The following is a 144,179-nucleotide window of genomic DNA, read 5'->3' as shown; positions in this document are numbered from 1 at the left end:
TCTTAATTACACACATGGCAAAGGCACCTTCAACCATATTGTAGTCCGAAGCGCCGGTATACACCATGCGCCCAATAGTGATTTCGTTATTGTCTGTTTAGGGCCCTAGCCCTAGCTTTCCTCCTGCCTTCGTGGAAGGAGGGATGCATGTTTTTCGGCAAAGGTTTGGAGATATTTTTGTGCGCGAACTCCTCTTGATATTGTTCCTGGGTGGTTGGCTAGTTGTTCGGCATTAATTTTCACGCAGTTGAGAATTTGTCTGCCTGCTTTAGAGTTTGTTAGTCTTTGTAGCTGTGCTGTCTTATGCGCTGTGATCAGCTCCTCTACAGTGTTGTGTATCGCAAGTGAAATAATTTCTTCGGTTGAAGTGTTTCTGGGTAGACCTATCCCAGCCATGTAGGTGCTTCTAACGAGTCTGTCTAATTTCTCCTTGTCAGATTAACTGAGGCGGAGATAAAGGACTGAGTGTGTCAATCGGCTTAGTACAAAGGCATGGATAAAACGAAAAATGTCAGCCTCTTTCATTCCTCTCTTTCTTGCCTTTACTCTGTGTATCCGTCGAGTGATTTGTTGCACAGTCATTTCCAGCCTGTTGATAGTAACATTGCTCTTCCCATTGCTCTGGATGTAGAGCCCGATTACTTTAACAGTATCGACTGTAGGTATAAAGGGTGTTGCACAATTAGACGCGCGCTGTAGAATGCTTCTCCCAGCTAAACCGCGGAATCCTTGCAGTTCAGATTTCGCACAGAAATCACATTTTGTCGCTAGTATTTTTTAATACTAAATTTGTTTGGGGTACTTGCCTGATTCGATCAGAAAAGTCAGATGTTCCCATCGCCTGCGGCGGCGGCGACGCCAGACGAACCGCTGCCCCAGCGATGGGACTGGTGGCGCCACCTCATGCTGCTTACAACAACTCAAACCTTCTGCCAGAAACGCTCGCCCCTCTTTTCTTGCTACAGAGTTGTTGTTAGCAGCATGAGGTGGCGCCACCAGTCCCAGCGCTGGGGCAGCGGTTCGTCTGGCTTCGCCGCCGCCGCAGGCGATGGGGACATCTGACTTCTTCTGATCGAATCAGGCAAGTACCCCAAACAAATTTAGTATTAAAAAATACTAGCGACAAAATGTGATTTCTGTGCGAAATCTGAACTGCAAGGATTCCGCGGTTTAGCTGGGAGAAGCATTCTACAGCGCGCGTCTAATTGTGCAACACCTTGTAGGTAGTTCGTGCAGGCAGACTTTATCTCTACTTTGTCTTGCGTTTTCCTTCTAACTGCTAGTATTTCAGACTTAGGTTGTGAGCATTTTAGCCCAATCTGGTTAAGGTATGACTGGACTACATTCACTGCTTCTTGAAGCGTTTCCTCTATGTGAGCGTCCGAACCTTTTGTTACTCACAAGGTGACATCGTCAGCACATGGGGAGTGTTGAAGATCCTGGATTTCTTCAAGTTTGGGTGGGAGACCTATCAGTGCTAGGTTGAATAAGAAGAGAGAGAGGACTGATCCTTGCGGGGTTCCTCTGTCTCCTATTGCTATTTTGTCCGATCTAAGTCCTGCGATACTTAGCTCTGCAGTCCTTCCCGAGAGAAAAGAACGAATTTAATTAAAGGTTTTGTTCCCCGCGTTTATGTAGGAGGGGGTTTGGAGAATGGCTTCGTGAGATAAATTGTCGATGGCGTTTTCCAGATCCAAAGCAAGAATCACTTTTGTTCCGATTTTGATATGGGGATCTATCACTTCTGCATGCAACTGAAGCATTACGTCCTGATTAGAGAGTTTACTTTTGAAGGCACTCATTGAGCTGGTCAGAAATCATTTTCTTTTACGTAGTTCTGAAGCCTATTTAGAGTAACAAGTTCCATAAGTTTACCTAAGCACTACGTAAAAGAGATGGGCCTTAAGTTCTCTATGCTTAGTTTCTTTTGTTTTAGGAATAAAGACAACCCTCGCGTGTTTCCACGTCTGCGGAAGTTCATCTTTGTTCTAATATTCATTCATTCAGTCCTTAATTGCTGAGAGTAACTTTAGGTCTAAGTTTCTTAACACTTTATTGATTACGCCATCTGGCGCTTGCGCCGAGGTACTACGTAAATAGCCAATCGCGGCCCAAATTTCCGCTTCCGCGATCTCTCTGTCTAAGTTTTCATTAGGAACCCCTTTGTACTCGTAGGTGGCATTGGGGTTGCTATGGGTATTGAGATATCTGCTTCGGAGTATGCTTAGCAGATCTGCATCTGTACCTGGGTATTAGTGTATGATTTGATTCATGTGAGATATACTTGCTGTTTTAGTGAGCGTGGGATCTAAGAGGTGTCTAAGCAGAAGTCAGGAACTTTTGTTTCCAAGTTGGCCGTTTAGCCCATCGCAGATCTGTCGCCATTGTTGTTTGCCTAGTTCCTGTGCGCGGGATTCGATTTGTCGTTCAATTGATGCTAGCTTGAATCTTACTTTCTTGTTACACCTTTGTTTCCTCCATCTGCTTAGGATGCTTTCGTGTGCCTCCCAGAGATCCAAGAGTTTAGAATCAGCGAGGGACTGTTCCTTTGGTTTTTCTATATCCTGGGTGGCAACAGTAGCGTCTTTTTTGATTTTTGTAACCCATGCTTCCAGATCTTGTATATTATTAGGGGCTGTGTCCTCTCTTAGTTTTCGAAAGCTGTCCTAGTCCGTAATTCTGGATTAGGCTGGTGTTGATTTGTGGGATGTCGTGTGGAAGGTGATTTGTATGATGCAATGATCGCTGCCTGTTGGGTTTACTGTGTTCAGGCATTTCGCTGCTATTATGTTTTTAGTGCAGGTTATGTCTGGCATTGTATCTCTGCTTACGCTGTTTCCTATGCGCATATATGCTTGAGGGTCGTTGAGAAGAGTGAGTCCCAAGTCTCTCGTGGCTTCCATAGCTTAATTACTTTCCTGTTAGATTTTATGTATCCCCATTCAGCGTGGGGAGCATCAAAGTCCCCTACCACGAGGAGTTGCGCCCCTTTTGCTGGCGTTATTGCTTTCTTTGGAAGATCAGATAGGCTGGTGCCTTTGTCCCGTGGTGGGCTATAGATATTTGGTATTAGCAGGGTTTTATCTCCACGTTTCTTGGGTACTATTTTCAATAACGTATAATTGGCCTGGACACTATCGAATTCGTGCTGCATGGATGTAGTGTTTCTCTGTATTAAGGTTGCTGTGAGTTGTTTCTTGTTGGTACCCGCGTCTTTCTGAATGAAAGTTTTATATCCGGTCAGGCTGGCATGTCCTTTATTCTCCTGGAGAGCAATGATGTCAGGTTTATTAATTTGTGCTAGAATCTGCAGAAGGTCTTTTTAGACTTAATGCCTCTGCAGTTCCACTGCTATTCCATAACTTCTTGCTGGCAGGGGCCATGCTGCTCTTGAACCTTCTGAAGTACGTGGGTAGTGATCTTTGTTGGCCATATTGCCTTTACTAGTTTGAGTAGTTGCAGCAACTCTTGAAATTTGCTATCAAATTTTACCGTCAACCTTTTGTCTAGCTTTTTTAGGTCAGATTTGTAATCAGTTACTGATTTGTCATTCATCACGGGCCGGTCGTTAGTTTTTGCTTTCTTTTTGGGGGAGTAGAGGGCTCGATCACTGATTCAGCTATACGTTTAGGTCTCTGGTTGGTGTCTACTTTCATAGCCTTATCAGTAGGTATCAAGGGTCTAAGATTAGACAGCTTAGGTTTGGGTGGTTCAATCCTGTTTTCTGGCTGTGCCTGGACAATAGCTGTGTAAGATTTTGAAGGAGTAGTGTGTGTTTTCTTCTGAGTTTGGAAATCTTTATGTGCAGCAAGTTCTGCTTTAAGGCTCTCATAGGCTTTAGCAAGCTCCCTCACCTGATTTCATGAATAAACAGCGCTAAAGACTAGGACGGAAGTCAAGAACAAAACAGGATTGGCGCTGACTCGCAACTGAAGTTTATTGAAACAAACACAGTATAAATGTTCCTGCCAAACAGCACCAAACCACACATTAAAAAAAACAAATCATGATGACCCCCAAACATATCACGTTCAAGAAACCCAACCTCATTATCTGTTAAAGCAATTGACGGTTCACTAACACATTTTTCACCTAAGCGCATGATATGCCTGGCCTCAATGATTTCCCGCTTAATCTGTGCCGTATGGTCAACCAAAATACATGTCTGTGTTAGAAAAGGATGGCAGCCAATATACCCCTTACAGTGTACAACAGGATTAGATCCTCTACCAATCTCTAATGATATCTCGTGCTCTCGTAACCGAACATTGATACACCTGCCTGTTTGACCCACGTACACTTTATCACAAGATAACGGAATCTTGTATATCACTCCTACTTTACATGGAAAATAGAAACACTCATGCTTCAGCCGACACGTGTTTTTTCCCAGACTTTTTTCACTGCTTTGTTCTTAACTATGCTACATATTCTTGAAAGTTTATTTGGTGCTGAGAAAACCACATTAACATCAAACCTTCTGGCTACATTTTTCAAATTGTGTGATAGACCATGCACATATGGCAGGGCCACATATCTTTTTTTTATTCCTCTGTCCAGCCCTCTCCTACTTCCGTGAACCTGCGCACGACTGCTTTACGTTTGTGATTAGTTTATCACATATTCTTAATATGACGTGAACCGGAAATCCTGCATTCGATTGCCTAGACAGTTGTTCATTGAAGCTAATTCGCATAATATGAAAGCATGATTTTGACAGGACTGCCCTTGGCTGGACAGAGCGATGTCATCTTTTACGAGCTTAGAATGTTGCGATGCACAATCTAGCAGCGGCTTTGTACTCCTAGGCGAATACCGCCAACAAACATGATGGGCCGAAAACTTCAAAGTGAGGTCTAGAAAACGCAGTTCCATTTCTTGTGACATTCGTTCAAATATAAATCTCCATCCCAGCCCATGCTCTTGAAAAACCTTAAAAATATTCATAGGTGTTCAGCTACTATTGCAACCTTTGACCAGGAAATCATCAACATACCGAAGTATTCTTATCCTCAGCCCTTGCAAATTTGCGGGTGGGGGTAAGAATCTTTCGGTATGTTGATGATTTTCCTGGTCTTTTACAAAGGTTGCAATAGTAGCTCAACAGCTATGAATATTCTTAAGGTTTTTCAAGAGCAAGGGCTGGGACTGAGATTAATATTTGAACGAATGTCAGAAGAAAATAGTTGCGTTTTCTAGACCTCACTTTGAAGTTTTGTGCCCATCATGTTTGTTGGCGGTATTCGCCTAGGAGTGCAAAGCCGCTGCTAGATTATGGATCGCAACATTCTAAGCTCGTAAAAGATGGCATCGCTCTGTCCAGCCTGGGGGCAGTCCTGTCAAAATCATCTTTCATATTATGCGAATTAGCTTTAATGGACAACTGCCTAGGTTAGCGAATGCAGGATTTCCGGTTCACGTCCTATTAAGAATATGTGATAAACTAATCGCAAAAGTAAAACAGTCGTGCGCAGGTACAGGGGAGCAGGATGGGGCTGAACAGAGGGATACAAAAAAATATGTGGCCCTGCCATATGTGCATGGTCTATCACACAATTTTAAAAATGTAGCCTGAAGGTTTGATGTTAATGTGGTTTTCTCAGCACAAAATAAACTGCAAAATATGTACCATAATTGAGAACAAAGCGGTGAAAAATGTCCTGGAAAAAACACGTGTTGCGTGAAGTATGAGTTTTCTATGTTCCATGTAAAGTAAGAGTGATATACAAGACTTCGTTATCTTGTGATAAAGTGTTTGTGGGTCAAACAGGCAGGTGTATCAATGTTCGGCTACGAGAGCACGAGAGACCATTAGAGATTGGTAGAGGATCTAATCTGGTTGTACACTGTAAGGGGTGTGATGGCTGCCATCGTTTTTTAACAGAGTTATTTTGGATGCCCATCCGGCACAGATTAAACGGGAAATCATTGAAGCAAGGCATATCATGCGATTAGGTGAAAAATGGGTTAATGAATCGTCAATTGCTTTAATAGACAATGAGGTTGGGTTTCTTGAACGTGGTATGTGTGGGGGGTCATAATGATTTGGTTTTTGTTTAATGTGCGGTTTGTTGCTGCTTTGCTGGGATGTGTATACTGTTTTTTCAATAAACTTCAGCTGCGAGTCAGCACCCGTCCTGTTTTGTTCTTGCCCTCCATCCTAGTCTTTAGCGCTGGTTATTTATCATGTCACCGTACCAACTCGCCCAGATGTCTCTTCTATTACAGTATACTTCTCTCACCTGATTCTTGATGTCTTCGATTTCGCTGTCGTGGTTAAACAAGATTCGCTTGGCTCTTGGGTCTCGCTTCGTCCTCGGCTGGGAGAGTGGCTGTTGCTCCTGGAGGAAGTGTCAGACGAGCTGTGGGAAGGGTGTGAGGATTCTCTTGCGTTCGCTGTAGACTCGTACTTGTTACAGGGTCTCGACTGTCTTTCGCTTGCTTTCGTTTTTTCGAGCGCTTCCCGTAGCTGATGTTGAAATCGGAACTTTCAGTTCCCACTTCCGGTGGTTTCCCTCCGCATATGATACATGAAGAGGTACAGGTGTGATCCTCTCCCTCACTAGGTGGTGGGTGATCAATGCCGCATCGACGGCACAGTCGCTTTCTGATTGCGGGGCAGATGTCTTCATGGTGGCCCACTTTTTCTGCAGTTGTAGCATGCTTCGACTCTGTCGTGGAAGGGGTACACGAAATTGTCGAACATTAGGTATCGAATGGTTTTAGAGAGCGTCTGCCGGCAAACGTTATAAAGAAATGTTTGACCTTGCCCATTTTTCTGGCATTGATGATATTGAGGTCCGGATTTCGGGCTCGAAGTTCTTGCAGAATTTCTTGGTCCGTTTCTCTGGTATAGGCATTGAAGACAATTCCTCGAACGGAGTCTTCAGCTTTCGGGGAGTGGGCAGCAACCTCGATATCTCGGTCTGCCATCTTGAACATTTGCAGTTGAACAACTATGTACTGCCGCTGGCTGCCACCATTGCACCCAAACTTCATATTCTCAGCTACCCCCTCCTGGTGTGTTTACGTTAAGATTCAACCCTTTTCTTGCCACAGTCATAATCAACAGAAATATTTCTTTGCAGGCCATCGTAATGTATTTTAGTCGATAGCACATATAAAAATAAGCATAACAAATATAAATTACAATCTCAAAAACTCAGTACCACTGAAGAAAGCATTGTAAGGAAGAGCTCTTGCTGACATACAGTGCATTACAAGAGCAGCTTCTAGAAATGCAGCCCGACTAGGCCTCTGGGAGGATTAAGGTATTATGATTGTGATTTTATCTTTTGGTCTCAGGTCCGTTCAGGAGCTCTGGGCAGGTACCATACAGATTCAAAAACACACGCACGCTTTTCTTTTCTTGGCCATTAACGTATCACGGATCACAGACGTATACAACCTAGCTTAATGTCTAATGGGACATGTCCAAAAAACGTCCTACTTCTGTCCAGTCCACTCGTGGACTCGACGCCGGTGCAGGCGAGTCGGACGGTGCTCGAAGACCGTTGAGGTGACAGAGACCAGCGGCCGGGTTATGACGCGGGCCCTGTTCACGCTCAGGCATCCGAGTACATGATAGCGCGGCAGGCCATGCCCGACGTTCCAATGCTCGGTACTAGCTACTGCGGTGGACCATGCACGGGTACTGCGGCAGCACAAGTGCGGCGGTCAGGCTCGATGGTGCAGTCGAGCTGCCTGCGGGAGTTGTTCACAGGATGGATGGCGAAGCGCTGTGCGGCACCAGACCCCGGATATGTGCCCTGCCGGTGCCAGCCATCCGGCCTATGTCGCCAGGCCCAGAATGATGATGTCAAGCGCCCGCGACGCCCAGGAACGTCCGTCCCGTCCTTCTGTCTCGAACAAACTCCCGCGCACTGCTCGCCCCGCACGCGGCCGCACTTCACTTCCTCTCCACAAGCAACCCGCGAACTCGCACACGCGATCAACATTATCATAATGAGTTTCTCAGGTATAGACCACATTTTTAGTCATTGTTAGCGCGGCCATTTGTAATCGACTCACGTGCTACAGCGTGGCAGTTTCGTTCAAGACTGCGGAGCAACGGTATCCCCGCGGACCTGCTTGCATGGCAGCCACGTTCAGCTGCCCTTCGGACAGAACATTGCAACGGATATTTTTACTGCAGGAATGAGTTCGAGCGAGCACATTTGCATTGTCATAGAGTTGAAATCAGCGCGATTTTTATAGGATTTAGTTTAACATTCATGCTGGCTCGTGTCCTCAGCCCACAGCTGTGCTAGTACTGCCGTTTCGGTACGCTACAGCCGAGAAAACGTTTTCAAATTATTCCTAGTGTTACTCCTGCATATTACTGACATATAGTTTCAAATTCAAAGCGCTCTTCACCATTTCTGTCAGCCACACCAAACCTCACCAATTAGGGTGTGTTGTTCTCCGCTGGGTGGTGTGCGCCAGTCACATAAAAATATTACTGTGTGCAGATTCCCAACAGCAGACATTGTTTGTGGCACTTGACTTATAAATATTGCCTCATAGGATCGTTTCTTTTCATACCTGGAAATTTGAAGCGCACATCGAACTTTTGCGCCTGCATTTCCCGCGAGTCACTGTTTATGTGATGTATGGTGTTTAGCGTCTTAAAATGGCATTGGTAGAGAAGTATAGAGGAGGGCTCCGGAAATTTCGACCACCTAGAGTATGTAACGTGCACTAATATCACACATTACACTGTCACGTAGTGGTGACAAGGCCGTTGACACCAAGAGAAGACACAGGCTTGATGGTACTGAAATTAACGCTTTATTGGGCTGACTTGCGCCCGCAAAAGAACTAACCAACTCGGCGGCGGCGATAGCAACAAACGTACTCGTCAATCGTCAAACAAAGAATGCCCGTTACACTCGTCAACGCTCAATTTAAAGGCTGCTCAGAGCAATCTAGATAACGTCGCAAAAAGCGGCCAGTACACCCTGGAACATTGTGGAAACATACGCAAGTGATCGAAATCTTCGAGACAAATCTGGGCGCATCTTTCGCGGACAAAGAAAATGATAACGTGTCGTATCGCGACAACGAGCATGAACAAACACGGGACACAGAATTGATACGCGTGGCAGAATCAAAGTGATAAGGCCGCATGCCGGCGGCTGTTAAAAAGACAACAAATACGGTTTTGAAGGTTTCGCGGCAATACGAGCGCTTTCCGCTTCGCTTTCATCGAAGCGCTGCCGTCGGTGCCATGATCGAACCCACGTCTCACGGCTCCGCAGTCGCGTGCAGACATGTGCAGCCAAGTGCATTATCTGGAGTGGACTCCACTTCACGGGCTCCAAGGACTGCAAGCAGCGTTTCAACCGACCAGGCAAAAAAGACCGGCACCTAAAGAAGATACAACAAAGAACGCAACCCTCCGAGAATCCCACCGCAGACAGCGATCAAGCTCGAGAAGCGGCTCCAACTCCCGTCTCCGGTCCCGGTCCGAGACCTTCCCCCTCTTGACTAAAGAGCCCACATCTGAGAAACAAGGAAAGACCGGACAGCCCATGTCTGACAAACAGGTGTTGGGGTACGCGATCTCCTTCCCTTGTTCGTGAGAATAATCAATTTAAAGCGCAACTCGAATAGCAGAGCAAGAAAATCCAACACTAGAGTCAACAAATCGACAGCCTTAGCAAGCAAATTCAATCGCTGCTAAAAGAATCCCACCAACACAACAAATGAAAATCCCTCAAGATATTTCCCTTTCTCACCCCGGTAGCTAGCACACCGAACTCACCCGCCCAAAGCACACCTGCCAAGCGCAGAGCAAAGGAAAACACTACCATTGAGGTCATCACAAAGTTAGAAACCCTGATCAACGCGATCAATTTCTTGAACAGGAAATGGAAAAGAAATTCGAAGCCATGGCCAAAGACATGAGCACATGGGCCAGCAAACTTGACAGAATGACGATACTCGAGCAGAGATCCAGCACCCATGACGCCACCGCTGCTCAGCTGCAAAGCAAAATAGACCAATTGTCTCCCCCAACATCAATCAAACTCGACCAAGTCAACCCAGAGCTGCTAATTCTTGCAGCAAACCACAAGGAACTTAGAGTGTGGCAGTTGAATTGCAGAGGATATCACTCCAAGCGAAGCAATCTGCAACTCCACATTCAATCTCTCTCAGACACTGAAGTGCCTACAGTCATCGCACTGCAGGAGACAAACTCCAGTCAAATTAGTGAACTACACTCCCCACACGCCAACGAACAGACCCACACAAAGGGTAGCAACACAAGAGCATACGCAGCTACAGATCACCCGATAGAGGTTGAAGACATAGATTGTCACCTAACGGAGCTCCTTCCGAAAACTAGAAATAGCACTAGCCTATACATCCTCAACGCATACAGCAGCCCGAAAGGCAAAGCAGCCCCCCTCCTCGCAGCCATACGCAAAGCGCCACATATAAGCGCTAAACACCCGCTTATAGTGCTTGGTGACTTTAATGCCAGACACGTTAGCTGGGAGTACAAATTCAACTGCATGAAAGGGGCACAGCTCAGGACACTAATTCAAAACGAGGAACTCACCCTAGTAAATAATCCGCAACAACATACGCGCATCGGTAACAGCGTAGAACACCGCCCCTGAACTCACGCTCGCAGAGAATATCACAAAATGTCAGTGGTCGAACAGGCAGACCTTCCTAGGTAGCGACCACTATATAATTCAAACCATACTCTCGCTAAATACAATCACCCACTTCTTGAAAAAGAAGCTGAATATCACAGACTGGGACAGGTTTCGGAACATCCGGAACGACGCCCCCACCCAAGTCCAACACCTTGCGAGATGGGTGGCAGAGCTCACAAAGGACGTTGATACAGCGACATCTGAGATCCCGAGTAATCGGGAATCGGACGCGGTCGACAGCAGACTCCTTTGTAATGTGGGAGGCTCACTCCAGTCTGGAAAAACGATGGCTTCGAAACAAACACAACAGATCACTCAAGTTAGGAATATCAGCCTTGATCAAGGAGATAGAGACCCAAGCGCACAACTCCCCCGTCACAGTGAGGACAGATCTTCAACCGCATGGAGGGCAACCTGGGCCTACGAGACACATGGAAATTTCTACGCTGCCTCTTAAAACCCCAAAGCACGAAAAACATCCACCAGTGTAATGTAACGCGCCTCATTCACAGAATAAGTATGTATGATAATTCCCTGATTCAGAATATCAAGGACAGGTACCTCAAAACCCCTCCCAAATCCCTACCGTCCTACTCGGACGTAGAAGACAGGCATACAAGTCAGCCCCATTGCAGACGGCAATAACGCTAGGCAAGATGAGACTTCTGGAGGATAGGTGCAGTACATGTCGCAATTTCTCCAACTGTGCGTTTAGATGGTGCGCCATTGCTCCTGTCGCATGGCGTTCCTTGGCGCGCATTCAAGTGCGGCATTGCAGATGGCAGGAAGCAAGACAAAATGAGACTTTTAAGGCTTTCGCCTTTGAATACTTTAGTCGCTAAAGTCCCTCGTAATCATCTTCTTAATTGCCTGGTCTTGACACATTGTATTGCTTGAAATAAAAAAAATCACACAAACGCTATTTACATATGCTATTTACATATGACGCACTAAAATTCACGCACACACAACAAATGCTCAAGCATCGAGTGCCGCTATGGAGGTTCTGCTGCAGCTGTTTGAATTCATTTTATTTAACGAAGCTCATGACCCTCCACTGTATATGGTGCTCATGAATGGCGGGTGACCATTGTGATAAAGATGCATGGCCCTGCCAGAATTTATTTTCGGGAAAGCGTGGACAGGATTTTGGCAATCCGGAACGGATCAAAATTACTGGCGTTCTATAATTTACGAAGATCATTTCCCGATCCGGGGCCTGGCGCAGTTGGTAAAGCGCTGGGCTGGAAATTCAAGCAATGGAGGTTCGATCCTTTTTGAAGACAAGGTTTATTAATTTATTTTTAACACTCGCTCTCGAAAGCTTAACGCCTCTGCTGACAACCTTCTGTCGACAACGATGAAGTATTAAAGGCATTCAGCTTAAATGTCTCCCTCACGTTTTTTGTTGTGTAGCGCACGCGCTTTATAGTCGCCTGCCTTCGTGGTGGATGGAGTGCATATTCTTAGGGAGAGACTTGATGACAAGTTTCTTCGTATGTATGTATGTATGTATGTATGTATGTATGTATGTATGTATGTATGTATGTATGTATGTATGTATGTATGTATGTATGTATGTATGTATGTATGTATGTATGTATGTATGTATGTATGTATGTATGTATGTATGTATGTATGTATGTATGTATGTATGTATGTATGTATGTATGTATGTATGTATGTATAATTTTACTATGAAGCCGGGAAGCGACGGGCTAAAGCGTTGTGACGCTGGCCAAGCATCGACCCTGGGTTATGCCCTACTCTGCACTACCTCATTTGGCCCGTTTGTAGTGGGTTGTGAGGCTTGTGCTTTTCGAGCGCACCCCGGGCCTGCTGGACGGCCTATAGTTGAGATTGCTGCGGAAACTTGCCTGGGATCGTCCGTCATGGGCTCGGCATTGATGCCTAGCCAACAAGACAAACTTACCAGCTTTGGTCCACTCCATTTTGGAGTACTGTGACAATAAATGCGCGCCCCTGAGCTGAAGTGTGTTGTGCATTCCAAGCATTCCATCTGTTGAGGTGCTTCTTGACAGGCCTAGTGCTGTCTTGTAAGCTTGGTGGATAAGTCACTCAAACCTTTCCATTTCGTCTTGGCAGAGGCGAAGATAGGGCAGGGCCTAGTTTGTGTTAAAGTAATGATGAAATCCTGAATGAGTCGACAGGTGCCGCGTTCTTTTATGCCTATCCTTTTGCTGGCTAGTCCCTTGATCCGTGCGTCCGTTTGGGTGACTGCTCCCTCTACTGCTCATAAGATTCTGTGGTTAATCTGAATGAACGTGCGTAAGATTCAGGTGGTGTCTACAATTTTGATTGGGAGTCCTGAGCTTTATCGCGACTGCAGAAGGCGAAGGTTTCTTTCGATTCGTGCCTCCTCGAACTTCTATAAGTTCGGACTTCGGATGTGAGCATTCAAGACCCGTTTGTAGAGCACAAGGCTTGATTGTGTCGACTGCTTACTATAGCACACTTTCTATTTGGGCATTAGTTCCTCAGTTAACCAACAGTGTATTTTCATCCGCACGAATAATATGCTGCGGCCCCTCGGTGGTGGTGGCTCTGTGGTGAAGTGTTATGTATGCAGTGTTAAAGAGGAACTGGGACATAACAGTCATGCAGTAACCCCTTCTCCCAAGATATGTGGGGTCTGATTTGATATCCACTAGAGTGAACTCGGCCGTCCAGTTCGAAAGGAAGGAACGAACGTACCCATAGCCTCGCTCTCCAGGATTCAAAAGCACGCTGCTTTAAAATATCACCTTGTGCGAGATACTATCCAGGTGAAGCCGGCAGGAAGTGCTTCTAACCTTGACCCGTCATGCATACATAACTGGAACACGCCGATATACAAACTGCCTCCCGATCCCGGCCCTACGACTGAAGGCGATTGGTGGTTAATAACATGAGTTTAAGTGTTGCCTTAGTCAGAAATAAGCAGCAGCTCTGAAATAACATTCCTAAATTAATATATGTGCATCAAAAAGGCGTCGAATATGCGCCTTTTTTATAGGTAGACGATGTAACAAAGTAACTCCTCTCCATATCTTCGGACCAGACTATTTGGGTTAACATCTCCACTGAGCCTATCTCAGTACACAGCGTTCTGGACTGTTGATTTTTGTGGTAGACCTAGTGACTCGATGCGCCAGTGCGGCAACCCTTAAAAGCTATATTGCTACATAATCGCCAGAATACTGGCGATTCTCACGTCTATGTTCCTCAGAGTATTGCAGTCCATGTGGTCGAACTGTCTGGAGCTCTCCACTATGGCCTCTCATAGACTGAGTCCTGCTAAGGCGTTAAACAACATCAACCAAACCAATCCTCAAATATAATTTTTCACAAAGCCTACTGACGCTTTTGCACTAGTAATTGATTTGGTGAATAATAACATTAATAAATAATGTTGATTGATGATGAGGTTCAATAATGACATTATGAACAAGCAAAATGAAATACAAACGCAATAGAGTGTTGTGTTGTGTTGGGTTTAATGGCGCATAAGCAGCTCAGGCTATCATGCGCCAAGCACAAGGTTGTAAGTGGCGTACACTATTTATTTTACAGTTTCCGTAAAACATTTGCTTCCTTTAAAAAGCTAAAAACACAAGATAGATCGACAAGTCCGCTTTCACCTAAAATCAAAGCTGGATGGAAAGGAATGTGTTCCTCGTAAAATCGAGTTACTCTTTCCTTAGCATTTCAAATCTTGTGCATGAAAGTAAAACGTGGTTTATGGTAAGTTCCTGTCAGCATTCTTCACACAGAGGTTTGTTTTCTTTTCTCAACAAAACATTGTGTGTCATGTGTGTGTGGCTAATGCGGAGACGGCATGAAATCATTTCTATAAAACGTTCTTGATGGCGACATGATTTCCATTCCCCTAAAGTGGGCTTCACCAACTGCAGTTTATTATTTACCTCCCTACTCCATGCTGACTGGCATTCGTCCTTTAGTTTGTTGTGCACCAGCATCATACAGTCTCTGTATGGCATGTCTATGTTCTTTATTCGTTTTCCATGGGCCTGGGCAGCGCAAGTCTGCTCTCTCATTGCCTCCAATGCCGACATGACTCGGGACCCAACAAAATGTTATTTTATGTCCTCGAGCAGAGGTTGTTATGTTGTGTATAATTTACCCGAGTAGTGGTGCAACTGCATTTTTGTGGTGAAGGACTGTGAGAAATCTTAAGGAGTCTGTGTATATAATACTGTTTGTAATGTTCTCGTTGACTATTTTGCTTACAGCCACTGCCAGAGCTTAAGATTCAGCTGTAAAAATACTTGCACACTGAGGTAATCTCACAGTTTTTTCCCATTTTCCATGCACTATTGCACGTCCAACGTGTTTTGTTGTCTTGGATCCATCAGTCTAAAATTGTGTGCAATTTTCATACTTTTCTTTAAGAGCTAGAAATTCTTGCAGAATGTGTTCCGGAGGTGTTTTAAGTTTAGAAAACTGAGTTAGTGTGAAATCGCACACAACAGGAAGGCTGTACCATGGTGGCAGTGAACTTTGTCTTGATGCAATATTCGGGAGGGCGTTTAGTATTCCTAATTCTTTGCATTTATCCTCAAATCGAAGTAACAAGGGTTTGATTGACTGAGGCCTATTTTTGGACAATATTCTGGAGGCACATTTAGTAACAGTGTGGGAGCATACATGTTTTAGTAGGGAGTGTATTTTCAGGATATATGAAAATATGAGCATAGTCTTTCCAAGTTCTAGGGATGGTTTGTTGGTGTCTACATAAAGACTTGCGATAGGTGATGTCCTATAAGCGTCAGTAGAAAGACGCAAACCTGAATTACGTACAGGGTCCAAGTGCTTCAAATATGAAGGTCTTGCTGACCCGTATAAAATGCAGCCATAGTCTAGGCAAGAGCGAATGACTGGACGTGCCTTTTGCACAACTACCACTCAGTCAGACCCCCAGTGTTTGCGTTAGAGGACTTGAGTATATTCAGAGATTTCGAAGCTTTCTTTTTCAGGACGTTTATGTGAGGAAGAAAAGAGAGCTTCCTATCAAAGGTTAAACCCTAGAAATTTGTGTTCATGTTTTACTGGTAGTGTGATTTCATTAAGGTAGATGGTGGGGTCAGTGTGCAGTCCTCGTCTAAGAGAAAAGAGAACAGCTAGACTTTTCCGTGGAAAACTTGAAAGCATTTTTATCTGCCCATGATGCCAGCTTATTTACAGTTAGCTGAATTTGCCTCTCACATGTTGCTACGTTTGATGATGTGCGTGCAATTTGCAAGTCGTCTACGTAAACTGAGTACATAATGGACTTCGGTATTACTTCAGCTATAGAGTTCATTTTTACTATGAAAAGCGTCGTACTTAAAATGCCCCCTTGGGGCACACCAGTTTCTTGTGCGAAGTTTTTAGAAAGTACGGAACCAAGACGTACTTGAAAGGATCGATTATGTAGAAAATCAGCTAGACATTTTAGCATTCTGCCGCGAATTCCAAGCTGTCTCAAATCTCGCAGGATCCCAAACATCCATGTGGTGTCGTAAGCTTTTTCAAGGTAAAAAAAGACGGCAAGGCAGTGTTGCTTATGTAGAAACGCTTCTCGAGCTGTATTTTCGAGGCGGACAAGGTGGTCAGTAGTGGAACGTTTTCCTAAAGGCGCACTGGTGAATATCAAGCAGTTTTTGGGATTCGAGGACAAACATCAATCTTATATTTAGAATACTTTCAAAGCACTTCGCAAGACAGCTCATCAGGGCAATTGGCCTATAACTACCTGGAGAATTTGGAGACTTTCCAGGCTTCAAAAGTGGCACTATAATGGCTTTCTTCTAGGACTCGGGAATTTTCCAGGATATCCAGATTTTGTTAAGCAGTTTTAACATCGCTTCTACAGAAGTTTCTGATAAATGTGCGAACATTTCGTAGGGAACATTATCGGGTCCTGGTGCAGTGTGTTTGCCAGCTAACAACAATCTATGTATTTCTTCTAGTGTAATTAAAGCATTAAAGGGTTCATTTAGGCTACCAGTCATTGGGAGTTTTTTTCAGCTGTTGATTTGTACTTTAAAAAAGATTGTATATAGTGTGTACAACTTGAAACTGCAGCAAGATATTCTCCCAATATGCTTGCTTGTTGCTCTGTACTGATTTGTGTGCCAGAGGTTATGGGAGAGAGAGAACTTTATATAATGCAAAAAAAGAAAAATAATCTAGAGCTCCCGTGGTTGGGTCCTCAGTCCAGGACTCCCGCGGCCTTTGCTGCCCTGCTGGCCCGTTCAATAAGTCAAAGCTGGTCTTTCGACTCCAGAGGTTGTGAAAAATGGAACTGTGAGGGGGGAGTATTTTCCATCCAGTTTATGAACTGATGTAACCGAGCTGTTGATAGAAGATACATACCTCTGCCATGATCGCTTTTCAGCTGTGCGGCGGATATACCGAGCTTTAGATTTTGCCTTCTTGAAATGTATCATGTTTTCATGTGTTTGATTGCGGCTTAAAATTTCCCATGCTTTGTTTTGTTCCTTTTTTGCCTGTCTACATTCTTGCGTATACCATGCTTGCCTTTCTACATTCTTGCGTACACCATGCTTCACGATTTTGTCTCACCACACCGGAAGTCCGTGGAATGGCTAGGTGAGTTTCATTATTTTTGACCACATCAGAACTGTCCGAAAAGATTTCTTCTAGGCCAGCTTCTTCTGGAAAGAGCGCCCAGTCGGTCAAATTTAGCTTCCAGCGCCGTGGTTTTGCTAGGGTGATTAATGGTGATGATGCTAGGCTGATAATGACTGGAAAATGATCGCTCTCATAGGGGTTGTCTATAACGTGCCATTTAAAATCGGTAAAACACTTGGCGAACAAAACAAATCTAGGCAGCTGATTTGCCAGTGCTTGGAGAGCAGTATGCATGTTTCCCCGTGTTTAACAGACATTGTTGCACAGAATAAAATCTTCTAAAACCTTACCTCTGGCGTCAGTTTGTCTGCTTCCCCAAAAAGAGGAGTGAGCATTAAAATCCTAACTTAAAGGTATGGCTCTGGTAGTTGTATTAAAAGAGTTTCTAAGCCATAATATCCATAATAAAATCGCAATAAAGAGTATGTATGTATGTTAAAAAACTCGCGAGAACGCTAATGCTTCGCATTCACCAAATGCAGTTTCTGTAGTGAGCTGCAAACATGGCATACATGGCTGCTTGGCTCGAGGGCAAATTTTAATTTTGCTATGCATCTTACAAGGCTACGCCATTGTCACCATATCAACATCTTTCATCAGTATCAGAAAACGTGACTGTCGCCTGGCACAAGTTATCGCGTCTAAGAATGCTTTATTGATTGTTAAGTTCCGCTTTATCATAAGCTATTTATTGGATTACAAGGGTCGCTAATCGAGCCTTGGACAACATGAGTAACGTAATGTAGGTGGTGATGTTGCTTCCAGCCATCGCGAAGAAATCGGTACGAACTTGTGCACGGGTCTTGCGATCGGTTAGTAGACGGCTCAGTGGCGGCCGTGTACTTGTCGCATTCCCTTAGTCGTATTCACAAATTACGTCTTTCTCGCGTTAATCGTTGACATGGCACAATCGGTGATGGTGGAACTGCCAATACGGAATCCATAGCATCGCGTTTAAAGGTGAGAGTGACTCCCAAGACGCCAGTGACACAAAAATAGCCTTGATCCATGGATCCTGCTGCCAGTTTTCTTGCGGTCTCCTCCTAAGCCACATTCCTGAGCAAGTAAGGGAAGAGTGATAGTTAGAGACAGTAGAATGTGTTCGTGGTCATTCTCGATTACATGATACTCTTCATGCACAGCTTGCTGTAAATATGGACGAGGAACAGCTGTATGGTTCTGGCTTAAAAACACTGCACAAATGACCCATGTCTTTGAGGTTCGCTGCACAAATTCGTTTCACGTTTGATGCTCGAAGCTGACACCCTATCATGAATTCAAAGCAGAAGTTTCAGCACCGGATCATGGCGAGGACACCTCCACGTGTTTGCTCAATAGCATAGGTGACAGCAGGCAAGTCGTACATAAGTATCTGCAGAGGGCACTTATGTAATTTTCTTCCTTCATTTGATGCGACAGTAAGGCGTAAGCATGGGTAATTGCTGCCGACAAAATATTGCCTAGCTAAGATCCCGAAGGAAATCAATAATTAAACAAGTCATCATTCTAGACACGAAGAGCACAAATTACTGCACGCTTCAGCGCAATCCTTTGTGCATGAAACAACTTGGCGGGACACAAGCTCCACCATTAAGGGTTGGATGGCATTTCACATAGGCGCCGTTTACATGCACCCGACAGGAGTGGGTTGAGTTGAGTTATCGGGTCCAAAACCGCTTATCGGGTTCGTGTAAACCCCATCGGGTCGAGTCGAGAAGACATGTGTTGCTGAGCCCAGTCAACTACCGCGCAGGGGGTTGGTTGAATGGATTCAACCCCGTTGTAAAAAGCATGTAAACGCTGTCCAGCTGAGTCGGGGAGAGGTACTTACGGACACATGACATCTCTTACAGGGGTGAGTGGAGAACAGCTCAGGAACGCCGGTGGGAAAGCATTCACTTCTCTTTTTTTAATTTGAAATGAGAAGCTGCTTCATTAACCTCCGCTGTCAGAAATGTTTATATATTGAAGCAAAATGTTAACTATCGCACGTTCATTAACGCGCGCTTTATTTAAGACAATTTTGTCATTATAGCGGCAAATTTCATCCCATAAACTGACAAAATCGACACAAAACTTTTGCGACCAGAAGTTATCAAAACCATAAAAGCCGAGGTGATTAGTTCACCTTTATACGCACACATACATAGCGGCCACTAATTACCTGCACGCGCGGCTACTTGCGCGGTGTGCCATTCCATATTTATTGTCTACATGGTGCTATAAATATAAAACTATTATCTACATGGTGCTATAAATATAAGCTCTTAGAAGAGCTAGGAGAATGGCGAAAGCCTACCCTTCCTATCCTATTATTTGCCTCTTAGCCTCTTGTCAGCATTCGTTGCAGTGCAACATATATCTGTAATTGGTTTACCGGAAAAGGAAGGCGCAGTCACACTTTCTTCGGCAAGTGTGATTTTGGACGGTACACCATCGCTCCTATCCCGTAGCATTCCTTCGCGCGTGTTCAAGTGTGGCATTGCAGATGGCAGGCACGCATTTCGCCTCGGTCAATGAGAATGCCGCAAAAGAGGGACAAACTTTGTCCACGACAGCATGAGCCATTAAAAGCTTTCGCCCTAATAATTTCTTCATGGGAAGGGAAAGGCGCATTATCTGTCACACTTTCTCTGTGGACACCCGAACCGCGCCGTAATAGAAGGGAGGAAGATTGATTGAAAGGGGGAAGAGAGAAAGGGATGTCGTGATGGAGAGCTCTGAAGTGATTTCGATCACCTGGGGATCTTTTAACATGCGCTGACGTCGCACAGCAAGGAAGGAATTCCCTGCGCAAAGTTCGTGCGCGAGAGTTGCGCGTGAGATCTGTGTTCGAGGCCTGTCATATTCCACGAGATTAGTTCTTGTCTAGCGTTCCTGTGATCTGCAAAGCCACAAGTGAACGGGCGCTGAGGAACGCCACGTTACAGGAGCGATGGTGCACCGTCCAACCTCTCACTTGTCGGAGAAAAATGTCCGAGATCCGATACAGTGCCTTTCCTTTCCTGTAAACCAATTATAAGTATATGCAGCACTGGAGTACGCGGAGATAGGAGGAAAACGACGAGAGGCAAGTGACAAGAAATGAAGGGCAGGCTTTCGCCATTATCCTATTACGAGACACCTAACATCATTTGTTTTGCAATTGGTTTTGCATCACAACCTAGGATATAAGAGATTGTGCGAGCATTGTTTCAATATCTTTGTTATAATGCACGACCGCCTGACTGTGTTAAAATGCTCGACCGCCTAAATCACCGCAGCGAGGAGAAACGTACATTAATTTCACTTCAGATGTCTCCGCTTTCCGAGTGGCATCGGTAGCTTTTGAAGCGATAGCTTCACTACGCGGGATAAAGCCAAGGTCACTGTGTCCGTCCGATGGCCTTCAAACAGCTTCGAGATCAAGTTGGAACCTACACCCCGACCACTTTGGCTAGCTAGGTTCCCACCGAAGGTCAAGGTCATATATCAAGGTCAAAGGAGAAAGGCTAACTGACATGGGAAATAGTTTAACGCGTGAGCAGTAGCGTGGCGACCTATATCATCATTGACGACAATCTCGAGTATACATCGTTCTGCAACTTTATCATACCCCTTTTGAAAAATTCTCCCTCCTGTAACGAAGGCTCATTTGCACTGAAACTGCGCACAAGGCTTGCACGTTGCTGTCCTCTCCTTACAAGGTAAGGTTTAAAATGGGGCTTACTTGGTTTGGCTGCCCGTTAAGAGAAACCAGAACCGTCGGCGACTAGACTGAGGAGCACAAAACGCCGGCGCAGTTTCCAGCAAAAGGCAGCTGTGTTTAACCGAGGTTAAAATGGTGCTTCACAGACGCGTATCAGCTGCGATTCAATATTTGGTTATGCTTTATCAGAAACACAAGTTATCGTGCCATTAGATACGTTTTTTTTGACAACAGATTCAAAAATGTGCTCACAACAGAGCGAAGACGGCGACGGCCCTTGCAGAGTTCGCGATCACGAAACCAGTTTTTCTTGCTGGTTGATCAATGTCCGTCGGGGAGCATGCTCCTGCGGGAGCAGACAAATTTAATTGATATTGAGGTTTATTTGCATCATATCACATACGTATATGACACTGGAAGCGCGAGGAAAATGTTGCCTCATGGACACCTTGACAAATCCCCACGTTCCCATAGTGGCATCACGCAACAGTGGCAGAACAGCTCAGTGACTAAAAAACAATACAAATGCCACAATAAAACAGCAGTAACAGTATTAATGCGTTACTGTGCAACACGGTGAAATAGAAAGGATGAGGCAAAGCTGGCCAAATAACTGAAAACATAGACAAACAATATACACAGTGCGCACAACACGGCTAATAGAAAAAAGCAATGCTAACATAGTAACATATCGTCTTTAATTATCATTGTTGAAGCAGTTACTGATAGTGGTACGCATTGATTTGAAGCTAATTGTATTGAGGTGAATCTTTTGGCTGTGAAGCAAGTTAAGTAGCCTTCGTAATTGGTTTTCGATCATTTGTTGTCCATATGTTGCTCTATATGTTTTTAGTCGCCATGGTTCCCTTTGCCGAGTTATGTGGATATGTTCACTTAACTGCAGGCTGGCCAGAGTTGCTAAAAAACCAGACACAATATTCAAATCTTATTTCAGTGTCCTACAAATGCGATAGTCATATAGCTTTGCGACTGACATTACTGCGTATTTGATGAACAGTTCCTGGGTATGAAAGGAGGCTGGAATGTTCTCAACAATTCCTAAAAGTAAAAACCTTTTTTGTAGCAAAAATACTTTTTGGTGGCTTTCTTGAGTTGTGGACAACGAGACTAAATGGCAGTAGTTAATTCTAGAGGAAAATAAGGCATTGTAAATAAGCATCATAATATTTTGAGGCAATACGTAGCGAAGACGGTAAACGAGTCCTATTATCTGAGACAGCTTAGTTGCAACCGCATCAACTTGCGCGGCCCTGGAATGATTCTCTTCAAAGATGACACCTGGCGCCTTGAACTTAGGCACGAGTGCGATTGGCATTTAGTTTAATAGAATTAATTGATCGACTATAACAGCCCTAGTTTTGCTTCGGAATAACATTGCTTTTATTTTGACTGTTTATTTCTAGACCTTTTGCACGAGCCCATTGATTTAATTTATCCAGCGTATGGTTTGCTTTGTGAACGAGCTCATTGCCTGTACAACCGGTTACAAACATGCTTTTATCATCTGCATAGATAATATACTCAGTGTCGGAGCTTATAGTTAAAATGGCATTTACACATATATTAAAGAGAAAATGGCCCAAAATGCTGCCTTGTGGGACACCACAGGACAGTGGCAATGGATCAGAAAGGTGAGAATCTATATTAACTATTTGGATACGATGTTGTAGGTATGAAATAATAAGAGAAGCCGCGTTCCCTGGAAAACCGTAAGCTCAAGTTTTTGTATCAAAAGTTCGTGATCTAGATGGTCGAAGGCCTTTGAGAAATCTACAAACACCCCCAGTACTATCTGTCCCTTTTCTATTAGATGAGCTCTTTTTGCGCTAGTAAAGACAATCAAAGATATCAAAGGAAGCTTCTGTGCTAAGCTGGGCGTGATAAAGGACAAACAAGGCAAGGACCTCACTGAAGCCTCAGAGATAAAGAGGTGGCAGGAATACACAGAACTGTATAAGGACCCGAATGTGCAAACCCAACTTAAGACGGTTGTGATTACTGATCTCGAGCCGGGCATCCTGAAGAGTGAAGTTGAATGAGCCTTAGCCAGCCTTGCTAAGAACAAAGCTAGCGGAATTGATGGTATTCCAGCTGAGTTGCTTCAAAACCTCAACCATGACGCTGTTAACATTCTGCATACATTATTTCAGAAGATTTGGACAACCCTGCAGTGGCCACAGGATTGGAGGAGGTCAGTTTACATCCCCATTCCAAAGAAAGGCAGTGCCAAAGATTGTTCCAATTACCGCACGATCGCGCTTATTTCGCATGCTAGCAAGGTGATGTTGAAAATCCTCCAAGGTAGGCTGCAGCAGTATGTGGATCGGGAGCTTCCGGACGTGCAAGCTGGGTTTCGCAAGGGCAGAGGAACTAGAGACCAAATTGCCAACCTTCGCTAGATCATGGAAAAAGCAAGACAGTTCCAGAAACCCATCTACTTCTGCTTTATTGATTATGCGAAAGCGTTTGACTGCGTAGATCACAGCAGATTGTGGCAAGCTCTCCAAGAGATGGGAGTTCCATTCACCTCATCTGTCTCCTCAGGAACCTTATGAAGGGCAAGAGGCCACAGTCAGAACTGGGCATGGTCTTACTGATTCGTTTCCGATTGAGAAAGGAGTAAGGCAAGGCTGCATACTGTCGCCCTGCCTATTTAACCTATATGCAGAGTGCATCATGAGGAAGGCCGGTCTGGACGAGTCTTCAGCTGGAGTGAAGAGTGCTGGAAAACGTATCAACAACCTTAGATATGCCGATGATACCACTTTAATGGCAGAAAGTGAAGTGGAACTCAAGAGATTTCTTATGCACGTACAAGAAGAGAGTGAGAAGTTTGGGCTTAAACTGAACATTAAAAAGACAAAGATCATGGCGTCTTGCCCTCTCAAGTCCTGGAGCATCAAGGAACAAGAAGTGGAAGCGGTGACAGATTTTCTCTTTTTGGGCTCCAAGATTACCTCGGAAGGAGACTGCAGCCATGAAATTAGGAGACGCCTGCTTCTGGGAAAGAAAGCAATGGTTAGCCTTGACCGCCTAGTAAAGAGCAGAGACATTAGTCTGCCAACCAAGATCCGTATAACTCGTGCTATGGTCTTTCCAGTTGTGATGTATGGATGCGAGAGTTGGACTGTGAAAAAGGCTGACCGCCGAAGAATTGACGCGTTTGAATTGTGGTGCTGGCGAAGACTCTTGAGAGTTCCTTGGACTGCCAGAAGATCAAATCAGTCGATATTGTCGACCATAAACCCTGACTGCTAGTTGGAGGGTCAATTCTAAAGTTAAAGCTCAGCTACTTTGGTCATCTAATGAGAAGAGAGGAGTCGCTGGAGAAAGATTTGATGTTGGGAAAGGTTGAGGGTCGCCGGAGAAGGAGTAGGCAGCGAACGCGATGGTTAGATGGCATCCTCGAGGTACTGCAGATGAAGTTATGTGATGTTAGGAAGATAGTGAGAGACCGGAAAGCGTGGCGTGACATGGTCCATAGGGTCAAGAAGAGTCGGACACGATTGAACGACTGAACTGAACTGAATGCCTATTCCATATCCTTTGCGAAAGCCAAACTGGGATGAAGTTAATAGATTATACTTCGGTTCAAATTCTCTAAATCAACTCAGAACGACCTTTTCGAAAGCTTTTGACATAAAAGGGAGTATAGATACGGGGCGGTAGGTATTCATGCCCTTTTTTTTTTCTCCTTTCTTGTGAAGTACTGTAATACGAGCAACCTGCATTTCGCTTGGATAAACTGCCTGGTTTAGACAAAGATTAAAAACATGGGCTACGCATGGTGCAAGAAGATCTGACACTAACTTAATTAGCTTTATTTGTATGCCGCTAATGGTTGGTTGGTTTGTGGGGTTTAACGTCCCAAAGCAACTGAGGCTGTGAGAGACGCCGTAGTGGAGAACTCCGGAAATTTTGACCACCTGGGGTTCTTTAACGTGCACTGACATCGCACAGCACATGGCCATCTTGCTTTTCGCCTCCATCGAAAAGCCGAGGCCGGGATTCGATCTTGCTACCTTGGGAACAGCAGTCAACCGTCCTAACCACTGCGCTACCTAGGCGGGGTGCATGCTGTTCATATCCTTAGCGGTACTTTTTCTCAGACTTTGTATAATGCAGTTAACTTCATGTTCATCTACTGGTTTCAGAAAAATGTTGCTCTCATTGTGTACAAAACCAGGTAAATCATTAACAACGCATGTGTTAGTAGTATTCGTAATGAAGTGATTATTGAAAACATCAGCAAGGTCTTTTCCTGATAGCTCGTAATTGTCTATTGTCAGGTTATTTTTTCATAAGGAACGCGTTTCAATATTGAGTTTAGCCTACTCAATTGGACATTAAAATGCCCAGCAGCTGCGATAAACAAGTTTGCAAAATAGTCACGTCGCGCCTTTTTAAGGTCTTTATCTATACGATTACGAAACTTTGTTTTCGCGAAAAACGGCCGCGCCTTTGAAAGATATGAATTGCTTATAAAATTTATTTATTTTTTGCTTATCCTCTTGAGTAGCCCGGAATTGACCCATGGTTTGAGCATCCTTTTTTCTGCTTAATAGTGTGAAGTGCAAAGAAAGCTTCCTATATCTGTTTGGGGCGTTAAACCCCACAAACAATACCAAACCAACAGCTTCGTATCTCTGTTTTAGGATGAGTATGAACTCATTGGAGGCACTGTTTGATTCAGCATATCTGCGCACTCTCTCCCAAGAGGCTAGGGCAATATTAGTATGAAAAACTGATAAGCTATGTTCTGTGACTTTCTGTATCATTCTATTTTGCTGCACCTTACTATTAACGTGAAGTTTGCAGTAAATAAAGATAGGGAGGTGGGCCCTGAGATCGCATGAGAACACTCCAGCCTTAACATTCTCATTGGTTGCATTTGTTACAAATATGTCAATTAGAGATGCTGAGTGTTCTGTAACTCTTGTAGGTAAATTAGCTACATTGTGAAGGCCATATAAATTCAATAAAATGCCTGGTTTGTCTAGCGGAATCATTATTGATGTCTCCACCAAATATGAAATTATAGTGTTTTTCAGTAACCAAAGAGAAAATGTTTTCTATTTGCTCTTTGAAAACAGTGACAGACCCACCAGGGAGTCGGTAACAAACATCAATTATTGTGTTTCGCAACTTAATTGACACAATTTCACAGTCACCTGAAAGCATTGAACACTCAGGCAATAATTCAGCATTATAAGCTTTTTTTTTCTAAAATACAGACACCACCACCTCTACAATCAGTGCGATTAATAAAAAAGTATTATATGACTGGAGGTGGAAAACAGTTTTGGTAGAGGAGGAGGAGGAAGATGAGGAGGAAAGGCGGGGAGGTTAACCGTAAAAGAAACCGGTTTGCTACCCTGCACTGGGGGAAGGGGGTGAGTGGGTATAAACGATATAAAAGTTGTGAGAGAGGGATGGCTGAAGTTAGTACCTTCACATCACAGACATGCCATATCACATCATTTCACTGCCGTATCACGTAACATAACAGCAAACCCATAGTCTTTCGATTAGACCTGATCAAATAACAGCTAAGGTTAGTTTCTTTATTCTTTACTGACCTTGCATTCAACTGGAATGCCTTGAAGGATTTGTGAAACTGTTTGCCGATATACCCTGTAAACACATTTGGAAGCAAATATGATTCATTATTTCCGCACGCCATGTATGTTCAAATAGAGCCAAGCTATAGACCTGAGCAGTGACGTCAGCCAAAGTTATCAAGATCCCTTTCATCTTGGATGCTAAGCTCTTTATCACCTTCGGCCTTTCTTACGAACACTTGTTCTTTCCTCTATCACACCAAGCGATACCCCATCGCAGCAGCTTTAGTTCGCACATTTCAAAACAATCGCCTGTTTCTGGAAGTCAGGCTGTCAAAGTACAGTACTCCTTTTCTCCTGCTTTCCAGACAAAAACGCACTTCCATCCATTTCTTTTCAAGTGGGTATGAAGCAAATCGTGCGACCACAAGTACATACCCTATTAGCTGAGGCCGGCAAACGGTGCAGTCCCTTAAGATCACAGTCAAGCAGCTCGGGTAGTTTTAACTTCGTTGCTAGATCATTTAGTTTCTCAAGCAAGTTTTCTTTTTCCTCCTTCGCCAGACAATGTATCTCCATATTTTAACGTCGGCTGTATTGCTCAACATTATTTAGCTGCATCAACACATATTTCACTTCCGGTGAGGTGCCGGCTTCAATGCTTGCCACTTTCTTTTTCAACGCCGCAATCTGCTGTTTGTTTCAACGTTGGTAAGCACACTGTCATACTGTTCTGAAAGATGTTGCACTGACGATTCAATATCTATGATTTTCTTCATTAGTTCCGATAAGGCATCAACTTTTGCAACCAGTAGTAGAAGCAGTGTTATTTTGTCATTCAGCTCGTTCAGTTTACTAACCATTCTCGGGTCATCGCACTCTTTTGTCTGAGGTCCAGTTTTTTTTTTTAGCAGTTTCGAATATGACGCATTTCCAGGCCTCCCTGAAACTTTCACCTTTGTTACGGCACGTAGAAGATGATATCCCCGAGCACTTTCCGAGGTGGTACGCATATTTACAGTCCGTACATGTGACAAGCAAACCATCCTCGGGTACAGTTCCATGACAAGAAAGGCATTCAGTCTCAGTACGCATAGTAGAATGTACAAGCAAGGAGATTTAAAGGACCGGGGCACAAACAGAGGAAGCAGCAGCGACGACGTAAGAATATGCGCGATTGTGGTAACTAAAGGGAGAATCACCAACCTGCAGTTCCAAAGGACCGTTCCTTGAAGAGCTTGCATGCTGGTCGCCGCCACTGCTGCGTGCCGAATGCCGTGTGACTTGAAGCTCCTCCGCTTTTGAACCTTGCTCCGTTCGTTGGCACAGCCGCAGTCGCCGTCGCAAGTGTGCTACGTTACAGATGGCTTGGTAGGCGTTTCCAGGCTTATCTTCGGCGTCAGGTACGAAAATGGAAAGGAGCGTGGCGAAGAAATGTAACCTGCGGTTTCAAAAGGACAACACTTTGAACAGCTTGCATGCTGGTCGCCGCCACTGCTGCGTGCCAAATGCCGTGTGACTTATCTTAATAATAATTGGTTCACAGGAAAGGAAAGGCGCAGTATCGGTCCCACTTGCTCTGTGGACACCTGACCCGCGCAGTAAGGGAAAGGGTGAAGGTGGGAGTGAAAGTGGGGAGAAAGGGCAGCCGGTAGTGGAGGGCTGCGGAGTAATTTCGACCACCTGGGTGTCTTTAACGTGAAAGGAAAGGCGCAGTATCTGTCACACTTGCTCTGTGGACACCTGACCCGCGCTGTAAGGGAAAGGGTGAAGATGGGAGTGAAAGTGGAGAGAAAGGGCAGCGGGTAGTGGAGGGCTGCGGAGTAATTTCGACCACCTGGGGATCTTTAACGTGAAAGGAAAGGCGCAGTATCTGTCACACTTGCTCTGTGGACACCTGACCCGCGCTGTAAAGGAAGGGGTGAAGGTGGGAGTGAAAGTGGAGAGAAAGGGCAGCCGGTAGTGGAGGGCTGCGGAGTAATTTCGACCACCTGGGTGTCTTTAACGTGAAAGGAAAAGCGCAGTATCTGTCACACTTGCTCTGTGGACACCTGACCCGCGCTGTAAGGGAAAGGGTGAAGATGGGAGTGAAAGTGGAGAGAAAGGGCAGCCGGTAGTGGAGGGCTGCGGAGTAATTTCGACCACCTGGGGATCTTTAACGTGAAAGGAAAGGCGCAGTATCTGTCACACTTGCTCTGTGGACACCTGACCCACGCTGTAAGGGAAGGGGTGAAGATGGGAGTGAAAGTGGAGAGAAAGGGCAGCCGGTAGTGGAGGGCTGCGGAGTAATTTCGACCACCTGGGGATGTTTAACGTGCGATGGGGCTGGAACAGCTAGGTCACCGCCACTTGCGGCGGGGGCTAGCCTGCCACTAAAGTTTTATCTATTGTAGACCGTCATTGCACCCGCTACCATTTCGGTGATGGACGACGGTCGTTGTTGCGGCGCGCGTCTTTCTCTACCTCTTCCTTTTCTTCTCTATTTTCTCTTCTGTCTGCACGAGGGAGCGGAGGTGGATCAGCTACAGAGCCAGTAGCAGGCCCGTGCATTTTCTTTTCCTTCTTCCTACAGCCACAACAACAACAACGCTGACATCGCACAACACACAGACGCCACTTTGTTTCGCCTCCATCGAAACGCAGCCGCCGTGGTCGGGTTCGGACCCGGGAACGCCGGACAGTAGTCTGGCGTCTTAACACTGCACCACCCCAGCGGGGCTTCAAATTCTAAATTTGGAGCATTGCGATGTCTGGAGGAAAGGATCTCCGCTGGAGCGATGCGCTACGTATGTGATCAGGTCAATTCCTGGAAAACTGCCATTGAAATTGAACACGTCTCACAAGCGTTGGCTCTACTGGGAAATTTCCGCGAGTTTGGATGATGCCGTCATCGAACGCTGATATCGATATAACAACAGCCATTTGCCCCAGTGTTGAGGCTATGTGCCTACAACGTGAGCTCAGGCATACTACATGATCACAATATATTAGGAATAAGTAAAAAAACAATGAAATAAATTTTAAGCAGCTAAATTTGCGTACCAATACTACCACTGATGTGTGCCCTCAAAGGTTGTAGTTAAATAGCTAACTCTCGGTACGAATGTTCTGCGGCTTCAACTGTAGAAATTTTTGTCTACTAATAAGAAATTGACGTACCGAATTTTGCTAACCGTTTAATTATTTGAGTGCTAGTGCGCGTACAACGGGTCTTTCGTTTTTTGCGCGCAGCGTCCTTACCCTATAGCATCCACTGCTAGGAACCCTTTTGTGCCACTGTTTTGCTGGAGGGATACGCTATCTGGAACCTCGACGCTTCTTGTAGGTGATTTTGATCTTAGTTATATATGCCGACACCATGCTTTTCCGAAAGGTAAGAGAAAACGCGTCCCATAGACATAGTCTTAGAGACCACCATAGTCTTAGAAATCTTACCTTCTCCCACTCCTCGGCGTCTGGAACCTGCTACCCCCGGAAGAAGTCCAGGCAACAACTGGGACGCCGTTCCGGAGCGCTTCTTGACGCGAACACAACCTCTCGCATCTGGAGAAGTCGAGGCGTCTCTCGGATTCAGGCGCTGGAAGTCCGAGCATTGCGCTGGACGTATGAGCCGACCGTTGCCGCCAGTGGCTCGGAAGGCCTACAGAAGTCGCCAAAAGGCTGCTGCTGGACGCGCTCACCACATTATCAGCCATGATGGAGCTGGCTAGAACGTCATCGTTGTGCCAGTGTAGCTGGGAACACCTATAATTCTGTGGCTTCGCCACGTGCATAAGTCGACGCTCGGAGCGAAGTGAAGGATGAGGCACACTTGCAAACATGTGAAACTCTTTCGTTCACCGATTCGTTTGCTGAAGTGTGCTTCTACCCATGCGCAGCGCGATATATTCAGTGTGAGCAGGTGTCTCGTGCGCTCACCTCATCACTCTATGTTCGTCGCCGTTGCCCCTCGCAACCAGGCTCTACACTGCGCACGCACGCGCGTGCCGCAGCGGTGGGCTGACTGAGTGGAGCCGAGAGAGAGAACACTTAAGGCGAAAGCTGGTTGGTTGGTTTCTGGGTTTTAACGTCCCAAAGCGACTCAGGCTATGAGAGACGCCGTAGTGGAGGGCTTAAGAAATTTCGACCACCTGGGGTTCTTTAACATGCACTGACATCGCACAGCACACGGGCACCTTGCTTTTCGCCTCCATGGAAAAGCGGCCGCCGAGACCGGGATTCGATCCCGCATCCTTGGAAGCTTGGTTGGTTGGTTGTACAACTTTTAATTCCATTGGAAACGGGGAGTCGTGCGCCCGCAGATTAGAGGCTGGTAGGTAGCCATTGGCTTCTTGCGGCCTCTTCCGCCAGATGGACGGTGCGGTGCTGGATCGCAGGGTCCGCGCTTCGCAGCAGGGTATCCCAGGCTTCTCTACTTGTAATATTTTGCCTTATCCCTGGAGATTGTGGGCACTCCCAAATTATGTGGTCGAGGGTCCCTCGCGCCCCACAGTGTTTGCAGAGATCATTGTCCCTAAAGTCTGGTAGCGCGTGAAACGCCCAGACCGGGTTCATGAACGTTCATGAAGAGCGACAGCTTCTCTATTATTTAGTCTAACATCTGGCGGGGGTACCAGTCTACGTCCCAATTTATAATGGTCGATGATTTCCCTGTAATTTTGCAGACGCTCGTCGTATGCCCAGTGTTCGGGGGGCTCGATGGCTACCCGGAAGTAGAGAGCTCGGGCTAGCTCGTGAGCCGCCTCGTTACCAGGGACGGCAGCGTGAGCGGGTGTCCAAATTAACTGAATTTTGCTATTTATTGTTCTTTGAGTGAGGATTTTGGCCGCCTCCTGCGATATCCTCCCCTTCCCAAAATTTTGAATGACAGTTTTGCTGTCGCTAATTATGAACTTGGCTTCTGTTCCTACGCAAGCTAGCGCTATCGCAACTTCCTCCGCAGTCTCTATGTTGCGGCCTCTGATGGCTGCCGCGGATACCGGTGCCCCTCGGCCATCGACTACCGAAGCTACCGCCGCACCTGTTCTGCCACTTGCCGCATCAACATAGACTACTTCCTTTTCTCCCATGTTCTTGAACCGTCGCTCAGAGCTTCAGCTCGTTTGGCCCTTCTTTCGACATTAAATTCTGGATGCATATTCCTAGGGAAGGGGGGGACTACCAAGGCATTCCTGATTTCACTATTAATATTGATGTTTTTTTGAACTCCCCTGTCTGGGTTGAGGCCTACTTTTGCAAGGATTACCCTGCCCGTCTCGGTCGCAATCTTGGCTGACGCAATAATCGTGGCAGCTGGTATCCACCCAGGCGAGGCCGGGGAGGACGTCATCTCGACGAATATTAAGCAGCACTCGATCCTCGTGGCAACTACAAGCGCCGAAAGGAAGAGACGCTACGCGAGCCTAACCCACCTCGTGTTCGAGGGGGAGAAGATCGAATTGACTGCCCACGTGGCGACGCCGGAAGATTGCGGCAAGGGCGTGGTACATGACGTGCCACTTATACCGACGAGATCATCATGGAGAGGCTGAGAATCCACGGCAACCCGCCAGTTTTGGGTGTGCGGAGACTCGGCAAAAATTCCAGAACTGTACTAATTCTCTCTGAAGAGAGAGAAGTACCACGGTGGGTTCGCCTGACTCCGATGGCGCAGCGCTGTCAACTTTAAATATGCCTGCGGAAGACTCGGCCACAGGGAGGACGTCTGTCCGGACCCGAGCAACCTCAAGTGCAGAAGCTGCGGAATGGAGAGGCCACCGCAAGGTCACCAGTGCGAGGCAAAATGCCAGCTATGCGGCAAAGGGTCACCTGCTTGGTGACCGAAAATGTAAGGAAATATTCAGGACTCCGTACGAGGTGAAGAAGAAGCAATGGGAGCGAAAAGTGAAGGATAAGCCAGCGCACGATGACAACAGAGGGCGACCGAAAGTCAAGCAAGAAGGAGGAGGAGACTTCCGCGTTAGAGAAGACTCCTTCCCAAGTTTGGAATCTACCACCAATGAGACGCCACCGCAGCAGCGAGGGCGTTCCAGTTCTCACTCCATGGGACGCTCCAGGTCTGGGTCCAGGAGACGCTCGAGTTCGAGGGACGCGGCCAACCCATGGACCAAGCGGAACGGAGACCGGAAAAATGTAAGCTTCAACAGCGGGGCCTCCCAGGCTAAACCTAGGAAAGATAAGAAAGGCGAGGAAGTCGAAATTGTTAAAAAAGAAATTGAGGAGCTTAGGGGGGTGATTAAAAAGCTAACGCAAAATCAAAATTCGAAACAGCATACGGAAAAGCAAGGGCCTCCCACTCCCGCGAAGCAGCTGCCACCTGCTCAGCCAGTCGCCCCGCCACAAGCGGCGCCACCGGCGAAAGGGGATGAGCAAATGGCGACTGAGGCGTCTCGCGCGCCCCCAGGGAAGCGCAAAATTAATGAAACCGCCCCGATCCTTGGGAGCAGGAGTCGAGCGCCGTAATCATTGCGCCACCCCGGCGGGGTCTTTAAGGTGAAAGCCTTCCTCATACTGTCGTGGACAAAGTGTTTCCTGACTATGAGAGACGCCGTAGTGAAGGGTTCTGGAAATTTCGACCACCTGGGGTTCTTTAACGTGCACTGACATCGCACAGCACACGGGCGCCTAGCTTTTCGCCTCCATCGAAACGTAGCCGCCGAAGCCGGGATTCGATTCCGCATCCTTGGGAACAGAAGTCGAGAGCCGTAACCACTGCGCCACCCCGGCGGAGTATTTAAGACGAAGGCCTTTAATGGCTCATACTGTAGCAGAAATCCACTATGAACCTGAGGCACACCTGGCCAGAAATGGACTACACCCAAACTTTCCAGGCGTCTGACTAATGGTAAACATAATTACGTATAGAATTAGGTAGTCGTTGAAGTGGATGCAGCCTTGTGAACCTATCAGACGCACCTCTCTGGCCAGCACGGATCAACTGAACACACACAAAACTGACCGCAAACCGGAATATCCACGTCCGCCCATTGTCAGTACCCGCAACATGTGCACACAAACAGAGGCCGTGGAACCAACACCAGTGGAACAACATGCTCTTACAGACCCGAAGACAAACCGCAGTTTCTTCACACAAACACCCACACATTCTAGGGCAGACATCAGCTGCCAGGTGGACACCGAAGTGGACTCACCACGAACACCAGACCTAAGCCGGCCGCCCCCAAACACGTAATGCCTATCAGGAAGTCCACTTGGAACAACAACAAAAATAAAATGACTCCTAGAGCCGAAATCCGCCAGCATAAACGTCGCTCTTTTCTTGTTGCTAGGAAATTAGCCACAAAGCACAGTAACTACATTTCGCATTTAGATACTTACAAACATTATGTAACGAAAGCAATGGTACCGAAAGGACTTAGGAAGAATGTGAAGTGCCCTCTCGGCATACTTCGCTGTGAACTATTCATTCGCTGGAAAAAAATTTTAGATGTCGCGTCATTAGCTTTGGTAGCTGTTTTAAAACAACACTGTCAAGAAAAAGTAAATGAACTTAACAACCAAATGGCCAGACTAACACTAACCGCCGACGAGCATCAAGTACTAAAAGAATTGGTAAAAAGGAAAGAACAGAAACTTCAGGTTAAAACACAGCCTAAACTTATAAGGGCTCGGTAGATAATGACAACACCTTGGCAGCGAAGAATACCTCATGCAGTTTCACAACAACGACGGATATCACCTACAAGACAGTACGTAGACGATAGCAGCATCATTGACATTTCTAAATCTCTAAGTGATAGTGATAAACAGATTCTAAGGCGAGGCCTGATCTTCTGCCCAACGAATAGCAGGTTTAATGAATATAACTTCACCGAGATATAACTGACTTCGTAAGAATAATGCGTATTAAGGAATTTTTCGCTGAAAACCTAAATAATGTACTCGAAGCCTCTAACCTACTCAGAGCCCCCAGCACATAGTTTCCTGATGCAGAGCGCAGCCTTGAACTGGACCTATACATTAAATCCGTCTCAAAAGAAATTATTGAAAAAACAAAGCTAGCTCGAAAGCCCAAAAACCTCTCTATAATTGAAAAAGCAACTCTTGACAACCTAGCTTCTAGAACTGACTTAGTTATCAAGCCTGCAGACAAAGGTGGTAGCATAATGATTCTCCCTGTTTAAAATTACAAAAACGAGGCATATGGACAGCTTAACAACTCTTGCCACTATTAGAAGCTAAGTACCAATCCGACAGAACAGTTCAGTGAAGTCATCCTGAATAAAATAACAGATCTATTTGCTAGAGAACTAATTAGAGAGATGGACTATAGATAGATGGATTTATTGAAAGGAAAAGGCAGAGAGGTTGACCCGAATAATTCAAATCTGGCCTGCTACTCTGCACTGGGGAAGGGGAAGGAGAGAAGAAAGAAGGTCATGATGGGTGACGATGTGGGAGAAGGCATAGAGATGGACTATAAATTTCTTCAGCCGTCAAACAAGCAGGCAGGTCGGTTTTACCTACTGCCCAAGAGCCACAAGGTTTCTGCAGAAGCATTGTTTACCAGACATGCAAGGAAGACCAATTCTTTCTAACAAGACTACGCCCACAGAAAACCTCTCAATATTCCTAAATCACCACCTAGCAGACCTCCCGACCCAGCTTCCTTCGTCTGTACAGAACAAACCTCACTTTCTCCGAATAATTGAGCATATTGCCACCTAGCTTTGCCAGGTGGCGCATGACTGAGGTGTGAAAGGAGGACGAAGTTGAAAAGGACAAAAAAGTGTCGCTTGCGCGTTTGCGTCTGTGCTGCTGTGTTGTTGTGTCTGGGCTACCCCCTGCTATCATTGGTATCCTTAGTCACCGTGTACGTGACATTAATATTAATAACACCGCCAATCTTGAAGAAGATTGTATACTTGTCACACTTGACGTCGCGGCACTGTACACTAATATTCCTATCGATGAGGGTATCGACTTCCTATCCCAAGTATTAATCAACAACCACCATCTGCATGCCTCTGATGTTTATCTCTCGCTTCTTAAACTAGTCCTAACTTTAAATTATTTCGAGTTCGATTCATCCTATTATATGCAGATATTTGGAACCAGCATGGGTACTCCATTCGCGCCGACTTACGCGAATATATTCATGGGAGTTCTATAACCCAATATACTAAATTAATTTCCGGAAAAGCCACTTATATACCTTCGCAATATTGACGATAGTTTCATGATATGGCAGCATGGATCAGAATCACTCCAGTCGTTCATCTCGCATCTTAATAATCATCACACTAGCATTAAGTTCACATTTCAGTCGTCACAATTAAAAGTCGACTTTCTCGACACCACGGTGTCTGTGGAAAATGGAAAACTTAAAACGTCTTTATCAACGAAAGCCAACGAATTAGCAACAACACCTAGATTTCACGAGTCATCATCCGAGACACTGTAAGAAAGGCATATTTGTAGAACAGGCGACACGGCTTAGAAGATTATGTAGCGATGATAGCGACTACTTAAACGAACTACATTCATTAAAAGCAACACTAATCCAGAGGAACTATCCTGATAACTCTCTTAATATGACCCTCGAAAAAGCAAGCACATTAAACCGCAACGATGTGCTCACGAAACGACCGAAGGCCAACACTGAACGCCAGCCTTCTTTTGTAACTAAATACTCCAATGCCTTTCCAAACATAAACAATATTCTGCGGAAATACCATTCCATGCTAACGGGTAATGAACGTCTGAAGAAAATATTTCCGGAGGCACCCAGGGTAACATACAAACGTAACGCAAACCTTAAAGATATTCTAGTACATTCTAAACTTGACAACAAGCATCCAACACAACCACACTTTGCTATCGACCTAGATGTAAGACGTGCAGTCATATACAAAAGACACCACGGTTAAACGTAATTGCAAGCGATTTCGCTTTTCACGTAAAATCAGGATTTAACTGCACATCTTCAAACGTTATCTAGCTTCTGGAATGCTCCTTCTGTCATGAACAGTACATCGGAGAGACAGGGCAACCAATGAGCATAAGGCCTAATAGACATCGGGCAGACGCAGGCAAAAACCTCCCTAAATCAGTTTCCCAGCATTTCAATCAGAAAGATCATAAATTCAAAGACAATAAATTATATATTCTCCAGTTAGGCTTTAAATCTGCAAGGCAGAAAAAATATAGAGATGCATATCATAGTCATAAATTTAGAACACTGGAACCAGCAGGAATAAATATATCCAAGCGAACCCTAGAATCCCTTAGGTATATTCCCTCCGCATCATAAATATTCGGGAAAAGAACCCGACGTAGCGTTAATTGTAGTTTATTCACAACGCATGTACACTATATTTCCTTCCGCAATAGCATAAGCTGTACATGTTCCTCTAAACACATTTCCTCCTTATCACATATTGCTTGAGGTTGTCCTCGAACTTTTTTTTTCATGTCAGTTGGGGTTCACTGTGCGGTTATTATCCTGTGACTTTGTACTCCCCCCCCCCCCCTTTAAGGAATTGTCCCCCTCAGATATATGTATTACCAGGGCCCTTTGTAAAGCCTGTCCCTTTGTTATGTGTATCTGCACCAAACTCCCTTATGTGGTGACTAATCATCTATCCGGTATTGTAGTTCTTCCTGGTACTGCCGCTTTTACTTCTTTCGCAGGCCACAGGATCTCTGGTTCGAGGCCGAGAAATACATAGGGAAGATTTTTTTATTGTTTTTGCTCACTCAGTGACCTACTTTCTTATCACCCATTCTCCCCTCCCCACTCCTTCATACTTACTTTCTTCTCACCCACTTTCCCCTTCCCAGCTTTTCTTCTTCGGAAGCAATAGCGTATTGCCACCTGGCGTTCCTGATGTTCTTAGGTGGCGCCTGGAAAAAGAGGACACCGAAGTGGGCTCGCGCGCTGTGTTAAGAACTGTGCATGCTCTACGCCCTGTCGTTCGCGTCTTGCTCTGTTGTCCGCGACATATTTTGGTGGAGGTGCTGGGTTTCGATCCCAGTACATGTCCTGTACATCACCGCATGCCCAGGACTCAACTCCTGGGCCAGTCGACACCCCTGAGCACCATACTAGCCGGAGGAATCAAGGCCTGCCCCCTGAGCAGGGGCCGTTGGAGTTCAACACCGCACCAGCCCCTCGACCTGCTATGCAATCTCCAAGTTACTACACCCTGCAGAATCCCCGACTGCCTCAGCCCTTCCACGGCAGTCAGAGCGAAGACGTCGAAGACTGGCTTATCCAATTTGAACGGGTCGCCTTGTTTAATTAGTGGGACGACGCCGCCAAGCTTCGAAACGTCTTCTTCAGCCTGGAAGATGGCACTCGTACTTAGTACGAGAACCTAGAAGACGCCCTAACATCATGGCGCGAGTTCTGCCGACGCATTCGTGAGACATATATCAGCACGGCTCGGCAAGAATACGCAGAAAGGGCTCTACAGTCTCGTATGCAGATGCCGAATGAGACTTTGACCATGTATGTGGAGGACATGACCTGGCTCTTCCGACGTTCTCACCCGGCCATGAACAAAGACAAAAAGGTGCGCCACCTCATGCACGGTATTAAAGAGCAACTGTTCGCTGGCCTCGTGCGTAATCCACCAAGAACGGTTGCCGAGTTTCTTGCAGATGCTGTCACAATAGAGAGGATGCTCCAGCAGCGGTCTACCACCTACGACAGGCCGGTGGTCGTCGGTTCGGTTGCGGAACCGTTTGCGGCCTTCGAGGCTACGCCGAACCTACGCGACATCATCCGCTCAGTTGTAAGCGAGTAGCTTCAGCAGTTTTTCGGTGCTCCACAGCCGATGGTCGGCTCTGTAGCTAGCATTGTCCGCGAAGAGCTTCAAGTGTTGAAGCCTTCGGTAGCGTCCGCTGATCCGCAACCTTTCCCGACAGAGTACCTACGTCCAACTTATGCAGATATGGGGCGACGCCCTGTGCCTGCCTAGGCGCCATTACAGCAACCCGATCAAGGCTCACTGTATTCCGTACACACTGAGCCGTTCGTCGACAACCGATGACCACCGCAGCGGAAGGCGGACCTGTGGCGCGCCCCAAATCACCAGCGCCTGTGCTTCCATTGCGGGGAAACAGGTCATCTCTATCGCCAGTGCCTTTATCGACACCTTGGACTTCACGGATTTCCTATCAGCATGCGGCACCCTCCAATAGGCTAAAGATCTCGTGAGATTGAAGACTACTTAGCTCAGCAGCGCATGGCGCCAACTTCCCAGCGGCATTCACGATCCCCGTCCCCACGCCTACCACCACCACAGCCCAGGTCAGCCTGGATGTCGCAGCAATGGTCGCCAAGTCCCCATCGGGAAAACTAAAAACAGCGCCCTCCGGGGGCAGGCTGCTTGCAATCGACGTGCCGAAGACCCCCTGACAACGAGACCTGTGAGCGATCGCGATTTTACGGTACCGACGACAGTTCCTGCGCATGAACACCGATTCTCGCTGGACATACCGGTGGTTCTCGACGGCCATAAGGTTAGCGCATTGGTAGACACTGGCGCGGATTATTCGATTATAAGCGGGAAGCTAGCAGCGCTTCTTAAAAAAAGGTATGACACCATGGTCTGGAACGCAGATTCGCACCGCTGGCGGACATGTCGCAAATCCTAGTGGCCTGTGCACGGCACGAGTTCAAATTCGAAGCTCCCCGTTCATTGTAAGCTGCCTCGTTATACCTGACTGCTCCCGTGACTTTATCTTTGTTGTTGATTTTCTCCGGGAGTTTGGAGCTATTATCGGTCTCCGGAAGCGCACAGTGAAATTTGCAACCGAGAAAGCTGCTGATACTGACACCAAGAATTGCCAACGCCGCGCCGCCCTTCGAATTTCCACCGAGAGCATTTCGATTTCGCCACGCGCCAGTATTTTTGTGACTGTTACTTGCGACAAACTACGGTGACGGGCATGCGGTCGGTGAAGGCAACCAGTCTCTTTTGCTCACCCACGGCATCTATACAGCACACAGCCTCATCCACGTCCGCGACGGCCGGTCTGGGCTCCTGGTGACCAACTTCTCCAACGAACCCCGGAATCTTTCTCGTGCTGCTGCCATCGCGTTTGCTGACTCCTTAGCAATTGTTTCAGAATGTTTTACGTTTGGGGCTGTTAGCACTGTGCACGCCCCACTTGACCGTCTTGATATTAGTCCGGATCTCTCGGACACAGAGAATCGTGAGCTACGTGCCCTCCTACTAGAGTACAGCACTTGTTTTGCGTCCTCACCGAAAGTACGGCAAACGCCTCTTGTAAATAACCGCATCATTACCCCTGACGACGCCCGCCCTAGCCGCCAGCAGCCGTACCGTATCTCAATAACAGAGAGAGAGAGAGAAATAACATTTATTGCACCCGTCAAAAGGTTGGTGAGGATCCGAGGCGAAGCTCTGTCCCAACCATGTCCTCCCCCTCAGCCGTCGACCTGGATCCCTTGGATCTTAGCAGCGGCCAGGGCAAGACGGATGACTTCTCGTTGCCCTTTTTCGTCCTGCTTGAGAAGTAGTGCCTCCCAGGACTCATCTGTTCGGTCAGGTTCTCCAAATCTAGGACACGTCCATATCATATGGATCATGTCCGCTATGCCATGCAACGTTTGCATCTGGGGCTAAAAATTTCCGGGTGCCACTTGCTGTAAAGCTGGGGGTTCGGGAATACTCCAGTCTGTAGCTTACGCCACATAACCTCCTCGCTTTTGGTGAGTTGCTTACACGCTTTTGGTAGTACTGATCTGCCTAATTTGTAATGATTTAGGATATCTTGGTAGGTGTTAAGGTCATCGTCGAACTGCAGGGGCTCCTCATCGCGCAAGGGGTACGGGGTTGCGTATAAGTCGTCACTGGGATCCCGGAATGTAGCTAATCCTCGGGCCAGTACGTGCGCTTTCTCGTTCCCCCTCAACCCCTGGTGCGCCGGTATCCAAATGAGCGCGACCTGCTCTGCCGATGGAGAACCACTGGCCAACACTCTTGCTGCTATGGCCGAAATGCGGCCCGCGTCAAAGTTTCTAATCGCTGATTTCGAGTCTGTAACTATAATTTTGACCTGCTGTTGTGTCAGAGCTAGCGCGATGGCCACCTCTTCCGCCTCCGTTGTGGTCAAATTTCTGGTGCTGCAGCATACTACCGAGCCCCCGTCTTCTCTAGTTGCTACTGAAACACGTCCCCTACCGTTCGCGCATTGTGCGGCATCTGTATATAAGCGGCATCTTCCCTCAAAACGGGCTTGCAGCGCTGTTGCTCTATCACTCCTCCGGCTCTCATGGTAAACGGGGTGCATGTTTTTGGGGAGCGGAGGTATTTTTAATTTGTCTCTAACCTGTCTAGGTACATTTTCTGTACGTCTGGAGCATGCTTGCGGCTCATACCCGTTTTTCCAAAATGCTCCGACCAGTACGACTGCGCAGCAGTCTCTGGTATTGTGAAGTCCTTGCAGCTTCAATGAGCTCTTCGAGGGTATTGGAGACCCCTAGTCTCATAATCTTGTTTGTCGATGTATTGGGTGGTAAACCTAGTGCCGTTTTTATCCCTTTACGAATGAGAACGTCAAGTTTCTCCTTTTCTGCCTTGTGAAGCCGTAAATACGGCGCCACGTAGACTATCCTACTGATTATAAAAGACTGGACTAGCATAAGGAGGTTAGCTTCTTTCATTCCCGCATGTTTGTTTGCGATCCGCTTCAGGAGTCTACAGGTTTGACTGGTGCTAGCGTCTAGCCTCTGTATCGTTTCCGAGTTCCTGCCGTTGGCCTGAATTCGTAATCCCAGAACTCTAATGGTTTCCACCGTTGGTATAATGTTACCGTTGACCCTGAGTGTTATTTTCGGGTTATCCTGCTTTATACGCCGACGATGGGGCGATCGCATTGACGTGAGAACGAACGCTTCCGATTTCTCGGCCGAACATCTGAGCCCGATCGGTTCTAAGTATCTTTCTATAACTTCGATTGCCCGCTGGAGTGTCTGTTCAATTTCACCGTCACTGCCCCTGCACATCCACAGAGTCAGGTCACCTGCATATAATGTATGGTGTAGCCCTTGGATTTCGTCTAGTTTTGGGGGGAGACCAATCATGGCGATATTAAACAGCGTCGGGGACAACACCGATCCCTGTGGTGTGGCTTTATTTCCCAGTCGAATACCTTCTACTGTGTGTTCCCCCATACTGATAGTTGCCGTTCTATCGCTGAGGAAGTCGCGTATGTAGTTGTACGTGCGAACTCCAACATCTAATGCACTGAGATTCTGCAGAATAGCCGAGTGCTTCACGTTGTCAAAAGCTTTTGACACGTCTAGACCAACGATCACCCTGGTGTCTACTGTTGAATTGTGTATGATCTGTTCTTTTAGCTGCAGCATGACATCGCATGCGGCCAAATGCGGTCTAAATCCTATAATGGTGTTCGGATAGATATCTTTGTCCTCCAAAAACCGGTTCAGCTGGGCCTGAACAACATGCTCCATTAGTTCCCCCCGCATGACGTGAGCGAGATCGGACGCAAGTGTTCGAAACCCGGCCGCTTCCCCGGCTTCGGGAGGAATACGAGGTTTGCGGCCTTCCATGTCGCCGGCAGCCGACCGGCCTCCCAACACTCCTGCATGAATGCTGCGAGGTGTCGGATCGACGCGTCGTCCAAGTTTCTTAGCATTCGATTGTTGACTCTGTCCGGACCAGCAGCAGTCTTTGTTCTCAGTCTATTTATTTCTGCCCGGACTTCGGCAACCGTTATCGGGCTATCTAGCTCCGGGTTTTCCTGGCCCTTATAATCAGGCATTTGTTGGCCTATACCCTCTGCACAGTTCAAATACCGGTCTCGGACTTGGGCTATGAGAGTAGCCGCGGTCCCATCAAAGGTATGTATTAGCCTGTGAATTTGCTGCCTGGCCTCCAGTTTAGATTTGTCGGGATCTAGAAGATGCCGAAGTAAGTGCCACGTACTTGCGTTCCCGATATTCCTGTCCAGTTTTTCACAAATGCTGCCCCAGTTTTGCCTCGTTAAAACAAGCGCATATTCTTCAATTTCTTTGTTAAGCACTGCCAATTCTCTGCGCAAGTTCCTATTCCCTCTTTTCTGTGTGAGTCTCGTTTCTAGATCCTTCTTCTTACGCCAGAGCCTGACCACGTGACGGTCTACTCCTTCAATGTCCTCGTCAACCTCCACCTCCTCCGTTGCTTCGTTGACCGACTGAATGACCTTTTTATTCCAATCGTCAATGTTACTTATGCCTTCCTCGTCACCTGCGCGGCCATTTCGGAAAGCCTCCCAGTTCTCCAACGTTGCCTCTTTGGTGCGGACGACCGGTGGGCCGTTATCTACTACGATTTCTATAATTTTATGGTCGCTGCCTAAGTTTTCACCTGTGTTGCACCACGTGGCGTAAATGCAGCCTCCGGTTAGAGTTAAGTCCGGAGATGTGTCTATCGAAACGCTGTTACCCTGGCGGGTTGGTTTCAGGGGATCCGTCAGAAGCAATAAGCCATTCTGCTGAATGCTGTTCCATAGTTCGCGTCCTTTTACCTGCGTGTATCTAATACCCCCATGCCGTGTGATGCGCGGTAAAGTCCCCTACTATCAACAAGGGTCCTCCTTTCGCGATCACTCGCGCTTTGGCGAATAGCTCATTGAAGTTGCATTGACGTTTTTGTCGAGGCGGGCTATATACATTGAGGATGAATAGACTTTTGAATTTTCTTTTTTGTGGGATTATCTCGATTAGTATATGGTCAACATTTGTTGTCCCGGTATTATGCTGCAGCACCGTTATATTCCTTTTGACAAGGGCGACCACTCGCGTGTTGTCATCTCGTCCCGCGTATGATTTGTAACTCGCTAGCTTAGCGTGCTTACTGCACTCCTGCAATGCGATTACTTCGGGTTTGTCAATGTTCGTCAAAAAAGTTTCCAGTACCGCGCGTTTGCGACTGAAGCCCCTACAGTTCCACTGCCAGATGGTATTTCTACGGTGATGCAGAGCCATTTTTAATGTTATGAATCTCTTGGTAAATCAACTGAATTATCTCGTCTCTCCTAGCCATTTCGACCCGCATCTCTGCCATAGCACTGTTCAGGCGTTCTAACGCGGTCATAACTTGTTGTTGGAAAATTTTGTCGTCGTCTTCTTTTTTAGCGAATCGTTTTTCCAATCCTTGGACGAGGGTTTCGAGATCCGGCTCGGGACCTCTTTTCTTTTTTGCTGCAGGAGGACTGTCCCTAGGGGTCTTTTCCTGTTCCTTCTGCGGTGCCTCCGCTACCGGCATTTCGGTCTCTATTGGTTGTGAAATTTTGCCTATCGCAATGATTTGTTCCTGCAGTGCCTTAACTTGCGCCTGTAACAACTGATTCGGTTTTTTAGAGCCTGAACCTCAGCTGAGTCCTGAGAGTCACTACTCACTTCTTTTGATGGTGTCTGCGGCGGTTTCTGCTGCTGCTGCTGCTGCTGCGGCTGTTGCTTTGGTCGAGAGCCCTCCATTATCGTCTTGGACGACGGCGGCGGCAGTCGCGGGAACGAAGAGGAACGGGTTCTTGTACGGCTCTGGGACCGGTTGTGGGACTCACTACGCCCATCGCGACGACTAAAGCGGACCTGTTGCAGCTTCTTGGCCTCCTCCTCGGCGGTTAGCTTCTGTTTGGCTGCCTCCTCGGCGGCTAATTTTGCTTCCCACTTTCTTTTCTTGATAACGTAGGGTGTACGGAAGAGTTCTTTGCAGCGTCTATCTCCCGTTAGGTGGCCCTTTCCACATAGGCGACATTGGGGAGTGCACTGGTGATCTTCGGGCGGCGATACCACCCCACAACCACGGCACTTAGGTTTTTCACTATCGCACACATCTGAGCGATGACCAAGTTCCCCACATCTGAAGCAAACTTCATATCTTTTTTTGAACAATCGACATGACATAAGCATGCCTTCAATCCTGACAAATCTTGGGACTTCAGGTTCCAAAAAGGTGATAATAATAGTGGAAGTATTCCCCATCCGCCGCACCCCAGCGGCCGTTGGGTTCTGTGGATCCTTCCTCAATGCTCTGAACAACTGTTCTTCCGTGAATGTATCACAGATCCCATGGATGACTCCTCGGCCGCAATCCTCCGGTGCGATCAGATTGGCACCGCTTCATGCTCCTTGTCATCGAGTTTAAAGCAACGGATTGCGGCTACCTTCACGCCTCGACTAAAGTCCAAGGAATGAAAGAGCACCGTACCTTGCTTTCCGTTGGCACACCATGAGTCCAGCTCCGACCAGCTGATTCCGGCAGCCATGGCGAGGGCCTGACTAAGCAGCGGGCCCGACGTGCGTTTAATGACGGCTAGACCTTCACGAGGCCTAATAATCACCTTGATACCTTGTTCCGGGAACCTCGGAAGATTCATAGCTATTGACCGTTCAGCCAATTTTCTTCTAGTTGCTTTAGCAGCACCATGAGCGGCTTCCCCGTTTGGAACGCGGTGTTGCACCACCTTGTCCTCCTTGGAATCATTCAGAAGCGTCCGCTTGGTTTTCGATTCAACCTTTTTCCTGAGCGTTTGTACCCAGGTGCTGTCGTAGTCTTTTGGATCTAGGTCAGTACCTTCTACGGTCACGTGCATCGTCATTTTTGGTCCACAAACGCGGCGGTAGACCAGCAGTGAAGGGGCCTCCGGGCCGGTCTCCTCGGCCGAAGCCGCGCTAGGCCAAACGGGCGCTAGCGTTTCGCAGGTGGTCCGCACAAGACCGACAATAAAAACCAAACTGCTGCACTCACAGTCACAAATTCGGTGTCCACAAGCTCACGACGCCTTCCGACGCACAATGGCACCACTGAAACCAAATTCCGGTGAAAATTTCTGGCACATCGAGGCAAAAAGTGTGGAGCCGACGCAAAACGCGTCCGCACTCCTCAGCCCCTGGTTGCCAACCCCCCTCAATAACAGAACGTGAAGCGATTCAGACATAAGTTCAGGAGATGCTTTGTGGTGGTGTCATACAACCATCCAACAGCCTGTGGTCATCCCCTGTCGTACTGGTAAAAAGAAGGATGGGACCCTTCGCTTCTGTGTTGATTATCGAAAGATGAATGCCATCAATAAAAGACGTTTATCCGCTGCCCCTTATTGACGATTCGCTCGAAAAGCTTCGTTGTCCCCAGTACTTTTCCTCCATTGACTTGAAGAGCGGTTACTGCAGATTGAGGTCGATGAGCGGGATCACGAGAAAACAGCTTTTGTCACCCCAGGTGGACTGTACGAGTTTAAAGTGCTGCCATTCGACCTATGTTCAGCGCCGTCTACTTTTCGGTGCATGATGGACGCCGTTCTCGCCGGCCTCGAATGACAAATCTGCTTAGTCTATCTCGACGATGTTGTCGTGTTCTCTGAAACCTTTGAAGAACACCTCGAACGCCTGCGTGTAGTATTAGATGCCCTCCGGTAAGCTGACTTGACGCTCAAGCCCGAGAAGTGCCACTTTGGCTACAAACAGTTGACGTTTCTTGGTCATCCTGAGAGTGCCGCAGGCGTTAGGCCAGACCCCGACAAAACTGCCGTTGTCGCCAATATTTCCGTCCCTGCCTCGAAGAGGAGTTTGAAACGTTTCCTGGGTCTATGTGCGTACTACCGCCGCTTCATCGCCGACTTTTCCAAAATAGCCGCATCCCTGCCTGCCTCACGTGGGATGATACACAGTTTGTGTGGGCCGCCGAGCAACAGAAGGCTTTTGCAGAGCTGCACAGACGACTGCAAACTAGCCCTGTTTTTGCACACTTTGATGAAGACGCTTCCACCGAAGTCCACACCGAAGACAGAAGATGGACCTCTTCTGCTACTAGCGCAAGACCTTCCTAGAGAAACTAACCTATTTCCTATCCTATCCTATACCGACCCCAGCAACATCGGCCTTGGCGCTGTACTCGTTCAACACTAAGCTGTCGTGGAAAGGGTTCTTGCGTATGCCAGCCGCACACCCTCTCGCGCTGAAACAAATTATTCCACTACAGAAAAGGAATGCCTCGCAGTTGTGTGGGCAACTATGAAATTTCGGCCTTACCTCTATGGCCGCGTGTTTAAAGTCGTTACTGACCACCATTCTTTGCGCTGGCTGGCCAATCTCCGCGATCCATCGGGGCGCCTAGCTCGATAGAGCCTTCGCCTCCAAGAATTTGATTGCGCCATTGTGTACAATTCTGGTCAGAAGCACGAAGATGCTGACGCGCTCTCGCTGGCACCCGTCGGATTAGTCGATAACGTCACGGATGATGACAGGTGTTCTTGGACTAGTGAATGCCTCAGAAATATTGACCCGACAGCGATCTGACCCAGACCTTCGATCTGTCATTGACCACCTGGAGGGTCGCGCTGCTGACGTCCCCCGCCAGTTTGGAAGGAACCTGTCTGCATTCTGTCTTCGGAATAGCGTTTTATTCAAGAACTCCAGCACTGTTGACCGAGCGTCACCTTCGTCGTGCCGGCCGACCTTCGCGCCGATATCCTCTTTGCTTGCCGCGATGAGCCCACCTCCGGCCACTTGGGCTTTGCACGCACACTCGCTCGAGTTCGTCAAGCCTATTATTGGCCCAAACAATCTGAAGCCGTCCATCGCTACGCCAGAGGCTGCGGCGAGTGTCAACGTCAAAAAGTGCCGTCTCTCAAGCCTGCGGGTTTGCTCCAACCTATTAATCCACCTTGGACGCCATTTCAACAAGTCGGCATCGACCTTCAGGGCTCATTTATGCTGTCATCGGCGGGTAAAAAATGGATTATAGTCGCAAACGTCCATCTAACACGGTATGCGGAAACCAAGGCAGTGCAGCGTGGTACATCATTTGAGATCGCTCAGTTCTTTATGCAGCAAATCGTGTTGCGTCATGGTGCATCGTCCCTACTCGTCACCGATCAAGGCACGGCGTTTACGACACAGCTCATGCACGACGTGTTTGAGCTTAGTCATACCAGCCACCGTCATATCTCCCCCTAGAGGTCGGAATCAGTTGGCGTCCGGCGGCGGTCTGGGCTTCACGGATGACTTGTTTTTGAATTTCTTCTTCCTGGCCATGAAGAGAGCAGGAATGTGTCTACCGGCATAGCATATGACCAGACTAACATTTATTGGGCCTAAGACGCCGGTGAACTTTGATGCGTTTCAAGATACGTTGGTTATGTTGGATGCAACGCTCGGTAGCCCGCACCACCCGAGCCGAAACGCATAGGCGGTGCTCTCGGCTACTGCGAAGCGCCTGCCTACATAATAGTTTACTTATCGTCATATTCTTCCTTAGCCATACGCGAGGCAACCGGTGGAAGTCATTGTCTGACGCTGCGTCTAGAGTTACTCCGCCCAGTGCCACTGCCGCCTTTCCTGTCGTAGTGCAGGCCACATATGCCCTTAGATCGAGAAGTGTTAGTGAAGTGTTTCTTGAAGAAGGAATCTATGTGAAAAATAAAACGTTATCTGTATTTGTGTATATATTGTCTTGCTTGAATTCTTTACCTTATCAAAAAGCTGAAAAAGCTGATGAGCTACGCTTAAATTTCACATCAGCAACTACTGTATCCTTGTGTCTTTTTTTCTTCACTTCCCTGTGAGAGCAAATTAGTACCCTTTTAATGGAAAAGGCTGGAATGTCGGCTTGGGGTTTCAACCCGCTTCCAGAGGAAGGCGCAAGTAGTTTGTCTTGACACTGGCAGAGGTCAACTATCAGGTGTGGTTGGCCGCTGCAAAGCGGCCTACTCGAACAAGACTCCGAGCCTCCATGAAGTGAAGGCCAAAATCAGAAAAGAACTATGGTTCCATCTAGGAAGAGAAAGACGCCACTTAGGGAGAAAGAGGTTTTTTGAAGAATGGGGACACCCCATGGTGATCTTCAAAGAAGAAAACGGAAAACTAGAAGTGAGATATCAGAAGACTTGCTCGCGTCAGGCTTCGACCCACTGGGGTTGTGCGGACGTGGTGCATTTGCACTGCGACCCCACCCCGGTGGGAACAAGTCGGTTTGCGTGAGCCCCTTGGTTGGAAAAAGCCCGCTCCCCGAAACAAAAAACCCCCCGAACCTTATGGTGCGGGAGGCCTTGCCTCGGGTAGCCGTAGGTTGATGATGGTCACAAGTTGAGGTCTGTATCCTCACAGGAGGATCGCACCTAGTGCATCCTTCCTTCCATCTGACAAGGCAAGTGGCTCTGGCCTGCTACCATGCACTCTTGAGAAGGAAAAGTTACCGAGTTTAAGCACTAGTTTTGTTATTCGAGTTAAGTAAAGGCTCAACCTGGTAAGCTTCAGCGGGAAAACTGGGTCAGGTACTGTCTGTTTAGAGCATTCAAATTAGCCGTCGCTGCTATTGTACGAAGACCACGGAAAAAATCCCTAGCTTAATATTAGCATTCTCCTTTGTTGAAATCCGAGTGGACACCTGAAAACACCATGAAAGAAAGGTGAATGTCGGAGGAAAAAGAACCGGATCCACAGGCAGTGTACTGGAGGGCTCGGAATAATTTCGACCACATGGATATCTTTAACTTGCAATCATAGCGCACACCACACGTAAGCATGATTGATTGATTTATAGGAAGGGAAAGGCGCGGTAACTGTCTCACTTGTTTTCTGTGGACACCTCAACCGCGCCGTAAGGGAAGGGAGGAATGCGGGAGTGAAAGTGGAAAGTGAGAAAGGGAGTAATTTCGACCACCTGGGGATCTTTAACGTGCGCGGACATCGCACAGCACACGGACGCCTCTTCGTTTCGCCTCCATCGAAACGCAGCCGCCGAGGTCGGGTTCGAACCCAGGTACTCCGGCACAGTAGTGTGGCGTCTTACCACTGCACCACCCCGGCGGGGCCACGTAAGCATTTTGCGTTCCGAGTCAACGAAGAAGAAGAGAGAGAGAGGTCTTATTCGTCCAACAGAGTGACTATCCCGCCCTTCGGGGGTTAGACTTGAAAGGTGGGACAATCGCCTTAGTTTTAGGCCGGTAGTTCTTGGACTCCGGCGGCATCTTCGGCCAGTCGAACAATTCCTCTTTGGGCTCTTCGGTCTGAGCTTCGCAGAAGGGTCTCCCAGGTGTCTTTAGTTATATTTTTAGCCCTGCCTGGTGACTTCGAACATTCCCATATTATGTGATCTAGATATTCCCTTTCCTTGCATAATGAACATAGGTATGATCGTATTTCTGGCCATATATGGTTGACAAGAACTGGGTTCGGGTATGTATTTGTCTGTAGCTTTCTCCATGCTACTGTTTCCTATTTGCCTGACGGGGGGTCTAGTGGTGGTAGGACCTTCCTGCTCAGTCTGTAGTGCATTGTTATTTCGCTATAGTTAATCAAGTCTTCTTCTTTGCCTTGCTCCGATGGCACTCCTCCAGCCCGATGTGTGAGATCTCTGGCTAGTTTGTGTGCCGCCTCGTATCCGGGCACGCCTGCGTGGGCTGGCGTCCAAACAAGGGTGACATCTCTTTCTATTCGCTTTTGATCTAGGATTCTACCCGCGATCTTTGCTATTACTCCAGCGGTGTAGCTACTGATTGCGCTTTTGCTGTCGCTGACTATGTATTTTGCCTCGGTCTCAGCAAGAGCCAGTGCTATTGCAGCCTCTTCCGCTGTCTGTATCAATGTTGTTTTTATAGAGACGGCTGTAACCATTTCTCGCTTGCCATTGAGTACGACTGCATTCATTTTTCCTTTGCCGCAATATGCAGCGTCTACATATGCAATTCTACCTGAATTTCCCGTCTCGAATCTCCGTGTGTGTTTCAGCCCTTTTCTCTCGTCTTTGCTTATTGCATTCAGGGTGCATGTTCTTTGGTAATGGGGGATATGGATCCGTTTCCGGACCTCCACTCTCATTTCCTCTGTCGTGTCCCTGTATTCTTTCGGTTGTATACCTATTTCCCTCAATATGTTCCTTCCACCCTTAGTTTTCTCTAGCCTTCTTTGCTGTCTAGGTAGTGTTGCCTCAATTATTTCATCTGAGGTGTTGTATATTCCCAGCATCATTAACCTGTCCGTGGAGGTACCTGCCGGGAGGTGTAGTGCTCTTTGAATGCATTTTCTGATCATGCTATCGATCCTGTCTTTTTCGGCCTTTTCAGGTCTAAATATGGTGTGGCATACCCGACCCTGCTTATTACGAAAGCTTGTATGAGCCTTAATAGGTTACTTCCCTTAAGGCCTCCTTTTAATAAGCTATTATCCTTATAAGGTTTGTCGTTTGTATGAACTGTCCTTCCAGTTTCTCTATCGTTTCTCCGTTGTACCCGTTCGTTTGGAGGACTATTCCTAGCACCCTCATTTGTTCGACTTTCGAGACTGCTTGTCCCTCCACTGCTATATTTATGTCCACTTATTCTTTTTGCCTTAGGTGTTTCGGATTGTATATAAACAACTCCGATTTTGCTTATAAAATAGCCAACTAGGGAGGGCTGGAAGGCGGCCCTGTCAAGCTCGGACCTGGAGGCCCTGGTCCAGAGAGCTATGGCAGTGGTGGTGGAGGGTGGTTGTTCCCCGCCCTATGGCTCGGGAACTGGTAGGTCAACGCCACTTGCGGCAGGGGCTAGCCTGCCATCGAATTTTTATCTGTTGTAGGCCGTCATTGCACCCGCCTCCGGGTGCAATGACGCCACCCGACGCACGTCTTTCTCTCCCTCTTCTTTTTCTTTCCTTTCTATTTTCTCTTTACTTCTATCCGGCTCCGCCGGGGTGGTGCAGTGGTAAGACGCCCGACTACTGTGCCGGAGTACCTGGGTTCGAACCCGACCTTGGCGGCTGCGTTTCGATGGAGGCGAAACGAAGAGGCGTCCGTGTGCTGTGCGATGTCAACGCATGTTAAAGATCCCCAGGTGGTCGAAATTACTCCGTAGCCCTCCACTACGGCTCCTCTTTCTCTCTTTCCACTTTCACTCCCACCTTCCCCCTTCCCTTACGGTGCGGTTGAGGTGTCCACAGAAAACAAGTGAGACCGTTACCGCGCCGTTCCCTTCCTATAAATCCATTTCATAAAAGCTAGAAAAAAAAAACCACCCTCGATAACTGGGTCCCACGTTTGCCGCAGAGGTATGTTTGTTTTTTTTAAGCAGACAACTCACGCTTCGCTTTTAGATGGGAGTGCGACACCGAAATTCAGTACTCCAGTACGCTTTGACCTCGAATAAGATCAGCAGCCCCAAATACACACAGATATATTTGTTGTGGTTTAATAAAACGGGTGAAGATTGCTGGAAAACGTATCAACAACTATTAGATATGCGGATGATACCACTTTAATGGCAGAAAGTGAAGTGGAACTCAAGAGACTTCTGATGCGCGTACAAGAAGAGAGTGAAAAGTTTGGGCTTAAACTGAACATTAAAAAGACAAAGATCATGCCGTCTTTCCCTATCAAGTCCTGGAGCTGTAAGGGACTAGAAGTGGAAGTGCGTGTGTGTTGTATTTTATGGCACATAGGCAACTAAGGCCATCATGCGCCAAAAGCAAGGTTTATAATCTTGACTTTGTTAAAGGACTTTAAAAGGTGATTACAGGTTCTATAACTTATTTGGATACTTTGCTTCTTTTAGGAACGAAAATATGCAGGAAATGTCAATGAGTGACCTTTCTTCTAAAAGTAAGCTTGGGTGGAATGGTATATGTTCATTGTAAAGTTGTGGGAAGTGCTTCTATCGTAGGTCTTCAAGTCTTGTACAACTGATTAGAATATGGTTCATTGTGAGCATGTCTCCACATTCTTCACAAGCAGGCTGACCGTTTTTCGTTAGTAAAAAGTTATGTGTAAGGTGTGTGTGACTGATACGAAGACGACATAGAGCCACTTCAATGAAACGCTCTTGGTGGCTACATGTTTTCCATTCCTCTACCATGGGCTTCAGTACGTGTAACTTGTTGTTGATTTCTTTGTCCCATGAATCCTGTCATTTCTCTTTCATTTTTTTTTTGTATATATTTTATGACATCTCTGTGAAGTACATTTACTTGAGCTATTTTTGCATTCTGGGTGGCTGCAGCACACGAATCAGCTCTTTCATTTCCATTTATACCTACGTGACGTGGCACCCAGCAGAATTTGATTTCGTGTCCCCGTGTTTCAGCTGTTTTTATGCAATGTATTCTATTTTCTAATAAATGTTGTGTTGCATTTCTGGCGTGTAGTGCTGTGATCACATTAAGTGAGTCTGTGTAGATTATACTTTTTCCGATGTTGCACTTTACTACCTTTTCCGCAGCTAAGGAGATGGCATAACATTCGGCCGTAAAAACTGTTGCACACAGAGGTAGCCTAAGTGTTTTTTCAAGTTTTTGTTCTACCACACCACTACCAACATTAAAAGTTGTTTTAGAAACGTCTGTATAAAATGTAGTGTGGTTTTTGTACTTTACTTTCAAGGCTAGGAACTCTTGCATTATATGATCAGGTGGTGTTTTCTTTTTACGAAACTGTGTTAGTGAGAGGTCGCATACAGAAGGGAAGCTGTACCAAGGGGCAATTTGCTCGGGACTACGGACAACATTTGGAAGTGTAGCATATATGTTTAGCTCCTGGCAGATCTGTTCATAACGAAGAATTAGAGGTCTTATTGCTAGAGGTTTATTGTTGAAAAGTGTTCTAGATGGGCACTTTGTGACTACAGAGGGGCAAAGGTGTTTTGGGATGGACCTTATTTTTAGCACGTAAGCGCACGTGGGCATTGCTCTTCTGTCTGCGAGGGGTGGTTCATTTGTTCCTACATAGAGGCTATTTGCGGGGGATGTTCTGTATTCGCCAGTTGTAAGCCGCAAGCCAAGGTTTTGCACAGGATCTAGACGTTTTAAGTAAGAGGGTCTTGCTGACCCATACACTACACATCCATAGTCCAGAGAAGAGCGTACTACTGAGTGACAGACACACATAAGACATGTTCTGTCAGAGCCCCAGCGTTTGTGTGATAGCACTTTCAGTATCTTCAGGGATCGGGAAGCTTTCGTTTTGAGGTTGTTGATATGTGGTCAAAAAGGGAGTTTCTTGTCATAAGTTACACCAAGAAATTTTATTCGTTTTTTATTGGCAGTATTGTTTCATTTAGGTGCAGGTTAGGGTTGGTTTGTAACCCTCGTCGTAGAGAAAATAGAACAGCCACTGTTTTTTGTGGTGAAAACTGAAATCCATTTTCATCTGCCCATGTCGCCAGCTTGTTTATAGTAAGCTGCACTTGTCTTTCACATGTTGATACATTTGAGGATGTGTATGCTATTTGTAGGTCGTCGACATATAGTGAATACATTACAAATTTCGGGATTATTTTATGTAAAGAATTCATTTTTACCACGAAGAGAGCTGTACTTAATATACAGCCTTGTGGTACCCCATTCTCCTGCATAAAGTTCCTTGAAAAAGCTGAGCCTAGACGCACACGAAATGTACGATTAGAAATGAAGTCTTTTAGACAGTTCAGCATTCTACCGCGGATGCCAAAATCCGCTAGGTCGCGAAAGGATGCCGAACCTCCATGTCGTATCGTATACCTTCTCCATATCGAAGACTGCGAGACAGTGCTGCTTATGTATAAATGCTTCACGGACCATGTTTTCAAGGTGGTCCGTTGCAAAACATGCTTATTTGAAACTACACTGGTGGATGTCTAGTCTAGAAGTTCCCGAGATTGAAGGACGAGTTTCAGCCGAATAAACACTTTCATATGATTTTGCAAGACAACTTGTAGAGGCTATAGGTCTATAACTACTGGCGGTAGGGGGTGGCTTTCCTGGCTTCAGGAAAGGCAGAATAAATGCTTTCTACCATGCCTCTGGGATCTTTCCAGATGCCCATATCGTACTGAAAACATTCACAAGGGCTCCTATCGCAAGTGTGAAGAGATGTGCTAGCATTTCGTAGTGTATCTCGTCCGGGCCAGGCGCCGTCTTTTTACCAGCATCTAAAACTGTATTTATTTCTTGTACTGTCAGCAAAGAGTTGTAAGATTCATCGTGACAGATTTTCTCTTCTTGGGCTCCAAGATTACCCCGGAAGGTGACTGCAGCCAAAAATTAGGAGACGCCTGCTTTTGGGAAAGAGAGCCATGACTAGCATTGACTGCCTAGTTAAGAGCAGAGACATGAGACTGCCAACCAAGATCCGTATAGCTCGTGCTATGGTCTTTCCAGTTGTGATGTATGGATGCGAGAGTTGGACTGTGAGAAAGGCTGACCGCCGAAGAATTGACGGGTCTGAATTGCGGTGCTGGCGGAGACTATTGAGCGTTCCTTGGACTGCCAGAAGGTCCCATAAACCCTGGCTGCTCATTGGAGGGTCAAATTTTAAAGTTAAAGCTCAGCTACTTTCGTCATCTGATGAGAAAGGAGTCGCTGGAGAAAGCTTGGATGTTGGGAAAGGTTGAGGGTCGCCGGAGAAGGGGTAGGCAGCGAACGAGATGGTTAGATGGCATCCTCGAGGTACAGCAGATGAAGTTATTTGATGTTAGGAAGATAGTGAGAGACCGTAAATCGTGGCGTGATATGGTCCATAGGGTCACGAAGAGGCGGACACTACTGCACGACTGAACTGAACTGAACTGATACCAGTATAAAAGCTATGGGAACAATGAAGTAATAGCCACGCAGTGAAAAGTTGTTTTTCTAGATATTGTCCATAACTGTCTCATTTACTCTATGGAATTGAAATTACTCGATCAATTACGGGACTCGTTATTAGGAGCTGAATACGATTCACGAAAACTAAAACGCGAAATATCTCGTTTGAAGCAGAAGGGTTGATGTCTCTTCGTATACATGTCAAGTATAAACTTTAAAAATGATACTTGCCTATACGCATCTTACAAAGTAGGACATTATCCCTATATCAGCGTCTTTAATAAGTATCAGAACAGGCAACAGTTGGTTGACACCAGATATCGCTTCTAAAAAAACGTTTATTGATTTTATATTTCGTTTTATCCTAGGCTCTACGTGGATTACAGGGGTCGTTAACTGAGGCTTGAACAGCTATGGTAATGTAGGTGGTAACGCTGCTTCCAGCCATCGCCCACAAATCAGTACAAATGCGTGCACGGTTCTTGCCATCAGGTGGTAGTCGGTTAGATGTCGATTGCGGACTTCTGACATGTCCCTTGGTCACATCCACAGAAAAACGTCATTTTTCCGGTAAGCGTTGAATTGGCACAATCAGGGATGGTAGAACTACTGATAACGCGCCATAATGCAGAACATCGGGTTTAAAGAAGACAATGAGGCCACGGACGGCTTGAAGAGAAAAATAGCCTTGATCCATGAATCCTGCCGCCAGTTTCGTTGATGTCTCCTCCTAAGTCGCATTCCTGCGCAAGTAAAGGAAGGTGCTGGTATTAGAGTGATAATTAGCAACCGCAGAATGCGTTCATGGTCAGTATGGACCACATGAATGTTTAACTCGGCATACACAGCTTACTCTAAACAGGGATGACGAACGCCTGTATTGTTCAGGCTTAAAAGAGCTGCAGATAGTGATAAGAGCGGACTTACACCTTTGAGGTTTGCCGCAGAAATTAATATAAAGTTTGATAGCAGAAACAGACGCCATATCATGGCTGCAACGTTTGTTTCCGGGCTAGCTGGTTCGTCATCTCAAAGGAGATACTTCTACCTAACACAGAAGGGGGACCAGGCATGCAGTAACTCACAGCTGACTATTCAGAAGGAATACGCGTACATAAAACCCTTCTGGGATCATTGGTCATATCACTTTTTATCTCAGCCCCATGCTCGTTTCAGATAAAAACTACCTGTATGTACAGAGACAACGGATTTGCATACGATCAGGTGTGACACCGCTTCCATCTAACATCTTCTATTATTCCATAGACCATGACATTACTAATACCAGAAACAATGAATGCCTTCTGAGAATTCTTTAGGTGCAGCGAAGATTACCTGGTGTTACTAAATGAACAACTTGCTTAGACGCACCTCAATAAGAAGAAAGTTGTGCTAAAAACAGCATGGATAAAGCCTAATTTTTGCTCATATGAGCTCCTCGATCGCTGTCTAGAGTTTTTAGACGTTAACCTCATTTTTGAGAAATACATTTGCTGGATGTGCAGCCCAAGCTCTAAAAAATATCTGCTGCCATATAATTCCGTTCACTGTAAAACTGAACAAGGCAATAGCAAACCTATACCTTTTATCGGCACTAAGAAAATCCTGCACTCATACTGCAGAGAATAGCTTCTGTGAGTAGGCTGGGAAACTAGGGAAAGCAGAGGTTCTTTAAACCGGGCGCCGGCGGCCTCCGATCCGGGTTTCATGCGCGATCGCATGCACTCCTTCAGTGAGCTAACGCAGGCCTATCGGGCCGAGCGACTACTCTATCCTCCACCTCACCCATCTTTAGACAACTACCACCAGACGCTCTGGCGACGACTACAAACGCGCACCCTCCCGTCCCCTTATAGCGCGTCTCGCTACCACCACACCCTCACCAATTCTTCCTGCACCCTTTGCAACAACCCCATTGCAACCCTCGCCCACATCCTGTTCCAATGCGGATCCTCCCCCGCGGGGTCTAGAGCACCTTACCACCTAGGAGGACTGGGAGACCCTGCTGCACTCTGAGGACCCGGTTCGGCAGAAGATCGCCACAGACTGGGCTGCTGATGTCATGAATCATAGGAACATGAACGTTTGAGTGTAGTGAGGCCGTGCGGGGGCCCAGGGGCATGTATGCCCCAAACTCCTCTATTTTAATAAAGTTATTACCACCACCACCACCAGGCAATCCGCAGCAAGTCAATGTATCAATTACTGACACCTTGCGGCAGAAAGTAAATCGGATGAATAAAACACCCGAACAGAGAAATGAAGTGGCGCCGACAGATGTGCCTTATGTTCATCGAATGTCGCACAACCTGAAAAAACAAGGACAAAGTACCAGTTGTATTCTCAGCCCCCCGGAAACATGCTAAAATATGCCCAATGCATAATATATGACCCACCGCCGGACACCCACCGGTAAAAATGGGTACAAGCGTCCCCCGGCCTGGTGCTCGGCTTTTACAGGGGTGTGCGTTTGGGAGAAGCTCCGTAAACCCCGCTGCGCGCCCCTCCTCCGCAGTGGGCCCAAACCCAGTTTCGAACCTCGCAGCCTGCAAAGGTGGTTCTGTTTGTCTTGCAAAGGTCTTGCTGTTGAAAAGGTCATGGAAATCCCCGTGTGAAGTGTGCCAGTGAGGTTGTATATGAAATTCCTCTTGTGGTAAAGTATATATAGGGCAAACGAGCAAATGTCAGGGCACGATATCAGCTATAAATTCAGAACGATGCGAGCTTACATCTGCGAAACATTGTAAAAATTATGAATCCAAACCGAAGCTGACCAAAATAAAGGCATGAGGAAGGAGTCGTCAAACTGGCACGCAAACAGCTGGAAGAGTTTTAAATAAGAAAAAAGACAGATATCTGAATCAGCGATACCTATGTGTTACTGAACGGGAAAGAACTTTTCTTGGCGACGTGTGCGTAATATTAGAAGCCTGCGATATGACGAATGATCACAGAAGTGTACTTATGTACGCGCATTTCTTCGGCTTCGGAATAAACAGTTCTGAGTTAGCGCCTGTCTATTCTCCCGTAGGTGTCGCGCTAGAAGTATTCCACTTTGAAATCATGGATCCAAAGCCGAAGTTGCAGCGCCGGAGCAGGACGCGAACATCGCCTTAAGAATATTTTAAAGCATAGGTGGCTTAGAAGGGTAAGAAAAAACGTAAACAAGAACCCAGTGTCATTCTGCAGGTGTGGAGGCGGTGAAGGGTGGCTGTTCCTAGCTCTACGGGGCTGGGACTGGTAGGTCAACGCCGCTTGGGGCGGGGCTAGCCTGCCACCGAATTTTTATCTGTTGTAGGCCGTCATTGCTCCCGCCATCGCTTATGGGCGATGGCTGTTGCGACGCTCGTCTTTCCCTCCCTTTTCTTTTACAGCGCAGCTCTTTGGCGCCCGTTCCTGGCTTTTGCGTCGTCGTGGTCGACCGCGTCGTCCTCGTAACCAGCTCCGCCCCACTTTCATCCCCTCAGTTCGCGCCGGCGCTTCGGCAACCAGAGCCTCGCAGGAAGAGGGGAGGGGAGTGCTATACACTGCGGCGAACGATGGGGGCACGAGCGCGCGCAGCAACCGGAGAACACGAGGAAAGGAAGGGGGGGGGGGGGGGGGGGTCGCCAGAGGCAGCGCTAGTAGCGACTGACTGATGCCGCTGTCGCCGCTAGCGAATCAAGGCAACGTGACTGCGTGGTTGGTTGGTTGGTTGGTTGGTTGGTTCATAGGAAGGGAAAGGCGCAGTATCTGTCACACTTGCTCTGTGGACACCTGAACCGCGCCGTAAGGGAAGGGATGAAGGTGGGAGTGAAAGTGGATAGAGAGAAAGGGGGGTCGTAGTGGAGGGCTACGGAGTAATTTCGACCACCTGGGGATCTTTAACGTGCGCTGACATCGCACAGCACACGGACGCCACTTCGTTTCGCCTCCATCGAAACGCAGCCGCCGAGGCCGGGATTCGATCCCGGGAACTCCGGCACAGTAGTCGGGCGTCTTACCACTGCACCACCCCGGCGGGGCGTGACTGCGTGGATTGATTGATTTATAGGAAGGGAAAGGCACAACAACTGTCTCACTTGTTTCCTGTAGACACTTCAGCCGCGCCGTAAGGGATGGGAGGAAGGTGTGAGTGAAAGTGGAAAGAGAGAAAGAGGAGCCGTAGTGGAGGGCTACGGAGTAATTTTGACCACCTGGGGATCTTTAACGTGCGCTGACATCGCACAGCACACGGACGCCTCGAACACCATCGCCGCCATGCAGAAAGAGGAGGAGGAGGTCCCCCTCTTCCTGCGTACGGCGAGGGTGTTGAGCGGTTGCCAAAACGCCGGATCGTTGTCAGCGGATCTCACTCGTTTCCCTCGCTAGCGGCATCAGTTAGTCGGAGATATATCTGTTCGTAGCTCAATGTTCCTCTGGGCCCACGTGCTGCTTCCCGCAACCTTCCGATAACTCAATTGCTTTCTTCTTTTCTCCGACCACAAAGCTTCTTTCATGACAGCCAAGAACTGTTAGTGGAGTGTTTCTTGATGAGATACGTGTGAAAAATTAAAAAACGTCTGTAATTGTATGTCTTGCTCGAAATCATTGCCTCAATCTATGAAAAAGGTGAAACTGCTGATAAGCTGCGCTCAAATTTCGCATTAGGAAGTAACGTAATGGTGGGCAAGGTTTTTTCTTTCTTCTCTATTTTCTCTTCTGTCCGCACGAGGCAGCGAAGGTGGCTTAGCTACAGAGCCAGTAAGTAGCAGGCCCATGCATTTTCTTTTCCTTCTTCCTACAGCCACAACAACATCCTGCAGGCTTGTCCTATACAAATATTTGCAGAGGGCGCTTGCTCACACAACTTTCAGCCTTCATTTGGAGGACCACTGCCGCGAAAATGGTGTTAATTACTGCCGACAAAAAATGTCCCAAGCTATGATCAAGAAAAGCAGTTACTGAACAAGACAATATTTTGACAAAAATTGTGGAACGTAAATTACCGCGCGCTTTGAGGGCAATATTTTCTGTGTGATTTATCGCGTGCATAAATTGCCTGCGAACCCGACCGCCGGCGGAGGCGTTCCAATGAAGGCGAAACAGATATCAGTGGGCTGTGCGATGTCAGTGCACGATAAAGATCCCAGGTGGTCGAAATTACTCCGTGGACCTCCACTATAGGTCTTCTATAGCTCTTTCCGCTTTCACTCCCACCTTCCTCCCTTCCCCGATGGCGCGTTTGAGGTGTCCACAAAAACAAGTGTGACAGATACAGTGCATGTGCTCTCCTGTGAACCAATTATTAGTAATAATATTCTTATTATTATTAATATTATTAATACTGCAGACTGGACGTCTTACACAGACGGCATCTATCAGCCACTAATGAATATCAGCCCTCTTTCATTTATTTGCATAGATGCGCTTATCTGTGCTAAATTTCAAAACTACTTCTCCCATTGTTAAATCTGAATCGATCTCTTTCTGGCCAAAGGTGTATTGCAGCCTTCACATTTCAGTTGCACATTTTTTAGTCGAAAACATTCAAGGTGCACTGAGATTATTCTGGCGTTCAATATCATAGAATGCTGCTGGTGCGTTCTGTGCTCGAATATTTGCGAAAGTAATGTTTTATGTTTCGTATACGTTACGTCAAGAGAAGACACAAAGGCTGGTTTCTTTGCATGTCATGTGAGTTATACCCCAGATTCTCAACGTCGTTCATGTACGCGCCGGCGAAAGCAATGCTACGAAACCCCGAAACCAGCCACGAAAACATATATATTAGGAGCATATCTTTGTGAATGATTCAGCATCACAACCGAAGTGACAACAGTATGTGCGAGCTTTTCTTGTTATTGGCATTAGAGTCCCTTAATCACTGAAGGGTTGACAAACATTCATTCACTTCACTTGAGATGTCGCCGCGTTCCGCTTGGCGTCGGCAGCATTTCCGAATGGCATCACTGCGGCTTCAGACATTTCTTGGCGTTGCTCCATCAATTTGTTATGCCTTATCAGGAACACACACATTGGTGGTATTAGGAATGCTTCTTGTGACAACAGTTGCAAAAATGTGTTCGAAACACAGCGAAGGCGGAAGCGGTTATTGCAGAGAGCGCGGAGCCACGAGAACCAGCTATGCCCGCTAATTGGATTTTGCCCACCGGGTAGCATGCTCCCGTGAGAGCGAAGGAAATGATCTTACCTAGGATGAGCGCAGTTTTTTTTTTCCGGCCAAGCTCTCGCGATCTCCCATTGAAATTCGACCTATTATGAGCGCATGCTCTACTGGGCGCGTTCTGCCAGTTTGGGGCGATGCAGCAATTGGCCCTTGACATTACCATTACAGCATTTGTTTGCCCCGCCGTTGAGGTTGTGTGTCTACCACGTTGCCTATAACTAGTTATCACTACACAATTAAACAATAAAAATAAGGAAATAATAAAATAAGCATAAAAACCAGAGGAAACGTTTTCTAGACGCTAAGGTTACTGAGCAATACTACCATCGACGTGTGCCCTCGAATGTGGTGTTTAATGCGATAACACTCGATAGGCATGTGCGGTAGCATGAACGGCACGAAATTATTTTTACAAATAAGCTGTCTGGCAAAATTGGAGTAGAGAATGTCCTAACCGTTTCAGTTAACTGCATGGCAGTGAGCGTACAATACGCTTTTCTTGGTGTAATACTAAACTATTTCAAATCACAACACTTGCCGGAGATATCTGCTCTAGATTATATATTTCGACACCTTGGTTTTGCGAAAATTGAAGCATACAGAATTACCGTAGTTATTGCATTGTAGACCCCATATGGCTCACCTGTTCCCGGTTCCCAGAGTCGGAAAACAGCTGCCCCAGAAAGGAGTCCTGCCAACAAATGGCCGCTTTTTGAGGCGAGCACAGTCCCTCGCACCTGAATGTCGATCTCAAATTCAGGTACTGGAAGCCCGAGCTTTGCGCTGGATGCATGAGCCGACCGTTGCCCGTAGCGGCTCCGAAGGCCCACAGAATTAATAGGAACGCTCCTGTTGGCTGCACTCGCCGCGTCAGCCATGGTGATGCTGGCTCGAACGTCGCCGTTGCGCCAGTGCAGCTGGGAATATCTACAATTCTGTGCCATCATGACGCGTACAGATGCCGACGCTCGGAGCTTAGTCGAAAGATGCAGCAGCACTTGCAAACTTGAGATAGTCTTGCGTTCGTGCTATCCGGTTGCCGAAGTGGCGTGAGCGTTGCTTCTGCCCATGCTCAGCGCGAGACATTCAGTATGAGCACGTGTCTCATGCATGTCTCAGACGCAAGTCTTTCTTTGCTCATGGAATGAAATCCCGTGCACCAGAGTTGCGCGCGAGGTCTGTCAACGCCAACCTAATCTGCGTGCGACTGCGGGAGTTTTCTTATCTAGCATTATTGGCCTCTATAAGCTCACATTTGAACGCGCGCCAAGGAGATTCATGCGACAGGAGTATCACCGCCGATAAGAGCAAAACTGATTGATTTATAGGAAGGGAAAGGTGCGTTAACTGTCTCACTTGTTTTCTGTGGACACCTCAATCGCGTAGTAAGGGAAGAGAGGAAGGTGGGAGTGAAAGGGGAACGAAAAAGGAGCCGTAGTGGGCGGATACGGAGTAATTTCGACCCCCTGGGAATCTGTAACGTGCGCTGATAGCAACAGCACAGCGGGTGGTGACCTCAAACACCCCTGATGGGGCTGGGACAGGTAGGTCACTGCCGCTTGCGGCGGGGCTAGCCTGTCCGTTTCACCTGTTGTAGGCCGTCATTGCGCTCGCCACCACTGCGGTGGTGGACGACGGCTGTTGTTGCGGCGCGCGTCTTTCTCTCCCTCTTCCTTTTCTTTCTTTTCTATTTTCTCTTCTGTCTGCCCCGCCGGTGTGGTGCAGTGGTAAGACGCCCTACTATTGTGCCGGAGCAACTCGGTTCGAACCCGACCTCGGTGGCTGCATTTCGATGGAGGCAAAATGAAGAGGCGTCCGTGTGCTGTGCAATGTCAGCGCACGTTAAAGATCCCCAGGTGGTCGAAATTACTCCGTAGCCCTCCATACGGCTCCCCTTTCTCTCCACTTTCACTCCCACCTTCACCCTTTCCCTTACGGCGCGGGTCAGATGTCCACAGAGCAAGTGTGACAGATACTGCGCCTTACTGTGAACCAATTATTATTATTAAGGTAGGTCACAAGGCATTTGGCACGCAGCAGTGGCGGCGACCAGAATGCAAGCTCTTAAAAGTGCTGTCCTTTTAAACCGTAGGTTCCATTTCTTCGCCACCACCTCGGCGGGGCCGTGCGGGTAGAACAGATAAAGTAGAGAAGAAAGAAAAAGAAGAGGAAAAGAAAGACGCACCGCAACAGCCGTTGTCCACCATCTAAGCGGTGGCGAGTTCAATAAACATTCGGTGGCTGGCTAAAGCCACCTACGCAAGCGGCGTTGACCTACCCTCCCAGCCCCGTAGGGCCACGAACAGCCACCCTTCCTCAACCTGAGCTCACGAGGCAGCGGAGATGGTTCAGCTGCAGAGCCAGTAGCAGGCCAGTACATTTTCTTTTCCTTTTTCCTACGCACCCGCCGGGGTGGCGCAGTGGTTACGGCGCTCGACTACTGCTCCCAAGGACGCGGGATCGAATCCCGGCCTCGGCGGCCGCTTTTCGATGGAGGCGAAAAGCAAGGCGCCCGTGTGCTGTGCGATGTCGGTGCACATTAAATAACCCCAGGTGGTCAAAATTTCCGGATTCCTCCTCTACGCATAGCCTGAGTCGCTTTGGGACGTTAAACCCCACAAACCAATCAACCTTCTTCCTACAAAAGCAATAACAACGTTTCTCCTCCATCGCAACGCAGCCGCCGGGGGTCGGGATAGAACCCCGGTACTCCGGCACAGTAGCCGTGCGTCTTACCGCTGCATACCGCAGCTTTGTATATGCGTGAATTGACTGGCGGCGTCAGCAGTTGTGACATCATTACTGGATGAGACGTCATAATGACGGCACTTCCGATTATTGGACGCAGGAGGATGTGACGTCACGAGGACGTCACATCCTATTATCTCTATCATATTATGTCAATTATGGCCGATTATTGCAACATGTAATGACGTCATTATCCATTAGTCATGACTAATGCCTAATTAGTACTAATTAGTGGCTAGTGAGTCATTCATGGCCGCGCCTCTGAGTCATTAAAGTGGTGGTGATAAACATTGTGGGAACCAGCGAGATTACGTACTCATTTATTTGAAACCTCTCTGACAAGGACAAAACATTTTCTGAGAATTATAAACTTACACTGGAAAGGCAGCACCCTTCCAGCATCTTGGAAACAATCACCTATAACCTTACTGCCAAAACCAGGCAAGAAACCTGCGCTTCAAAACCTCTGCCAAGTTTCTCTAACATCTTGCCTGGGAAAGACCACGGAACGGATGGTGCTCAATCGGCTCGAGTCCCATCTTGAAACCACAGATTTCTTTCCCCCTCAACTAAATTGGCTTCCAAAAAGATATGTCTACTAAGAACCTCTTTTTTCTCCTCGTGTACGAATTTGATTCTCCGCCCACTTCCGAGATCCAAGCCATAGTGGCCCTTGATGTGCGTAAGGCCTTTGATAACCTTGCCCATCATCCTCATTTAAACATCCTGGCCTCTACTGACTGTGGTCCAAAGATGTACGGCTACTTCACTGCATTTCTCCGTGACCGCACGGCAAAGTTCCGTCTCCCCGATTCTGTCTCTGATCCTTTCCCCCTCACACGTGGTACTCCTCAGGGTGCTATTCTGTCACCCACTCTTTTTAACCTTGGAATGTCTCCCCTATCTTGTATTCCAGCATCTACCCCAAACCTAAAACATACATTCTACGCTGACGACCTTACTTTTGGTGCACTTCTGAGTCTCCTGGAGTAGTAGAGGAGACCTTACAGCAGGGCATCGATGCAGTCGCTAAATATCTTGACAAAGTAGGGCTACTTCCCGCACCTGAAAAATCCGAATTGCTGCTGATTGCAAAAACTCGCTATCAACGACAGCATAACTATCTAATCAATCTCACAATGGCAGGTCACCCCATCCCTCGCGTATCGTCCTGCCGGGTCCTTGGACTACATATCCATGAGTCAACTAATCAGGCCAATGTTTCTACAACCATTAAGTTTGCAATCAGCTTACGCATCTAGTTCGCCACATTGCAAATAAGCACGCTGGGCTACGCGAGGGTCAAGTAAGGCAGCGTGTCCACGAATTAGCAAATAAGCAAATTGCAAATAAGCACGGTTTCAAGGCACAATGAGCAATCATTAATACAACAATCAGCCAGGTGGGTTGTGGCGTCGTCATGCTAAAATTCTCTTAGGGTCACTAATGGCTTCAATCTTCCGAGCCACTTGGGAGCTTCAGTAGCAAGTTTCTGAATTTCAATATATCTATTCATGCCTTCCCGAAAATAGATCCGTGCTGGCCGTGCGTCAGGATCGCAATGGTATTCTGCCATTCTCGAGCGTCAAATACAGTGGAGGGCCATTAGCATAACAAGGTCAAATGGCACCCCAACCTCATTCTCTACTGGCAAGTACCTAATACCATGCGAGTCTAATAGAAATTCCTTTTTTAAAGTCCTTTGTAAAATATCCCAAAAGTATACCCCTTTCCAACAATGTAGGAAAACGTGGTCTATAGTTTCTGGCTGTTTACAAATTAAGCAATGCGAACCCCAAGGTAAAAATAACTTCTTCCCTTTCAAGAACTTCTTTACTGGCAGTGTTTCCGTGTGTAACTTAAAAAAGTTTTTGGATTTGACGGCACCTGCATCCCCTTCACCCGCTTAAGTACGTCGCGTCCTGGTCCTCCACTGTATAAGGCCCTGTACATTGGTATAGGAAGAACTACGTCACACAAATCCTTGTACAGCTTCTTCCTGCTAACACAAGATAAATATTCATAAGAAAATCGAACAGACAGGAATCGCACACTCGCGACAACTTCTCTAAAATAACCAAAAATGCGTCCCGATATACACTCGGTCGAGACAACAAAGTCCGGCAGTGCATTTCCGAGCCATTATTTGGCACACAGTACGCAAAAATGGATCTTTTACATCGCGAACAAAAAGAAATCTGCTGACAATCTGTCGTAGAAATAAATGCCCCAAACCCAGTCCACCGTCCTTCACCCGCCTAAACAAACTGGTCCGGCTACATCGTTCCATTCTGCTGCCCACACAAAAATGGCAAATATCCGGTGCAGTCTCTGTACGTTCATCCTTGCACAATGCAACACTTGCATCACGTATCACAGCTTCGTCATAAAAAACATATTGCACACTGTGGCCCTGGCGAAAACTGACAATTGTTTCCCTTTCCACCCCTCCACCTTTTCCCGCGTGGCTTGAGTCTGTGCCCTCTAGTACGATTCGCTATCGCGATAACTATCTAGTGGGACGGCCAAGTACTTTACTGGTGTTGTCACCCAGGACACGTTTGCGAACTTCTCGGGCGTCGTTGGCCATTCTCCGTGCCAAAGCCCCAGGGACTTTGACCAATTAACTTTACTGCCGGCAACCTTTCTGAATTCGTTTACAGACGTTACAGACGACACGGCCTCGATTACCTCTTCGCGTTTCACTGCGAATACAGCCACATCGTCCGCATATGCCAGCAGCTTAACTTCTGCAGCTTGCAATTGGAAGCCACGAATTTTGTCCTTTTCCATGATATTTAAACACAGTGTCTCCATATAAATGCAGAATAGCAGAGGGCTTAGGGGACAACCCTGGCGCACCGATCGCTGCACGTTTATGGGGGCCCCAAAACTCTTATTTATGATCAATCTTGTTGTGAAGCTTCGGTACGCCATGGCCACTCCCTCGCGAATGACGGACCCTACATTCACATGGTCGAGTATGCAGAACAGTATTTCATGTGAGACACAATCAAATGCTTCCTCCAGATCCAACTGAAGGATGGCTACACAACTGTTTGTGTGATCACAGCACTCAAGCACACTCCTCACTTTATGCACATTGGAAACAATGGATCGACCCTTGATCCCACACGTCTGGTGTGGTCCAACTTGAATTACTGACTGTAGTCTACGGGCTAGAATTTTCATAAATACTTTGTAGTCTACATTCGTGAGTGCGATAGGGTGATATGCTGTAACCTGTTGTAACTTATCTGCTTCATTGTATTTAGGAATCAACACTGTGAGATATTTTCCATAAGACGGGGGCAATACATTTACTTTGTAGGACTCGTTGTACACGGGGGTCAGTACCGGCACTATTTCATGTTTGTATGTTTTGTAGAACGCCGCGCTTAACCCGTCGAGGCCGGGAGATTTTCCCGGGTTAAATTTTTCTATGGCAAGCTCGACCTCCGACGCGGTTATTGACAGCTCCAGCCCATCTTTCTGCTCATCATCTAATCGCGGTAAAGCGCCCAGAAACTTTCCTTTGAATGCGTTTACTTCCACGTCTTGCTTTGTAAACAGCGTTCGATAATATTCAAAAAACGCCTGCTGGATATAACCGCTTTCTCCAGATAACGTCCCGCCCCATTCGATCAGTTCAATGTGGTTTCTCTGAGCACGCGTCTTCTCGATTCCTAGTGCTCGTTTCGACGGTGTCTCCCCAACAGCTATATCTTGCGCCTTCGCCCGCACAAGCGCACCATGATAGCGCTTTCTTCAAACAGTTCAATCCTGTTTTTTATTTTCCTAATATCGTCCATCCATTTACCAGGCTCTTCGCTTTCTTTTTCAAGTAGTCTAGCCAGCAAGGATCTTAAATTGTCCTCCTCACGCTTCTCTTCTTGTCGTATACAACTTGACCGTTCAACTGCTGCTATCTTTATTTGCTCTTTGCAAAGTTCCCACTGCTGCCATATTTTTATCTCCACCCTGGCGGGGCAGCAATTTGGCCATTCAGTACTAGTTTACTGCTAAGGTCTGTGTAAAGGCCGCGTAGGGGCTGAACGAATTCGTCAGGAAAACCAAATAAGCGGAGCACGACGAACAAGTAACCATGCGGACAGAAAAGAAAATAGAGAAGAAAGGGCGCGCCGCAACAGCCGCCGTCTACCACCGAAGCAGTGGCAGTGCAATGACGGCCTACAACAGATAAAATTCGGTGGCCGGCTAGCCCCCGTCACAAGCGGCGTTGACCTACCGCCCCAGTCCCGGAAGGCCAGAACTGCCAGCGTAACCGTATATAGGCGCTGTCGCTGCGTCCAGCCATCGCACTAAAATCGCTACAAACTCAAGCACGGGTCTTGCGGTAGTTGGTAGACAGCAAAATGGCGGCCGTGTACTTGTCGCATGTCCCTTCGTCGCATCCACAGAAAAGCGTTATTCTCGTTTTAATTGTTGACACGGCACAATTGCGAATTGTGGAACTCCCGATACCGTACCGATGCGAATGGCTTCGTTCTTGGGATATCCGAGTAAGTACTTTTGCAACAGTTAGGTTTTTATTATTCTGTGGACCTAAATCAAAAGATGAGACAAACTATATTGAATGCCGGGCAAATTGTACGCTGCGCTTAAACTGTTTAAGAGTGGAATAGGTGAAAGCCACTTTACAGGAGTTTTCGTTACCTGCGCTGTCATTGTCATAGGTTCTATCATTCTCAACACTATTGCTCTATCATCATCAAATAAATATGCTGTCATTGTTACATTGCTCTAGAGCACTATATCATTTTCATAACTATCATCATCATCATCACCTCCAGCGTCATTGCCATCTCTACTGTCATTACCACTATCACTAACTGTACTGCAATGTTTTTCGCTACTATCATTCTTAGCTACGCAAGGAGGATTGTGTTCTGTTTGTCATGAACCCGGCTTGGCCTCCCTCCGAATTATTCCAAAGTATACAGGGTGGCGAAGAAGAAGAGACCGATCGGAACGGCCTGTTTTAATATCCTCGCTCCTGAAAACAGCGCATCAGCCGTTGGTCGATGTTTTGCATCTCCTGAAGACATCGGAGACACCTACAAGAATGTGCCGTCTCTTCTGGCATCCAATAATATAGTGCTCAACACTATTTTGCATGGTGAAATGACCGTCCTTACAGAGCGCCTGACTTCAGAGATGCCCTTACCCGTGTTATCTATCTTGTCACGTGTCCATATCACCCATGTCATGTGTCAATATCAAATGAGCCATGTTTGGATTGTGACTTCTAAGAGTGCCGTTTCAAAACAAACTCGTGGACTTGGCAGAGTTAGGCGTAAAAGGGGTGAAATATATTGTCCCGTAGCCGTTTAGTCCCGACACAGAAGGTTGGTTTTAATGGGGGTTGATACCGCAAGCCCAGGAGACCAGGTCCCGAGCACCGGATGGTCAACGCCAAACTTCAGCCTCTTCTAGTCAAATGTCACGGGGCCATTTCTTCTTCAAGTCAGCGCACGAGATTCGCGATGAACAGCCGCCCAGCGGCTGCTGTTTCACACGCTGTATTACCCCCCTCTCTAAAAAAACGTCGACCCGATGAATTCGAAAGCAGAAAAAAATAAAGCAAGCAGGGAACATGCGGTAAGGCGCTGTGCTAATCTTCTAGGGTAGTTCTCACGAAAAGTACAGCTTCATGCGCACGACGTGAATAACCTCGGGTTTCTGCTGGCGCCGAGTAGTAGAAAAGCCATCCGGAAGCACTTCGTAAGTGACGTTACTCAGCTGGCGGATCACTTTGTATGGGCCGAAGTACTGTTTCAGGAGTATCTCGGAGAACCCACGACCTCGAATCGGTGTCCAGAACCTCACTTTGTTGTCTAGTTCCAAAGTCACTGCACGGTGGTGGTGATTTAACACTGGACGTCTCGGCCTTGCTGGTTACGGATGCGTGCCCTCGCTAGCTGTCGCGCTTCTTCTGAGCGCTGAGTGAACTCCTCGGCGCCAACTTCGACGTCACGGCCGTCGTCGGGCAACACGGCTTCTAGCATTGTCGACGCTTCGCGGCCATACAATAGGGAGAACGGCGTCATTTGTGTTGTTTTCTGCTGCGCCGTATTGCACGCAAACGTGACGTACGGCAGGACGTCATCCCAAGACCGATGGTCAACATACAGGTACATGGACGTTATGTCGGTGAGAGTTTTGTTCAGACGTTCTGTCACGGGCGGGCATCGGTCCTGAAAGAGCAGTGGTTGGCAACCGGGGGGGGGGAGGAGATGTTTGCTTCAATGGCGGCCGTCCACTTCCTGCAGGAACATGGGCCCCCGCCAGTGGGACTCGTGGTGAGGCCTGCAAGGTGCATAGCGTAATTGCGATCCTGGTTGGTCGAAGCTGGCACATGTAGGCTGAAGCTCGGCGCACTGTCCGGTCGGCTGTGGTCAGCTGAGGAGAGGAAGAGATGCGAGTGTAGGAGGAGTAATGCGGTCCACCTCCTTTTTGCTCATTTCCTTTTTCATTCCCCTCGTCTTCCTGCATCACCAAAACAGCCCTAATTCGGCGGTCACCCCTGCTGTGTCTCTGGCTGAAGCTTTACAAACCATCAAACTCGGAAGCCTCAACTCATAGAATCCCATGGCAGTGGAACTGAGCAAAGTACGCCGAAGTTATGTGGAGGGACGCAGCAAGAAGGCGATGATTGCAAAACAAACTGTGAAAGCAGCACTGAGAATCAAAATGAACAACGCAAATCCGTCAGAACATAGTGCATTATCGATCTTCGATACTGAGGATGAATTATTTCGGCCATGCGCAGCGTGCATTGTCATGAGGTAAAGTGACCGCTAGAGGTGCAGCGGCTGAGCTGAAAAATGACACCCCTGTATGTTGGAGAGTACAATTCGCACGAACCAAATTCCACAGAGCAGCGATGATGGCATCAGTGTTTAGGCTCTAAAATGTATGCAAACTTTCTAGGTGATTGTTTATGTTATTTGTTGATCAGTAAATAGGCAAATATGGCTCAATGAGATGCGGGTGTAATAGGCGAAGTATGCGTGTTAGGAGTAAGATAAACTTATATATTTGCGCTTAAGATGCCTGATTCATTGAAGCGAGAATCTCGTGAAAATCTAAGGCTAACATGAACTAGTTTCACGGCCCATAATTGTTCAGCTTTTCGACGTAGGCTCCAGGCGCATAAGTTGCCCTGCACATAGTCTTCCATCAGCTACTGTTTTACAGACAAAATATTTTAAGGCGCTGCAGAAAAGTGGTACACTTCTGCGGCTGAGGATCAAGGATCAAGAACGCAAAACGTGTGTGATCCAGCACACGGCAACCAAAACGGACAGCCAGTGTGGAGAAAGGTATTGCTACAATTCCAGAGATTTCAGTTACAATTGTAGCCTATGAATTCATTCTCTTTAATTTAGCTTTCAAGCCGACACCACATAAATGAAGTGGACGCTTGGCAGAAATAATGCAATCATTTCAATACACCGGTATCGTTCAACGGTAAAAAGCAACTGGCGCGGTGCCACAAAAGGGGCCATTATTCCTTCGCCAAAGTTAGCCACGAGCACACAAAGATGAAAAAGCTCCTTTCAGGGGTAGAAATATGCCTTAAATACCAATATCGGCTACATATTACGTTTCATAAGAAGACACATTACTGCATGTCGGAACTATTTTGTGGGTTTTGTTTTTGTGCCTACGATACAGGTTCGGCCACCTCTTTGAGGAATGCAAATTTCAGCTGGCATCCGTTGCCAACCCTCGAGTTCAGGCTAAATGGGTGACTAGTGAAGAGCAACGCCACGAGGTCCAACATCTGTTGGCAGATGAATTGAATTGTTAATTCGATGGTTCCACGCCGGAGGCCGAATTTTATTGTAGCTTCTCTTACCGACGATTCTTTTTCGCTCTTCGCTGACCCTGCCCGCAACTCGTAACCAGAGCGCCAGCATCAGCGAAGCGCGGTGCTTCTTGGGGGACTTAAACACCAGCCGCCAAGCCTTGCGCAATCACGAGCTTGTTCTCATTCTATAATACCGCCCTTCCCTGTATTGCTTATATTGACAGAGTTTAGCCTAGCTACGGACCTCTTCACGAGGAAGCGCGGGAGGTTTAGCGACGATAACGTTTGAAAAACAGCTGCTCTTGAAAACTAACAATGTTTAACAGCACATCCACCAACCACACTTTCTTGGTGGTCTCACTTGTGTTATATGAATAAGTTGTTCGATGTGAATCCCTACTGAAAAACCAAAAGCTCTATGTGGCAATAACCTCATAAAATCTCATCTAATCGCATAGGCTCTCACACGGTTCACATCATTACATAATTCATGATAATGTGCAAGAAGCTATGAGACCATATGCAATTATATCGACTTGTATGTGATTTCTTATGTGAACTGTGTGAGATTGTGTGAGAAAATGTGAGGTTATTGCCTCATACAATTGTTTCAGTAGGGAAGTAACGGAAAAGTAATCGGTTACTTTTCTGCAATTCTTCACTTACTTTTGAGGGGCTGTAAATTATGCATGTACTGAATTAATTTTCGGATGGAGTAATTATGGTCGGTTACTTATTATCTGGAACGTGTAAACGTCTGATCAAACTATAGCGATTGGAACTAAGCATCAAACTGCGGTATAGAAAAAGTTAGCAAGTACGTTTTGTTGACTAAGTAAATAATTAGAGGCGTTTTATGGTATACGTATTGCATCCGCCGGGAAAATTTTCGCTCTTTCAAATATTGCTGTATTATGAACCGAAACTTCAGGAATTGTTAAACCACCTGGATATACCTGGTAGGTGACTCACAGTTTTGAATTAAAAAAATATAGACGCGCGAGCGTTCAGCCTTGCTCCAGCTCTAAGAGCGCGTGTTTTCTTCTTTCAAAACGTTCTATTCGGTATCCCCCTGATGGCCGCAATATATAAGCAACGCATAATAGGCTTCGGCCGCACAAGGCAGACTTATGGTTGTCCGATGGCAAAAGGAATGAGGAGACTGGAGTAATTGAGCTGACTTGTTCGTGCAAAATAAATAAGAAATTGGCGGTCGTCGATGTAAGACTTTTCGTTGCATTCAGCAGCGCTCAATTTAAAGAGGGCGCAGGAACGTCGACATAAATTGCCTAAGGGATACAGAAATATTCGAATAAAACAGAAATGCTTGAACTTGCCTGGAATTCTCGGCTCATCTCACATTACAATGAAAATGATAAAATCGGCATTTCTCGACGCCAAGCATGAACAAACTAAGACCACATGGTTGTTCCTTTACTGCAAATCCAGTGAAAAACACGCATGCTGCCGGCTGTTGAAAACAACAAATTAAAGACGTCAAAGATTCGCCTCAAAATGAACTACCGTTTAACGAATCTTTACGAACGTACCTGCATGGCATACTTATCATATGTGAGTACCGATTTTAGTCCAGTGTTCAATTCATATCTCATCCTTCTTTCAGCGAATACGGCAGTGTAACATGGCCCAATTACGTCAAAAGCTTAGCGAACATATCTGCCCGGCTATGAGTCCCACTAGCTACCACCTCTCGTAAGCATATTCTTGCTTTTTCGCGCATGCCGCCAATTCCTACTGTGTGATTTCTCGAGAGTGGGCCTTGTAACACTTTCATGTTAAAAACTCACGATGTTAAGAGTAGTGGGACCGCTTTTCGCCTCCTCCGCGCACATCTCTTCCTCTCCCCAGCCAACCACTGCCTGCCGGGCTTCGGCCATCAAGTGCCAGCTTCGAACAACCGGGATCGCAATCACGCTAAGCACCCCAACAGGCCTCACCGCGAGTCCCATCGGGCGGGGGGGGGGGGGGGGCATGTACCCGTACGAAATGGGGGCAGCCATGAGATGAACATTCTCACGGTCGCCTACCACCCCGCGCCTAACAACAACCCGCCACCTCTCGCAACATGAACACAAACTTCGACGCCACAAGTGCGATGATGGCATTAGGGTTTAAGGCTGATTATATTTATGCAAAATGAACAGGTTTCTATTTGGAGTTGTTATCGTTAATTGTAGAGATACACTCGGAAAGATATTATAAGAGAGCTGCAGGACGGAAGCAAATACAGATTTTTTTTTGCGTGGCAACCTTACACGCTATGTACACAGAAATTTCATCGTTATTGGCAACGTCGGCAATAGGCGTCTCCGATGTCACCCGTAAAGGCTAGATTTTATGTGTGATAAAATCGATGGAATGAGCCAAACTGTAGAGAAAAGGTCTTCACGTAAAACACTGCTGCGTTTCAGGCCATCTGCACTCTACTCAAGCCCTGCCTTCATCGGCTTCTTCGCTTTCCGAGCGTCGAATTATTTTGCGCTGGCGCACCGCGCCTAGCATCCATCTTGCAATACCCTCGCACGAAAAGACGGGCGGCCTAAGGCCAAGATACGATGGTTGGGTAGTAACACAGTTTCATGGTACCAATCTGAACACTTTCACGGACTCAGTATGGATGGTTAGTCGAAGGCGTCAGGGGCTCGGAAAGGTAACTGACGGGTTAAGTTCGGTGGAAGACGCAACAGGGCCCTAGTAGCTACTCACGAACATGGGTAACTTTCTCCAACTGTAGGAGGGCTTTCAGTAGTTGCCAGACAGAATAGAAGCGGTTATTTGTCCAGTGGTGCCGTTCCTGTCCTGTGAGCAAACGGTCAGTTTGACGTCATTTTATTCATGGGCAGAGATCTGGGAAACAAGTGTAAATTACGGCAAGGTAGCATATTGTCCATGGTGCAAGAGAGAGCTCACGGCCTTAAATAAAGCAACGCGTGAGTGGCACTGTCTTAATTGTGGTTTTATGACTGGGATCCCAGCCGAGATTCACGTGGCTGGAGCACAGGAACGAAGCGGGTTCAGCGAGCGGCAGCCATCGAAGATTACCAGTTCTCGGCAACAACGACGAGTGTTCCATTGCCACCTTGTGCTGTAGCGGTTATTCGCATCGTCGGGAGGAAATTGCGGGGAACGACCCATTTATATATAATTGCCGGCCTGGAACTCGAAGGGCTGACCACAAGGAGGTTTTTCCTGTTCACAAAAACGAAAGAATGTAGCTTTTCCCCGATTTGATTACCCACGACATTTCTAGGATTACGTGCCGTGGGCAAATGACATTTGCTAACAGCGGACGCGCTGAACGGCTTCAATTTTATGATGAATCGCCATTATTGTCTCAAGATCGCCATCGCCAGCAACAGAACTGACCCTCGCCACCAAGAAAAGAGCTGCGAAAAGGTTCTAGTGATTCCTCCGGCTGTGTGTGGGGCCTCTGATGGCTGCTTGTGTCCCGCTGACTGGACTGCCTTACATGAACTCCATGTCTCCAGCCAGGGCAAGCAGTATTTAGTAGGTGGAGTTGTATCCACCAGGATCTCTATTCTGTTCTCTATTTTCTGTATATAATTCACCATGCAAAATAAGTTGTACATAAGCCTCTTTCTTCGCCTGTCACCTCTGGCTACTGCGGCCTCAATGACTCGTCTACTCCTGACCAGTCTGCGATGAAGCAAGGCATCCGAACCCTGATCTCATCAACTCGAAGGCAGCTCTGTAATCGTCCACGCTTGGTCCTCTCATCGGCAATGTGGTTAGCGCTTTAGCTTTCTTTGAGAATCTGCCAGATTTGATAGCTCAGGGATATTATCAAAACGAGTAGTTTTTGTGTAGCATGCGTTCTGAAGCGATTTTCACTTTATACTGTTTCCGAAATTCATCGTTCGAAAGTGTATAACACGGATCTGATAAAATTATGAAAAAACAGTGGGTTTTGCTTTCTGAAGAGGTGGACATTGAAATAGGCGAACGCTTCAGAGAGCGGCAGCTTGTCAGGGCCATTCAGTCGTGCGAACCTGATTAGGAATAAATTTCTGTGACCTCTCATTTCATTTAGGAGAAGGTCATGGAGGCTAGTGAAGAAATGCTCAGACGCTCCGCAGATAAAGCGTCTAGTAATCGAGCAGTTTCCGTAGACGCAAAGCTTGCAATAAAATATCTTCCGCAGCAAGAAGAATCGCGGAAGCACACATCCGACCCGCTACTGAATGTGACAAAAGTAGTCAGTCGAGCTTTTGAGAAACCAAGGAAAGGAAGACCTCCGTGAGAATCTGTCACGTTATAACCCAGTCTGCACAGCAAATTGCCACACAGAGCAGAAAGGAAGGTGAGGTAAAGGAAAAGGCTTTTGTAGGTAGGTAACCTTATGGTGCGGTACAAGTTACCTACCCTCAGAAGCCTTTTCCATTCCGCGCTTTCCTTTTTGCTCCGTGTGGCACTTTGCTGTGCAGGCGAGGTTTTGTAGCGAAAGCTACATTGGCCGCGATAAAGCAATTTCGTCGTAGCACAAATTTACACTGTGGCTGCACCAATCTTTGCGCCGCTGCCTAGCAACAACCTCCTCGCCATCTAGCTTGTTACTGCCAGAGCCGTCCTAGCAATCAGAGATCGTGGGCTTGCTGGCTGCTCCTAGCCCTATGGGGCTGGAACTGGTAGGTGACTGCTGCTTGCGTCGGGGGCTAGCCTGCCACCATATTTTTATCCGTTGTAGGCCGTCAAAGCTCCCAGTACCGTTTCGTTGGTGGACGACGGCTGTTGCGACGCGCGTCTTTCTCCTCGTCTTCTTTTTTTTTATTTCCTATTCTGTCCGCATGAGGCATCGGAGGCGGCTCAGCTGCAGAGCCAGTAGCAGGCAGGTGCATTTTCTTTTCCTTCTTCCTTCAGTCGCAGCAACAACTCGCAACCGCTACAGCTGGCGAGGTGGTGAAGGGTGGCTGCTCCCGGCCCTACGGGTCTGGGACTGGTAGGTCAACGCCACTTGCGTCGGTGGCCATCCTGCCACCGAATTATTAGCTGTTGTAGGCCGTCATTGCACCCAATACGGGCCGGGGACGCCGCGCACTCGCAGCGCCATCTGGCTTGACGTCATGACTATTAGCTGGCCTCCTCATGAAACCAATTACGGTCGATTTGCATAGTTAATCAAATGCGAAGTAGTGCGTAGCACTGCTATACCTTTCATTCGCTTGCAGTCGCGTGCCCATTGTCCTTGAGTTTCTATCACACGTTTGTTCCTCTTCGCTTCGGTATCCGTTTCACGGTGACGCTCAGTGTCTTGAGCAGTCTTCTGAGCACGCTCGGCATGTTTCCTCATTCTTTGGGATTCTAGATTCTTGCATCGTTTAGCTGCAATATCAGAATCAGTAGACACGATCCCGCTGCCTTCGTAGCCGTTCTACTTCATTTCATTGAGCACGGCGAACCTGCGCCGCAGTTCCAGGCGGCCCGGCTTTAACCATTGCGACGCGAAGCAAATGCGCGTCCTCATCTTTCCTACAAAATCGTCAGAAACTAATGAAAACAAGCACAATGTACCCCTTTACAATGCACTACTCTGAGCTGAAAGGTCTTGGGTGAGACATAGGAGGAGAGAAAGAGAGATGGAAACGCGCTTCAAGGCGAGTGCCAGTTAAGGCGCAGCGATGGGCACAAGCTGTTTCACGACGCGGCGAGTGGCTCGGAGACGAGATCCAGGGTACACCGCGAGTGAACGTCTGCTGTCCTTGAAGGCTGAGGGGTGTCTGATGCGAGGGGGGATATGCCGAAGTTGAAGACGCGTGAGCGACACACGACTGTTCACTCAGGAGTAACACACGCTTGTGCAATGCGGCTCATTGACGGCCGCCACGCCCGCAACAGACACGCTCCTCTCTCACTGGGTGCATTATGCGGCTGCTCCGCTTCCGCGGTGTTAAGTCGCGTGATGCGGGCGTCGCCACTTTCCTTTCCTCCTCTTCATGTTCACGGAGAGACGGATGAACAGAGAGAGAGAGAGAGCAGCTTCTGCTGGAGCTGTGCGGCCGCTTCGCCTCCTCAATGCTGAGCCTCGCGAGGCGCGCGACGCCACCTTCTCTTTCTCCACTTCATGTTTACGAAGAGAGTGAGCGAGCGGCTTCCGATAGATATTGGTGAAATCCGTGATTGCGGCTATAGTGCTACGCACTAAAAAGCGTCTACACCGGGAATCGAACCTCATCGCTCGAACCCCAGCAGAGTGCGTTACCAACTGCGCCACATTCGGGATTTTTTTCTTTATTGCCTGGCTTTGACACCTGACGTACCACGAAAGGAAACTCCGATCAAAATATGAAATTAGACACACAAGGCAATGTACATGATTGAATGATTATCAGCCAGCGTTAGACTGGCCTGGTTGCATTAAAGCTCCCGCAGCGACAACAATAGATCTACATTTGAGAGCCATTCGGGAGGCTCTGCAGCCACTTTGAGTAGCGCATCTTATGGTGTCTTCGGCTGGCGGCTCTCGTGAAGTTTTCTGTGCACTCCTGCATAGCCTCCGAGACCCTTATCTGTCTCGGAGGCTATCCTAAGTTCCTACAAATCTACAAATGGTGTGTAGAGCTAGTGCTAACTAGAGACGCCGGCGCATACTGCGAAATGTTGGGATTGTGGCGGTTTTGGTTTTTCAGGCACTACAACAGTGCTCCACGAGTGCGGTCAGCCGAAGACACCATTATTGTCCTTCTCTATCGTGAGAAAACATTGATTACTGTGAAAATGACGTCATTATGATGTCACACCCAGCCATGACTAATCACCGGAAGTTCATGCACCCCTCTCGTCGAAAGCGAGTACTAAAAGGAAAGCCGAGTAAAGTTCTCCGCTACTTGGTTGCTGAATAGGACATTAACCACTCATCAGACGTTTGGACGGGGAGGAGAGGTAGCTGCTCCTGACCTTACGGGCTGGGACTGGTAGGTCAACGCCGCTTGCGGGGGGGGGGGGGGGGGGGGGGCTAGCTTGCCAGCAAATTTTATCTGTTGTAGGCCGTCATTGCACCCAGGAAGCTTGGCATAACGGCGCTTTGTTGGCTGCGTTTAAATCAGACAACCAGCAACCATTTTGGACCAGCCGCCCTCATGCCTGGCTACTCCAGGTTGTGGCACGATTCCACTTGCAACATATCACCAACCAGGAGACCAAGTTCCTCCATGTCGTGTCCTCCCTGCCTCCTGACGTCGCCGAGGAATTAGCGGACATTATCGCCTCGCCGGACATGGCCCCACCTTTTGACACGCTGAAGGCGGCTCTCGTTGACCTCACCTCAAATCGGCGTCCGAGCGCCGCCGACTCCAGCAGCTTCTCACCGCTACAGAACTCGGCGATAGCCGTCCTTCGCAGCTCCTCCGTCGAAACGCGATAGCTGCTTGGAGACTCCATCCTGGGGCCGGGAAGTTTACTACGTGAGTGTTCTCTCCAGCGACTTCCCCAGAACATGGTCCTCATTGTCGCGGCTGCGGGTGATGTCACTCCGGACATGCTCGCGGAACTCGCCGTATGTGTTGCGGATTACTCAAGGCACGCCATCGTTAGCGCCGTGACCGCTCCGCCTTCCACTACTACCACTGCCTGACAGCTTGTGAACATATAAGAGTGACTGGATAATTTACCCAGGTGGATTGGTGACCTCGCACCCCTGCCACGCCGATCTCCGCCGAGGTTCTAGTCCCGCGACCGTTCCCAGACACCACCACCCTCGCCGGAAGTCCGACCATCTGAAGCGCGTCAAGACTCCTTCTCGGATGTGTGCTGGTACCACAGTATTATCGGCAGCTCTGCCCGCAAGTGCACCCACCCGTGCTCCTGGTCGGGAAACGCAGCCGGCCACGCAGACGGCGGCCCGTGCTACTGGTGGACGGATATGTCGCCTATTATACGTTTCTGACAAGATCCCTGGCGCCCGCTTCCTCGTTGACACAGGAGCACCGGTCAGTACAATAGAAGCAGCTTGGACCGTCACCTTCGCAACGAACAGACCTCCCCGCTCAAGCCATAAACAGCACCCCCATCCCACGTACGGCCAACGGTCTCTTACACTTAACCTTGGACTGTGCCGGACGTTCTGCTGGATTTTCATTATAGCCAATGTCTCGCAAGCTGTTCCCGGCGTTGATTTCCTCAGTTTTTTCAACTTCGCCATCGATATGCAGGCCCATCGCCTCCTCGATCTCAGCACGAAACTCTCCTTCAACAGCGTACACTCCACCTCATAACCGACAGGTCTTAGATGTCTCGTTTCTGCTTGGCCGCACTGGAAAATCCTTGTCGTTTTTCCCAACATCATGAAGCCGCACACCAGAGAGTCACCGCAGAATTCCTCGATTACCCACCACATAGTGACCTCTTGACAACCTGTGTTTGCTGGCCCTCGCCGCCTGTTTAGAGAACGCCTCGCTGTCGTTCGCCGTGAATTTGAACAGATGCTTGAACTCGGCATTGTGCACCCTTCCTCCAGACACTGAGCATCACCATTCTACATGGTGCCAAAAAACGATCCGGACGACTGGAGGCCATGTGGAGATTACCGCACCCTCAGCGCTCTCACCTTACCAGACCGCTATCCACTTTCTCACATACAGGACTTCTCATCAAATTTGGCTGGTTGCACGATCTTATCTAAGATTGATGTAGGGCCGCGCCCGAGGATAATCACTTGCAGGTGCGCGTCTCTGCACGGCGCTGCCACCCGCATGTCTGCTTCTGATATTGTAGAAGCGGTCCCCCTTCTACAAGCGTGCCGCGGGTGGGGAGAGCCGACCGGACCGTCGGCGCCGGATTTGCGGTACCGTTTTAGCCCGAAGGTCATTCATGGGAACATGCGTAGCGGAACGTGCTGCCGGGTGCTCGCATGTATGGCACCCTTCGTACTGGCCGGTAGAAGCACCCAAATGACCCTTCAGACTTTTTTTTTACACTGCGCCTTTGACCAGTTGGAAAGGAAGTTTATGCTGTCTGAAGATGCGACAAACGAGCGCCCGAAGAAGCATTCAGGAGTTGACTAGGGTATTGTGCTCAGAGCGGGCAAACCAGAAGCTCCCCTTTAATCCGGCGCCAGGCCTGCAAAATGGCGGCTGGTTGATCTTTCCCTTTCCATGTCGTTGCTCGTAGTGGTAAACACGGGTGGCGCGAGGCAGTGCACTGTGGAAAGGATTCAGCCAGCAGCGGCGGTGTGCGGGAGACAAGTGGGAAGAAAGTCTCCCGAGAGGAGAGGGCTCGACACCCTCACTGGGGAAAGAGTTTCGCTGTGCTTTGGTTGTTGTAATTTGTATTGCTAGTGGGGTCCTAGGTTAGAGGCTAAGGCCAGCCCATGGGGCTGTGCCCATCTAGCATATTTCCTTATTGGACAGTTGATGTGTGGGGCTGGCCTCTGAAAATGACCGCCCCTATTTCTTTGTGTTGTGAAGGTGTAAAATGAGACGTGATCCAAGAGAGTTGAGTCCAGTCTGAGCTGGGGCTCCATGCGTAGGCATGTACCGCGGCTGTTCTGCTTAGGATCTAACCAGTTAGGTCGAAGAGTAAAGTAGCGCAGAGTGTTGTTTTTGTAAATTCATTTCATGTTCCAGTTTTACTCTGTATATATATGTCATGCTGTAAATATATGCTCTACCATCATCACCTTCAAGTACGCCTCCTGGTCTTCCTTACAACGAACTACATAACAGGAAGGGTTTAAAGAACCTTCTGAAGAGGAACGAACGAACTAAATTCTACTATTGACTTAGTGAATGCTTACCATCAATTGCCCGGGGAGCTTAGTGATATTCCGACGACGGCCATTGCCACACCATTCGTCTTTCTTGAGTACGTGAGGATGCCGTTTGGATTGCGCAAAGCAGCACCGACTTTTCAGAAAGCTATAAAAGAAATTACGCGAGGCCTCGACTTCGTTTTCTACAACATTGATGATCTTGTCGCAAGCTTCTCTGAGGATGAGCACAGAGCTCACCTGAGCGCCCGTTTTCAACACCTTGATAAATATGGCATTACTATCAATCCAGACAAGTGCCCTTTCGACGTCGCTACATTTACATTTCTAGGCCATCTTGTTACTCCACAAGATATCCGGCCTTTCCACAGCAAACTAAAGGCCGTTTAAGATTTTCCACCCCCTAAGTCATTTCTCAGAGAATTATTGGGCCTTCTTAACTTTCACCGCCGCTTTCCCCACAAGTGTGCCAATTTCCTGAAGCCTCTAACCAACCTGCTACCAAAAAAGATCCAACTGCGCCACTTGAGTGGACTGACGACACTGCAATCGCTGCTACGAAGAAGGCGCTCGCAGACGCCACTATACAAATACATCCCGTTCCTGACGCTCCCGTGCGTCTTGTCACTGATACATCTAGCATTGCAGTCGGTGCAGTACTTGAGCAATACGTATGTAGTTGGCAGCCTCTCCCCAGAACCTCAGGTGGTCGAAATTTCCGATGTCCTCTACTACAGCGTCTCTCATAGCCTGAGTTGCTTTGGGACGTTAAAACCCACAAACCAAACCAGAGGCTAAATACAGCACATTCGGTCGAAAACTCACGGTGTACTTCGCCACCAAAAATTTCTGCCACTTCCTGGAGGGTCAGGATTTTCATGTCGTTATAGACCGTAAGCCCTTGACCTTTGCCTTCCAACAGAACCACGGCATCTACACTGAACGCGAGATTCGCAAACTGTTCTTTATCTCAGAGTTTACAGTAGATCTCTGTCAAATCCATGGACCGGAAAATGCTGCTGCTGATGCGCTTTCCCAAGGCGGTGCCATGGCATCCGACCCACTATTGAAAATAAAGGAGTTAGCAGCCGCACAGCGCAACGACCCATTGCTACATCGCCTTCGTTCCTCGGCCATGTCCCTGTCCTTCTCTGAATGTCCGCTGCCGTTCTGCACGTTGATTACGGGCAAGACATCCATTGGCGTACCGCGACCCTACATACCTTTTGCTTTCCGTCGCGCCGTATTTGACAAATTGCACCACATGAGCCATCCTGGTATTCGCGCCACACAGAAGCTGGTTACATCACGCTTGCTTTGGCTGAGCATGAATGCCGATGTCCGTCGCTAGGTACGAACCCGCCTTCAATGTCAGCATGTGAAAGTGCAACGGCATACGTCACGCCTGCCCCTCCTTTTGGGTCTCCCAATGTTAGGTTCTCCCACGTCCACAGACATTGTTGGACCTCTTCCGTCATCACGTGGCGCCTCGTACCTGCTCACATGTGTAGATCAATTCACTCGCTAGTCCATGCGAGGTTATGCCCATTTCTGATACTACAGCAGAGACAGTTACTACGACTTATAGCCAGCTGGGTGTCTCGTTTCGGCTGGCCGTCTGTCGTCACCACCAAACGCGGCCGCCAGTTTCAATCTGCCCTGTTCATCACCCTTGCCAATTCCTGGGCGTCCAGCACATTTGTACGACCACCTACCATCCTTCTGCAAATGTCATGGTGGAACGTCTTTATTGCCAACTCAAGGCAGCCCTTACTACTTATAAACCGAGGGGACGCCGGTCCGAACATCTTTCCCTCGTCCTTCTGGCCACCCGCTCAGCACCGAAGGCTGAAATTGGCTGCTCTTCTGTTGAGTTGGTTTATGGCGTTCCCCTGCGACTTCCTGGGGAATTCTCTCCTTCATTCCCTTCGCTCATCCATGATGCTTCACCTTACCTCCGGGACCTCCGCTCCACAATTCGACACATCACCCCGGTTATCCCAGCTAATCGTCATCCTCAATCCGTGTTTGTGAGCTAGGATCAGGACTCCTGCAGCCGCGTTTTCGTTTGCCGTGACCACGTCCATCCTCCCCTAATACCGGCTTACGACGGACCGTACCGCGTGCTCCAGCGTGCGACGACGGCATTCACCCTAGACATCCACGGTTGTGAAGGTGTGTCTGTTGCAGGCTGAAACCTGCCTATATTGCCACCCCTCTAACCCTGAGCCCTCCACTCGCTCTCGTTTCGACTCTGCCCACTCTGTCACCAAACTCGTCCGCAGAATGGCCAGATCCCATGGCTCGCCCTACTCGCCTGCTCCGACCTGAAAGCCCAAAAGGCCTTGGTCAAACGAGCAATGGTGGCAGTGTAAGCCACTGGGGTCCCGTACTAGGGACTACACCTAGCGTTTGTGAGGGGAAGGGCACTAAGCCTGACCCCAGAGCAACCCTTATGTAACTCATGAAACTTAACTAATGTATTTTTATTAAACGTTTTCACCAGCACCACCACCCTCGCGCCCTGCTCTTATCGCAAGCCACGGCACAGTGCTGGGCAAAGAAGAAGATGGCACAAGGCGCCTCAGCGCGAGCAGCGCAATAAGAAAGGGTTCCAGCCCGAACGTTGTCGGAGCTGGTAATTCCTAGTCTTAGCTCCGACCAATTCATTCCGTTCAACGCCAGTCTCTCTGTTTGCTGATTTCGACATCGTAACCAACACCTTACAAAAATGACTGCAAGAAATTTAAGTACCATTCAACCGTGAGCAACAGTAAAGAGCATAATTAGGAAGAACAAATAACCTTCATGAAGAATGGTGTTGATTTAACTCTACTTAAACGTGGTTATAGCAAGCGAAAGTTCTCTATACTGGGATTTGCAAAGCCGGTTGGATCCTGGCATGCATTAGAGCCCAATAAGCCTCGCTACTGAAGTATTTCGGCATCCTTTATGCGTTCCCTGCACTCACATCAAACAACACACAGGCGCCTTTGCACTATAGAAGGGAACCGGAGAATCGTCCGCATGCTGCGTGACGCCACGTTACATATGTTTAGGTCGTCGAAACTGTTACATATACCGGAAGGGTCAGGTATCAGGCATGGGGGCAATCTATATGAGATCCCATAGCGCACAACGAAGGAGGGGTCCCTTTGTTGGCCGCTATGGAACCTCACTAGACCAGTTTGCTTGATGCGGCGTCTGGTAGCCGTAATTTCGGAAAGCTCCGTTTGAAGGCACTCAACTGGAGGAACCAACACCACAGCTTCGCGAATGCTGTAGCGAGCTAGCCTCCAAATCGACAAGCATATGTTTGCCTTATGGAATGAAAAAAGGGTATGACATAATTTGAGACGCTGTGCGACGAACTGTTGCATCACAGTTTCTCGAGGATGTAAATGGAAGTCCACCCCCACATGGAAGGCTGCCATTGAAGAGTATACAGCGTGCTCCGCTCTGGACTAAACTGGTCTCTTTTCGGACGAGATACTCTTCCTGACTTAAAAATAGATGATAGTTGCAGTCTTCGCTTGTAATACTTTGCGGCTGTACTATTTGCACTCATTATTTGATAACTGAAATTCAGAAACACCAAGTTAACTTCAGGATTGTTGACGAATTCAGTCATTTCAAAAGCAAATTTGTTACTAGCGCTCAATTTCTTGCGGCCTATTTAGAAACACCAGATTGCCATGATGAAACACCAGATCTGTCATGATTTTCAAATATTTCATCACGTGAACTTGCATCACTATAAACTACTCCCACGTCCGTTGAAAACCACCAGTTTACAGTTATAACTGACCGAGCTTTAAACATCGTAGTTAGTTTTATAGGAAATCACCGATTCTGAAAAGTGACACCAGTAATGCAACTCGTCACTAGACGTTGTGGCGTAATTGTCATTTCTGAAGTGTATTTAATGGTACACATAAAAAAAATGTCTTCTCTGTCACAATTTCCAAATATTTTTTTCACGTGAACCAGTATAGCTGCGCCCCACTCCCACATCCGTTGCACACCAGTTTGCCGCCATTCACTGACCGCACATTAAACATCACAGTTACAATTAATTTTATATAAACTCATTGATTCTGAACAGTGACAACAGTAATGTGACTCGTCGCCAGACGTGTTGTGGAATAATTGTCGCTTCTGAAATGTATTTAGTGGTCTAATCCTGCAATTAAACCGCTTCATGAGGGACAAGTACAAAACAATATCTTTATGCGATAAAGATAGAAAATGAGCTGATTTTCGTGCTGTCTCCAACTTGCTCGAAAATCTGCTCAAAGAAGTGATATTTGAGGTTAGAAATTGGGTTCAGCGCGATGTTATGACATTTTTTTTCTAGAGGCACTGCATGTAACCTGAAAGCAGTTCATTCCAAACTGAATATTTTCATGCCCGCAATTAGTAAGTGAATAGGCTGACGTAGATGCCTCATTTTTCATTTATTTTTGCATGATGTCGGGTGTTGAGGAGAGATAAACACGTTTTCAGTTTGTTGCTGGCTGCCTGGAGGAGACGCGTTCGAAGCCCACACTCTGCTCATCACCGACTATGCCAGCCTCCTTGGCCATAGCGTAGAAGGCAGATGTGCTGTTCCGCAGGAGGTCTCCGGGTACGCCAACCTCTTCAATTTTTCCGGACCGCATGACAACAATCCTGCAACGAGCAAATATAGGCAGACATTATGAAGTCCCGAACCTACACGCGTTGTTAGAAATCGAGTTAAAAAGGGAAGCACATAGAAAAGCAAACTGACACTCCAGGCAGTGTACAAACCTCAAGAAATCTCAAGCTTGTGAACCACTTATTTTCAAATCCTATCATTGGATATCAAGTTTCGGTATTTCGTTTCCTTTATTTTGTTTGCCTCTTTGCCGCTTGTACAGCTTTCGGTACATTGCAGCTACGCGGCGGTGGTGCTAGTTTGAACCATGATTCCACACGTACATCACACGCACTATTCATTCGCAGGGTCGTTTTATGGCTAATCCTAATCAGTTTCACCGAGAAACTGGTCGGGCCCCATCCCGACGAGGATTTCATCGAATTGAACTGCTAATTTATTGCTTCAGAAACGATGAGGTGCATCCTATACAAAATGAAGGTCTTATTGCACACTCGGGAAACAGGTGCACAGTATTTTGAAAAACCGGTGTCGGTGTCCTTGCTCTCTAGAAGCTCATCTCATTGAAATGCGATGAGGTTATTTTTCACTTGTAGTTGAGGAATAGTAACTGGATACACTAAAGCGAAGTGCTCCTTTGACTGCTGCTTCATCAGTGTCCCTGATGTAATTCAAATATGGTTTGAAATTCGAGGACCAATAGGATGAAGCAGGAAAAAAGGGCGCACTAGGGTGAAACCTAAATTGTTCACAGTCATCGTTGCATTTGGAGCAATTTGCAGCCTCTGTTTGATATCGCCGCGTATTTCTTCCGTATGCGTGTGTTTGTGCAGTTTACATTTCGTTTTATGTCATACGTTGTGTTTACTGATACGCTTAATTTAAAGCCCTTTATGGAGAATTGAGCATTGGCGATGCCCGACGAAGGTGATGAAGATGCTCGCCTGTTGGCATCCAGGATGGTCTGCAGCCGGTGGGCAACAGTGAGCACGGTACAGTTGGCGAAATCGCGCCGAATGGTCTGCTGCACCAGGGCGTCCGTGTCCGGGTCAACCGATGCTGTCGCCTCATCCAGGATCAGCAGCTTCGTCTTCCGTAGAAGGGCACGCGCAAGGCATATCAGCTGATGCTGGCCCATGCTGCAAAGCAAGGCCGAGAACAGGGTTCACGAGAAGAGGACACTGGGTGGTGCGATGCTGGACCTTGGCAGCCATTTGCGACATTGGAACCAAAGCGAAAAAATCAGCTGAAATAGCTATAGTCGCTTTACGTGACTGTTTTCATTACCTGCATCATTATTGTCACCACTACTATCATTATCACTAACTGTATCATCATTGTCATTGCTACTATCACTCTTGCCCGGGACAAGGAAAGTTACGATTGTTTCCCCAAGAGCCTGTCACGGAGTATAGGTATGCACGCTCGGCTGGAAATTGGAGGAATAGCAGTTCTATGTGCGGTTCAGACAAGGATTTTTACACTTTCTGCGAACAGAATCTGACGACGTCATTCATGAGCCAGAAAGACTGCTTTAAAACTTTTTTAGTGAAAGTGGATACTACATAATGCTCCCACAAACTTGTAAATTGAGAAGCCGAATGACGTCAATTTCAATTCATTAGCCTTTCTCAAGAATAACGCTTGGCACCCTAAATATAATTAACACGTATATGCTTAGTATATTCTGTGCAGTAGTACTGACAACATCGGCAAGAAGCAATTAGAAATTGACAGCCATGCTATGGCCTGCTCTTGACTGTAAGGGAGTGTTTCTATGTTGTTGTTTTTTTTGTTGTTTTTTTCAAAGCTTTTTTTTTTTTTTTTTGAAGAGTTAAAGCTTTCTTCAGGATTCATCATAGATAGTTCTTCGAGGCGATGAAGGATAGTAACATGAATAGAAAAAAATTCTAACTGTATTTAGCCTCCCGAGATTTCCTATTCCCACACGAGTGTAGTGTACGAAATTCAAAAAGCGAACGAACGAACTTTTCTGTGACTGCGTGAACTGCGCCCGCACCTCAGAAAGTGGAAAAGTGCAATGTTTTGTTAGTAATCTGCACGAAGCCCACCTCAGGTTCTGCCCGTCCTCCTCGATCTGAAAGTTGAGCTTGTCCACCTTGTTCTGGAAAAATGCCTTCAAATGTGCCTTGTCCAATGCAGCCCACACGTCGTCGTCTGTGTGCTCTGCCTTAGGGTCAAGGTTCATTCGCAGTGATCCGCAGAACAACACCGGATCCTGCGAAAACGAAACATTAATGTTCGATACAGACAACGCAATTTGCGAGTGACATTCACTACCACCTTGTATCTTTTTATATTCTTGTAGAAATAACGCAGATAGCTGTCCATTCTCTGTCATTCGCCACATTCTGTCCGAAAAAGTGAGCTAGATGACTGACCCTATTTCCGTGTAGCTTATGTGAACAAAAATAGATCCCGAAATAGGATCACAATGAGTAGGCGGCGGATTGCCTAGAGCATGTCTGTCAAACCGACGAGGTGTCGACTCTGTTCTGCCCTTCTTCGACTCTCAAAGGAAAGCTAGTAATGGTGTAGCAAACCTAAAACGCTTCGTCCGAGCGTTCGGTTCATTGAAGCTACACGGCGGTGGTGCTAGTTTGGACCATGATTCTACACGTACATCACGCGCACTATACATTCACAGGGTCGTTTTATGGCAGAGACCCTTTGAGTAGTGTGGGTACGTCTTGCTAATGCTCTCTGTACGACACCACTGAATATTGATATACATTCGGCCATGGTCTAGGGAACACTGGGAAAGTTTATTCGTAAAGAAGCAGTGATATCTCACCTGAGGAATGATGGTGAGCTTGGAGCGCAGGTCATGTAGCCCGATTCGAGATATGGCCACGTCGTCGATGATGATGTCCCCTTCCACGGGTTCCACGATACGGAACATGGACAACGTCAGCGACGACTTGCCCGAGCCCGTGCGACCTACCAGCCCAACCTGGACGGGAACGAGGTAGGAACCAAAGCTATGTTGGTGCTTCAGTTTTCGACGAAGTCTGTTATCGTGCACTGGGCGTAGCGACGCGTCGCATTGGAGCAAAAACAGGCAATACGTGGCATCAGCAGCACTTATTCTGTGGATGCAGAGGAAAACAATGCGGCGTACAGAACGGTACATTTCGCCTTTAGCCGTAAGCAGCTGAGCTATGCTCATGGGCGAAAGAGTAGAATACATTACAGAAATAAGGTGGAATGACGGGAAAAGTCAGATAAAATATAGGTTACGCCATGTTTTGGTAAGGTACAATACCTCTTAAGAAAGACCACTGAGGTAATTGTGATTTAGGTAATGTATATGCCGTTCCTCCACATGAGTCGCATTAACGTATTTGTTTTTATTTGGGGGGACGCAGACCACCCTACACATAGTGCCTGAACGCCGGCTGCTACGGTACGAATATTAGTGACCAACATATACCATGCAGGGTTTTTTGTTAATACTAAACGGGACCCCTACGGCAGCGTCTTTTATCTCAGCCCCGAGCACTCATTTATGCGTTTTCTACACGCTCTGTGCCAAGCAAGGATGGCCTACTGCCCAGACCCATACATTACTGAAGCCCTGTACTGATGACCGCACTGCGGTCAGGCAGTATGCAGAAAAATGCCTTGACATATCGCACTCATAGAACGTTTTGCACATTCCTCCCGTTGCAAGAATGACTGCATATTCTGTGCAAAACGTGTTTAAGATAATTGATTAATTATTGCCGATATGACACCATTGGTATATAGCCCTCGATCCAGGAATAGCGGGCGGCCTTGTTCCAGAGTAACCGCCTCAGTGCCTACTAGGTTTATGACACAACCGTAGACAGCTTGCCAAGTTTGAAACACCTCTTACTGTGCCCAAACAATACGACGTCAAGGGAGGACTAAAAAAAAGAAAAGCGGCACGTTCAGTAAACTCGCCTTTGCCGGTTCACCTTCTCTACTATAGGGAGTGTCACAGAGCTCTTCAATAAAGGTGCCTCAAATTATTGTGACTAGGAATGATAGATGGGACTCACGAATGCCACACTGAAGACCTAATCCTATCAGCGACTGGCATCTGGAAGAACAGGGAGTTTGAGAGAGAGACAGAGAAAGCTAACTTTTGTGACTATCCCGCGCTTCGAAGGTTAGACTCAGGAAATGGGACAGTCGTCTTAGTTGCAGCCCGGTAGTTCTTTGAACATGGCAGCATCTTCAGCCTGCCGAACAATTTCTCATTGTGCTCTTAGGTCTGAGCTTGTCAGGAGTCTCCCTGGTGTCTTTTGTTTGTTGTTACGCACGAAGCAGAAGTGGGCAGTGGCGCGGACAGGAACTCTCACGCCACTTCCCACCTATGTTTTTTAACCCTGCCTGGTGACTTCGCAAGTTCTCATACTATGTGACCTAGTGATCCCCTTTCCTTACATGATGAGCATCGGTCTGATCTTATTTCCGGCCATATATGGTTGACCAAAACTGGGTTTGGTTATGTATTTGTCTGTAGCTTTCTCGACGCTATTGTATTTTTTTTCGTGCTGTCTATGGTAGTAGGACCCTCCTGCTTAGTATATAGTGCGTTGTTATTTCGCTATAGTTTTTCAGCTCCTCTTCTTTGTCTTACTACTATGGCACTCCTCCAGCCCGGTGTTTGAGCAAGGCAGACGTACTAGCGTGAAGGATAACAGTTTAGCGAAAGCAGGCCGAGCAAGAGTGGTAGCCACACCTTGCCGCATATATGGTAATGCGCGCGCGAGAGAAGATAAACCGCTTTGCGTCTCCGCTATGCAGAATCTCCCCAACTATGGTAGCTCTCGAGAAAACGTGCACTCTGCAGTCGTTCTATTGCCCGCTCTATCAAAGAACCCTCGCGCACACAGCTCACAATTGCACTGGAGCCTTACCGCTCGCTTCGGATATGCGGAGCCTTGCTTTTGTTGCGGAAGCAACACTACGCATGCTAAACAGTTTATCGCGATAGCCACGTCGCGCCGTCGCGCGGTAGTTACCAAGGCCTCGTGCCGCCGCCTTGCTTAGCAGCAGCTGCTCCTCTGTCGCCTAGCAACGCCGTGACGCACGCTTGCTCCACTCTCGCAGCTGCGCTCGCTATGTGTAGAGAGGGTGTGCTACCAGTGTCTTTCGGCTTGGTTGATCAGTTTCACCATAGCAAAGCCCAAGCAAAGGCCAGGAAACAGGCTGAGAAGCGGAAGGAGCAACGTGCGCGTGAAATCTACGAAGAACGTGTCGCCCGATTGCAGAAACGTTGTGAGAGGTATGCAGCTTAGCGTTCCGCTTCTACTTCTGAGTGTGACGACTCCGAGGCTAGCTGCTCGAGTTCCCATTGTGAGTCCACTTCTGCAGAGCATACCAAACAGAAATGTTGGAATGCAACTAGGCGGAAAAGTCTTGCCAAGGAAACTGAAGAACAGCGTAAAAAAAGTAGAGACCAAGCCCCACTACTTTACCGACCACAAGAGCGTATTCATAGGGATTGATAAACAAGCTATATAAGCTATACTTTGCCTGTCTACGTCGATAAACTGAAGCACAGCCAAGCTACCACAAAGCGGATTATAAGCGTAGCCAAGCAGCCGTTGCTTCCGCAACACAACCAGGTTTAACCAGAGCTAAACCACAGCCAGTTTTCCTGCCTTCTTTCTGGTTATAGCATCCAGCTCGAGCACGACTTGAAAGATGGGATGTCTTGAAAGAGTGCTGACTAGCCAAAAGTATAGGCAGATTTTCGTGACATCATAATTATACCATTGTTAATACTGTGCTAGCTGGAATTAACAAACAATTAACCATCGGCGTCACAGGACTCAAACCGCGAATTACCTGCGACATCAATACAATCTGTCTACTGCTATGGCTCGAGTTCTTTGAATTCATTAGACCCCGTCGTTCTTAATTTGCGTCGTCAGACTACAGAAAGTACCCTCGGTCTTGCGCTTAAGAGCGGTTCCGTCAGTAGCCGTGCCAATGACAATTTTTGAGGCCGATGCTCCCTTGTCCGAAACAGTATGTATAAAGTGGCGCAGTTGAAATATCTGCCTGATATGAAGTTACTAAATAGTAAAGACACATCATTATTATTAATGATGTGCCTCTAGCACCTCTACCTAAAGTTGCGTGGTTACCTTTTCTGATGGGTGCACCTCAAGATTGATGTTGCGTAGCACAAGGTCCAGGTCCGGCCGATAGCGGGTGCTGAAGTTCACAAATTTGACGGCACCCTGCTGCGGCCAGTCAGGGCTTGGTGCTGGAGTGACACGCCAGGGGGCCTGCGCAGCATTCCGAAATTGTAATGTTCAGTGCAACATGTTTCTCATATATAATTTTGAAACTGAACCGAAGCTGAAGAAAGCAACAAAGCAATAATATTTTGTATGTAAACCTGAATCTTTTTATGTCTGTAGAGTGCAAGGTGTGCAGCGTACGCGCCGGAATACAGGCGCAAGAAACAACACAAGTTGCTGACAGATATTTCAGAAGCTTTCATTTGTCAGAAGTGTTGCGATGCTTTAGTGGCTGTACTTACAACTTTTGCGATGTATGCTGAGGTAAACCGTTATTGTGTAAGCGTGTAATGAATAAATAAATTTGGCTGCGGTGTGACAGTGAGGACGTAGCTTGGTCCTGCAGTAGGTGGCAGGCCTTCGGCTTTCGTCGTATGATGGCGCAAATATATTCGGCTCCCCGAACCCTCTTTTGATGAAGCAGATTTTAAATACAGCTTTCTTCTTTTCAATGCTTTATCGCGTCCACGACGCAAAGCCAGTAAGACGTATTTGCACCGTCAAGTGAAATGAAGCGGAGGCCCAAAGACCTACAACTGGCAGACCTCCCTGACGGGCCTCAGTCATATTGTTAAGCAGGAGAATTGGGTTCAGGAAAGCCAGGATAAGCAAGAAAGAAGAGCTGGAGGTTCGCCTTCCGTTGGACCTTGTCTGGTGGTGCCTGAGCTACTCTCCTTTTGCTGTGGGAACCTGGTCTACCAAACCTGCCAGAAGGGCTTCCTGGTCACGTTACGGGCGTGACAATATTGCAGCCGACCTTGTTCATACATTATTTGAGAGGCGCCAGGCCTGTCACATGGTTTTTTTATGTTTAGGTGGCTTTCTGCGGAACTCTGGACAAAGGCGGACATGGGATATATTGTGTAGAAAACAATTTTTCAGGGCATTTTAAAGGCGCTCTACAACTTTGCTCCTAAGAATTTAAGAGGTAAATAAATAGTGTCAGTACCTCTAAGCTAGGGCCAACATTATGCATCTGGCTCCATTCACATCTGAGATGCTCTTCATTATTTTACCTGGGGTCAGGCCAAACTTCCTCCACCGTTTTCATAACGTTCGAGAAACGTTAGAAAAATACGAAATGACGAAATATGCCTGAACACCTGGAAAAATAAAGAGCAATATTGTTCTAGGATTTCCAGCTGCACCGACAGTGGGATCAAGTAAACATTTCGTGTTTCGCCGTCCGTATAAGCGAGGAGTTCTTTCTAGGCTAATTGCCTTTGGTTGCGCGTCTCGATATATGCTCACGATTGCTTACTTCGATCGGAGTCTTGGTGTACTCGTGAAGGCGCTCCACGGCGATAAGGGAGTTCTCGAGCTCTGCTGTGAAGCGTACCAAGTAGTTCAGAGCATCCGTCACCTGAGCACCCCAATATGGAGAGAAGAGAAAAACAGCAACCTAAAATATCGCTGGAGGCGAGCTACAAAGACACACTACTCATGCACTGCGCACTAGAAGGAGAGAAACTTGACATGGGTACCAGATAAAGATGTAGCCATCCATTTCAACTCTGCGGCCTATAATACTATTCCTCAAACGAAGACCTTGACTCACTATAACCAATTTCGAAAGAAGTTACAGCAGTAAGGCATTTCTCGCAACATTGTGTAGAATCGCAAAGCTAACCAACTTGTTTTTAAAACCAAAAACCTAGATTTTAACCGCTAGAATTGAAGGTGTCGTATATCAGGAAATTTCCCAACATCGTCTCACAACGCACTGCTGCTTTTGTCCGCAATTAAAGTCACCTTCCAGCCCATCCGCCAAACCACTCTGGAGGGTGATCTCAAGGGTGAATTAGTCATTTTCACACCCGTCGCGATTGCTGCTTACATTAAGTGAGCTGCTCAGACGGCCTGTGGCCGATCTGGTAGCATAAAAAGACAGCAAGCGAGAAGATGATATGCGTAAAAGGCCAACACTCGGAAAAGATCCCAGTGATCAGACAGTGCGAGGAATAAACTCCAGGGCTATAAAAGGGAATTCTCCCGTATTGATCTGCTTTCTATCTGTGGAGACTTAATTTACTGTGAAAGCATTTCTTGACTCATGCGTGGCGTGGACAAGATGCTTTGGTACAGACTGTAATTAGAGTGCGTGTCGGCAAAGCGTATGAGAAAAATTCGCTAAAAAAGCGCTAAACACAACTCAGTGCCGACTTCCTGAGAACGAGTTATATAATTCTCCTTGTCTATATATAGCACTCCGGAGGGCGCTGAGGAAAAGCACATTAGCGCCAGTAAGCGAGAAAAAAAGAAAAATAAACAAATATTTAAAACGTCTGCTCCCAAGTATAGGTTATACAAGTCGAAGAAAGCGATTTGAAATTTTTCCCGTTAGGCACATGCGCGGCGCCATCTCACCAGAGAGCAGCAAAGCAGTCTCAAATTAGTCTTGATTTATAATTAACAACACGTATTATAAACGAAAAATACAAAGAAACGATCATGAAGCAACATATATCGGCAGCAGTAAGAGACGTGCTTTCGCAAGCACTTCTGTAGCATTATCTAAGAAGACTTAACCAAACCCCTGAAATATTTTGTGCTGTGCTGTTTCCTTCCCATATGCTATGTGCTGATTTAGGGTGCTTTTCTGCTTTGGCACATTCGTGCACACATTCCACATGTAGTGCTTTTAAGCATGAAATGATTTCCCGCCCGTTGTGGAGGTGGCGGATTGAAAACACGTTGCCAGGAAGAATCCAAAGGTGTGCCGAAAAGAGAAAACAAAAGTGAATTTAAATGAACTTTCCTGGGTCACTCCTTGTTGCCTACACGTTGCCACTAAACCCACGCATGCATCATCCGTTGCCCTTCTTGTCTTGTGGTTGGGGAAACCAGAGTGGCGCAAAGGAATCAAGCTCTGGCCAGCAGCTCGAGCTGCACAAGCTCACTCCGCGTGTCACTTTAGGGTGAGGCGGGTGTAGTTATGAAACGTACGCGCCGGCGATAACTACACACCACAACTACCGTAAAGGGCTACAACCGCATGCCTCTAATATGTTTACGTTGTTACCGCTTGATGTTGACGACAATGAGTAGTTGAGCATGGGCATAAACTCCGCTAGTTACAGATCCATTTTGTTCTTGGTTACGAGGAGAGGTAAGAATTATTTACGTATATGGGTCGAAAGAGCAAAGGCCTCCTCACCAGCCGGACAAATGCGAAATAAACTAGTAGAGTGTGACTGCGGCTACGAAATTAAAATGGGAAATTAGTTTAGAATGCATAAAGTACCAAGTACAAGGCAATATGAAAATGGTCCGTATCACCCAATCCAGGCCGCGAGGGCCGTGCAGCATTATCGGCAAAAGGTTGGCATATAAGAACACTTGTGTGTTTTGAACAGTTAACTTTTAATTAACTGCAATACACCAGAACTCATGCTTAACTCATAACAACCTGGCGTAATCAATACGTTCATACAATGTATTCCACCCTAATGCAACTTTATCCGAGACAAAACTATCCCAATACACCAGCATCCACAATTAACACAGTTTATAGGAACGATATCTATATTTATTCTAGCGCATTTGTTATCTTGTTATTGCTATTATTGCACATATTCATTAAATATCGATTGAACCACTGCAAATATGTGGCTGTCCTGGAGATTTCGTTTCGATTTTGCGAGAGCACTTTTCGCATTCAACAAGAAATCTGGGCCCATTGCTTATCAACATGGCGTACAAATATTTTGTAGCAAGATTTAAAAAAAGCCTGCAATCGTATTTAGCCGCCCTCCCCCTTACCATGGAAGCACTGTTTGTTTTGCAGACAAAACCCCATCAAATAAAATCAAATATCAAAGTCAACCTTAGCTATGATACTGTGATGGCCGTAGAGGCCACACTAGAAAAAAATCTGCAGGTCGGTGACCTTACCTAAATCCCATTAGCCCAGGGGGCTTGAGGTCAACACAACAGCAAGCAGTAAGAATCTAGCACGTCTGTGACACCTTCACCACAACGGCTAATAAATACCCAATATGGAAATGATGTCCTTACCCACAGGAACTAAGCGAGATGACAGTATGTTGCCTGGAATACTGTGCAAAATGCTGCAGCACTTTCACGACATCAATCCACTCGATCGCCATAATATCTTAATTATATCTGAGTGGGCCTTAGCACCGTTTTTAAAACTATTATCTGCTCGACTAGAACCAATGATTACGTGGAGGAACAAAGAGCGCACCTTATGACGAAGGCATTGACTACAACGTACTCCTGTATAGTACCAGCGCACAACCATATGATTTCGGAAGCTCGCCCGTCAGTAACGGCGGCCTCTCTCCTGCGAATACTCTAGCTTTAAAACGCCGGCATGCGACAAATCAAAGTTGGAATTTTCTTATCCAGAAACTTCCCTTTGTGCTCACTGAATGAGTATTTCACATTATATAAATTTCGTAGTTAGAACAATTTCTAGTGATCTTGAGAGCAACGACGCTATTCATTCAGACGCTCGGTAAGAGAAGCGTCGCCGACCACAAACGCACTCCTGCTAAGCTGGCCGAACATAGTTTTTGATTTCGTCACATTGCAAGTCGGCCAAAGGATTGAGTTCTGACTAATGTAAAATATTTTTGCTTCATTGCTTTCGCTACCGTAACCACTATGCAGGCAGTGGTGCGAATAAATCTGAATGCGCTTGCCTGATTTATCCCCTACTGCGTTTCAGCTGACTATTGATGGGCATTGAACAAAGCAATCTTGTTTTCATAGTCTAACCTCATTGCCATATTTTCTATCATTTATTAGTTTGTCAGCAAATGATCGAGCAAAGACCAACCTCTGAGAAGGCTAATTTACACTATTAAGTTTTTCAAATGTAAAGCACTAGTCAAAAATAGACAGGCTTGAAGTTAGTTTGTAGAGGCAGTACGGCAAAATGGCTTGGAGAATTTGGGCGTGCGCACTATACTGTCAATCAATGCAGTCCACATATGTGAACACGCTGTGCTAAATGACCCCGACAGAGATGATAAACACGCATTCCAAACAGCGGTCGAGAACCCAAAGATGCGGGATCGGAACTTGTCAGGGCTGGCCATTTATCGACGGAGGAGAAAAGTAAGCGCGCTTGTGTACTTTGCGATATCAGTGTTCGTTAAAGAACACTATGCGGTTCAAATTTTCTGAGTCCTCCACTGTAGCGTCCCTCTATAGCCTGAGTTACTTTGAGACACTAAACCCTATGAACAAACTAAAACAATAAGTGGTCGAAAAGAAAAATGGAGTTCATGAGGTCAGCCACTAGTAGTTCAGGACCACGGCGTTTTTCTTCTCCCGACAATACCACAAATTATCCTGTACGTTCTGATCCCGAACTCCAGGTGCCACAGGGCGACAACATCGCAGGTTATTTCCTGTAGATTCTGCTTGTCCGTTCTGTTCTTAGACGCCTTGCCATGCCGCCTCTACTGTCTCACCTTGAGCGCATAAAGGAGCGTCAGGCCAATGGTCGCTGGCCCGAAGGTGTCCCTGCCGTGGACCAACAGGCAGGCGGTGACCATAGACACGGCGGTGCCCAAGAAGTTCAGTCGCACAGTTAGCCACCGCTCGGCCGCCATTAGGTGAAAGGCGGAGGACACCCAGCGCTCGAGCAACGAGTCCGAGAGCGCGATGAAGCCCCGCTGCACAGCGTACGCCCGGATGGTCTGCACGCCGGGAACAGTCTCCGCGATGCAGTTGAAGACAGGCGAACGGGAGACCGACTCCAGCCGCTGCAGCTGCCGGAACGTACGCACGAACAGCTTCTGCGGTATACGGTTAGAGAGAGTCATTCTTTTCATTTGGATTCCGCAAGTGGTCACGGACGATTGTATTTCTGTGATTTGAGCTGAAGACCCACGGTAAATCCAATTTGCAAAGCACAAACTCAAAAGCTGTTTCAGCAAAATGCCAAAATGGCTGGTCACCTGCAAGGGAAGTCATTCAGTGCTCCTTGAGGGTAGTACTCAATACTCAGTAGCCGAAGATATATAAATTGCCCTCTTTGTACCAGGCGCGTACTCTCCCCTCTCAATGATCACGAGCGTTTCTTAATCTTCTTTGGCACCTCAAAAAATATTTTCGTAGTATCGTGACTGATCTGATGATGGGACCCGACAAGAAACTTTCCTCCGAGCAGTGGTAAACGTAGTGTCAGTCGTGCGTCTGAATAATTAAGGCTTGAGACGGGTGGTACCAATCACGTGTTCTTCCCACCTGACAACATTTCAGTTATATTTCCGGCTACCACGACAACGATACCCTAGGTCTATGAAACGCGTTCACGTTCTTCCCTCCGTCCCTCTAACGCTTTGCAGCCGACGCTGCGTTACCTGCACGATCAAGTAGATCACAGAGCAGGGTAGGACCGCCAGCATGAAGGACGGTATGTAGAGAGTAATGAGCAGCAGGATTCCCAGGACATCACTCAGCTGCTCAAGGACGGAATCCACGACAATACCAATTTGCATGTCGGCCTGGTCCATGTCCTTGCTGAACCTGCGCAGTTTTTTTATCCGCGGCAACCGGTATTCAGCAATCATCGTTCTAATGTTGTTTTTTTCTCAAAAATGAGTCACCACCTTGCAGAGAAAAATATTTGAAATATTCAGGCTATTGTAGTGAAAAGCTAAGTAAGCTCAGGAAAATAAAACTAACTATCTCAAGATATTTTTTTTAATTATGCGACATCTTTAAATGTATACAGACCGCACCATAAGCGAAAGCATGTTGCTTGCTTTCAAGCAACGCCCGTTTTGAAGGTAATAATGGAAGGCGTATTTTTTTTTTCATTTATCCTAAAAGGATATGCTCGAAAATGCTCAAGCAAGGCTGAATTATAGGCCTGTTCGTATGGCATGTTGATTTTTCTACTTAAAGAATCACGCTTACACAAACAAGAAACCAACAGGACAAGGAATGGACAAAGAAGTGAAAGTTTTATTGGATACGTCCACTTAGTAGCAACCACGCGTGCTCCTAGCCGGGGCCGGCAACTACACATCATTTAGAAAGACAAAAAGAACTTCTTAGGTGTGATCGCTAGAGAGAGAAGACTCGTTCAGGCATCGTTATAGTTTGCTAGCTGCAAGCCTCAAGGATTTCATGCGCCTTACGGGGTTTTACATAGACGAGAACAAAAACGTGTGCAAAACGTAGCGGACATTTCACGAGTCATCTGTTACAATGTTATGCAAGATTCCAGTCCCCTCCGGAACCTTCTTGCTGGATGCTTGAGCAACCATTCATCCACATGATCATCCACCTGTCCTATGTAGCATTTTAAAAAGTCAGCGGTATCTGACGGATTAGTACTGTTTCGCACTGTGCAGAGTTTTATATTTCATAATGCCACGTTTATTCCCTCCGCGCTGCCTTGATACAAAGAGACAAAACGTTCTGCTGGAACCAGCTAAAAACGTTAACAGCGAGCCTTTGCGACACATTGCATAACTAAGCCATTCGCGATTACGGTGGCCACAAATAGTGAACCAATGCTTCAATTATTGTCAAAATGCACCGCATTGGTTTCTTATGGCAGTACTGGATACGAGGGAAGCCTAAGCTTTCAAAGCATTTTTTTCCCTATGCAATGGGAAGTTAAACTAATAACTCTCATAAATAATTTCCAGTGCTTGACAATAATTCGCAGATGCCTTAACAGAGAGTTTTAGCTTACCGCGATCTGCGATCCGCTACCGTGATCTGCCACCGTGCATTCCACTGCGCATGCCCAGACACTCCTTAGTGCCGATAGATGGCGTCACATACTGGATTTCGGCACACAGACGTGCCGCTGCGGGACCAATCAGCTTGAGCGCCCCGCCCACGCGCGGTAAAGAGTCACGGTGGCGGATCGCGGATCGCGGTACGCTAAATCTATCTAATGTTAAAAGCGGTGTCCCGGAAAGCACTTCATTAATACCGTTTCTTGGGCTAGTTGGTTCATATTAGTACTGTGAAAAACTGCGCCGAAATAAACACACCACAAGAAAGACGGGACAAAGGCGCTACTCACAACTTTGTGAGTAGCGCCTTTGTCCCGTCTTTCTTGTGGTGTGTTTATTTCGGCGCAGTTTTTCACAGTACGGAAAGCACTTGTCGGCTTGACAAGTGTTCGTGCCTACTGAAGGAGAGTAGCCGGGACGCACCTGTTGAGCATGCGTCCCAGGGGTGTGGTGTCGAAGAAAGACATGGGTGCTCGGACGAGACGTTGCAGCGTCTCATCGTGCAGGCTGTTCGAGGCGACCAGAGAGCGCAGTCCCAGGATTAGAGTGCCAAAGAAAATGCACACGCCTGCAATAATACATAAATGTAGAAAAAATACATAAGCAATGAACGGGAAAAACCAAGGCGCCGTATTATCTGATGCGAGACCCGGGAACAGGTCTCTGTAAACTTCTGGAATTCAGGGTCAAAATATTCAACTTGTTCCTGAAACAGAGGAGCTAATCATGGGAATTTCGGCAAAAACCAAAGCCCTCTAATGTCCAAGGCTGGTGTCCTTGAACGATCCCTTCTTCCTTGTTCAACGTCCAATTTGCCGCTTCGTTACTCTCTTCTGAGAGTCACTGCTGTCTAGCTACGCAGTATTGTGTTCGGGCTCCTCACACAAGCCATTAACGAAAATTGAAAATTCTAGACAGCATTTTCTTGTTCACAAACACTCAGTTGCAGGGCAATGATTTTGACTTCATTCTTGGTTTCCCTGAGAAAGTTTGGATCAGAAAAAGAATTATTGAGGGATAAGATATAAAAAACAATTGCGCTGCGATGGACGCCACAGAGAAAGAATAAGCAATTATTAAAACCACCATGGAATTTTAAAAAAGCGCTGGAACTGAACAGCCCAATGGCAACTTCTGCACCGTCTGGTTTGGTTTACAGAGATTAAAAGGGCAGAAGACGGCCCTCTAAGCATTCAGTCTTTTTCATAAAAGCACGACGTAAAGCTTCCTCTCTCGAGTGATCAGTTTCCTGAAGAATAATTCTACCGAGGATTTTTGGATCAGTGAATACCTGTTCAAATGTGCTCCGAGCTAGAAACTATGAGTAGCGACTGCGATAATGATTGCACGTCGCCGAAGTGATATACAAAAAAATAGTGTGAATTATCCGCCTGACAGTAACTACACGTTTCTAGTACAAAATAGTCTCTGCTTTCTTTCACCAGTGGTAAGAGGCCCGACTATCTCTGCCGGAGTTCCCGGGTTCGATCCCGACTGCCAGCGGCTGCGTTTCGATGGAGGCGAAACGAAGTGGCGTCCGTGTGCTTGGTGATGTCAGCGCACGTTAAAGATCCCCAGGTGGTCGAAATTTCCCCGCAGCCCTCCACTACAGCTCCCCTTTCTGTCTTTCCATGTTCACTCCCACCTTCCTCCCTTCCCTTACGGTGCGGTTCAGGTGTCCACAGAGCATGTGTGACGGATACTGCCCCTTTCCCTTTCTGTGAACCAATTATTAATACTGGTGGAATTCCTTCGCAGTTCGACGGCAGTGCACCAAGCACACTGGTCTAGGGAACGTTCTCTGCTTTTTCAGGTGGGAATTATTGTGTACAGCAGTTTCTAGTCGGCGTATATTTATTTTTTTCTCTCTCATTGTGCACTGCTGTTGAAAACTGCCCGAGTTATGTGATGTGGTGATATGGGAAAAGGAAACATGGCAAATACTGGGAAACAGTCTGAAGAAGAAACAGAAATGGAGGCCTTGCAAAAGTTGGTGACGGCATTTGAGAATTTTAAACGCGACTTCAGGGCAGAAATGCGTGAACCAAAAGACGGCGTTTCATTCTGCACCGATGTTTGTACGGATGTGAAAAACACAGCCGACGAAACAACGCAGCTCAGTCAAGAAATGCAAGAAATGTAAAACAGAACCAGGAACTGAAGGCAGAAAACGAGCGCCTAGCTCGAAAATGCGAAGACCTTGAGGAGTATCAGTGGTTAAATAACCTCGAGATAAAAGGTGTCAGCCCTGGGATCGATCCTTTCACTGTAGTTCAAAAGATAGGCGAGTTCACGAAACGGTTGACACTGATGACATCGATGCATGCCACTGGGTTCGCACGCAGAAGGCTGATGTGCAAAACATACTCGAGTGGTTTGTGCGCAGGAGCAAGCGAAACGACGTTCTGAACAAATGTAGGAAAAAGGGAATTGATAGCACTTTGCTGGGTGATAAAACAGGAGAGCCAATTTTCATGAATGAGCACCTAACGCTGGCGAACAAGGTATTGCTTACTGCCGCCATTGAGAAAAATAAAGAAAGTGGTTGGATGTCTGTCTGGACTTCCGGCGGAGAAATGCTTGCCCGCAAAGAAGAACGTTCAACGGCTATTCTAATCGCTAGTCATGCTGACTTGGCCCTGATTACTGCGTAACAGCGGCAATGAGAAAAACCAGTAGACACACCAGCACTCCAATTCAAAACGTGTAGCTGTCACAGCTCCCAAGAATTCAATAACCGACACAGCAATAAGGATAGTGTACTTTACGCAATTCATTTGAACATTAGAAGAATTAAAAGCAAAGGTGATGATATCGGCTACTGGCAGATCTCTGTTGACGAACAAGACCGCGAGAAGACAGCGTTTGTCACACCCGATGGACTTTACCAATTTAAGGTTATGCCTTTTGGACTTTGCAACGCCTCTGCTACGTTTGAACGAATGATGGACTCCTTACTCCGTGGCTTCAAATGGACGACTTGTCTATGTTACTTGGATGACGTGATTGTCTTCTCGCCCTCGTTCGAAAGCCATCTTCGTCGCCTTTCTTCCATCTTGGCACCTTTCCGCCGTGCCGGACTTCAACTGAACTCAAAGAAGTGCAGTTTTGGTCGCCGCGAACTTAAAGTGCTTGGCCATTTGGTGAATGCCACCGGCGTGCAACCCGATCCCGACAAAGTTCGCGCTGTCAGTGCGTTTCCATGTCCCCGTTCACCCCGTGATGTCCGCAGCTTTATAGGACTGTGTTCTTATTTTCGCCGGTACGTCCCAAACTTTGCCGCTGTTGCTCGTCCTCTCACGAATCTGCTGAAAAAAGGCGTTCCTTTCTCATGGGGACCAGAGCAGGCTAACGCATTCTCCACCCTCATCGCTATTCTCACCAATCCTCCTGTGTTGGCCCATTTCAACTCGTCTGCCCCGACGGAACTTCGCACCGACGCCAGTGGCCACGGGATTGGTGCCGTTCTTGCACAGCGACAACGCGGCCAACATTGCGTTATTGCCTACGCCAGTCGTCTCCTGTCATCAGCAGAACAGAACTATTCTATTACGGAACGGGAGTGCCTGGCTCTCGTTTGGGCCGTTGGAAAATTCAGACCCTACTTGTTTGGCCGACCCTTCACTGTAATTACCGATCACTACGCCTTATGTTGGCTCTCTTCCCTCAAGGATCCTGCTGGCCGCCTCGGCCGCTGGGCACTGCGCTTGCAGGAGTATACCTTTTCCGTTGTATACAAATCAGGTCGGCTCCACCAGGATGCAGACTGTCTGTGCCGTTATCCCGTCGATCCCCCTTCCTCTACTGACCACGAGTCGGACCCCTGTCTCTTCTCTATATCGGACTTTTCTCACATAGCCGACGAACAGCGGTTGGACCCAACCCTCAGTTCTCTTATCGACCGCCTCCGCACACACAGCCGTGACTCTTCCCTCGCCCTGTTCTTCCTTCATGGAAATACGCTATACCGCCGCAACATGCGACCTGATGGCGCTGAGCACTTGCTGGTCGTTCCCCAACACCTACGCTCTGCCGTTCTCGAACAAATGCACGACGCCCCTACAGCTGGTCATCTTGGCCTCTCACGCACATACGACCGCGTGCGCCGGCGTTTCTTCTGGCCTGGACTTTACCGCTCTGTCCAACGCTATGTAGCCGCTTGCGACCTCTGTCAACGCCGGAAGAAACCCCTGTGCTACCTTGTCCCCTCTCACAGACTGCACCATTTGTGCACTGACTCCTGGCCCACAGTCAAGCGCCCTTCCAATACCCCGCACCTCTACCAAGATGTTACGGGGATGTACTTAATGTAGCAGCACTGCGATGGGCTGAACTCGACGCTGAGACTTCAGTAGCCGTGCAGTCTCCACTCTGTCAGCGTCGTCCTCTTTCTCACCGCTTTGCCGTGCCCGTGTTCCTCGGTCGTCGTATTCGTCAGTGAGCACATCACTTTGGTCCCGCGTTTCCACGTAACAATATAAATACATTCCTCGAATCCTTCTTAAATCAGTTACGATATCTTGGCATTTTCCGAGACATGGATTACGGCTCCCGATGATGCGCCACACTTCCCCGGTTACTTCCCTCGGCACGTGTATCGCGAGCACAAGAGAGGTGGAGGAATTTCAGTTTATTTTAAGGAAACACTCACTTACGAAGTATTACAAGACTTCTCATTTGAATCACCAGATATCGAATGCCTAGGAGCACGAGTTGAAAAATTTGTCATTTTAGTCGTGTACCGGCCCCCACAGGGACACAAGAGACATTTTTCCAATTTCTTGACAAGTTTTTCTGCTTTGTTGGCCCAAAGCAGCATTCATGCGTAATTCTGGGTGACATAAACATTGACCTATCCTCTAATGATCTATACGCAAATGAGCTAAAAACGCTGTTTTCCTCATACCATTCTGAAAATAGTGTACGCTTGCCAACAAGAATAATTACACACAGTACAACATTACTAGATATAGGCGTAACAAATTTACAGGGGCATGAATTTCATTCTGGCGTGCTCTTAACAGACTTGAGCGATCACTTACCATTATTCTTTATAGCAGTGTCCCAAAAGAAAAGTAAAAAAGATCCAGATGCGCGGCTTCATCTGCGTCGAAAAATCACTGATGCAACGCTTCAGTACTTTGTACGCTTAATCGAAAGAGTTGATTGGAGGGAAATCTAAAAACAAAAAGACGCTGACAGAGCTTTTGACATATTTTTAGCCTTGTCACGTGCCTCCTATGATGCAGCGTTTCCAGAAGAAAAGGTCACTTTTCGCAGAAACAAACAATTCCGGAAACCATGGATGACTTCACTCCTTTACAGTGGCATAAGGCATAAAACTAAAGGATAAAATGTATCATGAGTTTATAAAGAAGAGATCCAGCTATACTCATGAAATTTAAAAAATACCGAAACGCACTGACATCTCATCTGAAGAAAGCCAAGGAAGAATATTTCCATAGTAAATTCTAAAGCATAAGGGAGGAGCCGCGAAAGGTGTGGGATACAATAAATGCGCTCAAAGGAAGAAAAAATAACAGTCCAAACATTACAGAAATTACAATTGATGCCAATTCCGTGCGCGGCAGTGATCTCGCCAGTGCTATGAACATGCATTTTATAACCATTGGCTCGAATAATTGCGCAACATTGAACATTGCAGATGAGTCAATATCGGACGTAACACCGTTACGCGAGTCTATTTAATACATCCAACAACTCCCCACGAAGTAGAGCTCTTAATAAACAAGCTAAAAAATAATGCTGCCCCTAGAATCGATGGCATAGGCCCGATAGAGTTGAAGTCTATATCTACAGTGATATCTGATTGTTTGGCCTATATTATAAATCTTACGCTATCCACAGGAGTGTTTCCACGAAAATTGAAGATAGCAAGAGTCACTCCAGTATATAAAGGTGGGGGAACTGAGAACCTAGCAAATTATCGCCCTATATCCGTGCTCTCAACGCTAACAAAAATATTTGAAGGTGTCATTCATAGCCGACTAACATTATTTTTTGATAAGCACTACATTATTACAGAGTCAATATGGTTTTCGAAAAGGAAAATCTACCGAGCAGGCTTTAAGGATAGGATAATTTCTAACATAGAGGATAGAAAATACACAGTGGGACTTTTTTTGGATATCAAAAAAGCATTCGATTCTATCCAGTACAGCATCTTACTAAAGAAATTATCTATGCATGGTGTACACGGTACTTTTCTGCAACTTTTCTTTTCGTATCTTTATGATCGCTGTCAGATCGTACCCATAATTGGCTCGAGTTCATCACAACTAAGACTAACTCAGAGTGTTCCACAGGGATCAATATTGGGACCGCTGCTCTTCCTAACTTATATAAACGATATCGTAAAAATACCCGAATCACCAGAAGTTATCATGTATGCAGATGATACTAATATTTTTTCGCATCACAGGATATAACAATACTCGAAACACAAAGTGAACGACTACCTTATGCACCTCGCCGATGGCTCAAGGAAAATATGCTAGAACTGAAATAAAAAAATACAACCTATATCGTATTTCGCCCAGTCAATAAACCATTACAGACTACAATAACACTGAAGGTTGATGATCAATGCCTTTCTTCGGTAAAAGAACAAATATTCCTAGGCTTGTGGTTCCAGGAAGAATTATCATCGACACCACACGTGAACCATTTAATAAATGAACTGGCACGAACAGTTGGTTGCTTATACAAAGTAGCTCACATAGCCCCACTATGGATAAAGCAACATTTGTATGACACACTTTTCTATTGAGAACTTTTCTATGGTATCATGGTGTGGGGAACCACAACATATACTAATTACAATAAGATAATAATACTACAGAAGAAAATAATGCGTTGCTATGAATATTATTGTGGGTCTTTGCTGCTTTTACGAACTTCTCCTTTGTTCTTAAATTACAAAATGTTGAGGGCCGACCAGCTTTACTACTACAAACTAGCAATGTTCATAAAACACCGAAAACTGCACGTGTGCGACAGGAAAGAAAATCCTGTTTTTCCATTCCGACATAATAAAAGACGCACATCAAAAACAAGAACGAACTTTGCAAATCTAAAATTCACATACCAAAGGATTGTTATTCTTAATAAATTAGAAGATGCAATAAATTTCGAAACCAGTATAGGTAAGTTTAAAAAGCACATTAAAGATGTCTTGATAACATCTGGAGTTCTATATGGGAACTGATTATCATCTTGGCCATGTTTCTGGAGAACATGTCCTAGTACTGTATACTGACCTGGTATTTGATCTATTTTGCATTGTTGTGTTCCAGTGTATATTATCTCTATTATCTTTATTTCGTTATAAGTGACTAGCTATAAATTGTATAGTTGTGCTGGAGGAGATCTCCGTTGGATATCATTACATTGTTGTTGTATATACTGCTATGGTGTCGTATAGTGTCATGTGACTCTGTTGGTTTTGCTTATGCACATTTTTTTGTACTTTACGTTCTGTTATGCGGTAATATGACTGCACTTCAGTCGACTGCAGAGGGACAGAGGCCTACGTCGGGCACCACAGCCTTTAGCCTCTGCCCCTGCAGCAGATGCTGTACTTGCTCTGCTGAAATGACAATAAAAAAATATATTATTGGCTGTTGAGGTTCCTTTTGAGAACATTTGTGCTAGCACAAAAGAGATTGGTCAAAATAGAAACATTTTATGGAGATCAGTTCAAATAATGTTATTGAATATTCGCCGCATCTAAGATGATTAGTTAAAGTAATACCTAATTATTTACATTCCTTCATAAACACCGCATGGGCGAAATTGAGTACGCAAATTCGATTATTTAATCTTTTTTTAGGATCGCGCAGTTGCCACAGATTTCATTTGCGTCAAAATGACATCTGTCAGCTGTCACACAAATCGGCAAGGTTTTTCGAATACCCTGTTAAGAACTGAATAATCCTGACCTCTCGTCATTTGGTTTTAAGTTATAAACTATTCAGGGTAGGGTTGAATGTTGCATTTGGTTATGGTGGCGTTGCCAATAATAAAGATAAAAAATACCAAAAGCTTGGAACAGAGCTCTCAGGAACTTTGCATTTTCTTGATATCGGTTTTGATAGTCTGATATAAAACAATTCATTGTCGATATTAACAAATCTACGGGGGTCAAAACAAAAAAAAAACGTGTCATACTTTAAAATTATCTTGTAAATTCAATGTTGGCAGTGAACACAAGGCCATACAACTGTGTTATTGCAATGAAACCCTCCTCCTAGAGTCAGCAGTGCTTCTCCTGCCAACAACATGGCAGGCTTACCCTGGCAGACTCCCAGCAGTCCATAAACGGTTAGCCTCCAAGTGCTGCGTGCAGCTGTAGAGTTGGTGACATCCTCGCGAAGGGCGTCTTGACTCCAGCTGCTGATCCAAACAGCCGCAAAAACCTGGGGAAAACAAAGCCCGTGAATTCGGCGCAGTGATCCTGTGATGAACGTATGTACATTTCCAGCACAATTAAATCTCTAAGAGATTAGCTCCGCGTCGTGAACGTTTTATATTGTGTGAAACCCGCTTAAATGAAAGTAACTTCAATTCAAGATCAAATAGAAAAAAGTTTCAATAGGCATGCTCACATACTACACACAATTTGGGGCGAAATAAAGTGCGTAGTCTGTAGCATGACGCCAGTACTGCAGCTATATTTCAGTTCCATTTTTGTCAAAACTTGCCAGCATCGAAATCTTCTAAGATGATGATTTAGATGAAAACAATTGAGAGATCAAGGAAATATACAAACGAGCGTGCCTATTACAGCTCGTAGGTACTCTTGGCCGGATTAGGATATGCAAAACGATAGTATTGTTTTACAAAAAAAAAATCCGTTTTTCTTTAAACATTATTTACTTGTGTTCATCGTTGATATTCTGTAATAATAATGTGAAGCGAACAAGGAAGCATTTTTAAAATTTGGACCATAATTCTCAATCCTGGGACGACATTTACGTTATCACCGCACACGTCTGAGGCCCTTCACGCATCACTATCATCTACTTCCGCTTGCGATAGCGATAACGAACCTGTCATTCCGGAGGAAAACCATCATAGGCGTCTTAGGTTACCCTTAACAACCACTATCAGCTGCTGGAGACTAATTGAGCCGACCGGCTCTTGCGTAATGTCTCAATAACAAGTGCATTTTGACGTTTGCCTCCAGAAACCGCGCCGACAAAGTCCCTCCAAGGCTTTTGTCGCGAGACGTGACAACAGAAGACAACACTGGTGCTGAATTGGCCAAGCAATCTCCAAAGAACTTATTAAGGTTGACGCTCAGCATATAAGACTTGAAATTCAGCAGCCTTCACACAACATTTACTACGAGTCTCCCCTCGTAAAGGGGTCAAAGTAGCAGTTCCAAATCACAAGCTTGTGTACGCGCATTCATGACCTCCCGTCATGAATCCGTAAAAAACATTCCAGCCTTGCCATAGTAACGTACGTAAAAGGTTACGGCGCAGACTCCACTTGGCTGCGAAAAGTGCATTGCGCCTAACTGCCTTTCTTGCCCTAGGTGTGGATGAACACACAGCACGAAATCTTTCATTATATTCTGAGGGGACCGCTTCCCTTTGAAGCGCTTATTCTCTCCTGTTTATATGCACCTTTATTCTCACCCTGTTACATTGCATCAAAGAGGGAGCAGGATCACCTTCTGACAGTAGCGAAACGAGCATATAGTGCTATATAAATTAAAGCTAATAAAGCAGCGAAACCCTAGTCTAACTAATTTTTATTGCAGCATAATCGTGAAGTGACCAGCGCAAGGATACAGATTTGAGCGCCGCATATCTGAAACTCACGTCAAACGACCGGCACGCCCCGTAGCCCAGAAGAACCAGGATGAACATGACCGGCCCAAACCGACTCAGGTAGTCTCGGTAGATCACGTATTCGACCTGCGGGATAATCGATACGTTGTCAGACCACGAGTACAAGGATACACTTCGCCTGAATTTTTTTTTGCTGTTCCTTTGCCAGAATAAACTTTACACCCAGTGTATATTTGTACGCTAAGTGAGACGAATGCTTCTCACCATAAAAAAACTTCGATGTGGCTCTCTTACTACATAAGATAGGGTATGAACACTTCCGACGGAAACAAGGTAGCTATGAAGGGCTATCCGCCTAGACGACCAACGAAAGGTCTCGGCTCTCGGTGGCGGCTTCGGCCAGTCCGACAAGTTGCTGCTGTGTCTGCGGGTCAGAGCTCAGTAGTAAGGCCTTCATTGATCTTTCGACTTTGTGGTCCTTCACGGGCGACATAAGATTCTGGTAGTATATGGTCCAAGGTGGCTCTAAATTCACAGTTGGCATATTTTTCTGAAACTTGCCCTGGGTACATAGCACCAGAGAAATATGTTAGTTTGTAACCGGCACCGGCTGATGGCCTTGGTTTGTGATTAAGCATCTATTCCGAGGGGGAATTCTATCTCTTTGCAAACGATAGTGCTGTGTAACTTCTCTGTATCCCACCATGTGATCCCTGTCCGTGAAGACCGCCTCGTCGGGTCTCCCCGGAAGGAAAAGCTTCGGGCGACTCACGGGAGTCTCGTTACCGGACAGGGCAGTGTGTGCATGGTGTTTACACTCCTGTGAGTTCTCAGTTTTTTACATAAGTCATGAACTGAGTTTGTGGCATCATCTGAGCCATACATACAAAACCGTCTCTGGTAAATTTGTTTCGTACTACATTCTATATAGGCTAGCTCAGCTATCGCAATGAGGCATTTAAAAATACAGTACCATAAACTCAAGCCAATATCGAACGGTGCCGAGGAAGTAACACAAGAACGGTAAATCCGCCTAGGCTTGCTAGGCACTAAACTTTTGTGCATGCTTTATTTTCTTATTCTTAAGCCGCATGGACTCTTTCTGCTTACATAAATTTTGTTTGCTTACATTTTGTTTAACCACTGTACACATACCACGACAAACAGTGGCAGCCAATAGACAATACCCGACTATGAATTTAGTATTTTCACTGATATGCACTAAGACGTAGTGCATCGGCAAGCACGTGTTCAGAATTTTATATGCGCCATTGCACCTTAAGGTTTTTATTGTCTCATCAGAAATTGTTGAGAGGCACTTTAAATTGGCTCTTCACCTAAATTAGCCGAGTATGAGCTGCTCACCAGATCAACGCTAATAAAATGCGCACGCCTTTATCATAATTAAGAACGCTTTTATTTTTCGCTTGCTTCAATGCTGAAGCCAGGACTGGTGCTTCCCTGTTACACTTTGGGCACATTTTGACAATCTCCTATCTTTCTTCTTTCAGCTTGAAGGCAGATCCTGCTTCTTTTATTTGTGCTGGAGTGTGCCACTTCGAGATGACACTGCGTATTATGTAGTATGTGCGCTCTTTAGCGTTTGCATGGGTTAATTTGTTGTGCAATTCTGTGTGCCGCTATTTGACACTAGGTTGCGAACAGGAAGTCGCTCAAGCACACAGACATGACAGATATTTGGATACTGCTTTTTAAATTTTGCAGTGCTTCTCGAAAGCAAGTGGCGGTGCGACATCAAGGCACGTAACGCGGAAAGGGCTTGCTTGCTAAAACAGGTCACAAGAAGGGTAGGTGTAGAAAACTAAGAAACGAATAACTGTCAGAAGGAGCTGCGGAATCTCAGTAGTTCGTGGAATCGTGCTATCGTAATTCACAAAGCAGTCCGCCTTGAAAATTCTTGTATTGCAGGCAACAGCCTATGGCAAAGCGGAACTCTGAATGTTGAATGTAAGCACTGGAATAAAAAATATTCACGAGGACTTTTAAGCTTCTCTTCAAAATTGAATATGATAGCGCCTTTAGCACTGCATATTCCTTCTGCGAACTTTTTTATATATGGTTACAGTTCATATGAATAATTAAGATGAGGAACTCGGGAATAGTTGGACGAAGAAGAAGGGAGTGGGAGTGGAAGTGCCGCCTATTTCGTGTGCATCATTTCATGGGCTCAGAAAGGTTGTGTTACATATAGACAAGAGCGTTACATTTTTGGTGGAGAGTGCGGTTTCGATCCCACGTCATTTCGCCATCAACGCACCCCTGGAGCCTCGTCGTAGCCGCCGTCTTGCTGGGCTCCCGCCACGGATCGTTACAATGCCGCCACCGACTAAGCCTAGCCCAGTGCTTCTTGCCACTTCAAATCAGGCGAGTTCGGGTCTATTCAGCCTTACCGAGAGCCTCGTCCTTTCGCTAGCGCAGCGGGAGAGGACGTCGACGACTGGCTCCGCCACTACCAACGGGTAAGCCGTTACAACCGCTGGGACTTCGCCACTCAGCTCGACAACGTCGTTTTCTTCTTGAACGACACCGCCCTTCTCTCGATTGAAAACCATGAAGACACGCTGACGACATGGGAGCGCTTTGTCACCGAACTTAAACAGTGTTTCGGCGATTCATCAGCGCGCAAGGAACAGGCCGGGCAGACACGCGCCCATCGTGCCCAACTACCTGGCGAGACCTGCACTACCTATACCGAAGCGGTCCCCAAATTGTGCAGGACCAGCGATTCTCGCATGTCCGAGGAGGACAAAGGTGGACATCTTTTGAAGGGCATCGCAGCTGATGTCTACAACTTCCTCATCGCCAAAGATAATATCTCGACTGTCTCCGCGGTCCTCCGTCACATCCGTACTGCGAAACACTAAAGACCCGTCGAGTAATTCCTAAGTTTGGAAGGCTTGCCAATGTAACAACCGTCGCCAGCGTTGGCGAGCATTTTCCTCCGGACCTTACTTCAACTATCCGGCATAGCATTCGCGAAGAGTTACTCCGGCTCGATTCCCGCTGACGGCACATGTCACCAATGTCCTACCGCCAATCTTCTCCGTGTGAACCTGCTTACAATCTGCAATCGCAGCACATCCTGACGCATTCGAAGAAGGCTCGCGGCAACATTTCGCAAGTTCTGTTTCTTCGACCTTCGGCCGGGAAGACTTAGGCGAGCACACCGGTTCACAGATCAGCGTGATCACGCAGCTTTTATCAACAGCGTGACATCGAATGATTTCAGGACCGACCCCTTCTTCGGCCTACTCCTTTCTGTTACCGGTGTGGCATCTCGAGACATATTTCAAGACAATGCCGCCGTCATCAACCATCGAGGTATGACCGACCAACGTATCCAGACCCGACCAGTGATCACCCAGATGACTCCCGTCGGTACTGGTCGTCTCCTCCACACGGCCAGTTTCAGCCCGGTGGTCTACGCAACCATTCCCCGGCTTCCGACCGGAGTCTGTCTTTACCGCCCGTTTTTCGTCCCCGCCGCTAGCCATCCCCGCGGCGTCGTTCCCAGTCCCCTCCTCCGAAAAACAGGCGCCGCGGCCGGTGGAGGTGAGGCCGCCGGTGAAAGCTCACTATTCGCAGAAACACCTCCTTACGTGACTATGCTCAAAAATAAGATCTGTGTGTCTGTTGACGGTATTTCTGCAATGGCCTTAATGGACACTGGTTCGACAATATCGATTGTGAGTTTAACATTTAAAAACTTGCTGGGACCAAAAGTAATGTTTCCTTGGGACAGGTGTGAAATTTTCATAGTGTTAGTGGCGATTTGTTGTATCCCATTGGAGTGTGCAGTGCCAAGTGTGTCTTGGAGGAACCGTGTTTTCTGCGGAATTCGCCGTGCTACCCACTCCACAATGATGTAATTCTTGGAATAGATTTTCTGCGCATGTGTGGTGCAACCGTAGACTGCCGCACGGGCGAGATCAGTGTTGATGGCTGCCTACCGCCAGAGGTCTTCGAGGAACCTCTTGTTTGTGAAGATGTGCTGTGCGTGTGCGACAATACTGTTGTGCTTCCGATGTCTATGCAGTACATTCTGGCTTCGTGTACTCGTCGTGCGATCGGAACATTTGATGCGACCGTGATACCTAACTATTCGAACTGCGCGAAGAAATCTCTCCTGGTTCCTTATTGTTTGGTGTCGGTAACCAAATGCTGCATGCAATTGTGGACTAATAATTGCTCCACGCAGGCAGTTTTTTTGTAGCTGTAATGAAACTTGCCTCTTACAGTTCAGACATGCCAATATCAGTGGCTTTGGTTACGAACGCCCCTCAGCGGAATGTCGCACCATCCCAAGTGAATGCTCAACTGCGTGGTATGATTAGTAGTTATTTCAACGCCACAGAGCGTAATGCTTTGGAAGATCTGCTGTCGAAGTATTCATCCGTTTTTGACTTCTCGAAGCCCATCAGTTCATGCTCCTTTCCCGGGTCTCGCACCAATCATCGAATTGACACCGGTTATGCACATCCAATTTGCCAAAAACAGTATCGTGTGGCGCCTTCCGAGCGCAAGGTCATCATTGAGCAAGTACGTGAAATGTTGGGGCAGGGTGTCATTCTAGAATAGTGCAGTCCCTGGGCGGCTCCAGTAATTCTCGTGCGCAAGAAAGATGGCCGATGGCGATTATGTGTATTACCGCCGCTTGAATTCAGTCACAAAAAAGGATGTCTACCTGCTTCCCAGCATTGATGACGCCATTGACTGCTTGTACTCTTTATCATACTTTTCATCTGTCGACCTGCGGTCAGGATACTGGGAAATCCCAATGCACCCGGCAAGAGATGACGGCCTTCATCACTCCCAATGGACTGTTTGAATTTAATGTTATGCCTTTCGGCTTGTGCAATGCGCCTGCAACATTTGAAAGCTTCATGGATTCTATACTATGTGGTCTGAAATGGGAGATCTGTATGTGCTATCTGGACGACGTAGTCATCTTTGGCCGGACATTCAAAGACCACAACGACCGCCTAGTCCTCGTGCCGGACTGCTTGCGCCAAGCTGAACTTGTTTTGAATTCAAAGAAGGGTCGTTTTGGTGAGCGACAGGCATTGGTGCTTGGTCCCCTCGTCAATGGTGACGGCGTCCGGCCTGATTCTGAGAAGACCGTAGCTGTTGCCGCGTTTCAGCAACCTCAGAATGTGAAGGAGCTACGCAGTTTTCTTGGCCTTCGCTCATATTTCCGACGCTTCATCACTCGTTTTGCAGATGTCGCTTACCCGCTCACGTGCTAACTACATAAAGGCGCTCCATTCCAGTGGACATCTGAATACGACTCATCTTTCCGACAACTGAAGTTCCTCCTAACATCACATCCTATCTTACGGCACTTCAACCCTTCAGTTCCCACTGAAGTACATACGGACGCAAGTGGCATAGGCCTCGGTGCTGTCCTCGTTCAGCGCTATGATGAGAGTGAACATGTGATTGCTTACGCCAGTCAGACTTGCTTACCTGTACGGGCGGCATTTCGTAGTAGTACCCGATCACCATTCCCTATGCTGGCTACTCTATCTCCGTGACCAGTCTGGTCACCTGGCCCGCTGGGCGCTTCGCTTGCAAGAATACGACTACAGCATTTCATACAAAAGTGGCCGACGGCACGCAGATGCGAACTGCCTCTCTCGGTTGCCACTTGCCACACGACGCGAACAACTTCGACCACTACGTCGCTGCTTTATGTCCGAGATTTCCTGATACTCACACCTTTCGAACAGAGAAACACAGCAACCAGCACCTGGTGCCGTCCTTGAATGCTGCTCACGACCCAGCCTCGAACAGCAAGTTTTGCCTCCGTGATGGGCTGCTATACAAGAACATTACTCAGACACTGGCCATCGGTTCCTTCTGGTAGTACCTGAAAGCCTCTGTCTTTCTATTTTATGCGTCATGCATGATGATTCAGCCTCGGGACACCTGGGATCTTCGAGAACTTTGTACCGCACTCAGGAGCGATTCTACTGGCCACAGATGCGCCACACGATTGACCAATATGTTGCCAGCTGTCCTCAGTGCCAGAGTCACAAAGGTCCTACTGGTGCTGCACCCGGAATGCTTCACCCTATAGCGCCGCCCAAGGCTCCTTTTGAGATAGTCGGAGTCGACCTTTTGGATCCTTTTTCAGTCTCAAAAGAGCAATCGTTGGATTGTTGTATATGTGGACCATCTTACTCGTTACTGTGAGACAGCCGCTATTCCCGCCGCTACAGTATACCAAGTTTCCCTGTTTATGCTGCATTCAGTAATCTTGCGACATGGTCTCCCGGGAATTGTAGTTAGTGACAGAGGTCGCCAGTTTACTGCCGATGTAATTGAAGAACTTCTCCGTTTATATGCATCTGATTTCTTCCGTTCATCACATATGCCTTCAACACTGCCAGGCATGAGACCACAGGATACAGTCCATTCTTTCTCCTGTACGCCCGCTCTCCTCGACACACCCTCGACACAATCCTCCCATTTTCCACTGAAGACGACCCGTGCTTAGCCGAAACCCTTTGCTTGGCCGAAGAAGCGCGGCGAACAGCCCGACTGAGGACTATGGCAACACACGAACGATCGACAGCTCGCTATGACGACCACCATCGCCAGATCATCTACTTCCCCGGTGACCTAGTCTGGCTTTGGAAACCAATGAGAAAGCGCGGCTTACACGAGAAAATGCTGGCACGCTACACTGGACCATACGCGATCTTAGGACGACTCGGCGAACTTAACTACCGGATTACACGCCTTACAGCCAGTGGACGACGTTCGGCAAAAATTGAAGTTACACTTGTCGCTCGTCTGAAGAAGTGCCACTCTCGTGAGATCACCCGACTCGCCCGGAGGGCATCGTTTGCGAAAGGGGGCAAATGTTACAGTCCATATGAATAATGAAGATCAGGAACTCCGGGGTAGTTGGACGAGGAAGAAGGGAGTGGGAATGGAAATGCCGCCTATTTCGTGTGCACCATTTCTTGGGCTCAGAAAGGTTGTGTTACATAGAGACAAGAGTGTTACATTATGTTTTCTTAAGAATATTTTTTGCCAAAGGCAGATGAAGTATCCGTCTCAAATCTCGGTGAACAACACTTGCAAACAAAGGCATGCAAACGGAAGTACAGGGTCGCCAAATCTTATTGTGAGCACACGAGCGCGTGGCCGATCTCTTCGAAGCGTCACTGCACCCCACCGGACTGCGCATCAGATCAAAATGACAGCATATGCTATGCAACATCTCCAATTCTCTGTTCGCTTCGCAACTTTGTTTCTAGAAGCGGCCGTGGTGGAGCAAACTGTACTCTCAATTTAAAGACGACCTCCGCGCGTGTCCAGCATCGCCGTCAACGGCCCTGTACATACGGTGTGGGTTCAAGTCGCTATCACAAGCTTGTCTCCAGCTTGACTAGCACAAGAATGATAAATGAGGAAGCGAGATGGCATAACCACAACCTGAACGCTGCTGCAAAAAGAAGTTGCGACCATTCTAACCCTACAAACTTCCCAGTCTTATCCGTCGGCATACGCTGAACCATCCCTTTCTACGCCTGGAATCTATTAATTTCCCCTTAGCGATCAGCGTTCTTTAAGGCGAAAGCCTTACTTGCCTCATACGTGGCATCCGTATCCGTAGAAAGTGACAACATGCAGATTCCAAAAATATCAGGTGAGTTTTCATCGAAATCGCCACGCAACCCTTGTTTGTGCAGCGTTCAAGTTGATGTCTTACCTCTTCGCATCCATCTATTAGTCACGTTGGAGGCTAGTTTTTGAAAAGCATTCAAGTGGATGGCATATGCGCTAATTGTGAAACCTATGTCAGCCAAGACCTGAAACAGAGTGCCTTACTATTCCTCAAACCAACCAATTTTCATTTTGGGGGAGGCACACTTTGCCAAAGTCTGTGCCAGCCTTTCATTAACTATAATTGGAAAAAAAGGGATTGTTTTAAAATCCTAATACACAAACGTTTTGTTGAACAAAATTTTACACACACCCCGTCAATATTTTTGTACCTAGGTTCAACATATCAATAAATGGTTTACATCATGCCTTCATTCACGTCAACTGTATGCCGAAATATGTTAAACTAGGTAACGTTACAAGCCGTTTTTTTTTTCAGGAGTACCTCAAAGCAGTGCACGGGTTCTTTCATTTATGTTATTTATTAATTACTTGCCCACTAATATATCCATTCCTCTAAGGTCATTCGCAGATGACTTCGTCTAATATAAACGAATTTAATATCTAAGCATCAGTATGACCTTAACTCCAATTTGCAAAAAAAATACTAAATAGTATGACGTGTGGTAAATGAATATCAATCCAGTAAGATCAGTTTACATGATCATAGCGAGGAAGATGATGATCCTGATTTTTAAATGCTGCCTTCGGGAACTTGAATTAAAAAGGATGACACCAAAAATATTTACGTTTACTGTTATTTCAGACCTCATGGGGAGCGCTCACATAAATATGTTGTGCAGATGCCTTAGGCGAAGTTTGTGTAGTGGATTCCTGAAGTTCAAAGCCTCGCAAATAAATGACTAGTAAGACCGGTTATTGAATAGGCAAGGATAGTAGGAACTCACATACAGCATCTAATCCTCGTAAGTTGCACACAGTTCTAGGACTGATTGTTAATTAGTACCGGAGTATGTATTTCGCAGTGGAACTATATATGCAGTCGTGGAAACCTCACCATTTTAAAACTGCGCTCCAAGTTCGATTGAAACTAATATTTCTAATTATTTATCACCAGGATGAAATTAATTGGAATACTACGTAATATCGCCAGATCCAAGCTCCAGATATATCAACAGTCGATACATGCAGCCACAAGTTAATCGCATTGACATTCAAATACAGTCTTTTTCCGAGAGTAATTCAGAACGAAAATCTTTACTTGATTCTTCCATCTTTACTTCCTCCGCCAGCTTTTCCGGAATTCTATATTTCTGATAATCAAGTATAACATGGTGTATTTCTCGTTGTTCAGCGGAAGCAGCTAGTATCCTTCAGCGCATAGCAATTTTTATTAATCAATAATCATATTATTTTGCTGTTATTTTCCCTCTGATATGGCAGCACAATTCTTTTTTGTTTGTTTGTTTATCCACTTTTCTAATGGCCCTTTCTAAGCTTTACAATATAACAAAGAACAACAACAAACAGTGCTTTCGCACGTAATAATCGGTTTAAGCAGAGTTCATACCCGCTTATTTTGTTTACTTTCTGCTCAAACAGCAAAAAATCTTCTCACCATATCAACTCAGATATTGTCGGTCAAAGGCGTCACAAAGCACGCTTTTCGCGACCTACCTTGCCGATATGGAACCCTTCGTCCTCAACTAGCTGACCAGGCTTGGTGTAACCAGGCCGAGTGCATTGAGGGTTCGGTCTCTTGGCCATGGTCACCGACAGAGACGACATGTCGCCCGACGTGATGTCGTACGATCTGTGGCGAAGAGCGTTCGTTGAATAAAGCCCATTCATAGCTCTCTGTTTACGCATTATATTGCTGAACTACGAATGCACTACATTAACCTCTATTTTGAAATACAGCCGACCAGGACAAATTTTCATCAACTACAATGTTTATGGAAAAGCTCAATATCTTGCCTTTGTAACCGAATGGCTGTTATTTGTAGGATGGTAATAAGCAATTAGTTTTTATTGTAATATAACGTTTAGGATTGGTTTGTAGAGTTTAACGGCCAAAACCGACCCATGCTAATAGGGACGCCTTAGTGGAGGGCCCTGAAAATGCCGACCAACCTGGGTTCCTTTAACCACTGAGAGAGCACAGTACACGGCTGCATTGCATTTCGCCTCCATCGAACAGCGGCCGCCACGGCCGGAATTTGATCTCGCGTCTTTGGGTTCCGCAGTTGAGCGCCTATTCCATTGACCTGCCACGGCGGGGATTGGTGAGATTTACTGATTTATTCATTTTGGCGAATTTGTAGGTAGTTAATCAAAAATGGATGCCTGACGGGAAGAAATAGAGGTGGTGTACCATAGTTTCTAAGCAAGCAAAAACGATTGAGCTGTTTGAAGTCCGTGCTCATGAAAACTAGAAACGCGCATAGTGGGCCTAATACACATCACCGTAAGCTTAGCTCTCGTCGGTATAGAAACGCTTACATTCTATGTCGCTACTACATTTTTCTATTGAAGGTTGTAACAGCGAAAATAGACTTTCCCGACTTCTACCTATTGTTAACCTTTAAGAACATGTTTGCTTTGGCTCGTTTGCGCGCACTGGAGTTTTAGCTCCATAAAAAAAAAACTCCTGAGGTTAAGAGTGTGTCTCATGCCCTCAGCTTCTGGAGGAGAATACCCTAACTACTCAGTCAAGCATAAAATAGTAACGATTTTCAAAATAAGGCATACAAAGTGCACTGTTTGAATTGCAGATGGTCGTTACATATGTGAGAACTGAATAATTTGTTAAGAGTATTTAATCATTATGCAGCTTCATGGTTAATTATGCTGTCTGCATTAATGTAAAAGAGGTATATTAGTTGCGTTAGGAAACTGAAAGATAGAACAATAGAGCAGCTAGTGTTACGAATAAGTACCAGTTGGGACCCTAGATGTAGACTGGATACTGGTAATAGAAAAGGTTGGCAGTTGTACTACATGTAAGCATTTAAATATAATAGAATTTCCTATCCACTGGTCGCGGTTTACTCGCATGGCCGGTTTCCATCGTGGTTCTAAGCAAGACTTACGTGGCTTATTTTCGAGAGTGTATAACTCGTAATCTGGGACAGCATAAATTACTAATATGTGAGATGTAGTGGCTCCACAAAATGCATTCGTCGCACGACCTTAAAATGATTATATATTTTAATGTAAAACTCAAAAGAGCTGCCACGTTTCCTATTCTTTTCATTCTGCAGTGTTTTATTTTAAAAAAAGAAGCATCGCGGTTGTGAACGCCCTGTAATGAAGAAGGCAAAAGTAGATGCAGGCTCTCACTTCTCGTCGTGCACAGTCCTCGGGTGCTGCCGTGACGCGCCCGCGTCCGCGGTCCCCAGGAGCTGGCACGCCGTGGATGTCCAGCGAAGTGCATTGAAGGACAGAGCATTATCGAACAGCCGGGGGGCATACGGTGCCCGGTGCACCTCCTTGACTCGACCTTCTTGTAGGACGACCACCATGTTCGTGTGTGGGAGCACCGACAGAGTGTTCGTGGCCAGCACACGAGTCTGCACCGTGAGAACGAGAGGCGTGCTTATTTTTATTTATTTATTTCCAGTACACCTAAACGCCCTCTCGTGAGGAATTACCTAGGGGAGGGAGGGGGTGGGAGCTCAGAGGAGGCTCGACGGTCTCACTAGGGCAAGCTTTCGGGCTAGTTGGTGTTGATACATTATGGTTGACTGTGCTTAAACACACGGACAGTGAACATAAAGCGGAAAAGACGACGACAAAGTCGCTGAACTTCAGCTTTATTCCAAAACCGCCGATACACTGCTTATATACCCAAAACAAGCACTGAATAGCGGTGATTTTTGACGTTTGTGGCAACAAAAAATAACATGAGAAATGAAAAATTAAAAAACAAAACTATAGACTCGCAATGAAAAAAAAAAAAAGGTAAAAACAAAATAGGCAAGTCATTTTTAAGCCGCCAGCACGTGAAAAATGGAGTAATTAATTAAAGAAATTCCACAAACTGATCCGACAACATATAACTGAAATCACACATACACACAGATTAAGCGCCTGTGTCGTCGTCCTTACTGTGTCCTCACCTCTATTTGTGTGTTTAAGCACTATCAACCACAATAAATAAAATTATTTTGTTCACGGAATGAAATATCTTGATTTAAGGTATCAGCGGCAAGTTATACGTTTTACAATGATACAGGAATCACAGTTCGGCAAGATTGCTCGGGCAGGAAAAAGAAGTCATCATAGAGGGTGGAATGATGACACGTTTTATGGAATAAGGTTAGGCGAGCAAAGTGGCGTCAATGTGATAGCGGTTTCAACTCGGCACAGTGTTTTAAAGGTGACACACCGTCATTCCTTATGGTGGGCACAGCCCTCGTGCATCGTTTTGAGTTAAGTGGTGTGAAATATCATGGTGAAAAGAAAATATGCTCGAAAAAAATTATACTGAGTCTTATTTCTAGCACTGGCCAATGCACTAAAAAGGCACACGTAGAGGCTGACGATAACGATAAGCCTAACGATAACAAGTGTGAATTATGACTCCTTTTAACAATATTTAACAAACAGAAACTTAAATATTTACGAAATTGGCCCAAAATTGAACAACAAATATTCATAGTCAGACTTTTATTTCTAAACTTGTCTCAGCTTTGAACAAGACAGCCTCAGAAGGAACTTCGTAAATGAACCCGCAGTCATGATGCCATTTCGATAGTGCATTTTTTAAATATTATCCACTCCCTCCTAGTTGCTGCCTATTAAAATTGTGTTTCTCAGTATGATACCGGCTGAAGGGCAAAAGACCCTTTGGTCAGATACGCTTATCGTGGGTTGAAAAAAAAAATAACGCTACCAGCATCGATTTATTCACTGATCAACTATTTGATTTCCTTTACCAGATCCCAGTTGTGGTGCCATAGAGCAGCTCTGGTATGTTTTACGGTTTATCTTGCTTCTTTGTGCCTCAATACTGCCCATGATGTAAACGTGCAATTTTATTCAGCATTTCATCTGCCTGTTCAATAGCTGAATATTTAGTTACCACTAATTCACGCTAACCGTACTCGTGGTTTGCTTACATAAATATTTTTATTGTATGCTTCTACTAAGCGTCGGGGAATAAAAATCTCAGCACGTCAAAATTAACTCCCCATTCGCCGATGATGCAGGCACCACATAAGGCACGATACTTATTTGGCAAGGGAAAAAAGAAGATAATGTACAAAATGAAGTATCTGTACTATGCAATATTTGGCACCTTTTTCCTGAGCAGCCCCCTTGGTCCTATGACGCCGTGAAAAAGCGCTGAGCCGACCTGGGCGTCGACGGCGCTCAGCGGATCATCCATGATGTAGAGGTCAGCGTTCTGGTACACGGCCCTGCAGTTGCAATGGGTAGACCAGTTGTGCCGACGGCCGAACAAAGAAAACAAGAAGTACACGGTATAAACAAGACTATTCGGTCACGTTCAAAAGGTCTACAAAACAACAGACCAGCGCCGTGTACTCTCTCACGTTCGTCTAGCCATAGACGGAACAGTTAAGCACGAAACATTGTGGCTCATCGTATTCGCTTGACACTCTTGTACAGTTCGAAACCATGTAATAAATCAAGCGGCCGACACTATTCAGAATGCGTAAGTAATCAAATAGATACAATAACTTTATATCATTAGGATAATTGACGAGATTACTGATTTCAACGCAGGATGCGTAATCAGAAGCGCCTGCAAGCGAAAGTGACTGTAAGTGACTTTGAAATTATGTCGCTCAAAGAATGGATACGGGATCGTTTGAATGGCATTCGTGAGAAACTGTATCGCACATAAGGGGCATAAAACCTGAAGACACAACAATTTGAACGTCACTAGCTTCATTACTCAGTAAACCTCTGAATGTGAGAACCAGTTTATTCCAAGCTATCCTTACATGCTTATGTGCATACGTTCTGTGTCCCATAGTTTTCTTCGCTGAGGTTCTTAGCAAGTTTCTAAGCGCCAACTCATGCTTTTGTCATTGAGTTCTAGTTTGGATTGTTTGCGGCTCTGGAAGAACTGTTTTACGTCTGTCTGCATTACGCGGGCTTCTCGGCGGGGCTTCCGCGCCACCATTCGCGCCTCACCGGGCAAGGTTGATGCGCTGCTTCTGTCCTCCGCTGAGATTGACGCCCCGGAGTCCCACCTCGGTCAGATCTCCGGCTGGCAGCTCGGCCAGGTCGGTCTTCAGCTGACAGGACTGCACCACGCGCTCGTAGAAGCAAGAGTGGTGCTGACGCTTCAGGAGAATGTTTTGCCGTACAGTGGCATTCTGGATCCACGCCTGCTGGGCCACGTACGCAACCTTGCCCTGAAAGCATGCATCATAAAGAGAGGAGATTGAAAGCGAACTTGCGGGAGCAAAGTATTTCAGCACGCTTGATGCCAACAGCAGATTCCACCAAATCCTCCTTGACAGAACGTCTTCGCGAATTTGCACATCTAGCAGCCCATTTGGTCGTTACTGGTTCTTAAGGCTACCCTTTGGCAGTGCATCGGTTCCAGACATTCTCCAAAGAACAATGACTGAAATTTTCGATGGGCTACCTTGCGTACGCATCTACATCGACGAAATTTTGGTCTGGGGCGCCTCATGAGAATAGCACCAGGAAGAACTTTACAAATTTTTGAATACGGCCAGTAAACACGGCCTCACATTTATTTCGGACTTATGCAAGTTTGGCACGAAACAGATAGACTTCCTTGGAGACAGAATACATGAGCAAAACATCAAACAAAACCCAGAACTGGTAGAGTGCATAGCCCATTGCCAGAGACCAGACACCAAAAAAAGACGTCCAAAGGCTATTTGATGCAGTCAACTATTTCTACAAGTACTTTCCTAAACTTTGAAAATCAGACAGAATCACTTCGGTATCAATTGGGCGAGGATTCTATTCTCGAATGGAGAAAAGCACAGGACATCGAGTGGGCAAGTCTAAACAAAATGCTGACGCAAGCTTCTGTACTTAATATTTTTGCTCCATCTCTACCTACAAAGCTATCCACTGCGCAGTCGCCTTTGCATAGGGTGCAGCACTTTTTCAGCAGCACGGAACCGAGGGGTGGTCTGTAGGCTATGCTTCAAGGGTGTCGACAGAAACTGAGCGCAGGTACGCACAGATTGAAAATGAAGCCCTTGAAATAGTGTTTGGTTGCGAGAAGTTTAATGAGTTTGTTATGGGTCAAAAAATTGGGATAAAGACTGGTCACAGCCCGTTGATATTTGTCTCCAAAAAAATGGCTCGGGGACGTACCTCCTCGGCTTCAAAGGCTGTTACTGCGGCTGCTGAAATATGACTACTTGTCGCTGTTCGTTCCAGGGAGAAAACTGGTTATTGCTGACACCCTTTCGAAACTCAAAGGCAAAGCTTGCCCGATAGCTTCTCAGAGGATTTGGAAGTACACGCCATAAGTACTTTGGAGGATCTAGTGAGCAGGAGAACAATGTACAAACTGAAAGATTGCGCAGGTAGGGACCTTGAACGGCAGCAAGTTATGACAAACCTGCAGGTGTCGGAGCCTATATACAGAGAGTGGAAAAATACGCTATTGAATTGTCACTGGTGCAAAGAGCACTGTTGAAAGGTACCAATGCTACTATTCCCTCCGACATTCGAAGGAAATGCTTTGTCGGATACATCGTGAGCATCTAGGCATAGCGAAGCGCAAATAACGAGCGCACAGTCTCATGTACTGGCCCAGAATGGCAGATGACATACAGGAAATTGCAGGGCGGGGCCCAACCGACCAAATACATGCATATTGTAAAGAAGACGATGACCATAATAGAAGATGACCGTGTAATATAAACAACCTGCTGAACTTCTGCTACTTCGTGACACACCCCGTCGCCCTTGGTACAGGGGGGAGCTGACTTTTGCGAACATACGGGGAGCATTCCCTAGACGTGTACGATGCCTACTCTAACTATCCAGATGTTAAGGAGTTTCACGGTACTACTAGAGAGGTCATAAACACATTGTCTCGCATGTTTGCAAGTTACGGCATCCCCAACGAGCTCTGTTCTGGTGGAGGTCCCCAATTCACAGCCAAGGAATTTAAAGGCTTCACAGTGATCTTTGATTTCGAGGATGTAGTTTCCAGCTCCTATTATCGGAAATCAAATGGACTCGCGGAGAAAGTCGTACAGATCATCAAGAGACTGCTCAAGAAGGCAGGATCATCAAAGGAGGAGTTCTGGCTTGGCCTGCTCAACTACCGTGTATCGCCGCTCGAGGACGGTGTCTCACCATCCGAATATCGCATGGGCCCCAACAGTAGAACGCAACTCCCGGACCTTCGCCCGGATTAAGCCGAGAAGCTCCCAAAACCTCGAACACACAAGCAAAATATGCCCGCAGGACAACAGCTAGTGCCGCTACAGCCGAGAGACAGTGTCCGGATTAGGTCAGGCAACAAGTCGGAGACTGAAGCTAAAGTTTTGGATCTCGTGGCACCCTGATCGTCATAGTACTAACATAGGATGGGAGGGAATTTAGAAGAAACAGCCGCGATTTACGGAAAATGAAAGAGGTTTCCAAATCAACAACATAGCCGCTTCATTCCACAGAACGTAGCACCGAAGGCGTGCAGAGTCATCCAATGTTACATGGAGCGACAGAACATCAACAGACCTTCACGACTGTTTACTCTCCGTTATTGAGTACAAGACCAACAGTCGCATCAAGAAGCTGTGTACACAGCCTAAACCAGCTAGGGCCTCCTAAAGCATCATCGCCAGAAGTTGGAGTAAAGGAGGCCGTGGAATGCTCTGCTCGCACTTCTCCCAGACCAGCTGGAGTATTTGGAGCAGCTGAGTCAACAGTGTCGCCCAGGCAAAACGCTGCGGAGCACCCAGCTGTTCCACTCCAGGAGGAGCAAGAGAAACAGCTGCAGATACTGCAAATTCAGAAAAACTCAGTGCCCTACATCCAACGCTGCAAATCCCCAGTTGACGGTCATCGGGAATCAGAAGGCCTCGCCATTGATTGGGCTACCGAAATTTACATGAACTGTCCAGCATACTACTCCTGCCTCTTTAAAGGACCAGCCGTGCAGTCAGTTTCTCAGTTTAAACACAAGAAGATGTATCGGTATGCGCGACGCACGCCAACCAGTCTGACAACGTGCTCGGGCACTTCCGGTACGGCGCTAATAAATATCAGTCGTTCCTCAGTCACTGAACGTGTCGGTCTCATTTATTACATGCACTGATTTCGTTAACCTTAAAAACTATGACAGATACCTCGGTGCGGTGTGTGGAAGTGGGTAGTGCACCAAAGCGAACAATAAGTATGTTACAAAGTTTTGTGATTAGAGAAACAACTATTGTTATCAAACCAACTTATTGCTTTTTATTAGAAAACAGCATTACAGTTCCTAAACTGAAGGTCCTCTGCATCGAATGTGTGTCCACATTTTAAATATTTAACAGCAATATGGCCTGAAATATCTAACTGTACATATACCCATGTCAAAGCCCATTTATTTAGTTTTTGCCCATAGTAAATTATTAAAAAGGTTTCGCATTCATTGTCCATCCTGCAGTGATTCCCTTTGTGCATTTGATGATTCAGAAGATGACGTGACTTGGGCGACAATATTAAGCGCCGCGATGCCATTCTACAAATGCGCAATTCTTGAAACTCAACTAAGCGATCATTGAGACTCTTATTTTTAGCTTTGGATACTTCCAGCCACCATGCCGGTAAAAAATTAAAAGGAAAATCCATGCTTCACTATGCAATTTAATGTCGACATTAATTGAAACATCTCATCGGTAATCACTATAGCATACATATCTGTCTTCGTAACAACGAGTGTGCAAACAATACACAGACGTATTACAATTTTGAAATAGAGATCTCAGATACAAAATTACTCGGTGTAACCTCGCAGAACTATGGTGTGCCCTTTTGTCTATGGTTACTGGGGAAGACACAGCATTTCATTCCAGCAGCGTTTCATTCCAGCTGAACTCTCCTTAGTAAATTAACGTCCAATCATACCCTCGCTTTTCTGGCACGAGTCAGTCGATGCTGGAGATGGTGAAAATTTCTAAAAATATGGGACAAAAGCGATTCTGTTTGCACGTATCTCACTATTGCTAACCACAGCAAAACTCGGCTTCAATGCATATTTGTTGCAGCCGCGTGCAATGCTTTTGTAACAGCAGCTTACCCAAACGAAACCTTTACGCGATGCATACTTACAGTGAAAGGTCGTTAATTCAAAACTTGATACTTCGATTTTTCGGATAAATCGAACAGCTCTATTTTTTTTAGCCACGCTCCTAAGAAATCAATGCGTAACACAGCCCACTAATTCGTACGTGAGTCGGTTCTCCCGCAGATAATTCGACCTATGCGCTGTCGCAGCTGGGGGCTGTGACGCCAAGCACATTGCCAAAAAAACGCCCTCGTGATAGGAAGGCAGAGTTTCGACCTGGCATAGGGAAAAGATAACACCATGAAAAATTGGGCAAAGACAAACCGGCGCCATGACCGACGCAGCAACTAACAGCGCCGAAGAGTCGAGTGGGCGTGGCAGCGGCTGCATCCTGTGTTCCACGTCACCTATGTGACTTGCAGCTAAATGCTCTATAATTTTAACCCCGTTCGTTAGGAATTACGACAAAGTCCTACTGTCGGCGAGGAGTCAACGCCTATATACGGCTAAGGCGTCAGACGGATGCTACGGTTCACGCATCGGTAAAGCCGCTTTATGTCCAAAAATGAAAACACGCCCCCCCCCCCCCCCCCCCCCCCAAAAAAAAAAAAAACGAAAATGAGCCAAAATGTAGCCAACCAGATCCGAAAGACTAGATTGTAGCTAAAAAAAAACTATGATTTAGCTATGAATGCAAAATAATCATTACTGATTTCAAACTAATAGTTATTGCACTGTGTGCGCAAGAACACTAGATGCCCACTATGACAGCAAGAAAAGCTCTCACAGCTGGCAAAACATCTTGAAAAATATTAGTCTCACTACAGAAAATAGTTAGGCATCTGAAAATTGTACCATGAGTACATTCACTGATACAATTTTCAGATGTGGGTATATTTTAGTCGTTGTATAAGCATCGCAGGAGCAAAGAGCCATGTTTGGAAATGAAACAAGTCTGAACTGTTCCGGCTGAGTTTTGATGTTCAGGGCCCACCGTAAATGATTGAGTTCACCTTCTGAATTATTTCTTGTGGCATTGTAAAATACGACTGTGATATCCCCGAACTACCGGCTAAACTTAATGCACAATACAGATAAAGATTTGTTTCTCAGCTCTGCTTTTGTTAATGAGAGGGCTGGAAAATACTTGTTTCGTGTCAGCGTTTGATACTGACAAAAGAAAGCACTTTCACGGCTCCTGCTGCAAGGTGCGCATGTAATGGTGCTTAAAACTCTTAATTCAAGCCGCTTTGTTTGTATTTTACTTGAAACACCGCTGGAAAAAATTAATTAGTGCTTATGTAAAACCCCATACTCCTGGGGTCTTTGAGGTATTGGAAATAAATAAATAACTGAAAGCGCATTTTGTTTTGCAAATTTAATATTTCTTACTTAAATATACAGTTTCATCACCTGTAACAGTCTTTATTTGTAAAATGCATATAGGGAAACAAATTGGCTAATTCCAAATTCCTGATTTAAAACAAATACAAGGCTAAATCGCCACATTTTCTTCAATGATTGAAAATATTTACGCCGTAAAAAACTGCATGCTCCAAATCCCGTCGAAAGCCAGAATCTGAGCAAATACAATTAAAAACATGTGGAGAGTTTTAAAAATGTTTTTTTTTTTTTTACTAACTAATGGGCAATGCCTGGTTCAAATCACACTCATTTCGCAAATGAATGGTTTCGGCAAAAATATTTTAGCACCTAAGTACACACATTGGGATAGGATTCCATGACTTTTTCACAAACCGGGGATGTTCAGACGCAATGCCTGGGATGTTTGGTGTTGGATGACCCTAAGATAATAATATTTAATCGTTTTCTGATCCTAATAACTTGCACACATTATAGACTACAAAGGTCAAGGCTGTCAAATCGAAAAGCAGTCCCATGTTTTAAAGTTCGAGAAGCGGTATTTTGTGTCGTGGCATCGAAGTTTATACAACTGTTTTCGAAGCTCTTCGAGTTCAATTATTCGCGACAACATCTTAACAACAGTAGATGTTTACGAGATTCAAATGACGCTTTGAAATGCAGGGTTGCCATCTTAGGAATCTGCAGTGCGACACAGTAATCTGAGCTTGATAAAAAAGTCTGTTTCCGGATCGATATTTGAAGCCACAAAAGTGACTGAGAAATTTTTTAAACTTTGCTCAGCGTAAGCGTTCGAGGTCTTCGATTTCGCAATATGATGCTGTGTCCTCAATTTTAAACTTAGAAAGTGTATTAAATTAATTTTATTTATTCATCCGTTCATTTGTGGCTTTTTCCACGGCTTTTGAAAGAAAAGTGTTTTGAAGAATTTGAAACATCACATAATTCACCATAATTAAGAGAACCTAACTACAATAGGACCAGCCTGCACAAGGTCATACAAGAGAAAATAAGCTTTTCGCTTTGATCGAATGTAGTTCATAAAACGTTTGCCTCTTATCTGAGTACAAACCTTCCGGTCAAGTGATCCCTTAACGCATCGCAGCTCGCCCAGGATAGCGGACAGAAACGATGTCTTGCCGCAGCCCACGTGGCCTACCACTGCCACCAAGTGGCCCTGGGGTATGTGCAGGTCTACGTCACGAAGCGCCAGCCGCTGCTCGCGGTGCCAACTGAACGACGCCTGGCGCATGGTCACCGCGTCGCCTTGTGGTCCGTGCAAGTGGTAAAACAAAGGCCATGCTAACATCAGGTTTGAAAACGAAACCAATGTTAAAATGTGCACACTGTTAATTCTGAATTGTTTTTAGACGCTCTCCGAGATACCATCATAAACAAATACGTGAGCTTATCACATTTTATTCAGCGTATGGTGAAATACCGCTTCAACAATCATCACACGAAGTTTTCTGATTGCCATACGTTCGCGAAATACCCACTGTGACAATGATGTCCGTAGTAATTTAACTGTGCTTGAACAGACTTCATCATGCTCAGTGTTTCAATTCTGCGAGCAGTATTAACGCAACAAGGCACGTGTTTCAGGACAGAATGTAACTACATATACATTCCATCGAGACCGGTACAAAATGACCATTTATCAAGAATGGTGTTTCCCTTTTTCGAACTTTTCGGTAATATGTGCAGTAAATAAGAAAGCCACACTATGCAGTATTGTATTTTTCTACTCTGGGAATAGAGAGCTCTTGTCATTGTCAAGTACTGCTAAGATAATGGCACCATGCACGAATGCACAGCACGATTCCATACCTCGGTCCGGTTCGCTTCCCACCTGCTTGGGGTCAACATCCTCGCTCTGCATAAATTCTTTGATGCGGCTCATGGCCACTTTGCACTGCAAGTGAGAGCATTTTGTTGGCCCCATGTATGAAAGGCAGTTTGCAGGGCTTATTGCAACATTACAGTTACTTAATATCAACATACTTCACGAAGAAGGTTTTGAAGGTAGGATTCGAAAGAAATGCATAAATCCTGTTCAATAAATGGGCAGGAATCAGCATTTATATGCCGTAAATATTTCGTAGATTGTTCTACTCAACCCGCAAAACATTTATTTACTAAGTAGTAAACAGCTTGCTTCAGAGTAGAGGGAAAGTGCAATAAGGACTTGAACCAGTGCTGTTACTAACCAGACAATTGGAAGCGTCATCTACTGAAATATGTAAATCGAAGCCAATAGCTCCTAATATTATGAAGTTTAAAACCAAAATAATAAAGAGACCGTGAGCAAAACGTTCTATACTGGTTAACGGGTTCCAACGCGGAATGAAGAGGCATAAAAACAATAAATATAACACATTTCAGTGATTGCCTACATCAAAGTAAGGAGCCTGCATCAAAGTTAAGCGCTTTAAAGTCACCTGGCGTGATTGGTATTTTACATCAGTAGTATCATAATTATTCGACCAATGTGCCAAACTTCTCTTCATTTAATTACTGACCACACTCTGTTATATTTTCTTCGTTTGACATGCAACATATGCTTCTTTTCGCTCTAACACTGAGCTCCGTCGCAAGCGATAACCCTTTCCTGACCGCTAATTTGTATGTGTACACTATGATAACGCTTTTCTAAGGCACAAAATGCATTTTCAGCTACAACGGCCAGAGACACAACAAACTGGAGATAGCAGAGGAAACAAAGCACATCTCGGTATACAGCTCAGTTACAATGATCCGGAGAAGCCGTCGTTAGACAATATCAGGGCGAAATAAAACATACGTCGCACACAGTCAGCTAACGCCATTCCTGCTAAATGCAGCGCGAATAAATCTGAGAACGAAACAACGTAGAGAACATACAACTCGTAAGCCACTATTTCTCACGCCAAGAAGGCCTGAACATTCACGTAAAAGAAAAAACTCCGGCGAAATAGCCTAGAAAGTCTCCACGCACCACCACTGCGCCCACGATGAGGTCTGGTATGAGGAGGAGAGAAAAGCGCAGCGTGTTGAACAGCGCCAGCGAAACGAATGCCGTGACAGGGTCCAGGCTGTGGCTTCCCACCATCAGGAACGTCATAAATGTCACCAGAGACACCTGGCGCCAATGACAGAAACCACCCGTTAGTCGCTAACGCACAAAGTCCAGCAGCCGTGCAGTTGCTCAGAATCATTACCGAAATCGTTTACCGATTGTGAATTCAGAAAAGAGTCACGGCTTCCACATCCGAAAGCAGTATAAGTCGCAGTGTATGCAGGTTGATTGCTAGTTATTACACGACCACCCGGCAACACAATCCAACTTTTGTGGTGATCTTAAACATTTCCCCGGCATGCGTGTTACTGCACACTTTAGGTACACTGCATTCACTCACCTCTTGCTATGTGTAAGCTTACCAGGAACGAGATGCAGTTCCAGACGAAGTTCATGAGACTGAAGTAGACGGCGATCTTGCGCAGAAGTCCTACCTCGCTCTTGCGTATGTCCGACACCCTCTGCTGAAAAGGCTCCTCCCAAGCGTAAAGCTTCAAAATCTGCGATACGAAAGCAAAAGAAAAAAATTGGCTGTGGTTTAGCTCCGGTGATACCTAGTGTGATGCGATAGCTGAAGCATGGTTAGCACATGGAATCCATAAAAGTTGCCTCCGTTGTTTTTTTAGGGCATTGCTGCTGTCAGTGTTGGTGCAGAAGCGGCGGCGCCGACGCCCATCTGTCGTTTATGCCTTGCAGCATCGTCGCGACTGGCGTTTCGCAATAGGCTCCTCACGTTGTTCCGCCGTTTCCCTCTCTTATCTTTTGGCTTTAGCCCTTCCCTTCTCCTCCGAAAACTGCCACCGCTGCTTGTCCTTTAAGGCGGAAGCCTTTCTAGACTCATGGTGAAAACCTCGCATTGTTGTTGTGGCTGTAGGAAGAAGGAAAAGAGAATGCACGGGCCTGCTACTGGCTCTGTAGCTGAGCCACCTCCGCTGCCTCGTGTGGATAGGAGAGAAAATAGAGAAGAAAGGAAAAAGAAGAGGGAGAGAAAGACGCGAGCCGCAACAGCCGCCGCCCACCACCGAAGCGATGGCGGGTGCAATGACGGCCTACAACGAATACATATTCTGTAGCAGGCTAGCCCCCGCCGCAGTTCAGCGACGGTGGCCTACCAGTACCAGCCCCGTAGGGCCAGGAGCAGCCCCCCCACAACCCCCCCTCTCCACTCGTCAACGAAAATTGTATGCGATATGTGTCAGCGAGTGCGACATACTGCGCCTTTTCTTTTCTCGTAAACTAATTATAGAACTGTGGTGAACTTTGATGCGTTCAAGAGAACGCTGGTTGCGTTCGACAAGAGGCGCGCGATGCACCGCGTACATCAGCAATGCTCAGGCTTTCGTATTTCTCCACTGCAGATTCTGCAGTGCTCTCGGAATTAATTTCATTTACGCGATTATGCTGTGGCGGTGCTCCGAGGAGGCACAGAGCCATTGTCTATCAAACGACGCAGCTGGCGGACGCCGCGCACTCGCCGCGACATCTGGCAATCAAGAAGCATGCAGAATATGTCTCGTCTTTAATGCAATAACATATCTAGACAACCAGATTAACCTCGACTTACAATCAAGATTGAAATGGCATAGCTGAGAGCTAGGCCACTGCTAATATTATGCTAGGCCGGTCTGCTCATCATAAAAAAACTCTTATTCACCGGGACTCGAACCTCATTTCTCGGATCCCCAGCAGAGCGCTTAACCAACTGCTTCACGTCCAGTATCGTGAGTAGCACATCTTAATTCCTCTCTAGCGTGAGAATTATCGCAGTGATGATGAAAGGCTAGTCAATAATAATAATAATAATAATAATAATAATAATAATAATAATAATAATAATAATTGGTTCACAGGAAGGGCAAGGCGCAGTATCTGTCACACTTGCTTTGTGGACACCTGAACCGCGCCGTAAGGGAAGACAGGAAGGTGGGAGTGAAAGTGGAAAGAGAGAAATGGGGAGTCGTAGTGGAGGGCTACGGAGTAATTTCGACCACCTGGGGATCTTTAACGTGCGCTGACATCGCTAAAGATCCCCAGGTGGTCGAAATTTCTCCGTAGCCCTCCACTACGACTCCCCTTTCTCTCTTTCAGCGGCGCATTTTTGGCGAGTGTGTACTAAGCATTGGACAAGGTTGGAATTAGAATAAGCTCGATTAGATTGGATTCGATGGGACTAGTTTGGATTGAATTGGAGAGAATTGCATTTTGTTTGACTGCAACATTACTAGATACAGGCTAAGAACGTTGGTTTGACTCATAGAGTTCCTTACACTAACTAGAGGGAAAGCTGAGGGCGCTGCACTTCAGCCACCATGGGCGCGCTAAGAATCATGGGCCGGTGTGCTACTTGTTGCGGGACAGTCGGTTTTTCTCGGGTACGTGGAGTGGCGTTACTGCGATGTTTCTTTTTCGTCATCATCATCATTTGAAGGTGCGTACATAGACCGCGAAAGCCATAGTAGCGAAGGCTCAAAAGCAGACGTCGCCAATAAATGGTTTCTGTTTCCCGAAATGCCACTAAAAACTTCCTGAAGTGATTGCGCAACCATAAATATTTTTATAACGTTTTTTTATTTTAAAGTTTGCATATTAAGTGCGAAATATTGGTATTTGTGCTGCTCAAAACTAAGCCAATAGGAGAAAGAGCCATCGCTTATATTGGATAAATATCACATTGACATGCTGTTTCTCTCTCTCTTTACAATTTATAGTCACAATATTCAATCTTAGGGCATTATTTACGGTAGAACAACGTTTATCTTTGCATTAGTTTTGGCCAAAAGTTGTAGTTCTGCACTCGGTAGCTCACCGGCCCATGATGCTTTGAGCGCCCATGGTGGCTGAACTGGCCGTCTGGAAACTCCATGTAAACGCCCATAGACGGCAGCACAGCTTTCCCTCTAGGTAAGAGTAAGAAACTCTATGGTTTGACTGGACTGAATTCTACTTGATTGTACTGGATTTGATTAGACTAGATTGATTTGGATTGTATTACACTGAATTGGATGTGCTTAGAATAGATTGGAGAGCTGGATTGGATGTGATTAGGATGGATTGGAAAGAAGTAAGCAGTCCAGCGCCAGACACTCATGCTTTCGCTACGCATATCCGGCCTAGCTGAGCTAAGCCAAGGCCAATTTTTTTATAGCGTAAGCTACGCCAGATTAGTAAAGCACTTCGCAGAGCCGAGTAGCGTGCCGAAGGAGAACAACCATGTGACGCTACCGTAGTGTCAGTAGACAAGTGAGATACGACGTCAAGATTGGCGAGGAGCTTTACCGCTTCACTTGTTCATTTCAGCAAATGCGCTCTGCCTTGGATCGAATGGTCGTTTCCGCGCTACGCATGCGCGCGTTGCCGCGGACAGGGTGGTGGTAGAGAAAACGTTTGTATAAATAGAGAGGTAGCCCTGTATAAATAGAGAGGTAGTGCAGGGACAGTCATGGGGTCGTGACATCTAATCCCTGATGGGGTTGGGGCAGGTAAGTCACCGCCGCTTGCGGCGGGGGCTGGCCTGCCACCGAATTTCTATCTGTTGTAGGCCGTCATTGCACCCGCCACTGCTTCGGTGGTGGGCGGCGGCTGTTGTTGCGGTGCGCGTCTTTCTTTCCCTCTTCCTTTTCTTTCTTCTCTATTTTCTCTTCTGTCTGCACGATGCACCGCCCGGGTGGTGCAGTGGTAAGACGCCCGACTACTGTGCCGGAGTACCCGGGTTCGAACCCGACCTCGGTGGCTGCGTTTCGATGGAGGCGAATAGAAGAGGCGTCCGTGTGCTGTGCGATGTGAGCGCACGTTAAAGATCCCCAGGTGGTCGAAATTACTCCGCAGCCCTCCACTACGGCTCCTCTTTCTCTCTTTCACTTTCACTCCCACCTTCGTCTCTTCCCTTACGGCGCTGTTGAGGTGTCCACAGAAAACAAGTGAGACACCGAGCCTTTCCCTTCCTATAAATCAATCAATCAGTATCAGGCAGCGGAGGTGGCTCAGCTCCAGAGCCAGTAGCAGGCCCGTGCATTTTCTTTTCCTTCTTCCTACAGCCACGACAACAAGTCATGGGGAAGCTGAGAGGTTTAAAGGGTGGCTGTTCCTGGCCCTACGGGGCTCGTACGGATAGGTCAACGCCGCTTGTGGCGGAGGCTAGCCTGCCACTGAATTTTTATCTGTTTTAGGCCGCCACTGCTTCCTCGACGTCTGTTGCGACGCGCGTCATTTTCCCATTCTTTGAGCCACCTCCGCTGCCTCGTGCGGACAGAGGGGAAAACAGACAATAATAATAATAATAATAATAGTTGGTTCACAGGAAGGGAAAGGCGCAGTATCTGTCACACTTCTTTCTGTGGACACCTGAACCGCGCCGTAGGGGAAGGAGGAAGGTGGGTGTGAAAGAAGACGGATCTAGAGACTTTAGTGGTGAGTAGTGAAGCACGTGAGATATGTCTGCGGAAGCAATGTGACTATTATACTCTCGGCTCGGCAGCTGAGATCTCGAGCGAGATTGTGCGCCTGGGCGTTTCCGCTGAGTGACTCAACTCCACCTAGAGGAAGCCGGTCTAGATGGCGTTGAGTGACTCGTGGGCAGAACACAACAGAAGTAAGCGAGAGGTAGAAGAGAGTGGAGACGAAAGTAGAATGTGTAACGCCTGGCAAGAGGCCAGCATCGTAATTACGGATAGCCTGTTGAGGATCACTGATGACGATTTTGGCTACAGTCGGATAGCGCTAGCGGAATAGCAGCCTCCTCTGTTGCAGTGACTGTTTCTGCATTGCGAATGCAGCAGGCTGTGTACCAGCTGTGGTGAGGGGCGAGAGCAGCAGTTCCACGCTTACATTGTGTGCAGGTTTATAGGATAGGAAAGTCACCGTATCTGTCTCGTTGTTCTGTAGACACCTGACCCGTATGCAACAGTTGTCGTCCTGCTCCTTGAAGTTAAATAATGTTTAAATTGAAGCCAACGTGAAGGCCGGCTCTACCTAGCGTAGTGAAGCTTTCACGTCAAAAACGAAGGATGAACGGCCGTATTAAGTGGCATATCATGGCTATTCTCACAACCTTCGCTCGTATCACTGGGTTTAAGCCATGCTTCAACCAAAAAATTTTATTTTAGGAACCTAAGTCTCTAACACGACATTTTTAGCATTGACAGCGTCGCACGCATTAACATCTGTGCTTCATATCCACAAGACAATGCTGCTGTAGCAGAGCTGGCTGATTGCTACAGAATATTTGATCTGAATTTACGATATTTCTTGAGCTTCTTGTCGAGTTATATGCGTACTGCGCAATGGCACATTAAAGCCATTTTGTTGTTGCGTCAACCTGGTTATCAGTGCTACTTGTCTTCAGAGAGTTGCCTGTTTGTTTTTGGGGAACAAGAATTCCTCCGCCAATGGTCAATGCAATATTTTCTTGTATCTAAAAACAGTGCTTTAAACTGTTCGAAGATCTGTGATGTAACATAGCGGCCAGTTCAGACCTACACTAGCAGCTGTGTATCCTGTATGGTTAGGTCTCTATTGTTGTCCTTCATAACTTTTTATGTAACATAGCGGCCAGTTCGGACCTACACTAGCAGCAGTGTATCCTGTATGGTTAGGTCTCTATTGTTGTCCTTCATAACTTTTGTGTATGTGCAACGTGATCATTTGCTCTTTTGTTTATTTGTTAACGACATTCATGCTTACAGTCAATTTTAATTTGGAGTGTGTTGTCCTCTTGTTGTAGTCCAGCATTGCGCCCTGTTTTCCTATTATTGTATTAAGCCCGTGCCATGGTGTTGGGTTTGTTTTGTAGTGCTGGACCTGACGTATCATCTTCGGGTGTAATAACAAATTTTCGTTCGTCTTAGGTGCCATGAACCAGTCGACCGCACCCGATCCTGACGGACTTGTAGCCGGTGTTTATTCCACTTTCTTTGACATCCTCGGTCCTTCTTAGGCTCGTAAATTGTTTCCTCGAGAGCGGCCCCAAGCCACCCTCTTTCAGTCTCGGCCGTATCGTTCTAATTCTGAAGGAGGGCGTGACTTCGTCGAGTCCCCCATCGTGGCGACCGATTACCCTCCTTAACACCAACTATAAACTCGTAGCCACATTGCTGGTCCGTAGGGTGCGAATCTACCTGCAGGATTTGGTTAGCTCATGCCATTCCTGTGAGTTACCTTGACGATCGGCGTTCGCTTCGCTGACAATGACCAGAGACGTCTTCGAATATGCCTGTGCCAAACGGATCACTGGAGTTTTCATTTCTTTGGACCAGGCAAAGGCCTTCGACTGCGTAGAACATGTTTACTGGTTCGCCGTGATCCGCTCATATGATTTTCCTGACGAATTCATCCACCTCCTACGCGGCCTTTACACAGATCTTAGCAGCGAACTAGTACTGAATGGCCAAATTGCCGGCAGCTTTCCGATTATGCGGGGAAGTGCGTCAGGGGTGCCCGCTCTCGCCGGTACTCTTCATACTTTCGCTCGACCCGCTGCTGCAGGGTCGCCGCGGACAGGCGTATTCGAAGTTTTCCATCAGTTCGACAGGAAACTGTCGTTGTATCTCTACACGCGGACGACATTTCATTCTTCGTGCGTGACAATGACAGCTTCATTGGATTTTGAACATCTTTTCAGAATACGCAGCTGTATCTGGAGCGCAGCGCAACACGAAGAAAAGTAACGCACTCCGCTTCGGTCAGTTCAGGGGCCCTTTAGCCGCCGCCGTATCATTTGTGGACGCAGTGCGTGCACTTGGCGAGCTGTTTGAGCCAAGCGGGGTCTCCCCCGGACAAGGGACGTAGTTCTCTAGAGAGCAACGCACGCCCTTTCTGACGCAGCGCGTTTCAACCTCACGCTCAATGTTAAAGTTAGTGTTGTCAAGACACGAGCGTGCGCTTTCACCCTTTATGTGGCGCGTATCGCTACAATCCCGCGCCGTGTGATGAACAGACTTCCCTACTTATAGGGACTTTTGTTTGGGATGGCAGGACAGCGCCAGTCGCCCGTCACATCCTACAACTTCCGAGGAGCAGGGGGGCCTCGGCCTGCTGTGCATCCCGACAGTGGCTCGAGTACCCGTGTTAAGGCTGCTGGAGAGGCCATTAGCTGACGAGTCTTACCCTGGTCGCTCGCTTATCCTGTACTGGATGAGCACGGCGCGTCGTGTGCTTACACTCGAACATTACCTCGGTCCACAGCCGGACAGACCTCTGTTTTTTTTTAATGCGAGGTTACCGAGATAAAGTAGACTCTCGATGCAGACCTGTCAGATGTTAATGTAAGTGACCTAGCAGCCATACGCATCAGCGAACTAGTAGCCATTCCCAGGCTTTCAACTGATGAGCAACGAGAGACCGCTATCCACAAATGGCGAGCGTGGGCAGCTTGTCGGCTGCCAAATGAAGTAAGAGGTTTTGACTGGCTTAGGCGCTGAGGCGTCCCCTCACGAGACAGCGCCTTGCCAGATGGGGTTTGTACCCAATGACCAGTGTGCCAACTGTGGTGCTCCCGAGAGCCTCTCGCATGTTTTTTGCGAATGTGTAGTTTCGAGAACAATGTGGTGGCTCGCATATAGGATGTTTAACGTCCGCATGAACCCCGGCGTCCGGCGCCGGCGCCACCCTTTTGATCACATTGTGTTCACTGTAGTTCTGTTTCTGTTGTTCTGTTTGCAACCTCGACGCCACCACAACGACGACGAATTGCCAGTGGAACGGTTGCCGTAACAACGCACCCGCAACGATAACGAATTGCAGGTTAAACAGACTGCGTACACTGATGCAGAGCACACAACAGCTCAGACGCCTGACATTGGCGAGCGACTTTCGTTGGACATACCCGTAATTATCGATGGTCGCCTTGTTCGAACAGTATTGGATACTGGAGCTGATTAATCTATTTTGAGCAGCTAGTTTGCCATAGTTCTCAGAAACGTTTTGACTGCGTGCGCTGCCACAAATGTTCGTACTGCGGGAGGTCACCTAATTACTCCTTTAGGCATGTGCACGGCCTGAGTTCAAATTCAGGAGTCAACTTTTTATGGCAAGCTGCCTTGCAGTTCGCGTGACATGATTCTGCGCGTCGATTTTCTTCGTGAATACGGGGTGATAATTGACCACCGAGATTTTAAGGTCTCGTTTTCTACTGCGAAAGCGGTGGCCCTCAGCATTACGAAGCAACTACTCCATGTGCTTCGTGTTTCCACGGACAGCTCTATGCTGCCACTCCGAACCAGCGCATTTGTTAATGTCAAAAGCGATGCATTTTGTAATGTTGACGCATTAGCCGAAACTAAAGTCTCCTTACTCTTGACACACGCAGTCTGTGTGGCTTCAAATCTGATCCATCTTCACTTTGGTCAGTCGCAGGTACTTGTTACCAATTTTACGCACTAGTATCGGTGCCTTTTTTCGCGACACATCCGTAGCTTTCACCGTACGAATCTCCAAAGTCCCTCGATCATCTCGATGTCAGCTCCAGCTATCAGTCAGCCAGCGACAACAGCTAGCTGTGTTCTTTGTTACTCGAATTCAGATTTTTTTTGCATCCTAATCACAACTGCATCAAACTGCCATCGTCAAGCACAACATCGTGCCGTTCGATTACGTGCGCCCAATCCGTCATCAGCGCTACCGCGTCTCTTCACCCGAGCGCGAAGTCACATGCTAAGGTTATGCTCGAGGATGATGTTATAAGGCCTTCACAGAGCTCGTTATCCTCCCCCGATCGTCGTCGTTAAAAAGAAAGACTGCACGTTACCTTGCTGCGTAGATTACCTCAAGCTAAATGCCGTAAGGAAAAGGATGTTTACCCCTTGCCGCGGATTGACGACTCTCTCGACCGCTTTCGGCATGCTAAATATTTTTCCTCCATGAACCTAAAAGTGGCTACTAGTAGATTCAGTTAGAGGAGCGAGATCGTGAGAAGACAGCCTTTTCATTCCCGCTGGCCTTTAGGCATTTAAAAGCCTACCTTTCGAACTTTGTTCCGTGCCGGCCACATTTCTGTGGATGTTGGGCACTGTCCTCGCCGGCCTTGAATGACAGTGTTGCCTAGTCTATTCGATGGCGTGGCGGTCTTCGCAGAATCGTTTACCCAACATCTTGAGCACCTGCGTTCAGTGCTCGAAGCATTTCGATGCGCTAACCTGACACTGCAGGCGCTGAAATGCCACTTTAACTACCGAGAACTGAAATGCCTAGGCCATGTCGGCAGCGCCACTGGCGCAAAACCCGACCCTCATAAGCTTGCAGCTGTTGCGGAATTTCCAACTCTACGTGACAAGAAAGCTGTTCGCCGCTTTCTTGGCTTGTGCAGTTACTACCGGCGTTTTATCGATATCTTCACTTATCTCGCTGAACCGCTGACTCGGCTAACCCGGGGAGACACCCCTTTTATTTGGAGCCACGAGCAAGATGCGGCGTTTGCCGATGCTACATCGCTGTGTCCAATCGCCGCCAGTTGCTGCTCATTTCATTGAGCAAGGTGAGGCAGAAATAGACACCGACGCCAGTAACATTGGACTTGAAGTGGTTCTCGTGCAATGACAAGATAGTGTTGAACGAGTCATCGACTATGCCAGCCGCACTTTGTCGTGCGCCGTAATGAATTATTCAACAACTGAGAATTCACTGCTGCTGCGACATTTCGCTCCTATCTTTATGATCGGCGTTTCAAAGTGGTCACTGAACAGCATTCCTTGTGTTGGCTGGCCAACCTGCGTGACCCATGCCGCCGCCTAGCGCGATGGAGCCTTCGCCTGCATGAGTTCGACCTCACTATAATCTATAAGCTCGGACACAAGCATGAAGACGCTTTCACGCTCTCTCGAGCACCTGTCGAGCTCGCTTCACCCGACACGAATGACGCTAGTAGCTTCCTCGGAGCTGTCGATTCTTCTGATATATCTCACCAGCACCGTGCCGATCCAGAGTTGCAACCACTGATCGATTATTTAAAAAGGTCAGCAGCCACCATACCTAAGTGCATTCCTTGGAGCCTCTCAACCTTATGCCTGAAGAGTGGTGAGCTCTATAAGCCCAACACTACCTCTGAGTCGAGAAGTTACCTCTTCGTGGTACCCACAGCTCTGCGAGAGGAAATCCTTTCCGCGTGCCACTATGAACCAACTTCTGGTCATTTAGGCTATTCTCGCACGTTTACTAGAATACAACAGACATTATGCTGGCCCAACTTTGCCACTGTTATGCGTTACGTCGAAAGCTGTCTGCAATGTCAGCGTCGTAAGGTTCTGCAATAAAAGCCTGTATGGCTGTCTTATGCACATCCCACCCCCAGGCCCACCATTCGATCAAGTCGGCACGGACAAATTTCTCGGTCCATTCCCTTTGTCCCCCGGCGGCAGCCTTTGGATAATCATCGCCGCAGACTATCTGACTCGCTATGTAGCGACCAAAGCGCTACTTAGTGGCACAGCATCTGACGTTGTCCATTTCTTTGTACGCCAGATCATACTGCGGCACGGTGCTGGCCTTCGTTATAACTGATAGAGGGACGGCCTTTACTTCGCAAATGATAGCCGAAGTACTACACTCTGAAGGGCTAGTTGGTTCATATTAATTGAACGAGTAAAATTGCGTGAAAAAGACGGGAAGGCGCGAAAAAGACTGGATAGAACCACCTTCCTCGGTAGGGCAAGGGACAAAACTGAAAGGGGGGTCATCGAGGCCTTCCTGATCGCCAAAAAAGGTGACGACTGCATCAGTTCACCATCAGTATCACTATCAAGACAGGAGATAGAGTATCTCGAAGGGCACGTTCGAGTTCCACAGTCGCTTTTATTCTGCTATAATGTGCTGTTGTAAACGTCGAGCGTTTTTCTCGATAGTGTTTTTTTGTTGAGGGGCTATATAAGCCAGCTGCTTCGTGAAAAAAAAAAAAACGAAAAAAAGAACCTGCGCCTTGCTTGTGCCTGTGTGTTTCTTACGTCCCGTCTTTTTCGCGCAGTTTTACTAGTTCAATTGAAAGCCGAAGTTTTCATCTCAGCGGTACGGCCCATGGTAAAGCTGCTGCTTACCATCCGCAGACAAAGGAGCTGACGGAAAACCTTAATACGACCATGGCGGACATGCTGGCGATGTATGTCGACATCTAGTACAAGACTGAGATACGATCCTACCAAACGTGAAACTCGCGTACAATACGGCATCCCAAGAGACTACACGTTTCACACCGTTTCGTCTCGTTGACTGCAGGGGGTTCAGACAATGCTGGACGCAATGCTCCCTTGCGAAACAGATGTCGAGCTTTCTTCTGACGCCGAGCATTTTGCCCAAGATGCTTTTCAAACACGCCAACCAGCACGTGTCCAAATCGCCCAGCAACAGGACAAGCATTCACGCCGGTACAACCTCCGCCACAGTCAAGCTTCCTACAACGCCGGGGACCAGGTGTGTGTGGACTCCTGTTCGACGCCACGGCCTATCAGATAACCTAATTTGCCTCTACTTCGGGCCATATAAAATCTTGCGGCGCCTCAGGAATGTCAACTACGAGGTGCTCCCTGGTGGCCCAGAGCATCAAGGCCGTCGGCTACCTCGCCCAGAGACTGTCGATATCTTAAGAATGAAGCGTATTTTTATTCTTAAGAATGAAGCGTATGCGCGGTAACTGAAAAACTGCATCTTCAAACTTTTTGTTTTTCTCCGCTTATGTGCACGTGTGCGTGTGGGCGTTCCGCAAAAGGAGGGAGGAATTCCAGGGGAGATCGGAGTGAAAGACGAAGTGG

General features: G+C 46.8%; 2 protein-coding genes and 1 long non-coding RNA gene across 3 annotated transcripts; all 3 read right to left on the bottom strand.

Moving 5' to 3' along the window:
* Positions 1-17,469: 17,469 nt before the first annotated feature.
* On the bottom strand, positions 17,470-28,072 carry LOC146174301 (uncharacterized). Its single transcript, XR_014702019.1, has 3 exons — positions 27,804-28,072; positions 21,268-21,361; positions 17,470-18,383 (listed from the first exon to the last, which is right to left on the bottom strand). It is a non-coding gene; the product is annotated as an uncharacterized LOC146174301 (long non-coding RNA).
* A 57,982-nt stretch (positions 28,073-86,054) lies between these two features.
* LOC146174300 (multidrug resistance-associated protein 1-like) lies at positions 86,055-99,095 on the bottom strand. Its single transcript, XM_084585373.1, has 8 exons — positions 98,886-99,095; positions 97,992-98,318; positions 93,809-93,910; positions 92,389-92,532; positions 89,058-89,216; positions 88,315-88,481; positions 87,187-87,381; positions 86,055-86,274 (listed from the first exon to the last, which is right to left on the bottom strand). The coding sequence occupies exons 1-8, from the start codon at positions 99,093-99,095 to the stop codon at positions 86,106-86,108; spliced, it is 1,473 nt and encodes a 490-aa protein (XP_084441499.1). The 3' UTR covers positions 86,055-86,105.
* A 1,580-nt stretch (positions 99,096-100,675) lies between these two features.
* On the bottom strand, positions 100,676-141,630 carry LOC146174299 (multidrug resistance-associated protein 1-like). Its single transcript, XM_084585372.1, has 12 exons — positions 141,404-141,630; positions 132,813-132,950; positions 132,370-132,513; positions 131,223-131,307; positions 130,465-130,658; positions 123,926-124,149; positions 123,063-123,183; positions 121,103-121,332; positions 119,438-119,573; positions 110,132-110,227; positions 108,595-108,718; positions 100,676-100,848 (listed from the first exon to the last, which is right to left on the bottom strand). The coding sequence occupies exons 1-12, from the start codon at positions 141,431-141,433 to the stop codon at positions 100,676-100,678; spliced, it is 1,695 nt and encodes a 564-aa protein (XP_084441498.1). The 5' UTR covers positions 141,434-141,630.
* Between the last annotated feature and the right edge of the window lie 2,549 nt (positions 141,631-144,179).

Source organism: Amblyomma maculatum, chromosome 11, assembly GCF_055883805.1.
Source record: "Amblyomma maculatum isolate TAMU_Amacu chromosome 11, ASM5588380v1, whole genome shotgun sequence".
NCBI classification, from domain to species: Eukaryota; Metazoa; Arthropoda; class Arachnida; order Ixodida; family Ixodidae; genus Amblyomma; species Amblyomma maculatum.
Note: the sequence above shows the minus strand (reverse complement) of the source record. Positions and strands in the feature narration are given on the sequence as shown.

Coding starts and splice junctions, on each gene's coding strand:
- LOC146174299 (XM_084585372.1), bottom strand. CDS start 141,433: ATGTGGCCGGCACGGAACAAAGTTCGAAAG. Junction 130,659..131,222: donor GGGAAGCGAACCGGACCGAG/GTATGGAATCGT, acceptor ACGGACCACAAG/GCGACGCGGTGACCATGCGC. Junction 121,333..123,062: donor GGGGGCTGCTCAGGAAAAAG/GTGCCAAATATT, acceptor CTCACGGTGCAG/ACTCGTGTGCTGGCCACGAA.
- LOC146174300 (XM_084585373.1), bottom strand. CDS start 99,095: ATGATTGCTGAATACCGGTTGCCGCGGATAAAAAAACTGCGCAGGTTC. Junction 89,217..92,388: donor AGGTGCACCCATCAGAAAAG/GTAACCACGCAA, acceptor GTTCCCGTCCAG/GTTGGGCTGGTAGGTCGCAC. Junction 88,482..89,057: donor AGCTCACCATCATTCCTCAG/GTGAGATATCAC, acceptor TCGTTTTCGCAG/GATCCGGTGTTGTTCTGCGG.